The following is a 144,179-nucleotide window of genomic DNA, read 5'->3' as shown; positions in this document are numbered from 1 at the left end:
CTTCACCCTTGGTCGTCTCTTGCCATCTCCTCTGCCAAGTTTCTTTCAGGTGTTCCATGATTTTCTGTTTTTCCGTTCGGTGGTTGTTTGTAGGGTCCAGTGTAAAAGTGTCAAACGTGGTCGGTGTTCCCTTTGCCAGGTAGTACAGCAACCCACATCTCGCCACCTCCAGGTCCAGAGGGAGAGTTCCTGCCAGGACCTGCAGCGCACAGGTACTCACCGTGTTACACGCCCTGGTGATGGTGAGGAGTATTTTTCGCTGTATTGTATCGAGGATTCTTTTATTTACTGCAGTTCTTGCTTTGGCGTACCATATTTGATTGGATACTGTGATGTGGTCACAAAGGAATTGGATGCAAAAATTAATTGTAATATCATACACTTGGATCTTAGGAAGACTTTTGATACTGTCGCACATGGAAAACTGCTGTATATATTGCAGCAGTGTGGCATTAAGGACAAGTTGCTGTAATGGATAAAGGGATGGTTGAGAGGGAGACGACAGGGAGAGAGTAGTAATCAATGGAAACTGCTCTTCGTGGACTAATGTTATTAGCTGAGTCCCACAGGGTACAGTGTTGAGTCCATTGTTGTTTTCAGTTTTTATTAAATACTGTATATTGATTAAAGTATATCAGGCTTAATGTCTAAGTTTGCAGACGACACGAAGGTTCGCAGGGTTGTTAATGACAGTAATGGCAGTGTGCTACTCCAACAGGATCTTGAAAAGTTGAGCAGATGGGCTGAGAGGTGGCAACTGAAGTTTAACATTGACAAATGTAAAGTACTGCATAAGGGTAGCAGTAACCCTAGAGAAATGTACCAACTGTGTGGAACTACACTCAGGGAGGAGGAGAATAAAAAAGACCAGAGGGTAATTATGCAGTCAGATAGGAAGTTCCCTAAGCAGTGCAGATAGGCTGCCAGAGCAGGTCATGGAGTTTTGTCAATGATATATAGGAATTTTGCTAGCACAGACAAGGAGGTGATTATCCATTTGTATAAGGCAATGGTCGGGCCACACCTTAAGTACTGCGTACAGGTCTGGAGGCCTCGTTTTAGGAAGGATGTAGAGTTGCTAGAACGAGTACAAAGCACGGTAACAAAATTGGAGAGAGGAACAAAGGTGTGCTGTTACCAAGAAAGGCTTAAGTTCTGCAAGTTGCAGCATCTGGAGACTAGACACCTGCGAGGTGATCTGAGTGAGGTGTATAAGGCCTTGAATGGTTTGAGCATGCTCAATGCTGATGGGATACTTCCGCTTGCTCAGATTACGAAACTGAGGGGACATATATTCAAACTGAGGAAAGACAGTTGCAGAATAGATGTGAGGAAATTGCCCTTTAGCCAGCGGGTAGTTGATTGTTGGAACAGACTTTTATCTGTTGTTGTGGAAGTTGATAGCTGAAATAAATTTAAGGCTGAACTAGGCAAACATTTGGAGTGACTGGATGGGTGAAATGGGAAGAGGTTTTTTTTTTTTTTTTGGGTTGATGCTGTATAAGCTTTCTTTCTTGCATCGACGTAGCGGAGTGGTCAAGAGCGCGACTGCGGTAGCACGCGCTCTTTGAGTGAACCGGGGTTCGAGCCCGTGACTACTAAATACGATTAACAATTTGTATTGATTGATTTTTTGTAAACTCTACTGACCTGGTGGTCTTGCAGGAGTATAAACAAGAATATATGCCTGAACTAATGCTAATAACTGCTGTTTAACATACACTCACTTGGATGTTAAACTGCCTTAAATATTTTAAACTACCAATATTAAATATCTTAAACTACCAATCTAGAGGTGAAAAGACAAATGTCCCTTCAAATCTGGAGATTTATAGTATAAAACTAGAGGTTTACGGTAGAGTCGTACTCTAAAACTCCTTTCATCAATGTATCTCCTATTCACAAAAGCGGTTCAAAGGGTGAGGTGAGTAGCTACAGTATAGACTTGTAAATTTGACTTCTGTGTAAGGGAACATAGAGTCACCAGTTAAAAAAGTAATAGAAAATAAACGTCATAAGAGTGGGACTTTAAGGCAAACACAGAATGGGTTTGTTAATGGGCGATCATGTCTAACCAGTCGAGCTACTATTAGGTCATCACAAAGGAGTAGGATGCAAATAATCATTTTAAGATCATATACTAAGATCTTTGATACTGTACTATCTCGTATAATTGTAAAGACTTTGAGACTGTATAATTGTATAAAATAAAACAGTATAGCATTAGGGGAAAGTTACTGCTATGGATAAAGGGATGGTTAAGTAGATAAAGAGATGGTTAAGTAGATAAAGGGATTGTCAAGTAGATAAAGGGATTGTCAAGTAGATAAAGGGATGGTCAAGCAAACGACACATTTTTATGATCCATCTTGTGATGTCGCCTGGTAGGTAGAGCAAGACCACAGTATCAGGCCCGGTAGAGTACAACGATGGCCCTGTACCGACCCTTTTGATGTCCTGCAAAATATTTAAATGGGTTGGGGCCCAAGGTGAGGGTGTTATTCACCACCATGACAACCAATTTAGTTGCAAATTCTTTAAAATATTAATTCAAGGTGATATGTCAACTTCCACCTGAAATTACAACTTTAAAAGCTGTTGTCACCGTACCTTGGAGTTCAGTTGCGATCACTTTATGAATATCACTAACACATTCGCAACCCACACAGAAACGCTTATAGTTTCCGTGATAGTACAGTAGTTGTCACTTACAGTCATGCCATTGCAATTTTTACAAGCGAAGCATTAGTTGGTGTCACGCAGCGTTTTCTTTCTTATCCTTCTTCCGCAGACAACCCAACCTTAAAGCAAAGTTTATACGTACAGTACACCGAATTCTAGCCTGAACTGCCTTGATACTAACTGAAAACTAACTCGAATCCATGCTAGGAAATGCTTAAATTGCATGATCATGAATGTCATACCATGCGATATAGTCAAAATTTCAAATGGCATTCAATGGTGTTTTCTTAAATTCTCAAAAGTGTTCGAAAAATTTCATTTCTGCTTGGGTTTTCCATGCTTTCCTCCAGAACCCAAATCTTTAAAATATCTTAGTTAAAATCAAAAAGAGACAAATGCCTTTAAATAGGAAATGCGATATTTTATTATATAATTATATGCCAGAAGCATCTGGCGAAATAGAAAGAAAGATAATGAAGCCAGAGCTAATGAAGACTTTTCAAGTGGAAGAGTCTGAGGCAGAGGCATACGGTTTATTTTGGTTTCCCAGTCGCCTTCCACAGACAAACACTGCTAATCCGGACACTCCACCTTCTTCATTTTGCAATCCAAATATGGATATATATTCATATAGATAAAATAGAAGCGCCATCTTAAATTAAGATGGTGGCCACTCAAATTATAACTGGTGTTTACAGTCCGATAGATGCCAAAATTGACAGCACCTGAGGGCAGTTCAAAGGAAATAAAATTATAATGAAATCTACCCTCAACAAGAATAATTTTATTTCGATCCACCTGCTGTGAAAGAAGATTAAAATGAAGATTCTAATCCGTTTATGTCCAACGAATATGACGAGTGCCAAATTATTCACCTATTACAAAAACGCATATTTTTAGAAAATTAGCAATTTTTTTTTTTTTTTTAGCATACTCAAAAGATTTATCACTCGAAATGCCCTTGGAGTTAAAAACGGTATATTTGCAGCATCCCTAAAGAGTAATTGACCTTGATTTGAATGGAGTTTCACCTAATCCCGCGGCATCCCTTTAAGAAATATACTGCATCCTAAACTGTTGTGAAATTGCTATTGAATATCTGCTTTATTCTTTCTACACCAATTCTTCTCGAAATATCCTGAATTTAACGGATATACGATGTCATTTCCGTAGGGACAACTCACGTAGACTTTACAATGGCCAGCTGTAGTGATGGGGGTACCAGCAATGATTTGCTTATCTAGTTGTAAAGGCGGAAATGAATGTTGTTCTTGTTTGGGGATATTTTGGCGCATTAACTACCCGGTCATTTGGAGTAGATCACATACGCCAATTCTTATAAATAATAAATAAATTTCTGTTTATTCTCTGGGCGGCCACAAATAGAATCATAAGAATTCATATGAGAAACTACAAGAATGTTACCGAAGGTAGTATCACGTGTTTCTATACCTTCATCTGAAGTTTGTATTCATAGACCGGTTTTCATGTTGTATGGGAAGAAAAATCACTAAGAAAACTTGACCCCTCCGCTTGACATCGGCTGACCACAGCTCCGACTGAAGAAATCTTTAAGAATTTCTCCAGTCTCGAACCGGATTTGAACCCAAACTGCACTAAACAGAGGGAAAAATATTATGAAACCAGAAATTTATGCCTTTAAATTGAACAGAATAAAGTTCTTTATATCCAAATGTGTAATTTTGAAACAAATTTCATTTTAATTCTTCGTGAATTAATAAAAAAAAAAAAAAAATGACAAGTGAGAAAAATCGACATCTCAATTTTTATTAAATTTGTTTAATAAAAATTTTTTTCTATTCAATTTTATTAATTTTTATTCTAATAAACATAAAATCATGAGTAGGATTTTGTCGGTACAGTATATGACACATACACTGCTCTTCTAACTAGTTCGGTCCCTATAACTGTCCCTTTAATTAAGATGTCCAAAACGAACGCAGCATTTCGCTGCGTGTACTCAGTAAAGCTTTATTTGCACGGACTAAGATGAGAGTTCTGCAGCTGATAACTGAACGAATATTAAGTTGGCACCGCCGAAATATTGCGTAGATCTTGTGTTTGTACAGCAAAGAGATTTTAACCTCACATCGCTGAATTTTTCTTGTAACCCAGGCAACTGCGGTATTCCTTGTACTGACGTGTCGGGAACTCGATAGCAGAAATACGGACAGAAACAGCGGACGACCTTAATCCCCATTTCCCCTGTAGGTCATTCTGGGAGAAGGATGGGCCGAAAGGCAGCGGTATTCGGTGGCCTCATAAATAGCAGATTTCGCATGATTATCTCCCATGACAATTTCCTGGACTGAAACGGAAACTTGTCTGTCGGGAAGGTTTTTCTTCATATGCGGGCTTCATATTCTGGATTGCACACTATTAATTACGCATTCTTATCCATCGCCTTGTTTTCCTACGAACTTCTGGTCATTTCAATGGTTCCCAGAAACCATCGCATTCCAAATGAAGTCTCATTACCAAAATGGGCATTTATTACGTAACTTTTACCTTCTGGCATATTGCAGCAAGTTAGTAGGAACTCTGAGTCCCCTTCCCCACCCTCATGATCGAGTCGAATAAGACTACTTTATTATTATAATTATTATAAATAGCTCTGCTTCTAAGAGCCTGGGGTTACAAGACTATATGACTCCAAAAGGTTAGCTACAACGAGTTTTCAATACCTCGTGGTGGCCACTCGAAACAGCTGCCGAGTCGCTACCCCTCCCCCTTCTTCCCCAAAAAGTCTACGTTTTTGATCTATACATTCTCGACCTTCCCTTCGATGAAAAAGGAGTCTATCGCAAGCGTGATTTCGTCGTACATCGCCTGCCACTCGTTTGGAGATGTCCGCTTCGAATCCAGTCGATGACAGAGGAATTTCTAATCTCCTCTTCAGTCTAGGCTGTAGTAGCCGATCTCAAGCGGAGTAGGATTTTTAGTCAGCACATATACAAATTGGCTCGTGAATAATACACAATGACGTAATATGGTCTAAGTCTCTAATGTGCCTAAAACCCAACAACAGCAATGCAGGACAGGCCAACGTGCCTTACTGTTCAGCAGAAGGCATTAGTACCAGCTTTAAACTTCATCCATCGCAGCGCGTAATTTTAATTTAGATAATCGAAATCTTTTCATTTGACTCATCCTCGTATATTAGAGTGGTAGCGACAGCAGTCAATGAACCATTTGAAAAAGGAGAGCCCAGACCATGTAGCGATGTCAATGCCGACAATAAAAAGACACATTTTAATGGGATGATGAAAGAAAGATCTACTCAGAAAAGGATCAGAGTTACCACCTCGCCGGATTTAAGTGCCATACAGACGAGTTGACTTCATTAACAATCATTTTATATAAAATATATGTCAAATAATTCAAATTATTATTTTGACGACTCCAAGCCTAAATAATCCGGTTAGCAAGAAAGCCACTGCTTTCTTGCTAACCGGATTAAAGCAAGAACTAAACCGCCCTAAATACGTAAATTAAGAAATGACCTACATATAGACCTGGATATCCTGATTACAAAAATTCCGATGATGATGTACATCCAAAAAAAGAATAAACCTCTGAAAGGTTGCTAACCCCTGAAGGTTTATGATAAGGGATATATTTAAGGATGGGTTACTGCTGTGCTTTATGGAGAGGATGTCACAGAACACTAAGACAATCATTGAATCTGTGATAGTCATTGGCAGATGGCCAACAGTACCTGCAGCCAGCCAAGCTATATGCCTTTCCAGATAGCTCATATCTACTATTTCATCGCTGTATTTCTTCATTCAGTTCTTTAATGATTCCGCCAACTAGCTAAAGAACTAAAGGGAGTTTCCAATTAAAGGTGGCTAACAAGCAGAATGAGCCTTTCAGTAGCACCTTTTCATTAACTAAAAGTGAGTAATAACAGTAGTGGTAAAAGTTGGAACCAGTGCCAAAACAAAACGCATTTGTATACAAGATATTTGTAAATAAACATTTTGTTCTCAAACTGTCTTTGGAAAAGATATAGAAATTCTACTGCTGAACAACATGTCGTGAAATTGAAAATCCCAATTTCGGAAAAGCAAAAAGAAAATTTATTTGAAAACAACTGACCAAATGCTGGATTCTACGAATGAAAATATCCATCGCCAAACTATCAATAAAAAAAATTATCCTCTCCACCAAAGATGGATCCAACTTTCATATTTTGGGAAGGAAGGGAACAGTACGAAAAAGAAGGGAGATCCAATCTTCGGGGGCGGGGGCAGCCTATCCACATTATTTTGTGTACAGATGTCAACTTTACATTATCATCTAACGTCGATATGATTATATCAACTTTTAACCCTTTCTGGCGTCTTAACCACTCGGCCACCCTGGATATAACGCAGCGGTATAACATGAAAGAACATGCTTTTGGAATAATGGTACCTCAATAACCGCCCCGCTGGATCCGCCCTTGCTCGCCACTGTTTAAGTCGAACTAAAATATCTCTAGCAACATGTCACAAAGAACATAAAATACGACAGGATGATCATTTCAGACCCATGAAAATGTGAATCGCATCCAGTAAAAACGTATTTCACGTGCGTCTATGGCCCAATTATCTCTCTTGTTGTAGATCACATAATTTCGGAAGGAATATGGCCACCACATTCTTCAGATATATCACCATTAGACTCACCCTAAAAAACTTAAAAGCAACGTATACAACATCAATTCCAAAATCACTCCCAACATGCTTTGTCGTGCCCAGTTATGTTGCGATCGCGAGTGTGATCATTTGCAACATCTTTTGTGACAAATTAAGTAACGTCAGAGAACACAGAGTGTTACTTGGAAATTTCGTCTCTAGCACTCTTTTATTCGAGGTTATCCGCATTTTCAGAGGTTCTCATTTTAAATGATCGCTTTGTTTATGATAAGTTTTTTTTTTTTTCAATATGCGCATTAAAACAGTTCCCTCCTACCAGAAATAACTAAGACGTGAGATAAAATGTTACACATTCCGATCCCGTTTTCATAAAAGAAAGTTCAAATAATTTATTGATAATTAATCAGTTATGCAGTTCTCCCACATCAGTTTATGAAACAAGTGCTGAAAAGAAAACAGTTAGCCAGTAGTAAGCAAAACTTCAGTTAAACAAGTCGTTGAATGATGATCGAGTTTTCAATAACTGTGGTTTTAAAAGAACTACAGCATTTACAGTAATAATTTGGTGTGGTAAGAATTTTTGTGACAATAAATTTATTAATGAATTTTAATGGGAATATGGCAGAAAATTTTCGCAATAAAAACCGTATCCAGATGCGTATTCATCAGGTCACCTTTCCGCAGATGCTTCTAAATGCAAATATTTATTGGGTAAACAATAAAAGAACGGGGTGGCAATTGAGAAACAGCTTTAGAAAAATCAAAATAAAAATGGTCCAGACAAGACATTAAAAGCAGAACAAAGAGCAATGGAAATGAACGAACAATGGTTGCATTAGCGATAAGGTCAGTGATGGTTTATATACCGCGAGGTATCCGGCTTCAGGGTAAGGAACAAAAGACCTCAAGGGACTGCAAGAAAGCCCTTCAGTACTTTTAATGTCCGAAAGACCCTTTCTAGTCCACTAGTAGAACACAATGAATCCTTCCAACAATGGAAACCTCAGGAGGGCAGTTGGACACACCGGATGAGTGATGCTAAAAATATCCCATCTGCAGAACACCTGGTTGGGCAGTGAACACATGGTGAAACAGGCAGGGGGGGGGGATATTCCCTCAAGGTGGTTAGGTCTAGCAAATGTAAACAGCCGCCTGGCAAATAACAATCGCTGCTCATTGAAATGCCTGCATTTTGGAGATGGAATGCTTTTACAACACTTTTTTGTTTGTTTGTTTGTTTTATTTGAATTCTGATGGCAGATGACACATTATCCAAGCTTCTCAGTTTTCTCCATGTTGTTTTCTGAAAGTTCCCCCTAAGAAAGGAGTTCAATTTTAATTTAAAGTTGCGTTGTAAAAAAAAAGAAAAAAAAACACGAACTTCAGCGAAACTTTGGTGCGCTAACACGCAGGCGAGCTGCTCAGTGACCTTTCTGGTGTTGCTAAGGGTTCGCTTCCATGACGCTTATCTGACAAGTGAGAAAAAATAACTCGAATGCTCGAAACGGACTGATAAAGATAGATAGCTCGCGCGTCTGCCTTTTCCATCTTGGGCTTTTAAAGCACACCAACATTTGTCGCTACAGACCATACATGTGTGTGTGTGTGTGTGTGTGTGTTGTGCCTTTTGAAACTCACGTGCAATTTAAAGATACTCAGAGGTCGCTGTTTGCTCGCCTATTGTTCCCCAGATAACAGCAACCTGGAAACATGCGCCCAGTTGATTGACCAGTAGCAGAATAACTCATCGAAAGCCCGTTGTGAATGTTGAAAAATCGGTTTCTGGATGCAATATTTAATTTGGATTTCCCAAGGAAAAAGATGCAACACCTAGAGGTTATGCCTTTCAAAAGTTTTTGAGAAGCACAAAAAAAAAGAATGCCTGAAAATATATTTAGAATAGAGCTGTATTTCATGCCCTCCAATTGTACAAGAAATTCGTCATAAAACAAAAAGATGGACGAACTCTCAGAGATCTCCATCCTTTTCACCCCAACTTTCAACAGTAATCAGTAATGGAGCTAAATAAAAGGCCACTTCCTTTACCCTTTTATCTATTTCTTGTGCCCTTGCGATAGGGCACTGTGCATTTCTGCTCTCTGACATCATATTTTGAAAAGACGCTCGATTCCCGTAGCCGACGAAGTTGAAATCTATTTTTATACGGAAAGAATGGACTTTAATGTGGTTTTTTTTTTTTTTTGTTTTTTTTTTGTTTTTTTTCAGGCCCTGGCAGAGAATTGCAGTTTTCATTCTGGAAGCTCCAGTTTTTCATCCCGAAAATCAATCAAACTGATGCCAGAAAAATCGACATAGATTACAGAGCAATTTACAGACAATATACTGACGCCTGATGGCTTTAGTTGTTTCGGCGATAATTCTAAACCGGTGGTTGAGAAACAGTATTTCTCAAAATAAAAATAAAATGTTTCTCTCCTGTTCTGAATTATAAGAAGTCATCTTAACGCAATTAAAAAAGTTGAATGAAAAAAATCTTTTGCAACAAAAAACAGTCTTCGTAATAACAACGCAGTAAAATGAATTATGTAATTTTTTTATTTAAAAATAATTTAATAAACAAATTCGTCTGGTATTAATTTACTTTTCTGTTAGCTTCGAAAGGTGTGATTTAACGATATTATATTTTCCAGCTGTTCGTATACCGGGTGATTTTTTATTCATCATATTATTCTTTCTTTTCTTAGCAGTCATCGCAAGCCTCAAATTTTTCATACCAACATCATCACTCTGTACAGAAAGGTTTGGAGATTTGGTTAGTGACATTGAGTACAGAAGTGGGAATTTAATCGTTTTGCTCAAAGAAGACACTAACACTGGCATGCGCGATGGACAAAGAAACCAGCGTTGAGATTAGTGGATAAATTTGAGAGAACAGGTAGTGTTGTTTTAGACGAAAGGAAAGATCATGCCTGCCGACCGTCATGAAGAATGCCAGAGGGCTGATGAAGTTCGGGAAATTTATTGGGAATCTCAAAACAGATTGTGGGTAAACTTTCACAAGAGATGAGGATGTCTTACAGCACAGTAGGTTATGGAAGTGACTTGTTTGTAAATCCTTACAAAATTCATCTTTCCTAATAACTTACAAAAGTTATCTTTCCTGACGAAGAGCACTTTAATTTCGACGAGTATGTGAATAAGAAAATGCAAGATTTTGAGCTCTGGTGAATCCACTCGCTATTGTTGACAATTCATTGCATACAGAAAGAGTCACTGTGTGGTGATTCTCTACATTTGACATTTTTGGGCCAGTATTTCTCGATGAAAACTCATACACCGATGAGCCAAAACATTATGACCACCTACTTCATATGATGTTGGTCCTCCACGTGCAGCCAAAACAGCTCGTACCCGGCGAGGCATGGACGCTACAAGATTTCTAAATGTCTTGTGGTATTTGGTACCAACACATAACCAGCAGATCCTTTTACTCCTGTAAGGTCCGTGGTTCAGATGCCACAGATCGGAGTTGCTGTTCCAACACTAACCACAGATGATCGATAGGATTGATGTCTGGGGAATTTGGAGGCCAAGGCAATACCTGGAAGTCTTCCTCATGTTCCGCGAACCAGTCTCGAACAATCCGGGCGGTGTGGCATGGCGCATTATCCTGCTGAAAGACGGCACAGCCAGAGGAGAAGACCGTTGCCATGAAAGGGTATACCTGGTCAGCAATGATGTTTAGGTATTTTTTTTTTTATTTATTTACATAAATACAAAAATACATAAACATAAACACTGTCTATTTACAATAATTCGAAACTCCAATTTCGAATTATTGAATACCAATAATAAGAAACTCCAGCAGAAAATGGAGCTTCTCTTACAAAATTGTAAAATGCAACAAAACTCTCAAGACTCAAAAGTAAAAGAAATGCATGTATGCACACTCAATGACATTTATGTATGCGTGTATGTATGTGGCCTGTTTGTAGTGGCTCCAGGACCTGGGTCCATCTCCGCAAATTGTCTCTGTCTTGGCCTTGACTTCAGAATCTGTGTAAACAGGGCCTGAAATGCGAGCAGCCAACACCTGAGCAACTGCTGTCTGATGTTCGTCCCAAGGCACGTGGAGCCAGGCATAACTACTATCTGTGCCTCAGTAGTGTGCTAAAATCCCGCATCCACTGGAGGTAGTGCAATACCAGTGGATGCCAGCAATCCCATACCCAGGATGCCCAGTCCTGTAGATGGTAGATGTCAGAGTGCTCGACACATGGATGACTGGACCCAGGGTATCCTAGCAGAACATTGCCCAAAGCATGAACACTGCTGTCACCGGCTTGTTTTCGTCCCATGGTACATCCAGGCGCCATCACCTCCCCAGGTAAACGACGCACACGTACCTGGCCATCCACATGGTGCAACAGGAGACGTGATTCATTGGACCAGACGACCTTCTTCCAATCACTCAAGGTCCAGTTTCGATGCTCGCGTGCCCATTGTAGGCGTTGTCGCCGGTGAACTGTGGTTAGCGTGGGCGCTCGGAGTGGCCTGCAACTACGCAGCCCCATTTTCAGCAGGGTTCGATGTACTGTGTGTTGTGACACATTACTCCCGTCACCGGCATTCCAATTACCGGCGAGTTGCGCCACAGTCGCCCTGCTACAGTCTGCCACGTACCATCCGGGAGAGACTTCGCTCACCTCTAGCATCGATGAGCCGTGGTCGTCCAACACCTCGGTTCGCGGGCTTTCTCTCCTCGGACCACTTTCAGTAGGTGCTAACCACGACTGACCGTGAGCATCCCACCAGCCGTGCCGTTTCGGATATGCTCTAACCCAGTGGTCTGGCCATTACAATTTGGCCTTTGTCAAACTCGCTTAAGTCCGCTGCCTTTCCCATCTGAAGAACAAGAGTAACACTGATTAACGGAGCTCAGTATCAGATGTTTTTTATACGGTGTCCTGACCCGCGCACGCGTCGTAGTTCACCTGCAGTTGCTTCGATTTGCATAACGACTCGCTGGTCATAATGTTTTGGCTCATCAGTGTAAGTAACGTGTACCTCAGTGTCATTAGGGACAATTGTGTGCCTTTTTTTTTTTTTTTTTTTTTTGAAGCTATGGCATTTATTTGAGTGACAACTAGTTTCGACAGGACGGTGCAAGGTCCCATACTGCAGTTGTCCTACAGTTCCCGAATTAAATTTTTGACAATATCACAAATTTTTATCTCACGAGTTATCCCAAAGACAGAAGAATCTAAGAACCATTTTTGCGCTGAATAAAGTGATTGAAGACGAAAATTTTTCTGTATCGAAGAAAACGTTGGAGCACATTTCGACTGAGCAATATGGCCTTAGTTGCTAATGCTCCTAAAAACCAAATAACAAACAAACAAACATTTCGACTGTACCATACATTTAAAAAACGTGGAGAACACGTTGAACACGTTTCGGCATGAATTCCCTAACATTGCTAATATATTTGGTTTTAATTTCTGTTTCTAAACGATATTTTATGTTCTTCGGATGGATAAAACGATGAATAAAAAATCGCTTCGCATACTGCCGCTCTTTAGTAAATATCTAATTTAACAATAAATTACAGACTACTTCTTCTGTCTATAAGAACAGGAAAAGAAAACACGCGTGCCAATGAGAAAGGTAAAATGAAGCTTATTAATTGTAAAAGAGCAGTATTGTATACAGTTGCCAAGAGAGAATGTTTTGTGGATTTTCATTTATCCATTCAAACTTGATTACATTTTTATTACATTATTTTTTAAAACAGTTTCTGGCTATAATCTGTTCACGTGGTTTACCTCGATGTAGGGATGCACATCGATCAGACCTATCGACCCTGAAAAGTTTTGCCCAACGCATCCCCAATAGCTTAATCAGCCCTCTATTTCTGGCGCTGTTCCGAAAATCGACAATTTCATCCTACGCGTTGCCATGGTAACGCACAGTTCTACCGCCACTGCTGAGAACTGAAAACGATATAGAAAATTAATTTAAATTCCGAAACCGAAATTACGTTCACAATTCGCGCAAGAAGAAACCGGCCTCAAACGCCGCATTCACCCAACCCTTTCTACACCTCTCTCGAAATCACCTCCGACAAACCAGATCAATAAATGACAGCAGTCGGCTTCTCATCACACAAGCGAGGAAACCCTTTACAAAAATCGATCCCTCGCCCTACTGCGCGTGTGGTCACAAGGGTTGGGTTCCTTGCGACCCTTATGATCCCTGTCTATTATGAGGGATCGTATCGTTTAGTTCCAGATCTTTGCTTTAATTTCCCTTCATAATTTGATTTGCCATGTTTTTCCTTTGGTATTTACACAAATTCACCGACCTTCATAAAGATATGATTCCTCTTAACTTCATGAATTAAAGCGCTCTACCAAATGATAGTTCAAATTTTTGCCATTTCACATATTATTACGTCATCTTATAACAATGCTATTTCATATAGACGACCCGTGATTATAATCTATACACTACGTCTCCACATTTCAGTGGTATTTTGACATAAAGGGAAAAAAAAAAGATATTTCCATTCCAAGCGAAAAGCAGACACATCCCACTAGGCTAACACGTCCATAGTGTCTGATAGTGGTCACAAGCAGAGTACATTAAAGCCATGAAGCTTTGTGTACTCTGGTTATACAATACATCCAATTTACAGGACGTAGTACAGTAAAGCTATTATCCATTTTTCTGGATGAAAAACCTGACATTAGCAGAGGCATATCATGCAAGAAAACAAGCTTATACAGCATCAGCCAAAAAAAAAAAAAAAAAAAAAAATCTAATTTCACACATCCATTCGCTCTAAAAGTATGTCCACTTCTTACTTGAATTTATTTAGGCTATCAACCTCCACAACGGCAGATGGAAGTCTGTTCCAGCAATCAACGCCCATCTGGCTAAAGGCAAATCTCCGCACATCTATTCTTCAACCGTCCTTCCTCAATTTGAATTTATGTCCCCTCAGGTTCGTAATCTGAGCAAGAGGAAAAATCCCATCACCATTGAGCCTGCTCAATCCATGCAAGGCCTTATAAACCTCGATCAATCATCTCGCAGGTGCCTAGTTTCCAGACGCTGCAATTTGCAGAACTTACGCCTTTCTTGGTAAGAGGACCCCTTCGTTCCCCTCACCAATTTTGTTGCCTTTCTCTGTCGTCCCCAAGGGAGAAGGAATTTTAACGATGTACGTGCGACCTTACAATCACACAGTGGTTATATCACCTTCGTCTAACCCTTTGTAGAAAAGGCCTGAGTTCGAATTCAATGACGCTTGGAATTATTATTATTTTTGTTTTATTTTTTTTTCTCGTTTTTTTTTCCGCAACGTGGCTGAGTTAGTCTGTTTGAGGCGAAGATTGTGTGGTTTTATATCCTGAAAACTCAGATTTTTCGTCCAGTAAAGAGTGAACTGAAATTACAGGTACAATATAGTACATTGATACCTCCTAGCCTTAGTTGTATTGATGGTCAATACATGCATTACCTAAACTGTAATATACATTGCTATTTTTAGCAATTCTTGCAAAATTTATGTTTTACTTTAAAAGCACTCGAAATAAAAAATTAGATGACTATGGTTTTGAGACCTCGATAACGATTTTTTTTGATTTTGTAGTTGTTGGCGCATCGGCTTCTGTGGCCATATTGCACCTCCCCAGGTTTTTGCAGTACTTTGATCCAAGCCCGAGGCGGGAATCGAACCCGCGACCTTTGGGTTGCCGGGCAGGTACTTTACCCACTAGGCTAGCCCGGTCGGCTCCTTGATAACGACAAACTCTTAAAGAACCCCAGGGGGCTCACATCTGGTGAGTATGGGCTTCGCACATCCAGAGTTCTGAGCTGGATATTATCATTCTTCTCTTCCTTGATGATTCCCTTCTACTTCTACTTCTACTTCTCTCTCTCAGAGTAAGTTAGAATTTTTTTTTTTTTTTTGGCTGGTGCAGCAAAAGCCTCAGGCTTCCTTGCACCATATGGCTAATGATAATAATAAAAAAGAAGAAAAAAGAGGAACGGCAACTCACCAACGTAAAACAACACCAAAACACTTCAATTTTAAAAGTGTGCAATAATTCTCATAAAAACTATCACTTTCTGGCTAATTACATATTCGATTAAGATTAATTCAAGTTCAATTCGAATGGAATTGGATAATAACCAATTATTATTAATGACAATAACCAATTCTTTTTAAATTTGTCTACTGTGGTAGTTTTTACACTTCTTCACTACCCCACCACCCCCGCTAAAAAGAAAGGAATGAATCAGATCTCGCCCACTTGAGACCCATATCGATTAAAAACTGGAATTTCGTTCTTCCCTAACTTTCGAAAGCAGCCCACCATTTAAGTGCCTAAAGTTCCTCGATATCTTAAACGCAATAACCAGAAAACTTGAAAAGTTCTGAGTTTTGACCACTTCCAAGTAACAATCTACAGTACAGTTGCGATGGTTTCCTTGGACAGTAGGAAACTGTGGCATTTATGCTCAGAAGTAATGAAACTAATTTTATAATACGCACACCGACAATGGTATACACTGAAAGTACAGAATTCACGGGATACCTGGTTCCTGGGCACCCCTCTCGCGAGGCTGCCACCCCTCTCGCTAGTGGACGAACCAACCGCTCGGCAGGTATATGGGTACACTGCATCACTGCATTCACGTAGACGGTAATTCGATGTCAGTATGGATAAACGGTGTGAGTTAATCGACTTTGAAAGAGGGATGATAGTGGGTGCCAGGGTCACTCTACCGCGGAGTGGTACACAAATTGCACTATCCCCGTTCCACAGCATCAAGAGTGTATCGGGATTATGCCATTTCCGGAATAACATCTCATCGTAGACAGCGCTGTGGGCAGAGAAAGGTAGTGGATGAACGTGGACGTCGATGTCTATCTCGCATTGTTTCAGCCAACCGGAGAGAGCGACAGCGGCACAAGTCACCGCCGACTTCAACGAGGGAGGTACCAGATACCTCAACTGGGCGAAAGAAGATCGGCACTGGACCTTGGATGACTGGAGACAGGTCTTCTGGTCCAATGAGTCCCGTTTCTAGTTATTTCGAGCGGACGGAAGGGTGCATATCTGGAGGAAAACCGCACGAAGCTATGCACCCATCATGTCAACAGGAACTGTTCAGGCAGGTGGACGGTCGGTAATGGTCTGGGGCGTGTTCAACTGGCACACGTTGGGACCTCTGGTACGTCTAGACGCATCCCTGAACAGTCCAGGTTACATGTCCATCCTTGCAGACTATCTGCATCCCTTCATGGTCATCGTGCACCCACAGGGAAATGGACTCTTCCAACACAGAGCCATGGTGACTAGAACATGGTTCAAAGAGCATTCGCAGATTTTATCACCACAGAATGGCCTCCCCGTTCACCGGCCATGAACCCTGTGGAGCATCTTTGGGATGCTGGGGAAAAGTCCGTTCGAGCTTTGGATCCTCCACCCAGGAATGCGACGGAATCATGGACAGCGGTGCAGCAAGCACAAATGGAAATACCTGTGGACTGCTTTCGTGAACTAGTGGACTCAATGCCTTGCCGTGTGATTGCCGTTATCCGGGCGAAAGGTGAGCCTACCGGTTACGAGGTAGGTATTCCCATGATTTCTGTCCACTTGGTGTACATCAATGAACATTTCTTCCTCAAAGTAGTCCCGGTGTGCATTTTGAGCTCGCGCGTTGTTATGGCGAAAATTTCACCAGTTAACTAACGAACTTTCGTTTTATAAATTAATCTATTTCCTCGGCTAAATTTAGCTCTTCAGAAATTGAGCCCAAAGTTAACAGTCTCTATCTGAACGAACCAAAAATCTCACCCTTTTCATTGAGCAGCTTCATCAATAAATTATTGGAGGTTCACCTCGTGCATCATCATCATTAACCTTCTCTGCCTTATTTACACATTTTAAATCAATCAAAAACTCCTGCTCTCAGGACAGTGCAAAAGAAAAGCACTTTTGATGCGAACCATTCGGTCCCTTCATCTAAGGCCAGCTTGTTCGGACTGTTGGTCTCTGGCAGTTGAAACCTTTTTGGGGAGGGGATCTTTTTTTGTAATTCAGCTATCAATGTCTCCACGTTTTGAAGTTCAGTTATATTAACCATTTATATATTTCAGCCAATTCCGAAATACAATGACATTTTTTTAATGACATTATTTCTTTATAACCCCCCATCAAATGACTGCAATTAATTGATTTATAATATTCTTCTTAGCAGTTAAATTACTTTTAATTAGGTTTTTTTTTTTTAATGGAAGAAGTCTTTTAAAATTAATGACATATCATTTAAATGTATCTTTACGATATCAAATAACTATATTTTTCTTTTTTCCAAACAGTTTTTTAATTCCTCCAATTGCTCGCCTCCAGGCTTAGCAGAAAGCATTCAGTTTCGGTTTCTTTGACGAACAGTTTTTAATCATACTACGTGTCACGCCTTAATACTTCCAGCTGAGCCCTAGCGGCCATATGATGAAACAATATTGCCAGACGAGCAGCAATTTCTTCGATAAGACGCAGAGCCAAAGGGGGAGATAAATAACATCTCGTGTGACGTGATCAATGATTTCTGTGTAAAGAGCGAAAAAAATTACACGCCTTTTTCTTCTTAAAAAAAAAAAAAATCACTTTCTGCACACGTCTCGCAACTACTGAATGGAAAAGGAAGACAAATATTCACGAAATTGTGTATTTAGCACGAGGACTCAGCACCCAAAATGGGCTATTCCAACGCATGCGCACTTGGCCTAGATTTCCCACGTTTCCGCTTCAGATGTCGATATTTTATTTTTAGAAAAACAGAGGCAACTTCGAAATACACAAAAATATTGAAAATAATAAAAACGTGAAGGGTGAGCTGTTTTCTTATTTGGACGGATGTTGCATCTTTAAAATAGTAGGTTTAGAGTCACAGCTGTGAACATTTAATATCTCAAACGGAATAATTCGTGGTATAATTCACACTGCAAACAAAATAATGAAAATACTAAAATACAGTATCAAATTACAAGTTTGCATTAAAAACAGTAGTAAACATACCAGTTTATGCATTTCTTTTGTCAACGTTTCTCCAATATTCAACGTCCTTGGCTATTTATTTATAAATGCTAATCAGAGTATATAAGAATTTGTTACAAACCCGAACTTATTTCATTATACTGTTGGAACAGAAGACAAGAAGGAATGCCAGTTGCGCCACCTGCGCTTTTGTTCTACAATAAAGAATAATAATATTAAAATAAATAAATATTAATTAAAGTTATTTTGCAGTCGAGTAAAATAAATATTGACCCTGAGAAAGCAATACACCTCAACAGCGAACGCTAAATCTAAATTAAAATATCTTTAAATTTTTATATGCAAATATTTCAAGAATTGGCCAATCTTAAATAATGCACGAAAAAAAAAATAATAATTAACTGGCTTATTCAGCTGCACAGATTTTTATCTTTAAAGCATAAGGGATAAGTCCACACACACTTGTACACATTAAATATTATAACCTATATGAAGCCATTTTTATTTTTAGAATAAATCTATATTTGGCACGACTGTTCGGGTCCCTAGCCGATAACGCTACGAATATCTTGGGACTTTCACCGAACTATTCTATTCAAAGGGAGAAGGTAGCCAAAGATGATTTCATGTGGGAATGCCCGCATCTCGCGACCAACACGCAACGTATAAGGTTTGCACGACACCTCCACATTTAGGCCTTTCCTTTCTGGCGTAGGAAACTCTGCAAACGCATTACGACAGGCATAAAATTGTATTGTCAGACTCCGTTAATGACTGCTGCTGTTTTGTTATTCTGCATTCGTTAACTTTCATACATTCCCTCTCTTCCCAGAAATAAATGCTAATAGATTACTTTGCATGACCCAGACCACCGCAACCAGACGCGACAGAGCCAACATGAATGACGTGACTACATTTTAAGCTAGACACAAACAGGGGTGGTCTGGAGGCCGAACGAACTTATTAATACCCTACGCACATACACACACGCATACATATATACACACTTGAAAGTACAGTACATACAATAACAGATCGCTAGCCCCTAATGATGGCAACATGGCAATGTATACGTTGCACTAATCTTAAACGGACCGTTTAATATCATGCACAGTAAACTATACTACCAAAATGCTGTCATTTAAATACAGCCAGCAGTCTGGATATCCAAAGGTGGTTGACACGATATCTTGACTAAACACAAATTCTGTCGGTATCATTGTGTACCGCTTCACTAAATTCTAATTTTATTTGAAATATTATCTACTACCAGACGAAATCAAGATTTTCTTCTTTCTTAGTATGTCTAGATCACGACGAGACTAGAAGTTAATCCGAAACCCATTATACTACTCAAGTAATTACCATTCCTGGAAACAATTTATGAAGATGATTTTCCTTGAAGTTCGAGATAATCATTTTCTGGAGATCATTCAACTGGAGCATTCTGGAGGTTTCCAGCTGGAAAAGTTTCGTTCTCCTGTAACTGCCTAAATAAAATTATCGCTCTATATTTATGGTACAATTGAAACTGGAGTTCGACATGCTTAAAAGTCATATTCAATGACTCTGAAAAGTTTCAACTTGGAATGTTCAACTATTTTTAAAAAATTATTGAACTTTTCTAATTCTATCATCTGTTTATATAAAAGGTGTTTGGAGTTTGGAAAATTGGCAAGGGACGTACTCGTATACACAATGCACGGTGTAATTGCAAACAAAACAGGTTTATATATAACACAAATGAACAAATATTGTAAATTTTGTAACAACAAACAGTCGAATGCTTCGACTGTTTGTTGTTACAAAATTCGCATTCTGGTAGTTAAGTTGTTAAGATAAAGCTCATTGGCCACTTGTACAAAAATTAATATTATTTACTTGGAGGACATTTATAAATTTTTCTTGTTTAAAATCTCCTGGAACGTACAAATGCTTCACTCCTCTTTTAATATAAGGCCAAGTACCTTCTAAATGTCTAAGTAACTTTGTACAAATAAGTGTCCAGTGTTCTTTACCAAACTGGTGCGGTTTGATTTCTTCGACATAAGTGGTGATATAGGATCAGCTGTCCTCACACCATCACTAATTTTCTCTTTTTGGACTTTTCTGTGACAGTGATGTTCAATCTTTTACCTCACGTGCCACTTTTCTAATGCCTGAGAGCCAAAATGTACCAGCTGACTTCCAGCGTAGAAGGCGTATCCCTATAAATAAAAAAGTAATTTTTATTGATCTACATAGGAAAACAGTGCAGTAGAGCAATTTTCCATCTCACAACTTAAATGGCCAACGGACTTACAAAGAATGAAAATATAACATAAACTGACAACAAAAACCACATGACAATGAACATAAGATACAATGGCCGTTGGATCTTGGACCGTGTCTTTATTATTGACATTACATAAGTTTTCAGGACATTTAAAGAACACTTGGCCTTATATTAAAAGAGGAATGAAGCACTTTTAACCTACGCGTGAGATTTAAATACAGTATCTGTTCATTTCCAGTTTGAAATTATATGCTGATGGAAATCAGGCGTTTCGTTGTAACGTACTCAAGTCTTGGAAATGTATTGAGATTTTAAGTTGAAATAAACTAACTTTTATTGATTGATTATAACCCTTGATATTAAATATATTACATGCCATACATACACGTGTGGGGTTCATCAGATAAAATATATTCAGGGTTGCATGAATTTTTCTCAGCACAAAAGAGTCACACTATTGACTGGTTGGCACGAGTTCAGATGATATACTTTTTTGTCATGACCTACTCATTATTTCTTGCGTGATCGCAGGAATTTGCTGCATTATATGGCGTCTAAATTTTGTGTCAGGTGCATATTTATGTATATCTGTTCCATTCGCTTTCAGAAGTTCCATTGGTTGGAGGGGTCTGCACTGTGAAGAACCTGTCAGATTTTCAGCCTATGAAAATAAAACACCAATATTGGGGTTGTTCAAAGTTCGTAAGTGAGCGCATGGAGAGTGCAACAGAACCAGACATTTTGGGATGAAAATATTTCTATGAGTTTTCGGAGATTATAATTTTCAGTCATTTATAGGAGCAAGGATTCCAAGTGTATTTATCATAAATCGTTTGGATTGTTCAACTTTGTGGCGGATGTTTGTACATCACACATTACTGTAAACTCCTGTAAACCCCTGGCTTGTAGCCGTGAAGGGTATTGTGTACGGCATGTGCGTTCTGTATACAATAAAGAGTTCTTCTACATTCCAAAATTCGATGTTCTTCTGCATATTATTTTTCAGACGCGAAGACTGCGGTAGCCCATTTTTCTGATGTATACCGATTTGGCTTTGCATTAGCAACACCTGCTTGCGTACGAAAGTGCTGGTCTGTGACGCTGGTGAAGGCTCACAATCAGGAATGGCAGATATAAGACTGTAGGTCGCGCACGTGGCGATCACATTTTGAGTGCCTCTGAGAAAGAATGGGTCGGGTCGAGATCTTTCCGACTTCTAACTTGGAATCACGTTCGAAGTCGGAAAGACAACACAACCAGTCAAAGATCACACGTGGGAGAGCCACAGGTGACCTTTGGCTGTCCGAAGGTGAGGGTCTGCGCGGGTAGCACAGTGGTATCGACACTGTCCTTCCCACACCGGGTGGAAAAGGCCCGGGTTCGAATCTCGTCGATGACGCGAGGAACTTTTATGGGCTTTTTTCACTCCGTGGCTGAGTTAGTCGGTCTCAGGCGTAGATAGCAAGGTTCCCCCCCCAGAAACTGGGGTTTTCGTCCAGCAAAACAGGTAAGTCGACCAGAGAACACACGCAATTTACAGACATAATGCACATGCATATATGAAATAACTTTCCGAGTGACCCTAATATAGTAGTTTGTTTGTTTAGTTAACCACCCAGTACAACGTAGAAATAGCAAAACCGATATCCACACGAGTGCGTCAGCACCAACACTGGGCTACCAACATGTGGAAATCTGTCGCTTGATCCGATGAATCCCGTTTCCAACTCTATCATGCTGATGGGCGTATTCGCATCTGAGGAAAGCAAATAAGGCTATGGCAGCCGGATGCATGTTCAGAAGGCTGGAGTTGGTAATGTTATGGTTTGGGGACTGTTTTCATGGCATGCTCTGATCCATTAATCAACGGATCAATGAGAACGCCTACCTTTCTATTGCTGCCGATCAATTATACCCCTTCATGATGACATATATCCATATAACTCCAGTGTCTATCAAAAACTCTGTATACTCTGTTCACTTTGTACAAATTGTAAATCAGCCCTACCATGTAATATTGTTCTCACATCTGGGGCAGTGCCCCCAAAACCTCTCTCAGGCTTCTAGATTCCATTCAAAAGAGGGCAGTTAGATTAATTAATGGCTCATCTCTAACAGGGTCTATCCACGCTCTGTCTCATAGACGTTCTGTTTCTGCTTCATGCCTTTCCTATACATATTTCTATGGGCACTGTTCTTCTGAATTGCCTTCTATAATTCCCGCTGTCTCTTCCAGAGCAGTCCGAACACGTGCAACCAATCAACATCCTTTTACTGTCCAACTTCGAACTCACAGAACCAACTTTTCTTCTTCCTCATTTATTTATTCAACTTCCGTTTTATGGAACAACCTTTCTTCATACGTATTTTCTGAAAATTACAATCTAGAGAAATTCAAATCTAATATCAACAAGTATCTTCTCAACCTTCAACCCATACACGGTCCTAGCACAATAGGCCCTAATATCTTCGTGTTTGGGATTTTCATTAAAAAAAAAAAAGAACGTGTCATGCCACAAGACTTATCAGGTTGCTAACTGGTGTCAGATACATGACAATAAATTCTCCGTCCTCCCATGGCCTCCCAACTCAGCCAATCTTAAACGAATTGAGCATGTTTGGGCTAAGACCGTCCACTTGACAATGTATGGACATTACTGAACACATTGTGTAATGCATGAGGCACGACCACAGGACACCATGCAATATATTAGGTGTTTGAAGTCAATTTTTATGCATGGTTTCAACACCTATGAAGTCCATGCCATATTACGGGCAAAAGGTGGCCCCACGAGGTATTAGGTAGTTGTTGCTAATGAGATGCTAATGCAGTGTATACAGTACTGCTGAGTAGCTCACTGCCTAAATATATGAGAGTGAACCAAATGCCAGTGAGATCTGTATTTTTCTGAATTTAAATTAAGCATTGTCACAGGTGTAAATTTAGGGACTGGCACTAATGCTTCTACTGAACACTAGATCACGTTGACCCTCCTCTGTACGCTGACTGAAAAAATAATATGGCATAATGTCGGCTTCATACGGACGATGACGTGAAGGAAGTTGTCAAATAATGGTACAAACATCAATCAGAAGAATCTTTAAGCGTAGGTACAAAAAATCTAACGCACAGATGGAATAAGTGCCTAAACTGGTGGAAATTTTTTGAAAAAATAAGGTACCAATTATTGGTAAAAAATAATTCTCATTTGCATCTGACTTACCCTCGGGGGGTTTTCGTTAACATAGAGCAGATTTTGTTTAGCACAAATGACTTTCACCTGTCTGTAATTTATATCTTTGAATCAAAAATGACTCCCAGATCCCTATAGCTATAAGCCATAGGGATCGGGATACCTCTAAGTGACGGCTGAATGGGGATTTTGCAGTGAAAGCAATACCATTCACAGATTTGGTTGGGATTTACTTCCATACCGAAACAATAGTCTGCAAGTTGAGTGGTTTTATTACGAATAACGCTGGCCAACATGATTTTTACCTTCGTTAATATATCAGTTGTTTGCAATAATTTTTTTTTGCGTCGATTTCTAAAATAATTCTTAAAATTTGACAGTTTTTACTATACAGGTTTTTGAATTTACCTCTAATACGTTTATTTCATTATCAACGGATCAATGTCAAATATGACATTGATCATATTTGACATTGATCCGTTCACAATATTACATTAATACACCAACCGTTGAGTTAAAATAATTTAATACTGTATACAAACAATACAGAGGATACTGTAACATAATCTATTTACAATAACTGATTACGAATAAAGCCTAAAAACAAAATAAAATACAAATTTTAAAATACAATAAAATATATAAGATTAAAAGCGTTAAAACTATACAATTGTAGCTTTCGGGGGAGTCCGCCTCCTTTCTCAACAAGAAATAATACTTGCGCAGCACATCCTTAAGTATCAGGTTCACGGCACATGTGGTTGATCAGGCGCATGAACAAAAGTTCCTGCACGTGCCCCAGAACCGGAAGCAGCTCGGGAACGTGGTAAACAGAAACGCTCATCTTTTGAGAGGACTATAGCCTCAAAAAGGGGGTGAAGCCGCACACTCCTATCCCTATTCATAGTATCGTTGTCGGATGAGCAAATCCACAAGCTCTCGAGCCACTTGCGGTCCCAGAACCTATGCGCCCGATCAAGGATGACAACATTTTCTGGGGAGACCTGGTGCTGTCTTTCCCAGAAATGTTCAGCAACAGCAGACTTATCAAACTCTGCGGTCTGTATGGCACTCATGTGTTCCCCCAGACGATCCTTAAGCCGCCGCCCCGTTTCCCCCACATAACATTCCCCACAATCCGGGCATTTAATCTCATATATAACCCCACTACTGGAGTTCCTTGATATGGGGTCCTTAACTTGCAACACTACTGTGTGCAACCTCCGACCCGGAAGTTGCACACAGCGTGCTTGATGATCCCGAAATACCCTTGCAATGCGTTCTGAAAGGCCCGGAGAGTAGGGAATGTAAGTTGTGGTAACCGGAACAGTCAATTCTCTATGGGTAGACTCCACTCCTCTACTATATTTATCCATGATCCTCTGGGGGGGTAACCGCATTTCATGAGGTCTGCGGCAATTCGTGAAATTTCTTTCTCTTTCTCCTCAGAGGTACCACAGTGGGTTCCAATCCTATCAAATAGTACCTTTTCTTAAGCTGCCTAGTCTGCACCGACCTGTAGTGGGTATACTGGCTCCGGCACATTGGTTTCTTATAGATTGTGGTTTTAAGCCAGGAGCCATCTCTGTATACCACTACATCCAGGAATAGGAGGGTACCACCTGCTTCTGCCTCTGAGGTAAACTGTATAAACGGAGAAAAACTGTTGAGACGACTAAACACATCTTCCTCTCTCCCCTTTTGAACAATAGTGAACGTGTCATCCACATACCTTTTCCACTTACGCATAGGGAACTCCAATCCTTCAAAGATCCTGTTTTCTAATTCCTCCATGGCTAGGTTCGCCACAATAGCGCTAATAGGAGAACCCATAGCTGTGCCGTGAACCTGCTTGTACATCACCCTTTGAAATAACATAGTAGTACTCGAGAGACACGATTCTACACCACAACAAATATCTTCGATAATTCAATTATCATTAGAAACTTATTACCTTATTACGGAGACTAAACATTTAACAAATAAATAATTCACTTTTCAAACTTCCTTCAGAAAGAGAGAACATCCAACCTCGCAAATGGTGCATGCACTGAAGGTGAGTATCCCACTCTATAGGTATAAAAGAAGTTCGAATAGCATTTGTATTCTGACGTTCATCAAACTTTATTTTAAAAAGAAAATAAAAAGTAAATTTATTGTCATTCAGGAAAATTAAAACAAAAATATTATGTATTTCACGATTAGCGGTTCTTTGGGATCACGATTAAGAAGTAACTTAGTTATCAGCGCCCAATAATGTCCTTAAGAACTTGTATTAGTTTCATAGTTGCTTCTGATGGTCCTCTGTAGTTAGCCCGTGCTTCTTTTTCCATTCTTACTTTTAAATTTCAATCGCACGTTTGTGTGCCCCTGAGTCCAAAGATTTCAAACGGCGTTTTTATAATTTGAGTAAAAATATTTTTAAGTTTCACGTTAAAGCGCTGCAGAACTTTTATAGAGAGTTCAATATTTATACCAGTATAAGAAAGAGAGCGTTGCATTAACGGGAAAGGATAGGGGAGAAAGGGAACGAGGGAGTCTACTCCTAATGTTAGTCCTCCTTGGTAAATAAAGACGGCATCAATATGTCTGCCTCCCAAAGACGCTTCGCGTTTTCTCCCCGGCGTGTACGTTCAATGTATCCAAGAGTGCGCCTGCCACTGACAGGTATTGGCATTCTAGCTAAGCTGGCCATAGTGGATGCAGGGGATCGACGACTCCGATTGCACAGACCAAGGAACCGTACATCTAAAGCCGTCATACGCTGCCTGGTGCAGGCCGAAGATTGCACTCCGATCGAATCTCCTATCTGGGTCCAAGAGTATCGAGCGGATTTTCTTGCAGACCGCACTTTAGAGCCAATGGAGAGTGTCCTTGTACGATATGCAGCAGGCTTCACGTGGATTTACAGAAACCGTAAACAAGCAATATGCTAGGTGTCGCCCCAAGCTAGGTTTATCTTCTTTCGCTCTGCGAACACCCGTTTTCTAATGCCACTTTCTGCGCGCTTTCATCTTGCCAAAAATGTGGTTGTTTCGTTTTTGTGTTCTGTTGAAGTGATGCAGAACCAACCCCCCCCCCCACCCCGCACACACACACGAGCCCAAACACCCCAGTAGCTTCTTTAATATTTATTCGTCAAAAAAATATTTCACTCTTTTGGGCTGCGCATTTCATGCAAATGAAGTTTCAATTCAACTGAAATAAAAACTACTTTAACAAAGCACCAATGACGTCATATTCGTGGCGTCGCTTAATGGTTTCTTTTGAGAGCATGCGCAAAACAGAATAAATGTAGACGCATTCGGTCATACCACGTCTTTTTCACTCTGTATGAATCTCAAATCCGTGTTATTTAAAAATAAATAAATGTCACCTGAGTAATGTGAAGTGAGCAATTGGAAGGAACCCTTGAGATCATTGGTGAATGAAGGTCGTCGTATATTCATTGGAAAATATCTGACTCAACAGTGAAAGTTCGAAAAGGATACGTAAATGGAAAGTCCGTGAATAATTATTACATGATGACTTCATAACTCAAGAAAGATGTGAAAAGGAGGAGGAGGAGGAGAAAAATCTATTCAACAACTCCCCAATTCAAAGAGGGCGGGATAGAAGCCAAATGGATTAGTAATCCATCGCCTTAACCACTTGGCCATTTCGTCTGGTGAAATAGGTACTCGTGCAGGGGCGATCCCAGGATTTTCAAAAGAAGGAGCTAAAACAGTGTTCCGCGGAATCCTTAAGCTTTAATCATTATGCAGCAGTAATAAATATCCACATTATTTTGATCACGGAGAGGGGGGAATTTAGCCTGTTTAGCCCCTACATAGGACAATCCCTGCATTAAACACTGGCTAAAATTTAATTTCGTTTATTACTAATAGTAAGTATATTACTTTCTGCTTAGTGATATACAGAAAGAAAGAGATGAATTAGGTATTGTCGCAATCAGTCGTATCCGGGGGTGATTCTACCTGCCCTCGTGAATAGCACAGTTGGTACAATCGCCGTCCTCCCCACACCGGCTGGAACAGACCTGAGTTCAAGTTCCGTCGATGACTAGGAATTTTTAGGGGCATTTTTCACAATGAGGCTGAGTTAGTAGATCTCAAGCGAGGGTGGCGTGGTTTTTCCTCCCGGAACTCGGGTTTCTCGTCCAACGAACAGCAAATAAGCCAGTTTTCGAGTTCTGCTGGATTCTGTTTTTCTACGAGTAGAAATCTAGCTGCAGAAAACTTAATGTTTTATTTTTATTAATTAAAATAATAAAATAATGCCATCTGTTCAGAGTAACAACATCGAAAACGGCATCACTAATCCATGAAATTATGTTTATTTCTTTTTAGAAGCAGAATTTGAATTTGGGTCGTAGCATCCGTTACAGTTTGAAAAAAGAGAGATGTATATTTTGGTTTTGGCCTAGCGCCAAGATTCTTCACTACGGTTGCTAGTGGTGTCGTGTATGTACACGTCATATTTTATGTCACATGTACGTCATTCACGTCATCTGTGAGTGCAGTTACGTCTGCCTTCATCTATGACGAAAGGCACTTCGTCAGGTATTTGCAACGTTGTGTCCCAAACTGAGGAGATCTTTTTTGTCTTGTATCTACACCCAACCGACAAAACACAGAAGACATATGCAAATGAGGCCTTTCTTTTAATTTAAAGTACTACTCATTATCCGAAATACAGCAATCAAGTACTTTGGTAATTATAAAAAATTACAGAGTTACATCAAATAAGTATTGGAATCCATTAAGAAAGGATGAAATGTTGGTATTGTTAAAGCAGACTTCAAAAAAGCTCAAAAGTCTTTTCCAGAAATTAAAAAGAAATTTGGCACCTACCAGGTGCCGCGCCACCACCGTCAGTTTAAAAAATGAAAATTAAATAACTAATTTTCAACTTGTAACCAATTAATTATCAATTAAGTTGCCTAATAAATATATAAAAGTAATTGTTTTCACATTATTGTACATACCTCACAACATAATATTCACTCAATATTTTGTAATACTTTATAATTATATCCTGGATTTTTAATAAAAATCAGCACGAATCTGAAATGCAGCGCGGGTTTTCTGTGATTTAATACAATAAACAAATAGCTATACATAGCTCAGATCGTTCTATGCAGTCAACATTTTTGTAATATTCTTTACTAATGCAGTCCTAAATTTTAATAAAAATTAAAGGATAACAAGTATTTCACGTTTCTGCTATAATTAATATAATAAGGAAATACACTGCTCGACAAAATTAACAGAACACGTAGAAAACGTGGTGTAACTCGTGAATCTTGCTAGACAAAATTTGGTATGGTGGTGTACCATACAATAACGATGAAATCAGAAAAGCGAAAAAATCGGACAGGTATAATGGCCATTTATAGGGGTTATATAAGAATTACCAAGAAGGTCACATTTCAGAAGTCGATACAAGGTGCTCAAAAATATGACCACATGACATCAGCGTATGATCCACGGCTAAACAGGCCTGACAGCGATGAACCCTGCTCGATATAAGGGTGTCCATAAGATTCTGTGGCATCAAATCCCATTGTTCCACAGCGCTGACCTTAGCTCACCAAGTGACCAAGGAGTTGGCTGTCGGTGTGCAATGCGACTTCCAAGGTATCGCATTGCATAAACATATAATGTATCGTGATGGCCACGGCAGTCGTTGGAAATTTTCAGTTTCAAGATATTCCTCTACCCCTTGACCTCTATGTGCATTGGCGTTGTCGTGCATGAAAAGAAAATCTGGGAGTGGCACATGAGCAGTGAGCAGTTATGGTACCCAAAACGTGAAGAGGGTTGCGGCTGTTGATCTTCCCCACGCCAGAACACCGCCCCACTGTTAGTCCCTTTCTCTGATGTTGGAGGGATGGTACCGCAATCCTCGTTGTCTCCAGATGAAATTACATCTAGAAACTGTTTGCAGGCTAAAACGGACTCATCAGAGAATAGAATTGTACCCAATTTGTGCCGCTTCATCGCAGCAGCAAGAGCTACACCACGTTTTCTAAGTGTGTTCCGTTAATTTTGTTGAGCAGTATAGTTCTGTCCAATTTTGGTTCTTGTAACATGGCGCATCATCCTGTTGTAAGAACCCATTCGCATACTGGAACCACGAAGGATCTGGTCGGAAATAATTTTCAGATAACTTGTGGCATCGAAATGTTGCTCCGCTGGTAACAAAGGGCTCCACGTGTACCAAAATACTTTCCACGCCATTACACCGCCATTATCAGCCTGAATTCTTGATGCTTAGCAGGTTGGTGGACTCGTGCTGTTTTCGCCATATTCTGGTCCTCCCATCAACGTGAAACAGCATGAACAGGGATTCGTCAGACCACCCAACATTTTTCAAATCCTCTTCTGTCCAGTATTTGTGTTCCTGAACTCAGCATAACTTGTTTTTTTTTGCTCACAGGAGCGGTTACCACTGTTGTCTTGGGTCCTTATTTGGCTGATTTTAGCTCTTCTGTTACCTGGCATAGGTGTTTTCTGTATTATTTGGTTACCGTTATTTGATTATAATAATATCAAGAATCGGTCCAATAACCGAATATTATTTGCTTATTGGACCGATCTCAATACACCAGGGACACATCGATACTTGAAAACATCAGCAGTGTAAGAGATACTCGTACCAGCGCGTCTTGCGCTGAGTATTACATCACGTTCAAAGTCACTTAAATCTGTCTTCTTGGCCATTCTTGAACCGAACTGCGGGACGACCACACTGTCACCGTATTTAGCAGTCATGGGCTTGAACTCTGGTCACTCAAAACACGTGTACCTATGCACCCTCGCGCTGGACCACTGTGCTACAGTCTGCCCACCTTCTTTATATCGCACGGTACTAATACAGGACGCTGTTATCATCGAAGGGTGTCCCATTTCGTGAAAAGGCGCACTAATAAAGTGGCTCCTTAGTGTATACGTAACGCATTTGAATTTCCTGCAGTAACTCAAAGGCGATAGCAATAGTCCAAAGCAAAGTCAATTAATCTATTTTTATGATAGCTTATTATATCTACACGATGTCATATCAACGACGTTACAATTTACACACTGGTGCCTCGGTGCCTTAGTTGCCTCGATGCTTAATTAAGCAACACCCAACCCAACGATTTTCTTTTCCACGAATTAGCAATATCGTACTGCAGGCATAGCGAGAATGGCAAGTAATAATGTCTTTTTTTTTTATTTAACGGATGGTCCTATCAACTTGACGTATGACATGTATGCCTTTCCGGCGTTCTGAACTCCTACTGTTCACGTCACGTGCGTCAGACATTCCCTGTCACCACCGCAGCTATTCTCCTGGGGAGGTCGGCACATCCCAGTAAAGACCATACATTATCCGACCCTTTCTCTTTCTTTTTTTCCTGTGTTTGAGCGACCTCAGTATAACTAAAGTGGCAGGTTAAAGGAACTAAAGGGCCTCACGTGCACTATCGCTGCTCCTCGCTCACCTTAATCTATTTTATAATACGCAATAACTATTTCCAACCCCCTGTTCCTTCCTTCGAAAATAATCTTTGCTCATCTCGTTTTTCTTGTAAACAGCAGGTTTTTGTAGCGGTTGTTATGGAGGATCAGAAAACTTAATTCATCCGCTTAGCAACCATATAATTAGGAATTAGCCTGCCTACCAGACTACGGTAAAAAAATATTTGTTTAAAAACCCCTTAAGGAGGAGGTAATGAACCATTGGCTAAGATTTAAATCGGCTGACACAGGCCGGTTTAAATTAATCTATACGAAGTAAACAACGTATCGTGGAACAATCCCCACAGCTACTGGAAACAAGAAAAACACGTAACAAAAAATTATTTTTATATTTAAATGTTTTTTTTTTTTGTGTATTTTGTGTGCAAAATCCAACTGCATGAGCGTTAGGAGCGTTCGTATATATATTTGCATCTGCGCTCCATTGACTTCACCATGTCCGTCCGTCCGTCTGCATGCAATAGAGAAACTCCGAATAAAAGAATTTTCAGGAAATTTTATATTTTGGCCCTTTAAAAATATTTGTCAAACAATTCCAAATTTTATTAGAATAGACAAAGAGAATCTTGCAATTATTATAGCAACCACACAAAGTTTGGTTTCGATCTGACAATTCTTTTTTCTTTATTTTTTTAAGGCGCTGAATGAAGTGAAGTGCCGCAACGGATAAAGTGGAATCCAGATCAGTGATTGGGTTCCTCTTTCTGCAAGGGAAAATCCAAAACAATCCACGAAGAATTTGTCGCTGTTTATGGAAAAGACTGCACAAGTTGCAGTGTGTTGCAAGTTGATATAAACAATTCGAACGTGGAAGAACCTCAGTGCATGATTAAGAAATCCCAGGACGCCCAACAACTGCTATAACTGAAGAGTGTTGCAAAAATTGAGGCATTAATCCTGGAAGATCGCTGTATTAGCGTCGAAGAACTAGCTGCAGAGCTTCAAACTACTATAGGGTATGTGGAGACCATCATCCATCAACAGTTGTATATGAGTAAAGTGTCTGCTGGATACGTTCCCAGACTTCTGGCGCCTTACCAGAAGAATGCGCACAGAATTGCTGTCAATGTGTCAGGAAAAGCAAGGGGATTTTGTTTTCACGGCTTGTCACCATGGAAGAAACATGGATCCATCACTATGATCCCGAAACTAAACAAATGTCAAAACAATGGAAGCATGCAGAATCACCCCCCGCCCCCAAAAAAAGGCAAAGGTGCAACCAAGTGCTGGCAAGGTGATGCTGTCAGCTCTTCGGATGAGCATGGTGTAATTCTAACAGATTGCTTTCAAAAAGGGCTGTACTGTGATGGCGAAATATTATTCCAGCCTCCTCATAAAGCGATAAAAGAAAAAAGACGGGGAAAGCTGTTGAAAGGTGTGCGCTTGCTCCAAGATAATGCTCCTGCGCATCCTCGCATGCTGCAGTGAGGTGTGCCCACGAATGTGGGTTTGAAATATTGTCGCATACTGCTTGTTTCTCCAACCTCGCACCCTCGTATTTCTTCCTCCATCTGTCGTTGTGAAAGTTGATAGCCTAAATAAATTCAAGGAAGAAGTGGACAAACGTTTGGAGCGAATGAATGGGTGAAATGGGAAGGGTTTTTCATCCAGCAAACAAGATCGACCTCAGAACACACGCAATTTAGAGACAGTATACAAGAAGCAATATGGCCTTAGTCACTGATGCTCCTAAAACTCTACTAATGCTACTGCCTCTATGGTGGTACAGTGGATACGTTACCTCTATGGTCACGGGTTCAGTTCCGTCTCAAGCCTAAAGAGTTGTTTTTTCATTTATTATTTCTCCCCAAACAAAGCGATGCATGTCCAGATACAAGGATGAATGTAGATATATGTGGACAGTCTTCTTTGAATTAATCTTAGGGAATAATTGTCCAATTATCGTCCTCTGCGGTTCGCCCTTATTTTACCTAAGGGGTAGAGAGACGCCATAAGTTACCCCTTCTGACCTAAAGAATATTTTTATAAGAACCTTTCAGCTTTCTTCGATGACAAAAGATGGCGCCACTTGAAAACTCTCCCGAAGAATAATTTTCGAAATTTTTTAGCTGTTGATCCTAGATAAGGTTACTTTGCTGTTATAAAACAACATTATAAGTTTTTTAATATATCTAACTGTATTAAAATTAAATTAATTACAAGGGAAGTGAAATGATTATTACAACGAGCTGAAGAGTCACAAGTGAGCTTGGTAGAATAGACGCCTAAAGAGGACTGTGAACCAAGTGTCCATCAGCAACTGGAAGCGACAGTGATGACTTTGTAGGCTGGACTTTTCAGACATTAATGGACTATCCTTGATCAAATGATTGACCTAAAGAATGGAAAGAAGTTTCTTATTAATAATTTGAAATTAAAGAAACATGTTCGTATTTATTGATTTCTGAAAATCAACAAATAATATTGAATATAAATCTAACAGCTGATACATTTTTTAATGAACATTACTGGATGCAATATATTCGTAAACATGAAATTAAGCTCACGTTTAAGTTGATGTAAGTGCAGGGGTCCAAATGGAAAATTTTCCATTTCTATTTTGAGGACCCGGAAGGGCCTCATAATATTCCCCCTGATATTTTCGCAAGCTTCCATATTACAGATTTTAATGGTAATGTGCGACATCAAAATTATTTTTAAAAATCCGTTTGAGTTGTTTTAAATTTTGTTTTGAGGTCGAGTTCCCCCACGGTCACACGCTCCCCTGAATAATTCTCGTACGCATCGTCTCCATATTCACAATGTGTAACAGCTGCATTAAAGAATGTCACTCGCCACAAAATAAAAAACATATTTAGGTGTTCAACAGAATCCCGATCTCAACCCCTTCAACTAGATGAAAACTTACAAACATTCCTCCTTACTATAATCAGCCAACATGGTCTTTAACGTGAATTAAGAGATAAACTTAATTCATTCCGGAAAAAAATTCAGGATGCCCTTGAGCAGATAGAATAGTGCGATTTGATTTCCAGCAAGTCCAATCATCTTTTGATTCACCAAACATAATCGCTAAGAAATTTCGTAAAATCGATGCAGTAATATTAAATTTCTCGTTTAATTCAATTTCGCTGCGCAACATTTTAACAACGAATAGAAATCTAAGACAATGCAGTCAATTCCTTTCTCTCTTTCTTAGACTAAATCTTGATTTCGGTTTAACTGGAAAACATATTTTACGTATCCAATAAAAAAGCGATCCTTCCAGCTTTAACCCACAAATTGGCAGACCTCCAGCCCATTATCTCGAAGTGTACCATCTTTGAAAGATTCCAGTGTGTCCCATTTCAAAAATAAATAAATACGATTGGCTCATAAAACTTTTCGCCAATTTGATACGCTGGAGATGAGAGAGCCGCGAATCCACAGGATGGGACTCTGATTTGATGCAAATCTCCACAAATTGTCAAGAGCAAAATTAAAATTCTCAGTAAGACATTATTCTCAGTATTACAGCAGGGCAGTTTGTAAATAAATTTCGGATTAATATGAAGGGATCCAACGCCCTGGAAGTTTTACCAAACACGAACACAACTGAAAAATTAATAATATTTTATGCTGAATTATAACACCATTTAGGAGCTAACTGAATTGAGCATTGGACAAAATGCTTTCTTCAGTGGCCTCGAGGCTCAGGATACCTCTCGGGTGTTCTGTCCATATCGCCGGCCCTGATTATGAGAAGACCAAATGCATAGGCCTATACGGCGCATTTTTGTTGCAGACCTGACATCCAGAAAATCGATTGAGGGACAGGGGGTTTATACTTCAACACTTTCACCTGTAGAATTTAATTAAATTTAAAGAATAAATCTCTATCACAGTCAGCTGAGATCACCCAGAGTCGTAGGCAATACTTTAGTCCACCACTTAACATAATGGTTTCAAGTGGTGGCCTACACTAGCACTCAAAAGTAAGGGGCAAATACATAAACTGAAACAAATTAAAGAACCAGATTTGTTCGTTTTCCTTGCTGGAAGTGTAATCGATGTCTTTGTGTTTGTGTTCAACGTGGAATCAATAAATTACATTATGTTAATACAACTTTACAGTGTTTATAATGCTCGGTATTTTTCGTTTAATTTTAAATAATGGTATCGGAAACATATCATTTTTAATATTTATATACATAATAAGCAAAAATATGCGCATGCGCATGTTTGAAATTTCGCGCACACTTTTAAATCAGAAAATGGAAAACACTAAGAGAAGGATGCCTCTATTTTATATCAAAAACATTTTTTATGTAATTTTTGGTAAAATTAATAAGTACAGTATATATTGAAAATAAAATGTGTGAAACACAATGGAGGTTTTATACATATTAATATATTTTAATTTTATTATTTTTGTACGTATAATAGATATTGAAATCCATTAAGCAAAGATTACAAATATTACTATTGTCTGTGCACATTCAAAAAAATAATAATAAAATAAATAAATAAATAAATAAAAAGAAAATGGGAACCTGTAAGGTGTGCCACCACCATCATTGCTACAAATGGGACCACCACTACTGAATACTAATTACTGCGCAGCCTTTTAATTTATATTTTGTTCGCTAGATGGCGTATAAACCCATTTATTTTTTGTATATACACTGTACTGCCACTTTATTAGATACACCTACCTAGTAGCGTGTTGAGACTCCTTTAGCCTTCAAAGCAGCCTGAATTCGTCTAGGCATGGATTGAACACGATGTTGAAAATGTTGTGCAGGAATGGAGTACCATGCAGACACGAGTGTGTCACGCAGTTCCTTGAGATTCGACGGAGGTGTAGGCCTGCAGCGAACAGCCCTTTCCAGTTCATCCCAAAGATGTTCAATAGGATTGAGATCCAGGGACTGAGCGGACCACTGCAGCAAAGAAAAGTCATTGTTATGTTCCTGGAACCATTCCATAGTGATTCGGACTTTGTGCACCGGCGCATTATCCTGCTGGAAGTTACCATATGACTGAGAATAAACTGTCAACACGAAGGGATGCACTTGGTTAGCAACGAGGTTTAGGTACGATGTGGCATTCAGACATGAATCTATAGGTATCAATGGACCCAATGGTTGCCAAGAAAAGCCCATTCGCGACAAAGTGCGATATTTTGTTCTGCGCACCAAGGTTGTATTGTAACGTGATGTGCGACATTGTGGCCAGTCTGTTTGCTTGCACAATTCTAGCCATCCTCCTCTGACCTCTCTCATCAACAGGAACATCCACAGGGGGTCCCCCAGGGTTCCGTGCTCGGTCCACTGCTGTGGAATATAGTATTTGATGATTTTCTGAACACCGGCCTTGGGGAGGTGGTAACCCAAGCATTTGCGGATGATTTAATTCTCACTGTGACGGCAGATAATAGTGCACAACTTGAGACTCGAGCAAATCAAGCTCTGTATACTCTACAGCGGTGGGCTACGGAGAACTTTCTACAGATCCCGCCTGCCAAAACGACTTCCATCTTGCTTAAGGGAACATTGGACATAAGGAGGCCACCGCAAATTAAAATAAATCGCGCTACAATCAAATTCGCCCAACAAATGAAATACCTCGGGATTATTTTTGACAGCAAGCTCACATTCAAACCGCATCTCAGGCAACTCAGGACGAAGATTAGGAACTACCTCATTTCAAGAAGGATGTAGAGCTGCTGGAACGAGTACAGAGAAGGGCAACAAGATTAGTGAATGGAACAAAGGGGTGCTCTTACGAAGAACGGCTTAAGTTTTGCAAATTACAGTGTCTGGAGACTAGGCACCAGCGAGGTGATCTGATAGAGGTGTATAAAGCCTTGAATGGTTTAAGCATGCTCAATGCTGATGGGATTCTTCCTCTAGCTCAGAATAATCACCTGAGAGGGCATAAATTCAAATTGAGGAAAGACAGATGTAGGATAGACGTGCGGAAATTTGCCTTTAGCCAGCGGGTGGTTGGTTGGTGGAACAGACTTCCATCCCTTGTGGTGGAGGTTGATAGCCTAAATAAGTTTAAGGCTCAGCTGGACAGGTATTTTGAACGAACAGAGGGGTGAAGTGGAAGTGTTTTTTTTTTTTTTTTTTTTTTTTGGCTGATGCTGCATAAGCTTGCTTTCTTGCATCAAATGCCTCTACTAATGCTAATGCTACTCAGGCCTGATTGCGCGAGTCTCACGCAAGGACTGGGTACTGAGTAAACAAACCATGTTGCTATACTACAAGACTACTTTTCTCCCAGCGATCACATACGGTGCACCAATATGGTACCACAGAACCAGACTGACCACCAACAAAAGAATACTGGACTCAACACAACGAACAATATTGCTCAAAACAACCCGAGCCTGCAATACTGTGAGCACGGAGGCGCTCCAGGTTCTTACTGGATCTCGAAGTGATCAGATGCGGACTAGCATACTACATATCACAAGGAATCTCTGTGACCTACTCGGGCTTTACGATTGAACCCACACACAATATAAAAATGGAAAAGGCTCGGCTCTTGGCACACTTAAAACAGGAATGGCAAAGCAGGTGGACAGACTCAACCAAAGGAGAGGTGACACGACGCTTCATACTTGATGTAGACAGGTTTTTCCCAAAACTATCTGTGTGGTTCCACCCAGGCCTATATGCCACCTACTTATTGACGGGTCACGGCCCCTTCAACGAGAAACTAACATCTCTGGGCCTCCTCCAAGACCCCAACTGTTCATGTGGCGAACCGGAAAGCTGGACCCACCTCATGCACGAATGTACAAACTACGAGGACTTACGTGGAAATCTAATAACAAGATTGACCTACGTGCCGCGAGGCCAGGAGCATCATCTCTTGGACACAAGCGAAGAAAATAAAATAAGAACCTCACCAGATTTGCACAGGAACTCTTTGCCAGAAGAAGAACCTGTTCTGCGATCAGGAACTAAGGGCACAGTATGCCTTGTAGCAGACATTAAACTTCCACAACACCGGACTATAAGCAGCACTAGACCACCCTTCCTGAGATGGAAACAGGATCAACGGACCAGACCCATCCGGGATGCAAAAGAGACACTCCACGAGACTACCCTGGTCGTGTATATAACCCATAAATGTGACTGACATCAACCTACCTGGATGGACACATAGCCAATGAATGACATCAGGGAACTGGTTCCGACTGCTTCGTTGGACCCGTATCTTTTTCTCCACCTTGAACAGTAGATTTGCTGCCAGTGCGCCAATTGGCGACCGAGCTGGGCACTCTTTCCTGGCTTCCTTTCCACTCCACTTCCCTGGCAGGGGGGGGAAGGTGCTTGTCCTCTTGTCTCCTCCCTTCCTCGCCACCCCCATTTTTCATTCTGGTGGGGAATGGGCATGCCCCATCGACACCTATTGGGGTCGCCTTCCCTATTGACTCCATATTTTTGTCTCTCCCCCCCTGTCTCCAGTCTCCCTCCCCTACTCTATCTGTACACAAGCGATTGCCCTACACGTTCAAATTTAATCATGTCCAAATTTAATCATGTCCAAATTACTGTTTGCCAATAGTTTCGGCCTTTCAAATCCTAGCACTCTTACTCCCCCCCCCCCACGCGAAAGATCAAATTTTTTTTTTTTTTTTTTTTTTAGGTCCTAGCCACTGAAATCTCAGGAAATTATGTGGCAGGACCTGCCAGAGTAATTAATTATAATGCTGATATACCTGGCCTGCCTCCACGGGGCTGAGTGTGGACAACGTTGGGCCTCAGCAGGGTTCCAGCGGCTAAATGGCCAGAAGAACAACGGTACATAGCACTATACATATACAATATCCACACACTTTTAAATCTCTGGCCTTTCCAGCGAACTGGCACACCTACAATGAAAGCAACGCGGAGATGGGGGAAATCCCTGGTGCCGCTTGACACTAAATACACTCTACACTCTCATCAACAAGCGATTTTATTCCATTGAGAGGATGTTTTCTGTTCGTTGCACCATTCTCGATACACCCTTGAAACTGTGGTGCGTGAAAGGTTCAGGAGAACTGCCGTTTCAGAGATGCTTTGTCCAGCGCGTCTTGCATCTACTACCATGCCACGTTTGAAGTCCGTTAGACCACTCCTTTTCCCCATTCTTGCTACGGTTTGTACGCTTAACAGATACCAGAAAGGTTGTTCTGCTGCACTTATATGCACAACTGTGGTTACGTGACTTGCAACATTGTGGGACAAACCATTTGTGTGCCCAGCAGGGGTGTACCTAATAAAGTGGCAGCACAGTGTATATTTTTTAACATTAAATTAATGATACAGAGAAGAGAATTTTGATTTATGGATGCCATTACCAATAACGAAACCAACTAGACGGATGTTATCGGGTATTTCTGTATGTACGTATATTATACTTGGCATCACGTGCGCGGTGATCACGTGCAGAACGTTCCCCTTATTGGAAGAGGGGGATTAGAAAGAAAGAAATGTGCACACGCGCGCGCACACACATATGCATTACATGGGAGAATGCTGAAAATATGATATGATCGTCCTTCTGTGGAGTTTGTGCATCCTAGATAATCTCTGAAATTAAGAAAAAAAGTACAAATGGTACAAAATACCGTATTTTTATCGCATAAAATGTTTTCTATAATTAGCTACGATCTTTTTTTTTTTTTAACTAATTACATAAACTGCATAATTACAGTTGAGCATTGGGGTTAAAATCGAGCGTTCATATTCAAAAAAATACAGTAGATTCCTTCTGGAGGCTACAGGAGGAATCTGCCAAATTGAGAGTTTGACTCCTTGAGTGATTTCAAGCAGAAAAGTTCATACCAACATTGGTCCAGTTCTGAGCTGTCGGAGAATCAACGACTAAGGCCATATTGCTCTGTGCATTTTCGTCCAGCGAAAATATACAGAGCAATAAGGAAACTCGGTATTTTCGCTGGACGAAAATACGAGTTTCCAGAAGAAAAACCACGCTACCCTCGCCTGAGACCAACGAACTCAACCACATTGTGAAAGAGGTCCATTAAAATTCCTCGCGTCATCGATGGGAATCGAACTCATGTCTTTTCCAGCCAGTGTGGGGAGGACGGCGATTCTAGCAATTGTGCTCCCCACGAGGGCGGCATATCATCTAAAATACTTACTAATACCATTGTAATTGCTTAATGTGGGACATATCATTCCAAGAATTACTTTTCCTCCCAGTAACTGAAATTTATAAATAAGAAATTCTATTTTCTGTTGCTCCTCCCTGCTGTTCAATTTTAAATTCATCCTGTGTCATACTATAGCGGTAGTACTTGAAGATTTACAGTATTTAAATCCAAGAGAATATTGTAATGAATCCTTGTGCAATGAGTTTAAAATTATGCAAAAGGGTGACACGAGTAATTACAGATCTGTTAGTTTAACTTCTGTTCTGGGGAAAATAACTGAGTCACTGAGTAAAGAAGCTGGATAAAGGTGGTAGAAAATGGTAAAGATGCATTGCAGGATCATCTAGACAAGACTACAGCAATAATTCAGACACAGCATGGGTTCGTTAAGGGGAAGTCTTGTCTGACAAATTTGATTAGTTATTATGATGTGGTTACAAAGGAACTGGATGCAAAAAATAATTTTGATATCATATACTTGGATTTCAGGAAAGCTTTTGACACTGTTGTGCATGGAAGACTATTGTACAAATTGGAGCAGAATGGTATTAAGGGTAAGTTGCTACAATGGATAAAAGGATGGTTGAGTGGGAGAAGACAGAGGGGGGTAACAATGGGGTCTGCTCTTCGTGGACTAATGTTATTAGTGGAGTCCCACAGGGTTCGGTGTTGGGTCCACTGTTGTTTTGTGTATTTATCAATGATATCGATGAAGGTATATCAGGCTTAGTGTCGAAGTTTGCAGATGATACAAAGGTTGGCAGGGTTGTTAATTACAGTAATGGTAGTGTGTTACTGCAACAGGATCTAGATAATTTGGGCAGATGGGCTGAGAAGTGGCAACTGGAGTTTAACATTGACAAATGCAAAGTATTGCATATGGGTAGAAGTAACCGCAGAGAAACGTACCAACTGTGTGGTACTGCACTTAAGGAGGTAGAAAATGAAAAAGACCTGGGAGTAATTGTGCAGTCAGATATGAAGTTTTCTGAGCAATACAGACAGGCTGCCAGAGACAGGCTGTGATGGGGTATTGTCAATGATATACATGAATTTTTCTAGTAGGGAAAAGGAGGTGATTGTCCATCTGTATAAGGCAATGGTCAGGCCACGTCTTGAGTATTGCGTACAGGTCTGGAGGCCTCATTTTAGGAAGGATGTAGATTTGCTTGAACGTGCACAGAGAAGGGCAACAAGATTGGTGAGTTGAACAAAGGGTTGCTATTACCAAGAAAGGCTTAAGTTCTTCAAATTGCAGCGTCTGGAAACTAGGCATCTGCGAGATGATTGAGGTGTATAAGGCCTTGAATGGGTGGAGCAGGCTGAATTCTGGTGGGATTCTTCCTCTTGCTGAGATTATGAACCGGAGGAGAAATGAATTCAAATTGAGGAAAGATAGTTGTAGAACATTTGTGCGGAAATTTGCCTTTAGCCAGCGGGTGGTTAATTGCTTTAACAACCTTCCATCTGTCATTGTGGAAGTTGTTAGCTTAAATAAATTCAAGGAGGAAGTGGACAAACTCTTAGAGGGAATGAATGTGTGAAATGTTTATTTATTTATTATTATTATTATTATTATTTTGTAGCTGATGCTACATAAGCTTGCTTTCTAGCATCACATGCCTCTACTACGACTACTAACTTAAGTTCTTAGTATTAGAAATATTATTAGTATTGCCAAAATAATGCAAGAAAGCTAAGGAAGCTTATATCCAATGTAAGCCTAAGTCCATTTATTTACACAAAATAAATAGTAACCTGTGCATATGTGTGTGTGTGTGTGTGTGTGTGGTTCGTTTAATCCAACAAAATATGTATATTTGTGTCACAGAGAAATATTACATTATAAGTGATTCATCCCATCAACCAGCCCGCATTCATTATGTATTTTATCTGCCATTAGAAAGTAATGAAATTTCGTACTGTACTTTACCGATAAAAGATGGCGCCACGTACCAGATAAATATTTTGTGTTAGCACAGTGTGATGGTAAAAATATTTCTGATTATGTTTATAATCAAACTTTCAGCTTGACACAACTTTAAGATTATTTTTAAAATGAACTTCGTTATTATTATCGTTAATTATAGAATTCAACTTTCGGCACTGATCTTATGATTCAGTGCTACGAACATTTGAGGGACAAGTTGGGTGGGGTTATTTCACGGTTAACCGCTATTCGAAGTATCAAAGGTCATGAAATATTAGTCCAGTGTATCGAAATAATCTTGAACTGTAAACTGCAGAGTTGGGTCGTGTTATGAAATTTGTATCAAAACCGTTTGTTGTTACTTAGAGAAGTTTTGACGCAATTACATTGTTTGTTTATTATTTATTTGGGTGCAACCAAGGTGTGGTATCGAATGAGTAAGTCTTGGTACCGCCTAACTTGAGGCCTGTATTTTTCTTTAATTCCAATCAAAACAATACATCAAATAATTTGGGATCACAAAGTACAGGGTTGTTAAAATTAAAGTATCCCTATGTAGAGGGCTCTGGAACGAGTTCTAAAGCTCGTGCTGAAGAGAAATTTGGACAACAGGTACAATGAAGAATGCGCTCGCCATTTATTGGGAAAAAAAATTAGTTACAAAATTTGTCACTGTATGGCGCGTAACTCTCTTACTTACGAAATGCAAATAACTTACGTTACTTGCATAATCGTAAGTTATTGCCACAGCGCCACTACTCAGCTCTACTGTACTGTATAAAAGCAGTCTCTTCAAAATCATACAGTAGATGTTTGCCTGCACTACAGCAGCAATGTCAACAACATTGCAGGAAAAAGCACTATTAGTGAAGCTGTACTATCAGAGAATTCCGGCGTCAGAAGGCTCACGTGAACCTATGACTGTTTGTGCTGTCCGCAAAATGATTGCGAAATTTGAAGCGACAGGACATCTTGGTGTTCAACCAGGTAGAAGTCGAAAACGAGTGGAATCCTCTCGCGTTGAAGATGTGGCTATGGCTGTTGTGGATTTATCGAGTCAATCTCCATGTAGTAGCGCAAGTGTGCCAGCTGTTTCTCGTGAAGTGGGCAGGCCGTATTCCACTGTAAGGCTAGTAATGCGTCAGGTGTTGCGGTACTATCCTTACAAGATGCACATGCTACAGCAGCTAAGCATGGTGATGCAGATATTCGTTTCACATACGCACTTCAGTTTCTGACGCGAATGACAGTGGATATCACTTGGCCATGGAACATCCTTTGGAGTGATGAAGCCCACTTCTGTTTAAATGGACAAGTGAATACGCACAACTGTCGCATTTGGGCAACAGAAAACGCTCGAGTAATCCGAGAGGTCCCGTTGCATTCTCCAAAAGTGACAGTGTGGTGTGGATTTACGGCCACATTCACGATTGGCCCATATTTTTTTGAACAGGTAACACCGACTGGACCCCGCGCCTGTTCTGTCACTGGACAGCGATATTATAAAATGTTGGAAAATTTCGCAATACCAGAGCTGCAACAACGTGGGTGCCTTCAGGATACAACTATTCATGCAAGATGGTGCGCCACCCCACATTCGCCGTTGTGTCCAAAGATTACCAAGGCAACACTTTACAGACGAACGGGTCATCAGCCGTTGTTTCCAGACATCTTGGCCACCCCGATCACCGGACCTCACCCCCATGCGATTTCTGGTTGTGGGGTTTTTTGAAGAACCAGGTGTATCGGGAAGGATGTCAAACTCTGGCAGATCTGAAGGACAGCATTAGACGTCATGTGCTGGCTATTCCAGTTGACATGTATGTTCTGCTGTAGAAAATGCTGTTCTTCGAATGGAAACTGTCGTTGATCAAAATGGAGGACACAATGAACAACTGTAGCGCTGTTGAAGTGATTTTTATTGCCACAGCGCCATATAGTGACACATTTTGTAACTAATTTTTTTTTTTTTTTTTTTTCAAATAAATGGCGAGCGCATTCTTTATTGTACCTGTTGTCCAAATTTCTCTTCAGTACGAGCCTTAGAACTCGCTCCAGAGCCCTCTACATAGGGATACAATGTACTTTAATTTTAACAACCCTGTAGATGTTAGAAATATAGCTGTATTAGCCAATGTGGTGTTCATGTAGCTAGAATTCCAAATACATATGCCCTGGCCAAAACTTTAGAAAGCTTTAGCAATATGCGTCAACAGATAACTAAACGGGGGGGGGGAGGTTCTTAGTCAATCTGGTCATGGAAGAGACAGGTAATATTTCCAATTTTAAGAAAGGTCTTAATGTTGGAGCACGTTTAGCAGAAGCCACACTTGAGAAAACAAAGGAAATCACTGGTGTGTAGAAAGTGTCTGAAAAGTTTTGTAACTACATTAAAAAAATCGAAATCTCAAGGAAAAAATTTATTACCATTAAATCTTCAAAGTATATCCCTCGTATCTCGATACACCTCTTTGCACAGTCGTACAGCTTCTGTATGACCACTCTGTGGAACTAATCTTGTGGAACCTTGTTTAACTCCCTTGTCATTGGAAGGGAAGTTCAGGGCGACAGTTCAAATGTTTCAGAAAGAAAGGGGTGGATGATAGAAGACTATTCACCTAGAAATTAGAAATTAAAGGGATAGAAGGATATCCCTCTGGAGGATTTACTTCGTTTTTTTTTTTTTTTTTTTTTGCTGGTTTCCAGGTTTGGGCAACCTGGGGACGGGATTGCTGGCACCCACCGGTATTGCACTATCTCCGGTGGGTGTGGGATTTGTGCCCATGGCACTAAAGGTAATAGTAGACCCAGGCTTGGCTGCTTGTGCCTGGGGGCAGGCAGCGGCTGCCTGGGTGTTGGCTGCTCCCTGGTGGCAAGATGGACATACACAAGCGATAAAAAGCTTGCTGAGTTTCTGCACCACCACAGACGTGCAAGGTGGAGATGGGCTAAGGCCTAGGAGCCACCCTTGATACAGGTAAAACACACACACACACACACACACACACACACACGTGTTCATATATAATATAGTATATATATATAGGTATAATGAGAATGATAATGCTAATGTATATAAAATTGTATATATATATTCTCTGTAAGTTCTTGTATATAAAATGTAAAGAATTGTGTGTACAAATAAATGGAAAAAAAAATGGAAAATCCCTCTGGAGGGAGCCCATCCTCAACGGTGGACTGTCAAGAGCAGTAAAAGGTTTGTGGTGGTAGGATCCACCAAGCAAAGAGGTTGGGATGGGAGGTGGAGAGGGAAAGCAGGGATCATAGGGGAGAAAAGTCATAGGGCCAGAGCACCCTATGTGGGGAAGCACGCACTATGGAAGGTGCTTCTCTATTTTGTGATCCCACACTGACCAGACTAGCTGCGGCCAGTGTCAACAACTTATTTCACGTCGTGCCACATGCGGACATGACGTCACAGGCCAGGAGAAGAGGATCCCTACTGGCTTTCCTCCATTGCTGTCAAAATCGGGGGAGGACTTGCCAGGACATCACACACACACACACACACACACACTGAATGGACTCAACCCAACTGCACATCTGTCATGCTTAGACTTACACAATGGACACTTTTTTTTTTTTTTTTTAGGTATTTGGGGCAGACTGGAAAAACACGAAGCACAGCTTTCACTCACAGATTCGCCATCTTACGTTCGTCATCATTCAGAGACAGGACGCAGGTGCTACCTAAATATACCTAAATATTCAAAATGTTGAATCCTGGATAAGACCCAGTTGATATAACTTTGCATTCAGGGAGACATGTCCTGTCAGCAAATATGTGGTATACAGACCTGGGGCAAACTAGGGAGACTGGGGGGATAGACATGAATTGCCTGTTGTAGGAACCTCCTAATGACTTCCCGTCTTCCCCTTTGCTTGATTCTTCCCATCTGGTCTGCCATTGGTGATAGAGTAAGGAATGTATCCTTTTCCTCTTTTATTTCATATCGGCTTAAATATCCAGTTCAATCCCTGTGATGGTGGTTGGGAATTTCCTCTTTAATCTGTAATTTAGACCTCTTCTGATAACTACAAGATCTAGTGACAATGTATCAGCCAGAACCTGCAATGCAAGTGTGCTGACCGTGTCAATAGAATAGTATGTTGGATGGATCCTAGTTTTTGCTAGACCAGCTCTAGGGAACCAAATGTCAGCACTGCAAGTAATGACTGGTAGGAAGATTACCTTATAAATAAGGGTCTTCCTTTTTAGACCACAGTCTGCTCGGCTGATCCTAGAAATCAAGCTGGAGTTGCTCCTGACTTTTTTTACCAACATAAGTGAGATGGGACAAAATGTAAGTTTGGAATCAAAAATAACTCTTAGATACTTTAGTTCGATTGTTCGTTTTAGCAGATATTTTTATCTGCGGCAGCTTCTGATGTCCAGTTTTCCTTTAAGTAATATTGATTTTGTCTTGGTGCTAGATATTTTCAGCTTGTGAGTTTTAGCCCAGTCCTGCAGGATTTGCCTGAATTTCCAATTGAGTTTTGGTATTTACTTTGTAGAGAAGGACAAGGTCGTCTGAAAAAGCGACCTTGTAAACGTCACCAATGTCCATTCCTAGAAATTCGTTCAGGTTCCAAAAACAGGGGTGCAACACTGAACCCTGGGGACAACCACGGAAAACACTACGTGTGAGTCGCTAGTATCTGGTTGTAACTGTGATGTTCCTGTTTTTAAGACAGTCTTTGATGCTGTTGTATAAATTCTGAGGTATTTCAACCTGCCGTATTCTCCTGAACACGCTGGGCCACCAAACAGTATCGAAGGCTCCAACAAAGTCAATGGAGATGGCCAGAAGGTAGGTTCCCTGGGTATTCTGTTAGCTATGATAATTTCGTTCATTGCATCCTCGGTCGAACAACCGGATTTGAAGCCAAACTGCTTGTCCGATGGAAGGTTAGCATTCTGATAGTAAGTTTCCAGGCGTAAGAGAATCAATCTTTCCAGTACCATGCCCACAACTGGAAACAAGGTTATTGGCATGTAGGATTTGAGATCATTAGGTGATCTCAATTTTTTAGGATTAACCTGAGGTCTGCCATTTTCCAAGTTGTAAGGAATATTCCTTTTTCTAAACATATGCTGTACAGCTGGGGAAGGCGGGGGGATATTTCTTCATTAACTCTTTTATCATGTTAAAGGGAGTTCATTATTTGAATTCAAATATCTATCATTTCGGTACATATGTTGGCTTGCTCCTAAGCAAGAGGTTGGTCTAAGTTGTTATTGTTCCTTCCAGGTGTACGTTGGTTGTTCCATATGGATATCTGTGGTATTAACCACATCCCCTTTTAGCAGCTTGTTGGTAACAATGCGGTAAGCAACACTCCAAGGGTCTGCATTACCTACCTGATATACTAACAAGTGATTGCTACGATTATTTTTTCTTTTGTCTTATTAATTTGGTGTAATTGTTCCTCAGGGAGAGATAGATCCGAGCATTTACCTCAGCCGACGGCTAGCCAGTTCTGAATCTTTGAAAATATTTTCTTGCTTGGTTTACACTTCCTTGGAAGTCTTCTAGCTCAAGGCACGGCAAATGTTGTACCCTGGGCAAATGTTGGCAGTTGGCAAATGTTGGACAAATGTTGTACCCTGGGCTAGAGCCCAGGGTACAACATTTGTCCGAAGTTTTTCTTTCTAGTTGGGCATTTATGGCTTTTCTAATGGCATCTGTTAATTTTGCAACCTGAGTTCAGGATGTAGATGGTCATTAGGGGTTCTTGAGGTTCTTACCAAAAAAATGGAATTTATAACTTCATATTTTTTCCAGTTTGCTTTCTTAAGATTGTATATCATAGACTGGAGGGGGAGGGATTTGATCCAGCTGGTGCACCAGCTGAAATATGATTGCATGGTGGTCGGACGTAGTCCAAGCCTCCTGCACTTTCCAATTTACAAATTTGTGGCCTATGAGTCAGACTCTATGGCATTAGTGGCCATGTTATATGAATAACACTCTCATGCAACGTACTACTGTAGGTTTCAAGATTGTGTGTAGCTGGTTTAGGACACTGAATGATGTAGTAGCTATGAACTCCTCCAAGTCCTGCCCGTTATAATGCATGCTGTATCAGATCTATCCTGTATGACTATGCCAAAGAAGGGATCTACAATTGGCATTCATGGACAGCAGAATTCAGTAGCATTTGGGTATAGGGAAATGTTCCCTGTAGACGTGGTTGCCTCATCCAATGTATATTCCACAACTGTTTCAGTTGCCCTTTTTTTCCAGCTCTGAAGTGATATTTTATTGCCATTCTTTGTTCAGTCCTTGAATTCATGGTGACGTGATTTTAAGGGCTCCAACTTAAATACGACTTTTCAATAGAACGCCTTTGTGCCCACTGATGAAACTTGGCACAGAGCAGTTCAGAATTGAGAGTAAATAGTTTCAACAGTGGCCAATGTATAGATACAAAACGCCATTGTATCTATGCTTTAAAAAATCGGAAGATTCGATTGTAGTGTTGTTACCAACACCAAGACTGGACTGTGAAAGAGTAAAAAGATCATGTGGTGTGAGGAGTCTCGATTTACAATTTTTTGCACCAATGGTAGGGTGAAAGTGTGCCGTGAACCTCTTAACGCCATGCATCCAGACTATCTCCTGTCCACCACCTCAAGAGTCTGCAGATGGTATGATGGTATATGGTATTTTCTGTTGGTACGAACTGGGTTCGCTCATACCATTAAATTTTTTTACCTTCACTGAATATCTTTCTGTTGTAACGGAGCAACTTCGTTCTGCAATGTTTAATTTTTACAAGGATTTCGATGGATCGTTTCAAGGCAACAACGCAACCATCTACCGTGAAAAAATTGTTTCTGAATAGTTCGGGGTATCTTTCCAAGAGTTCCAACATCTACCTGGTCCCCCTAATTCTTCAGATATGAATCCAGTTGAGAATGTCTGGGATGTGTTGGAAAGGGCAGTTCGGCTTTGCAGTCCCTACTGACCACAATATAGCAGCTGACAAATATCCTGATGGAAGAATGGTCAAAACACACAACAGTGCAATCCATGCCACGACGTGCACGGGCTTCAATTCGGGCAATAGATCGCCCTACTAGATACTGAATAAAGGTTTCTCATTTTTTGACTAGTCAGTGTTCTTATATAAGAAGTGTCTCCGCCTGTATCAACAAAAGCGTACAAATCGAACATGAGGGATCATGATACAATTTGTATAAGGGGGTGCCATCTTTTAATGTAGCCATTCGCCTCTGGTTTTTTCGCAACGCAATATCATAGGCCACCATTGTGTTGAAACTGAATTAAGGTTTGTATGTTTGCTACTTCCAACACCTCTTTAACTCTTTATTCCAAGAGGGCAGTGCTCGGCCTCTTGCAGTTAACGTTGTCAGGCAGTTTCTTTGCAATGTCGACACGCTTCCCTGGCCTGCTAGGTCCCTTGGCCCCTTATTAACAGCATTAAAGGATCACGTAACCCGGACATGCAGGGATATTTCTCATCGGATACCTTTCTGAATCAATGCGAGGACGCGTATCGGCTTATATCGTTGTCTGGGGGAGCGAAAATCATACTTTTTATCGATGTGTGCCGGTTTACCGTATTAAATAAAGAACTTTTGTTCTGATCATACGAGAGTAACTCAAAGATTGAAGGCAATTTACTTTTTATTGAATCAAGAAGAGCAAAATGTAAATATGTTAATGTAACTTTTCCACGTAGTCCAATTTCTTCTCCAAACACTTCTCACATCGGTCCATAACCTTCTGTCTAAGAAAAACGCTTTCGATTGCTTGTGAAGCCAATTATGCACCGCTTTGGTTGACTTCGTCATTATTTTAAAATCGGCGTCCACGGAATGCTTTTTTCAGAGGGTGAAAACGGTGACAATCTTAAAGGGCAAGGTTTGGACTGTATAGTTCCGTTTCTCTACTGCACTGATGGTGCAGTAGGGAAATGGAACCGACGTAATGCCTCCTCGACTGTATAAAATAAATTAAGTGCACGCAACTGGCAACACGTGTGGACTTATCTAACGACATAGTAGGCATGGTTACCTTAGGAGTAGGTTCTAACATGTTGGCTTTACTCAATTTGCCTTTCCTTTTTCATTTAACTTCGTAATTAAGATGGTATTATCTTAATTACGAGATGGTATTAAGATGGTATTAAGAGTGTTGAAAATCTTTTTAAATTTTTCAACACTCGTGTCTTCTGCGCCTATTGCGTGAGGTCAACCCTGACCGCCCACCATTTTCAAAGGAAAAGAAACGAAAGATTTATATACAAATATTTTTTTCGTAATTAATAATGTAATAAATTAAATAAAAATATTTTTGGAATTTTTCCTTGTATAACTGACATTTTTATATCATTATATATTATAATCATATCATTAATTTCATAAAAAAAGATCCAAAGTACTATTATTTTGATTAATATTAACTTCTGCCGAATTTAAATTAAAATATAGATTGAGTAAAGATTCTATAAATTCTATAAATGAATCATTTATTTTTTTATTATTATTAGCTATATGGTGCAAGGACGCCTAGGGCTTTTGCTGCACCAGCAAAAATAAAAATTCCTGAGTTACCCAGAGAGAGAGAGAGAGAGAGTCAGAAATAGAAGGGAATCGCCAAGAAAGAGGGAAATGATGATATCCAGCTCAGGACCCTGGGTGTGCCAAGCCCATATCACCAGATATGAGCCCCTCAGGTTTAATTAATTTAAATAATATTTATAAAATAAGGTTATTCTGCATTATATTATAATATCGACCGTCTGGGGGCGTTGTTGTCCGTCTACTGACAGTGGCAGTTTGCCTTTGGCTGTGAATTTTCAAATTATATAAAATATTTTTATTATCATAATAAAAAATACTGATAAAAAATAAATAATTTATAAAAATTTTGCTGAAATAATTCATTTCCCTGATTTAAACTTTTAACTCGAAAAATTCGAGCGAAAAATAATTCTGGTCACAGAATTATTTTAAACAGGACTGATCCAGACTTTACACTCCCTACTAGTATTAATGCCTGTTAGAAACTTTTTTTCTCATTTTTTTCCCTTACTGAACATTTAAAACTGATAGAAAGATAACGTAATAAAAACACTATCAGAAATAAAAATGAAGATAAGATAAAGCCACGCGCTTTTATTATCTCTAAAAAATACAGTGTATTTAATTTTATTTCCGTATCGTACGTGCTCTTTGCCCGAAGCGTGAAATAACAGGGAAAACAAAACCATTTTCTCACCTGGCTAACGACTTATTTTTCTTTAAAAAAAAAAGTATTACCATTCAATAAATAACAAAATAAAATATGTAGAAATTACGTAAGCTGCTAACCTTGCGGGGACTACTTTTTCCTGTGACGCGTTGATACACGACTTTCTATTTAAAGCTGCTCAGGTGCAGTTCGACCTGCCAAAAGATCTACTTTAGAACTGTAAAATAGTTGGAGGATAGGCGCCAAAAACGAGTTGGGAAAGGTCACCAAATAACCCCTGCAACTTCAACCGTTTTCGAGGGCACCATTCACCACCAGTAAGTGGAAAAGTAGCAAAATTATTTCCTTTTCTAAAAGAGAAACCAAATCGAGCGTACTCTTTACTTCTCTAAGCCTAACGAGCTAATCTAGTTTGTTTTTTACGCGAGCACGCGCTGTGATTCTCAGTGCGTAAAAGAGACAACAAACGCGCACGTGGAGTGCTGTTTGGAGCAGTCTAGGTTACCATGAACACTGTACGTGCGCATGCGCACACGTCATTAAAGAAAAAAAAAAAAAAAAGAAACATGACGGGTTGCCGTTAGCAGAATGTGTCTTAATAACTGGCGGTGCCTGTGGCCGCCAATAGATCACGTCTCAGGGTGGCGTTTGGACATCTGCCAAGCTGGGGACTTGTGTGAGTATTCCTTTCCGATCTCAGGCAGTCGCACCGATGTCTTCCGAATGGGGATATGGAGAGAACAACGGTAAGACCCCTTTTTTTTCTTTCCTTCTTCTAAAACTGTTTGTTTTACTAAGCCTAACAGGTGGACTGTTTGTCTCTTGTGTGTCTTTCTTTCAAGAGGAAAATTAATTTTCTTGTGGGTGTTGTGAGCAGGGCCGGTTTTAAACTTGTTGAGGCCCTAAGCTGTATTAGGCCCTTCTCTCTTACTGTTCACCTGTGACAACATTAAAAAAGGATTTTTTTAAGATGGAGGAGGCCCCTTGTAATGTGAGGCCCTAAGATGTAGCTTGTTTAGCTTATATGTAAATCCGGCCCTGGTTTGAGGACTCTGCAAGAAGGATGTACGCCTACCAAAAGATCGTGACGAATACGTGGAAATAATGCAACAGATATTTCATTTCATATATTAAAAGAATTGTGTTCAAATCCCCCCAAAAAATATTTTATTTTTTATAATTTATTTTAATATAATTTAGACGTTATAAACTATAACTAATTTTATATAATTTATATTGTATTTTAACACTAAATTTTAAAATAGTTAATCTTTAAAATTTAATATTTTAGTAAAAATATAAATATAAGCTATTAAAATGGGAATAGATATATATATTAATATTTAATATAAAATAATATTTTTAACAATAATTCCAAAATAAAATGCTTATATATAATAATAATATCTAATATAAAATTAATATTTAATAAAATATGAGACATTATTTTTAATATATTAATAGAAAGTTTTGGAAATAGTGTAATGCAGTGGTGCAAGGATATACATGGATCGATGGGGGAGGAGAGTTATAATATAAATTCTTCCCTTAAATTTGGAAGAAATGTATATATATTTACTGAGACCCTAAACCAGAGCATATTAAAAGGCTCCCAAATACGTAATTATACATTTTTAACTTCTCAGAAGGAAACAGAGAAAGGGGCCCGTCGAATAGCGAGGCTTAAATCCAGCTCTGAAAGCAAGTCCAGTAACCATCACATTATATGTTGCCTGTCATTAGGTCTGCCTAATAAAAAAGCAAGTACAGTATGTACCAAAATAAAGTAGCCAAAAATGAATAAGTTTATTGGCACTCATTGAAATAACATGAAACAGGAAGAAATCGTCCTAATAATGATTTATATACTCCATATCAGTGGGGGATCAAATTCAAAAGATTCAAATTCAAAGTGTCGAATTACCGAAGAAATATACTAAATATTAAAAGTTAAAAAAAAAGTTTAAAAAATATATTAAAAAAGTTAAAAAAAACAGATCGCATGACAAACATTTGAGGTCTCAAGTGACCCACGCCAATGATGACAACAACGTTCGTTAAGTCGGTGCCCCCCAAAACTCAATAGGCTGAGATGTTTTGGCGTCCATGAAACTGCCTACTTGACCTATATGGAAGAGCCGCCTCTGCATGATGGATACGGAAATTTTCTAGAAAAATCACGCGAACTTCTAAATGATTTCTTAACCACCACATCGGCGTTTGATCGATGTGGGCAATGGTACATTTCCAAGGACGAGAGCACCCAAGACCTCAATCAAATGGCCTATTCCTTGAGAACAACCACACCTGTTTACAAAGAAGAGGTCGCGTTTCAATAATGTTTGGTGGTCCAAACCCAAAGAATCTTGTCTGTTATTTATTGATGAATCCAACAGCACAGCAAACCAGATGATGAATAGTAATGACTAATATATCGACTTGAATTCTCTCATTGCTTGGACTTTCTTGGTTTGTCTGTTTTTTTTTGTCTGTTTTACTTTTTTTTGCTATCCTCGCTTCAAACTGACTAACTAAACCACGTTGTGCAAAAAGGTAAAGATCGTCCAGTCGAGACGGGATTCGAACCCAAATCTCTTACAGGTGGTGTGAAATTACGGTGATCGTAACTGTTACCCTAATTTGCCAAGATCATCTGATGGCAACCATGACACTTCCGTTTATTTTGTCCGCTGACCCCCATATTAGCATTCCTTTCTCCGATTGCGGAAACTTCAGAACTTGGCCCTTCACGTCTAATGGGCTGATAACTGGAGATGCTTTCGACCGAGTTAATTTTTGAATTCACTGCGAGCCACGTGCATCTGTCAAGGAAACGAAGCGTCCGCTTTTGTCGTGAACGATACACGAAACACTCGCATAAGTAATTACAGAGTTATGTTCGTTCGATTTTTCATCTCCAAAGGGACCTCAACGAAGAAATACTTCGGGCTGTTTATTGTTAAAAGTTGAAGAAGGTACCATAGAAAGACTCCAAAATAGACGTTAGACCTAAAGGTCAACTTAAGCCTGTTGCCATCAAATATTCGTTTCTTGTAGGCGTACGAAATAGTTTACCTTATTTCGGGAAACAAAATTGTAAATACTCAAGGAAGTTTGGTATATTTTTAACCGATAGCATGGAAGCATTTTGTGTCTTAGGAACAGAATCAATCCTTGAGGGGCAAGGCGGCGGACCCCGGACTGAAAAGAGCCAACAAAGGAGGCTTCCCTCAATCCAAGGAGAACTCCTCCTTGCTGCCATTTTTCTCAACATTAATTCTCGCATTCGGGCACCCTGAATGCTAGTATCGGTCCTGATTTCAAACCACACAGTTCTGATCGTAATTTTGGAAACTAAGGTCCGATATGCCTCACGGACATTCCTACCTCATCACATAACACAAAAATTTACAAATTGCGTAGAATTTCTTTTGAATAAGCAGTATCACCAATGTTTTCTTTCTGCTGATTTTTATTAAAAACAGTAGAGTTTTACAATGAAATTTTGGTTTGTTTGCAAAAGATGTTTTCCTCTTTGTTTATGCATTGAATTGTTTGTTTATTCTCAAACAGAGCAACTTATGATCTTTTTCTTCAAGTTAGCGTCAGTTCGATAAATAAATACTGTACATATTTTCAGATTAAAAGCCACCGGGAAAAAACTTACGAGTACCTCTGTGCTATTTGGAGTTTATGTTTTATGCTTTTGGACTTTGTAGTGAAAGATGGGGGCACTTATCTGTGACTTTAGGGGTGGCTCAGTACACACTGGTACTCGTGTTACATTTTCGAATCCTTACGCTGTTTGTGACTCCCTACGTCCAATGCACCGTTCACAAAATTTGAACTTCTCAATGCAATATGAGCGCTATTGTATTGGCTACCATAACAGTGAGATTAAACCCCTCCTCTGTGGTGGATGTTCTGGAGTTTTAAAAATAAGCTTACTGAAGTTGGTTCTGAATAACAAAAATTTTTAAAAAAAAAATGAAATAATAAATAATAATACAATTTATAATTATATTATCGATTACTAATGACTAATAAATAAGGATTTCTAGTTGAATATAACTCACAATGTAAGGGAAGTAGCAAGTTTTAACCTTATCATAATGTTCAAAGCTCAAACTTCAGTGACCTGGTTATAGTACAAATATTTATTTAAAATCTCTTAGAAAATCATGGCCGTTTTACGTCTTAGGGAATGCCTATGCGTCTCAGCTCAGTTACATCAGCTGAATTCAAACTATAAGTAGGATTTTCTCAGAACGTTAGTTCTGAGAAAATAGGAGGAAATGATGGGGGAGGTCAGTGAAAAGAGAGTGAAGACATCAGGGATGCGTTTAAGTGCTGAAAATTGAGGACAGTTCTCAAATTACAGGATCGTTGCGTTGTTTCAACGTACAATTTTTAATATCCTGGTGAAAACAAATTATATTCTGTTGAACATTAACCCCTCCTCCTTTTCTACAGTATATTCTTTATAATTCTCAGATATGCAATATATATATATTTTTTTTTTTTCATTTACACTATCTATATATTAAAATCCGTCAGTGTCTAGCCATACATCCATTGGAGTTGTAACTTTACCCTAAACAATTTCAAGTTCGACAGAGAGACTCACTGCAGGTAGGCTTGCATTATTAGTTGTTGTTGGGTTTTTTTGCGCAACAGCTACTTTGGCCATATTGCTCCACATTATTAGTAATCTAAAAAAAATAACAATAAGGAATCCATATTTATGACGTATTCATGTCCCCCCCTCTCCCCCGACGTTTTCGTCGTATTACTGACTGAATCGCAGCGATTTTGTTTGTATCGTATACTCGTCACAACAGATTGCCAAAGATTTATACTGTAAAAAAAAAAAAAAAAAAAAAAAGAATTCGACATTGGACATCTGCTATTGTCATGACAATGCTTTTGAAAACTTTAAACACAATTACCATATATAGATTATTTTTATTTATAGCACATCCTCGTTATTAAATGTGTGTACGTACTGGCGTAAATCTTCTCTTTGCTTGGATGCTGCCTGTTTACAAACATCTATTTCAGTTTTATTAATTTTGGGGATTGGTCTTTGAATCACTTTTTTGTGGGCAATAAGGTCACGATACAAATCCAACACAGACCGGAGTTCCTTGTATTATTGGTTTGGAGTTATTTTCGAGCTGGTACACGCACTCCACCTGTGAATCAAAGATTAGTTGTGACTGAAATGAAGCCTACAGACAAACGTGCGCACGCACACGCCCAAAGACACGCAAAATACATACACACACACACACTTGGGTACGTAAAACAAAAGGTGGAAAAAAATTCAGACAGCGCAAGAAAAGTTGATTATCCTACCTCTGTGCTTGTACCACTGTTTTATTTAGCCTGTGTGGCAAAGAAAAGAAAGCGCAGAAAATACACGATCTTTCCGTTATCCCCATTGCGGACTGTATTTTCTCCAATTTGTTTTCTCAGCTTTCTCTTGACAACAGGTTATAAACATTAATTACTAAAGAGAATTGAGTATTGACTATCCGAAACTAGCATGGTAGCCATGGCAACGCTTTCTACAACTTCGTCAAATTAACATATTAAGAGGAAATTCATTTTTGCCACTAGAGGGCTTATTTAAATTAATTATCATATAATAATTCTAGATTTTTCTTTGTAATCGAATAAAACGTCTCATTTTGGAATATGGAGTTAGAAATATTTTTTGGAGTTCGGTATACTTATTAGCATTAGCATTAGCAAATGATGCAAAAAAGCAAGCTTATACAGCATCAGCTAAAAAAAAATATGGAAATTTGTTCCAATAATCAACCACCTGCTGGCTAAAGGAAACTATTAGGACATGTGTTCTGTGGGCGATTTTCTGTTTGCTGGACGAAAAACCCGAGTTTTCGGGAGAAAAAACCAGGCTACCTTCGACTGAGATCGACTAACCCAGCCACGTTTGTGAAAAAGGCCTATAAAGATTTATTACGTCATCGACGGGACAGGTTATGTTAAACAAATATATCAGACCAAAGAAAACGTTGGCTGATGGACAAGAACTAGAAGTGGAAGGGCATGTTTACTTTGCACAAGAAATTTAACAGATGTAAACATCATGATGAAAATTGAACAGCGCATAAAATTGGGATGGCAAACATTTGGATAGCTTAATATAGTTTTCAAGATAAACTTGCCACTCTGTCTCAAACAAAAATTTTTTTGCCAGTGTATCCTCCATGTCCTAATATTTGGTTGTTAAACATGGACACTAAATGGTAAAGCTATACAAAAACCGAGGGTCACGCAGGGAAGTATGGAGCACCGAATTTTGAAAATAACTAAAAGAGACGGAAAAATATGTTCATGGATTCTCTAAAAAACCAAGGTCTGTGACTTTTTTGAAAGAACAAATCGCTTAAATTGGAAATGGGCACATCCATCTATCGTCAGTTCTATCAAGAACTGACGATAGATGGACCAAACGAATGTTGGAATGGATACCGCTTCAGTAAACGACCAAGAAAAAGACCAAAGATGAAGTGGATCGATGAAGGGCAACAAAAAGCACAAGGCTGCAGTTTCCGGAAACGTGTCGAGGAAGCCTTCATCCTGCATTGAATCGACAATGGCTAAAGGCGACGCCAATGATGATGGTACACGCATTTCGTGTTTTTTAATAAATTTTAGTCTCTGAATTTATGTTGATTATGTCATAAGTATGTTTTATATCATTCGCTGCGTTCCAGTGTAATCAGGCCATTCTGCATCCAGTTCTCTCATTCCCGAACTGGCGTCACGAAACTTTAATATCATTAAAAAAAATAAAAACTACGCCGTCTTCAGGACCCACTGTAGAATTTATGACATGCAACTGGCCTCATTTAGTTACCAATATATTCCAAGCCCCACCAATTTATCAAAAAAGTATTGATCGCAGAGATTTCATTTAATTTTTGTGGGGTGAAGTGAGATGTTAATTAACCGCTTCCTATCTCGCTATCTTCATCAATCCCAACTAAACGAACTCATGTCCAACATCAAAAGAGAGTAGACCACTTTGGTGACGTTTAACTGTTTGAAGTTTACGACAGTGGTGCGTTCGCATTTCTCGGATAATCCAAAGTTAGATAAACTTCTCGTTCAAATAGCATTTAAGATAAAAATTGATTTTTACATTTTAGTGTGTACAAAGAACCTTTGAGGTGTAAACACAAAGCGAAAGCGTCGCTGTCACTGTGCGCTAAGCGACTGCAACAAGTTCTGGTCCCCTAGCAACAGGTGTTGCTGGGGAAACGGAACGTCGAGTATGGATTAGCTCGCTTAAAAAGCTGACTTAATGACACCACGCATTCTCCTACTGATTTTTTTTTTTTTTTTTAACAGGACTCCTATGGTACAAGATCTCAGTCAAAGATACACAACGATATGTGTGTCTTCGACTGACATCTTCGTGTACCACTCTTTGTAACCTTCTCTCTTTTTTGACCTTTATTTAACATTCAAGTAACTGTCGAGTGTTTTAGCATTAGTTAAATCGTTAAACCACTGCAATATTATGCACATGCATCGACTCTGCTTTTATTATCCCATTAACACATTATTTTCTGTTCTTGGTGGTCTTAGTATTATCATAATTACCCATTCAGTTCCGAGCCATGTTCTTAATCCTTTCCTCCACATACCGATCGAACCAACAATAATCCTCGACTGTCTTCAACTATACCGTGTAAATTATACCAAGACCTCATAAATACCCTTTGTGGATTTCTGCTGGAGAGGGACTCTCCGTTGTCAGAAACTGTACAACGTTACCGATTGCGCACCCGTCACTGTGACCGCCATATTTCCTCTTCTGTTGTGCATCTTACCCGGCATATACAGGACAACAGTGTGCCCTGTTATTCTGTAGAAAGGTCAATACCAACCGTAAAATTTACACTCATGGTGACGTGTAATTTAAATTTAAAACATCAAAGTTCGTTTTGTTTTTATTTGACACACCCTCTAATAAATATACCTGCTGATTTCTCGATTAAATAATACAGTTTTCTATTAGAGACTTGAGGTCTCCCTACAGTGTTAACAACACCCAGCCCTCGAGATAGCACAGCTGATAGAATCGCCGTCCTCCCTACACCGGGTGAAAAAGACCCGAGTTCAAATCTCGTCAGTGACGCGAAGAATTTTTATGGATCTTTTTCACGTGCTGAGTTAGTCGGGCTCAATCGAGGGAGCATGGTTTTTTCCTCCTGGAGACGCGTGAAAAAAAAACCATGCAAATCGAAGAAACAAACAGCAAATCAGGTTAAATATTTTTATCATCTGGATGTATCAGACCAGTGCTCTACACCATCCTTTCTCAAACTGTGGTCCACGTATCCTTGGGAGTTTTTAGAGATACTGTAAGGGTCCGTGAATAATATCAAACAATTCTTATAAATATTTAAAAATTGAATGAATAGAAACAGTTTTACTGAACTTTGGGGTCAGCGGAGAATTTTTCAAGTTGAAAGGGGGCCCTCATCTCAGTATAATTTGAGAACCGCTTCTCTACACCCAGAAAGCTAATCGTGGAAACTGGTGCCTTTATCCGTGAGGAACGTTGCAGTCCCAGAAAAGGCCCATTAAAATTCCTCCCGCCATTTTCAACCCTTTATGGTGAGGAAGGTAAAAAATAAAATGAATGGGGAGGTGACATTCTCACTGGTTGGTGATAGTGTATGTTTGTTAAGAACTTGAATTCTGAACTTATCTTGATAACTGTTCAGTGGAATGCAATCCGAATCCTTGGAATACCGTATCTGAGTAACAAGCAAGGAGTGTTCAACAGAACTGGACGATCAGTGGCTGCTTATGAAAAGAAATGCAATTATGTTTGTTGGTGGATAGTTAACGAAAGTGGATGCCAAGATGGAATAATCAACTTGATCATCCGAGAAGCATATTCGTATAAAGCTGATAACATTAAAAATTTCAATATAATTATATTACTGTTGGCCAGAACAAAGGGCCGTTCTCGAATTCAAGGAGCCAAGGTGTTTGTAGATATCCGGCATAGCTCTAGCAGATATAAAATGCTAGTACAGCGGAAGCAAATATATTTGCCCCTGTAATTTCTGGTCGCCAATAGCTGCTGGGCGTCTGACATTTTCCAGTCCCGCATCACTGCAGACAACATAACTTACACCCTCAGAGTTGTAATCAACTGGATTGGACAATTTTTAATGATCCAGTAGATATAAATCGTTACTCGTTTATAAGATGCGGCTAAAAAAGTAAAGAGAAATATTTTTAAAATCATTTATTATTTTAAATACGCCAATTTCAATGTCCCATTCAAAGTACTCTCCAGCCACGCCCATGCACACTTTCGGGAAGGCGCCTCCGTAGCCAGGTGGGCAGGAGCAGCAGTGCGTAGCACACGCTTCTTGATTAGACCGGGGTTCGAGCCCGTCACCACCAAATACGGAGGATGGGGAAAGGTCAGGAATGACCACCGCATATTCACGGAGCAATATGGCCTTAGTTGCTAATGCTCCTAAAAACCAAATAACAACAACAACAACAACTTTCGGGAACAGAAAATAGTCGCACGGCGCCAGATCTGATGAATAAGGGGGCGGGTGCACCATTGTTGTGGTCTTGTTTTTCGTTAAAACTCTCTGCGACAGAGACATGACACGGCGCATTGTCAAGATGAAAAACCAAATGTTAAAATTGTTCTTACTGCTTCTTTGTCAATGTGCAACTGTGCTGCGCGATTAGTCTATGTCATCCTATGTCATCTCGAATTTTATCAACATTCTTATCGGTCATTGAAGTTGGACATCTTTCCCAAAGTGGACAACATCTCCAAAGTTTCGGCACCATTTTTACAGAGTTTCACTAAAAATTCAATAACAATTCTTTGCTCTAAAGCACGATATGAATGTTGTTGACATGCGCAGTAGTAATGCACTGGTAATCAACGATTCTCGTTTCATTTTAGCCTCACCTTGCATCAAACTCTCGGGCTGTTACGAGATTCACAAATGTTAAAAGCGCTCATTAAATTGTTCACGGCGGTACCATCACATTCTGAACTATGCGAATAACTTTGATTTACTACTTTCTGTGATTAATTTAAAGCCATATTTTGTGGCTGATGTCAGTTTATTTTGACTTTTATTTCGTGTCATTTTTAATTCAGAATCCACCTCTACAGGATCCGTTGTACTGTGACATTTCCAGTAGATCCCTCTCATTAACCAATCAATATGGGATCGATTTTCTAAGTGAGGTACGGTGCTTCGAAACGAAATTTAAAAAGTCTCGTACTTTTTAGCAGATAACGAAATATTCATTTTATTATTTTGTAAGCAGAGCATCTCTGAACATACCTATCGCTGTTTGGATTGAAAAACGTTATACATTATTTTCAAAGTATACTCACTGGCCAAAAAATTAAAAACCTTTATTGAGTATCTAGAGAGACTGGTTGTTGGTTGGTTGGCTTGGTTGTAGGTTTTTAGGCGCATCGGCAACTTAGGCCATATTACACAATACTGTATATAATATATCTGTTCTGTGGTCGAGTTGCTATTTGTTGGAAGAAAAAAACCCGAGTTTCCATGAGAAAAACCATGCCACCCTCGCCTGACACCGACTAACTCAGCCATATTGTGAAAACGACCCATAAAAATCCAACTTTGCTGTCCACGAGGGCTCTAATAGGAGACTGCAACTGTGCAGTCTCCTTCTTGGAACCTACTTTCTGTCGCATTTCTTCCTTTTAGAAACAGATTCTCCTTTTGTCTTCACTCATTGTATACGTTTGAGATTACTTTTGCTACTCCAGTAACGTGCTTTATTTTCTCAAATTTGGCTGCTGCTGCTGCTAAACGCGCTCCAACAATAACGCCTTTCTTGAAACGTAACGATTACCTGTCTTCCCCAAGACTGGATCGGCTAAGAAGCTCAGGAAAGCTTACTGTATTTTATGTAATACTACCAAGAAACTTGTGATCATACCAACTATATTTGCATACGGAATATTTAACTATCTGTTAATGCCACTTGCAAAAGTTTTCTAAATTTGGCCAGTGAGTGTAAATCTTTCTACTTTTTATCGGATTGAAAACATTTGAATTATGGAGTTCAGTTCAGTTCAGAAAATCAAAAAAGATGAATACTTTCGGGATAAAGTCTTTTCTATGCATCGCGGTCTTTCAGTTGGACACAACTCAGCCTTGAAATATTGCCGTACTGTTCAGTTCTAACAGTTTTAAGGACAAAACAGACTACGATAAAAATTGCCCTGGTGGGTAGCACAGTTGATAGAATCGTTGTCCTCTTTACGTCTGGCTGGAAAAGACCCGCGTTCGAGTCCCGTTAATGACACGATAAATTTTTATGGACCTTTTTCACAACGTGGCTGAGTTAGTCGGTCTCAGGCGAGGGTGGAATGGTCTTTTATTCCGGAAACTCAGGTTTTTCGTCCAGCAAACAGAAAATCGACCTCAGACACACGCAATTTACGGACAGTACACAAGAAGCAGTTGGTTGGCCTCAGTTGGCACTTCGTGGGTAGCAGTTCGTAGGATCATCGTCCTCCCCACACCGGGTGGAAAAGACCTAAGTTCGAATCCCGTCGATGATGGGAGGAAATTTTCTGGGTCTTTTCCACAACGTGGCTGAGCTGGTCGGTCTCAGGCGAGGGTAGCATAGTTTTTTCTTCCGGAAACTCGGGTTTTTCGTCCAGAAAACAGAAAATCGACCTCAGAATACAAGCAAATTTACAGAAAATTTACACGGAGCAACATGGCCTTAGTTGCCGATGCACTGAATTATGACCACCTACCTAATACTTCGTAGGTCCTCCTTTTGCCCTCAGTACAGCAGCTATCCGACGTGGCTTTGATTCAACAAGATGTCGGAAGCGTTCGGGAGGTATGGCTAACCAAGCTGTGTGTAATGCGGTCAGCAATGCAGGTATGAAGGTGATTGGTGTATCCAGACGCCTGATATGCCTTTCCATAGTGTCCCACAAGTGCTCTATGGGATTGATATCGGAGGAGTTCGGAGGCTAATCGATATGCTGGAAGTCAGAACTGTGTCCTCAAACCATTCCTGCCCAACAAGTGCCCGATGGCACTGCGCATTGTCATCTTGAAAGACACCATCGCCATTCGAGAAAAAGTGCAACATAGCAGAATGTACACAGTCAACAAGCATTTTACGACAGCGAAGACCACTGATACGTTGTTCCACATGCACCAGGGGTCCAAGTTCCTGCCAGTGAAACATGCCCCACACCATACAACCGCCTCCTCCGGTCTGCACTTTTGATACCATGCATGATGGATCAAGAGCCTCACGTTGTTGATGCTAAATCCGTCCACGACCATCCACGGTGTGGAGTAAATAACGTGACTCATCCGACCAGCACACCTTCTTCCAGTCTTCTAACGTCCAACTTGCATGCTCTTTGCACCAGGCGAGTCTTTTGCACCAATGAACCATGGTTAGGAGAGGATGCCGTAGGGGTCGTCTGCTGATATAGCCCATACGTGCGAGCGACGCATGGTCATGCCAGATATTGTTCCGGGTTGGCTCATGTTGTATTGTGTAGTCAACTCTTCAACAGTGCTGCGCCTGTTGAAGCCGAACACCCCACCAGTTCATCCGTTTGGGACATCGAGGCATCAGTTCGTCGAGCACCCACAATCTGTCCTTTATCAAAGTCCGATAAATCCTTCCTTTTACCCACCACGCTCGCAATTTTACTACCTACTGAACCACTGACACCTTATCTGTGCTACGTAGGTCGACTAACTGCGTACTCTCCTACCTCACGTGGTCAACGGGTCGCATTCCGTTTTCATACGGGTGATCATAATTCAGTGATCACTCAGAGTAAGTTTGTTATTGTTTTATTGCGAGTAAAGGATGGTTAAAATACAGTTCTAACCACGGGAAGGTTAGAATCGTACTCCTAGGCAATTTACATTTTTTGTGTACATTTTTAGCAATTTCATCATGTTAGACTACATTATTAATAATGTAGTGTAACATGAATTTTCTTGTGTTTTTGTTTGCCTAACGATTTGTTTCGCTCAGCTGGTTTGTGACAAAGTTAAGATTTTAATGTTAAGCTTTGTGGTTGTCTGCTTCCTGCAAGTCTTTGAATAATGTGTCATTCGTTCCAATGACTTGTAATGGGTCTTACAGAAATTAGTAGAAATTTCTCATAATTTCTGGTAGAAAATGGTGATGTTGAAGAACAGGGCCGACTTAGCCTTTCCCCATGTTTCATTCCACGAGTTTCATCACAAAGATATCCGGTTAAGTGAAGATCGGTGCCCTGTGCTGGCCAATGTTCCGATATCATTTTTACAAAAAACGCGTCACAATAGTTATTCCTTCACAAGAATTGCTACGGTAAAAGGTATAAGGACTGCTTCTTAAAATTTCCACAATGTAGGGCACACACAATCGCTCTTAACATTATGTGTTTCTGTAAGGGGCGATGCCTAGAACCTCAGTTCAACACCGCCACCTATCTCTGTTAAGAACAGCACTACTGCAAACCGGCCAGATATGTGATTACTGTGAGTTTATGTATGTTGTGTTGTTCTGTCCACTTGGCTACCCAGAAGCATCAGTCACCTGGAGTGATGATTCTGGATACTCGGCCACACTACGGGAATATGGGCCAGATCCAGTAAATGTGTTTCATATCACTCTCTTCGTCCACAGGAGGCAGTGCTAAACTAGTGGATAAAGTAAATCTTTGGGGGCCTACTCCAGAGGGAAAGAGAGAGACCGAGGCCATATTGCTCCGTGTTTAATTGTCCCTGTACCGGGCTGTAAATTGCGTGTGTCCTGAGGTCGATTTTGTGTTTGCTGGAGAAAAAACCATGCTACCCTCGCCTGTGACCGACTAACTCAGCCACGTTGGTGAAAAGGCCCATAAAAAATTCCTCGTGTCATCGATGGGACTCGAACTTAGGTCTTTTCTAGCCGGTGTGTGGAGGACAGCCATCTTACCAACTGTGCTACCCATGAGGGATTAATTGCTTTGCTTTTCTTCGTAATCCGCTTTAACAAATTTTTTCCGTTCAACCCATTAGTCTTTATCAAGTTCTTCCGTCTCTCGAGGATATTTGCAACTGCATTGGAACGAAAGAAGTTAAATATCGCATTCGATTAAATTTGGACACGCTGCATTCTTCTTTCTTTCTTTTATGCAATGGGAGTTAGTCGGAATTTTGCGAGGTTATCTCTTCTGTTGCCTTGGTAACGCGATAAAGAAGAGCGTTCTAATTAACTCGCGTCGAATTTTATGCGTGCGGAGGAAAGATAGAATATAAAGTCGTTACAAAATGCGCTATCTGCTCGCGGTAAACCAAACATTGAAATCGCCATGACGTAAATGAAAGTTTACTTTAATACCAAAGCGTTTTATAAAACATATAAATAGGCAGGTGAGCGAATCCAATTCCTATTTCGTCTCCTTAATAAATTCACGAGAGGGCCGTGGAGAAGTCCACTGCTTCTTCCAATAGTTTTGGAGAGGCTGATGATAACTCATTGTGGTAATAAATCGCGCAACCCCTCGCGAGAGATGATTATGGCGAATAGATGGTGGCCCTAATAGGATCTTTAAATTTCTCCAAAAGCATCCAACACATTTTCAATCAGATTCACGCCAGCGAATCTTTTTGGTCATCCAATCTGATGAATATTTTAAAGAATTCTTCAACCTGATGAAACGGATTACCCTCCGTTAAAATAAATTTAAGTCCGATGGCCTTTCCAGAAATGCCCTCACGGGTAGTCTAATGGATAGCGTCGCTGCTCTCTTGCACCATGTATATTGCTTATATATTTCTTTTTAATCTCGAACCTCCGATTTTTCATCCACCAAAACATTCAAACTAATTACAAAAGAAAAACAACGGACATTTTTAAATTACGGGTTACCAAAGCGTTACTTATAAACACACGTGTATCATGTTCTGTTTGCTTTCAGTTGCCCGAAACCTCCAGAACAAAGATACCTGACTATTTCACTTTTACAACTCGCTCTTAAAACTGGATAGTAATCATTCTGGAACGTTTTAACTCCTGGCCGACTCTCGAGATCCTTGTCCAGTTGGTGTTACCATCACTTTGGAAAGAGCAGTGGATCAAATTTCGTGTAAAAATTTACTCAAAATGTAAATTGCGTGTGTTCTGTGGTCGATTTTGTTTTTGCTGGCGAAAACCCCGAATTTACGGGAGAAAAAACCATTCTACCCTCGCCTGAGACTGACTAACTTAGCCACTTTGCGAAAAAGGCCCATATCAATTCCTCACGTCATCGACGGGACTGGAACTCGGATCTTTTTCACCCGGTGTGTGGAGGACGACGATTCTAAAAACTGTGCTACCCACGAGGGCACCATTCATCAGGGAGAGGAGACAGAGACTCTATAGCAACTATTTCAGTTCGATCCCCAACTGCTGAGATAAAATTAGCCTTCTTGACATAGCTGTTTTATACAATAAATATAAAAATGAAAATTTACTTAATATCGTATAAATATCGTTATAGTTTAATATTCTTTTCTTAAGATTCTTTTTGTCTACAGTGCCAACTCGTGACATTTATAAGCTAAACTTCTCCAATCAAAAAAAGGTGGCTCAAAAGGGAAGACAGGTAACTACAAATCATAAGGTTTAACTATTCCCAGAGATACCTAGTCTCCTGGAGACTAGGCACCTGTGGGATAACTTGTTCAAGCACGCTCTTAGAGCAGGAGTGTCGAAATACTCTCCCTCCAAGGCGCATTCATTACTGTAAATGACACACCGAATGAATCCTTCGTTTTCTTTTCTCATGAAAAGAAAAAGAGGATGCTTATACAGAAAGATTGATAACAAACCTGTGACATGGTCCTGAGAAGGACCATGTCACAGGTTTAATAATTGAACTAATAATTGATCTGCCACTTTTCTTCGTTTGACTCAAGCAGCATCAGCAGCACGTGGCAACAAAGATTGTGTCACTATCCGGTGGGAAGATTTTTACTACAGCGTGTCCTGAATTTGCGTCGCATTTGGAACACGGAATCCTGCGATGGTAATGCGCAGCCGCTGCTATCTGAAATGATGCAAGGAATTTCCACCAACTCGCCACGTTTGATTTACATTTTTAGGGAGCAATGGACTGTTTCTGCCCGGGAGAGATCTCCGCTTTGATTTTCACTATTGCAGTTCTGTCAAGTGCTAGACGGTACAAGTGAGACATCGGGCAGTACAATTGAAGCGTTTCGATTGGTACATACACACGAAACTAATTGTTTTCTTCACCGCTGGTTGATCTGTTGTTGTCGGGTTTAGACGCATCACTTTGGCCATATTCAGGAAATTGTGGCAAGAGATCGTCGTTTAACCCTCAGAATAATGGCTGATGAATTGCGTGTAAATAAGGACGCGATTCGTCATATTCTGCATGAAGATTTAGGGAAAGGAAAGTCTGTTCAAAATTTGTGCCGCATATCCTCCCAGATGAGCAGAAGCCACGAAGAGTGTCACTATGCGAGGACTTTAATAATTCAGACTTGTCAAGGCAATCCTAATTTCCTCAACTGTATTGTCACTGCAGATGAGCGTTGGGTGTTTCATTATGACCCAGAGGCCAAGCGTCAGAGCGTGCAGCGGAATTAAAAAACCATCACCAAGGCCCAAAAAGTTTCGTTTACAGAGGTCCAGGATAAAAGACGATGCTCATCGTGTTTTTCGACAAACAGGCTGTGATTCTCGAGGAATTTGTACCTGAAGGGGATAGAGTCAATGTTACGTTCTACGCACAGGTGCTTCAAAGACAATTGAAGCTCATTTCCGGGTGAGGCTGCAATTTTGAGAGAAAGGCAGCTGGTTCTTGTTGCACAACAATGTCTCCTCCTATTCCGCACTTTTCGTGAAGACATTTATGACGAAACATGGCACTGTACACATCAACCACGCACCCTACTCTCCTGATCTAGAACCTAACCAAACAAAAAAAAAAAAAAACAAAAAAAAACGAACTATTATATTAGGCCACCCGAATATTTAAATTCATATGCCGTGCTGTGTGTCTTATGTCTGTCAATTGCGTGTGTTCTCTCGTCGATTTGCCTGTTTTGCTGGACGGAAAAATCCCAGTTTCGGGGGACGATGCTATCTACGCCCTGAGACCGACTAACTCAGCCACTAGTAAAAAAAGTCCATTAAAGTTTATCGCGTCATCGAACCCGTGCCTTATCCACGCGGTGAAGGGGGACGTTTACGATACCACTGTGCTACTGCGCAGGCTCACGATGTAGAACCAGCGGACTTCTTCCTTTTTCCCAAGGTGAAAATGTCCTCAAATGAAAGATTTCAAGATAATGAGGACATAAAGACAAACGTAACTGCCGAACCTAACGTCATATCACTGGACGCCTTCACTGACTCTTTTCAGAAACTTTTACAACTGTGTAATAAGTACAATCAATCAGGTGGTGAATACTTTGAATAAAAATAAAACCATTTTCGAGCTTCTTTCCGTTTGTGTTCTTTTTATTGTCCAAAAACTTTATTGTCACACCTCGTATAATATGTCTGTAAATTGCGAGTGTGTTTCTGTTTTGCTTTACGTAAAACACGAGTTTCTGGGATAAAAAAAAAATCACGCTGTCCTCGCCTGAGACTGACTAACTCAGCCACCTTGTGAAAAGTCCAATAATAATTCCTTTCGTCATTAACGGGATTCCAACCTAGGTCTTTTCTGCCCGGTGAGCGAAGAATGATGATTATGCCAACTGTGCTCACTTCACTGCACGTACCTCCCAACGTAATAGGCACTCCACGTTTTGTAGCAATTTATAATCAACAGTGCGTGACGTGCAACACGTATTTCAGGCGTTTTTATTTAATACATTAAAAACTGTAGTGTACCAGTCGTAATATAATAAGAAAATAGTAATAATACATGATTTATGTATTTAGTAAACTGATAATAATAATATAAACGAAAGCAACGACTTTTATTCGCAAACAGGGAAGACTTTTTTTCTGCCTATCCGCCCTGTTGCCCATTCAGTCCTCCAATCAGCGCACAAACAAACATAATACACAGTGCTTCACTTACAGTATACAATATATGGATAGCCTATGTGATATGTATGGAAAAAAAAAAAAATAATAATTGCCGAATTTGACAATAATTGCCAGGGGCAGAATGCAGGGTTAAAAGAATGAAAAAATTCATTCTCCGTTACATCTATCCTTGCAGCACGTGCATGACATTTCTGCAACTTGATTCGCTTAGCGATTCTTCAGGGTTCTGGCAAGAACTTTATCATATTTCCTTCTGCCTGGAGAACGTTGCTATGGTTACTGAAGCTCTATGAAATCGGCTTTTCTTTAGGCACGTGTCTATATCAGTGTATGTGCGTAGCCGCATCCCTTGTCCCTCGTAGTGTGGAAACGAGGCTAAGGATAAGGAAAGATTCCGAGGGGTAGAGTCACTTCCCCGATCAGCGTTCTTTGCTGCGGCATTCGCTCTTATTCCTTGTAGACTGCTAGAATGCTATACAGAAGTTACGTTTTAATCACGTTATTTTAATTATTTATTTTTTAAACGCAATTGCATAAATGATTACATTTGATATCCAAATACCATTTTTAAGATTTGAACATGCAAATCAGAGAGAGAGAGAGATAAAAGTAGAAGGAAGTTACCAAGAAAGAGAAAAATGATATCCAGCTCAGGACCCTGGGTGTGCCAAGCCCATACTCACCAGATGTGAGCCTCTGGAGGTATTAGGTGAGATATCTTTACAGATTTGTCAAGACTGAACCTTGAAACTGAATCTTAACGTATTCTTGTCTGGAGAGAACGTGTAACATGCTCCAATTTCTCTAGACCGCTATTGTTGTGTGGGTCTAATTGTAAGGAGGCATCGTGATAAACGGTCGCAATGATCTCCATGCCTTTAAGGAAAGTACTGTACTTTGGCTGCTCAAAGATATAGGGTCAATAAATTAGCCACTCAGTGGTGCATGTTATAATTATAATCATTATACAGGACTCATCATTGATATTGGCCCCCACCCTAAAAGGAGTGCATGTTTTGCGCTCAAAATAAGTGTAGGGGCAGATATCACACAGCTTGTGTCATTTACCTACCAGAATACCAGACAATCCTCACCACATACCCAACATCCTTGAACTCTTTCTCACTAACAACCTTTCAAAGTACATGGTCAATGTTACCATATCCTTTAGGCACTTCACCTCGCAACTTGGTGATGGTCTCTTCCTCAATGGAGCCTCTCTCTCTCTCTCTCTCGGATGGCTATTCTCAGTCGCGTGTTGTTTGGCATTACAAGAAACGAAATGGAATGATCTTTATTTCTGTTTCTCTTTTCTTTGGTTGCGCTACTGTTTTAAATCTTCCAGTCTCAATGTTTGCTCAGATCGTGCGGCGAAATTATTCTTGTAGGAATGAAATCCATTATCCTCCGTTCTACCCCAAAATCTCGTCCTTTACCTAAACTTTGGTTTTCTGATAATTGTGCAAAGGTAGTCCTCGCGGATACCACAGTGATTGTAATCACCATCCTTTCATAGTGGCTGGAAAACGCTCAGTTCGATCCTCAATGACGTGAGGAACTTTTATGGGCTTTTTTTCACTCCGTGGCTGAGTTAGTTATTTGTCCCGGGCGAGGACAAGCAAGGCGATTTTTCTTTGAAAACTCGAGTTTTTCGTCCAGCAAAATAGGCACACCGACCAAAGAACGCACACAATTTATGGACATCATACACACGGATACGTTCTCGAACAACCCTAATATGATAGTTAAAAAAAAAATGTGCTAAGGCTGTTGAAGATAGAATATAGCATATCGCAATGGGGTTGTATCCAAAAGGTTCATTTTCTGCTTATACGAAAGCTCTCAACTACTGTAAAGCAGTTATTAATCAGTCCAAACTAGATTTTGAAAACTAGGAGTAGAAAACTTGCTTCTTGTCCAAGCGGTAGTCGAGCATTCTGGTCTCTTGCCAGAACTATTGGCGCCTCCTTTTGCCCACCTATACTCCCACTTCTGTTAAACGTGCTTCTCTTACCTCATCACCCTAAGATAAAGCCAAATGATTGGCATCCAACATTTTCTTCTTAGTCTTGTATTGACAACTTTGGTATACCACCTCCTACCATTCCTACGTAGCACACTCCATTAAATGCCTCCCTCTCCCGTTAAAAGGATGTCAGAAGATTTTTGAACAATCTTGATGCCGAAAGCTCCAAGTCCTGATGATGTTTTTCCACGTATTCTCAAAACCTGCGCTCCTGAACTTACCTTTGTTCTGTGTCGCCCTTTACACCTTATTTCACTGATGATTTTCCTTCTTCTTGAAAATTTGCTCATATTCAGCCAGTTCCTAAAAAGGGTGATAAATCCTTCCCATCCAATTATCGCTCTAATACACTTACCTCTACTCTTGTTCTGAGTAATGGAGAAATCCATCAATAGCGAACTCTTAAGCTATCAGGGAACCTATGTAATCAATGATCGCTGAAATGGATTCCGTCAGTGTGGATATAATGTCTTATCTTGCTCATCTTTGGACAAATTCGCTGGAAAAGGTTTAGCTAAACTTCAGCAGTTAAAAATGACATTTTTAATGCTTTTTTCCTCGTGATTGATATCAAGATCTTAAAAAGTTCCCATCTTATCGATTGCCGATTGTTTTTGTTTTGTTTTTTTTTTAATTTGCATCAAGTTGTGCAAATCGAAGGATAAAGTAGCAGTTATGGGACGTAGTAAAGATATCACGGAGTTTCAAAAGGGCATAATTGTGAGCTCGTGCGTCGGTTGCTTCCATGTCAGAAACAGCACATCTTGTCCGTTGCTCACAGTCCAGAGTCGCTAAGGTTTAAAAGAGCGGGGATCGAACGAGTTAAATCCACATCTCACCGACAGAACTGTAAAGGATTACGCAAGGTGGATGTTTGTGGTGAACGAAAGATGCAGCATGTTGTACGGGCTGAACGGCCGGTCACTGTGCGACAGTTGACATCGAAATACGATATGGGAAATGAAAGAACAGTACCCCAAATGCCGATGCATCCGACACTCAGACGTATGGGGTTCTACAGCAGACGACCCAAGAGACCCTCTCTTCACCGCTGATCACCGTCGAAGGCGAATGTTCTGGTGTCAACAACACGATGGTTAGGCACTGGAGGACTGGAAAGAGTGTGCTGGTCGGATAAGTCCAAATACCTAGTGCAACACGCTGACTAGTTCAGGCCAATCTCTCATTCTTCCAGCGTCTTGAAGCTCATGGAGAAGACATTGCTCTCCACCATCACCAATCAAATCATGCCTCACAAACCCCCACAGATTCACTATGGCATTCCAGGTAGATCCACAGTCACCAATTTAACATCGATAACCAACACCATTCTCAGTGCACTAGAAGCTAAAGCAGAGCTTTCTGTCACCTACATCGACCTGGAAGCTGCTTTCGACTCCATCAGTATCCCCTCACTTGTTCACCTCCTAGAAAACTACTTCTACATAAAAGGTGACATGTTGTGGTTTATCACAGCCCTGCTCTCTGACAGAACCATTCTTTTTAAAGCGGATCAACACACAATCTGGAGAAAGGTCACTGCAGGAGTTCCCCAAGGCGGAGTTCTCTCCGGAGCATTATTCACCGCAGTTATTCTTCCGTTTGTGCAACAGAGAGAAGACATACTTGCTATGCCGATGATATTAAGATATATACTCAGATTAACCCCGGCGAACATCTCTCAAACATCAATAAAAAGATCTGTGAAAAATTACATAACTTAGTATCCTATCTCCATCAATTTGGCCTCCTCATTAACCCTGCCAAATCAGCACAAATTGTCTTTTCTCTGAAGCGCCAACCCACTGAAATCCAAGCCTCTCTAGACGGCATTCCCTTCCCAGTGGTCAAGATGCATACAGACTTGGGAGTTGTCTTCGACTATAAACTGAGCTTCAATCCCCACATTGACAAGCTCACAGCAAAATTCTGTCAAATGCGCTGGATCACAAAACAACAACTGCTCCACGTTAGGGATCTGGATGTGACTCGTCGGTACGTATACACCTCAGTATACTCCGTCGTACTGTATGCCTCGGAAATTTGGGGGTCCGCGGCCCCTACCAACATCAAGCGCGTGTACTCCGCCGAATACTGGCTCCTTCGTTGGATCACGCAAAAACATCGTCGTCCACCCCAGCAAAGGACAACTGCGATGGCGACGTCACTTCACTTTGCCCGCCTTCCAGATCTTGTATTTGAAAAACGCCTTGTTCTCACTGTCAAGATGACAACCGGAATCGTCTCGGAGCCAAGCATCTGGGAACTGTGTGGTTGGAGGATCCCTCTACCCGGACTGAGATCAGTTCCCACGCTCACAGCTCACTATAACAGACTATCGCTCAGTGACCGCTTTCTCCCCAAAGAGATGCTCCCCACAATCGTTTCAATTGACGGCGACCTCTGTAGGTTTGTGAAGGATCGGAGGTACCGAAGACAGATCCTTAAGAGCCTGACCTTGGCCAGGCAAAGTGCACATTGATAAGGGCAGCATAATATTAATGCCCAATATATTGTAAATAATGTTGAAAGCACGATGTCTTTAAGAATGTGTTGTAAATAAAGTCAACAATATCTTTATGAATATAAATAACATAATTTAAATATGAATATCTTTATTATTTCATTGTAAATACTGTCAAAAGTATATATGCTGTAAATAATCTGACACTGATTCCATTTTATTGTTGGCTCTGGGGGATGAGCCCGAACTTCGATGTGGGCCCCGGTCCCCCAAGGCTATTGTCCACCAACCAATGTAAAACCCCTGGCATTGCTGCTGTGAAGGGTCTATTGTATATACCATGTTTGTATACAATAAAGATTATATATATATATATAGACTATTGATGGATTTCTCCATTACTCAGAAGACCATTTCTGGAGCCACCCGAGTTAAACTGACTCGGGGTGGCTCCATAAATCTTACTAATATAGCCAAATATAAAATTTTGTAAAAATCCATACAATAGGAGTAGAGTTGATATATGCGGATGGACATGGTGAAAACAATGGGCGCTTGACGCGTATTGCTAAACGCTCCTGAAAGAAAAAAAAAATCTGTCACATACAAGGATTTACTGAGCCACACCGTATCAGATCCATGAATCCGTCGCGCATGATGTCCACTGTCCAGGCAGGTGGCGGTGGTTGCTTAATATGGGCATGTTTTGCTGGCAAGAACTAGGACCCCGTGGTGGGTGTGGATCAACGTTCCACTGGTGAGGCCTACCGTTTCTGTTCTACAGTTATTAATGTAGGTGGTGAATTGTACACCTTTGATAACTTACATGGCCAGTCAAATATTGATGTTACGCTGGCCTCTTATAGGCTATCACAGAGATTGTGCCATTGGAAAGTTATTTCTGAATATACTACAAGTGATCATAGATCAATAGAGTTTAAGTTGAAATTAGATTATGATAAGAGTGATGAGTTTAGTTATAAGTCATTAATTGGAATAAATTTTTAATTCTCTTAATATTCTCAGGACTTTAGAAGTAGCAATGCATTGAGTGCAGAGGAGTATGCATTTTACATTCAAAATATACTGTTAAGAGCATCGAGTTATTCTACTAGGAAGAGAAGAGAGATTCGTAAGGTTGTGTCCTGGTGGAATGAGGATTTAACACGATTGAGAACAGAAATGTTTCACACAAGGAGACAATTTCAGAGATATAGGTCTTGGGGTGGTAGAATCTGTGTATTTTAAGGAGGTTTAGAGGAATAAAAGGAGGCAATACCAGAAAGCCATTATTGAAAGTAAATTAGATTCTTGGAAGAACTTGGTCCAGGAGGTTGGAAATACTGACCCCTGGGGACTCGTATATAAATTAGTGACTAACAAATTTCAATTCAGTTCTTTGATGTCCACGGTGAAAGAGGGAGAATGTGAAACGAAGGATCGGTTGTCTACTGTTCAGCTAATATCTGACCATCTTTTTCCTGAGGATATTCAGGCGGAAGACAATAAAAAAGCAGGCATAAATAAGGTATTTGGAAGTAATTATAAAGGTCCTGCAGATCATTTGATATTTACTGAGCCAGATTTGAAACAGATTTGTCAGCATATCAACGTCTACAAAACACCTGGTTTGGAATTAATAGAGAATAATGTTATTACTGTATTAAATTTCTAGATGTTTACCCACATTTATTGTTAAGTGTCTTTAATAAATGTTATATTGCTGGTGTTTTTCCAGCATTTTGGAAGGTTGCCTTTGTGAAATTGTTATCAAAGCCGGGCAAAGAGGCTGCTGACCGTAGGAGTTATAGGCCAATTTTCTTATTGTGTAATATTGCAAAAATTTATGAAAGATTATTATTACGCAGGTTGACTGATTGGTTATTTCAAAAAGGAGTTCAGCTGAAATTTCAGTATGGTTTTAAAAAAGAGTGTTCAGCTGAGGATGTTATAAAGAATTTAGTAGGTTATGTTAATCAGTCATCTAGCAAGTGTGTTCTAGTGCTATACATCGATTTCGAGGGCGCCTTCGATAGTGCATGCGAGCATACTCTGTTCCTTAAGACAGATAGAATGCCCAGATCTTTTGTATAGAGCCGTGGCCAGTTATCTCACTGGTAGAAAAATAGCAATCAGGTCTCAGCATATGGTTTTTTCTAAACTCGTTAGTCGTGGGTGTACCCAGGGCCCTGTCCTGGGTCTCATGTTCTGGAACTTGTGCTGAATTTATGGTTGCAGAAGACAATTATTAATTGTCATAGAATTGCATATGCTGATGATCTGGTGGTCTGTGTACCTGGTAGGTCCAAGCGAGAATTAGAAGAGACTGCTTCGCAGGTCATGAACAGTTTATTTGGATGGTCTGAAGAGCATAAACTTAAGATTTCAAATAAGAAAACAGTCATGATGTTGGTTAAAGGCAAACTAGATATTGAAAGACCTCCTTTAGTAAAACTGGATGGTAAACTTATCCCTATGGTTACTTGTACTAAGCATTTGGGTTTAGTTATTGATAATCGGTTGACTTTTATGTCGCACTTGCAATATTTAAGCGAAAAGATTAAAAAAATTTTCCTCTGCCATTGTTCGAATTGCAAGAATTGATTGGGGTTTAAGAAAGAGGGCTTTGGTACTTTATTACAAGATTGTCTTTCTACCCATAGTGGTATATGACGCTAATGTTTGGTACACAAAAATCTTGAATGTAAAATTCAAACAGAAACTTTTGTCCATACAGAGACAAATGATACTTTCATTATTTAGGTTTTGTAGAACAGTGTCCACTAATGCGATCCAAGTTCTGTCGGGTTTCCAGCCTCTTGATTTGTATGTGGCTTATAGAGCCTTTTGTTTTTATTTAAGGAAGGGTATTTCTTTAGATTTATGGGATTAAAAAGTGATGTTATTATTTGAACGTATCAATTGAACATGGTAAGGCTAAACGTATGAATCAGTTGATGGAAATCTGGCAGAGAAGATGGGAAGTAAGTGATACAGGAGTGGTTACCAGGCTCTTTATACCGAGGATATCGTTTGTCTTGGATAAAAAAGATTAATATATGGTTTTATCCAGAGATGAAAACTTCTTATTTTTTAACTGGCCATGGTTCCTTTAATTTAAAATTATGTTATTTTGGGTTAGCGGCAGATCCAAACTGCCTCTGTTCGTGTGAAGAGTCTTGGTCCCATGTATTATACGACTGTTTAATTTATGAACAATATAGGATGCAACTGGTAAATCGTGAATTGTGTTTGGACAATGGGCACCTCTACCTTCAAAGCAGAGAAAAATTTAATACCTTGCAGGAATTTGCAAAGTCTATCATGTCTGCTTAGTAAGTAATCTTACTATACTTTTTTTTTTTAGCTGGTACTCGGATCGAGGTTCTTTTTTGTAATTACAGTATTATTATTTCTCCCTGATTGAGGGTCCCACCTCGTGACGGGTATTGCTACCAAGTACACAGGGTGGTTGTTGTTATGTCTGGTGTTACTGTTGGTCGAGGAACTCTGACTATTCTACAGGTGTTCAGGATTGCGACTTTCTGGAGTTCCTTGTATGTGGTCGCTGGGAGACCTATTGCTGTTAGGCTGTTATGTAGGGTCTTTGACACCATACCTGTGGTTGACACGATGATCGGGATGGTCGTTACTTGTTGCATATGCCACATCTCTTTGATCTCCTGTCTTAGGTTCGTGTACATCCTGATTTATTCCCCATGTGTTTTCTGCAGGTTGCCAGTGTTGGGTACCGCTATGTCAATCAGATAGGTAGTCTTTTCCTTCTTGTCCACAAGGGTTATGTCCGGTCTGTTGTGCGGGATTGTCGTTTCCGTTATTATGGCGCTGTCGCAGCTTGTGGGTTGGGGTCTCTCGTACTGCCTGGGGTTCGTACTTGTAGTACGGTACACTTTCACTTATTGTTATTATTATTATTATTTTTTTTTTATTATTATTATATTTTATTTATTTATTTTTTGCTGGCTTCCAGGTTGGGCCACCTGGGAGCGGGAAGGCTGGCACCCACCAGGCTTGCACTTCTTCTGTTAGGTGCGGTATAGCGTGCTAGTCACACAGACAAAATAGTAGATTCGGGCCCGGCTCCTCGTCACAGGGTCAGGTACCAGAGAGCATTTGCCCATGTGGTGACTGCTCTCTGGTGGCGAAGAGGCCTGAATAACAATAACAACACATCAGGTGGAGATAGGGGCGGAAGCCCAGGGGCCACCAGCGACATGAATATACATATACATACCGTTTCTGTCCGGGAAAAATGCCATGTTGCATTTTTTTCCCGGACAGAAACGGGATCTTCCAAGGCGATAATGTGCCATGTCATCGGGCCGATGAATCCAGTGAAGATATCACCCATCTTGATTGTTCTCCAAATTCTCTTGACGTCAGTCCAATTGAACACCTGTGGGATGTTTTGGAGTGAGGAAGTGAGGCGTATGGACATGCAACCGTCACTTAGTTAGCACTGTGGAAAACCCTTTAAGACAGCATGGTAGCAGATCCCTACGAACGTTTTCACACATCTAGTTCAGTGAACACCTAGGCGAATAGCAGCTGTTATCCACGCGAACGGTGGCCCAACACCGTATTAGATACATGGTCACAATTCAGTGATCACTGAGAGTTGGTTCTAATACCTTTCGTTTGGGGAATTTTATAAATAAAAAAATGGGAAAAAAAAGAATCTCGTAACAGTAGAGATGACTATTAGGGATGAAAAATTCCAACGAACGTACTGATTCAGTAAACTTACCGTTAGTTGTTTCGTAATCTGCTCGGAAATAAATAAAAACGGACACTGAGAACTGAATAAAAGGCGGAGATACATTTGACATGCGGGGTGGGAGGGACAGAAGAAAAAGAAAAAAGCCCGTAGTTTATCCTTCACCGAGATAAACACCGCATATCTACTTTTAACGAAACCTCGGAGAACAGTATATTCCATAGATGCAAGTGGGTCGTGCTTGCGCAAATATTCTGATAAAGGAATAATACTTGCATTTACCTGTCTGTTTGGACCGTTGCCTAGATACGAACGGTGTGCACGAAACTCACCTTTCCGTGTTTATACCCTCTGGCGTCACGAAAAATTGCTTACTGGAGGTCAATGCATAATGGCCGAGGCACGATAAAACTAACCCAGTTGTCACATATGAATGGCTACTATTATGCCATTTCGGATCCGGAACTACTTCCCAGGCTCGGAACATTTTGATGCTGCTTATTTAGACAAAAACAAGTTGGTTGATCTACACAACTGTGTTACATTTCAGGCGCGTAAGCAAATAGTAATAATTCGTTGTTTATGACAAAAAAAAAAAAAAAGGGCAAAGAAACGACTTATGCGCTAACCGAATACATTTCCTTTCTGCGCATGCGCCACATTGCCCATTCATTCATCCAGTCAGCTCGTGGCAACTAACGTAATATCCAGTGCTTCAGCATATACGGTATATGGATACCATATGAAAAAAATAAATAATTGCCAGATTTTATTGGTCCAATAATGAAATTTAGGAAAGTTCGACAAATTGTTGTAAAAGCTCCAAATATAAATTTTCTTGAAAATTATCGACTGAAAGTCGAGTACAAACGGACAAAGAAATAAAAAATAATTGCCTGATTTCTATTTGTTCAATTTCAGTTAAGTTCGGGATGGCTCCAGAAATCTTTCTGATATAAAATTTTATGAAAATCCATATAATAGGAGTAGAGTTGTTTCATGCAGGCGGACGGACATAGAGAAAACAATAGGCGCACGTATTGCTAAACGCTCCTGAAAAAAAAAAAAAAAAATCCATCACATACAAGGATTTACTGAGCCAAACCGTATAAGATCCATAATTCTAGGCAAAAGTGCTTTTACGTATATTCCGTAGTATAAGTCGACTGTGATGTTTTTGACTTGAAAATTGGTGCTTAATCTCTGTGATCACCCCATCCGTAATTGTGACCACCCCATCCGTAATGAACTATGCTCGCATTATAAAAAGCCGAACAGCTTGGTACGCTAGAGCAGTGGTAATTTGCATCTGGCCGTGCAAATGAAAGTGATAAAGTAGCAGTTATGAGACGTTGTAAAGATATCACAGAGTTTCAAAAGGGCATGATTGTAGGAGCTCGTGCGTCGGGTGCTTCCATATCGGAAACCGCAAGTCTTGTCGGTTGCTTTCGGCCACTGTGGTTAAGGTGTACAAAGAATGGTGTCAAACCACTTCCGCTGCAGAACTAAAGGATTACGCTAGGTGGATGTTCGTAGTGAGCGAAGGGCAGCACGTTGTACGGGCTGAATCCCTGTGCGACAGTTTACATCGCAATACAGTATGGGGAATGCAAGAATAATATCCCAAATGATGATGCGCTACTCACTCAGACGTAGAATTCCGCAGCAGTTACCCAAGAGACACCCTCTCCTCACCGCTGATCATTATCAATGGCGAATGCTGGGGTGTCGATAACACGCTGGTTAACCATTGGAGGATTGCAAATGAGTGTGCCGGTCAGACGAGTCCAAATGCCTAGGGCAACACGCCGATGGACACCTTCCTGTGTGGCGCATGCAACACGAGTTCATGCACCCATCGTGTATGGTGCCCACTGTCCAGATAGGTGGTTGCTTAATATGGGATATGTTTTGCTGGCAAGAACTAGGGTACCATGTGCATATGGACCAACGTTTCCCTGCTGAGATCTATTAGCACCCTACCATGTTGCATTTTTTCCTGGACAGCAACGGGATCTTCCAAGAGGATAATGCACTGTCTCATCGGACCCATATTGTGCACAAGCGGTTCGAGGAACACAGAGAAGATATCGCCCATCTATAAATTTGCCTGACCTCAATCCACCTGAATTGAAATGGGAAGTGAGTGGTGTGGACACACAACCGTAATTTATTCCCACATTGTGGGAAAGCCTTGCAGACAGCATGGCTGCAGATCATTACAGACATCTGGCATTCACTTCACTAGATATCTTCAGACATCTAGTGATTGATATTGATATTTATTAGTTAAAGCGGTCCCAGCGGTCTCAGACATCTAGTGAAGTGAATGCCTAAACCAGGGGTCGGCAACCTTTTTGAGTGAAGAGCCATTTTCGATCTAATTAAAAAAGAGAGAGAATCCGAAGAGCCGCACTTCAGCTCAAGCAGGGGGGAGGGGCAGTTTTTTAAGAAATGGAATAGAGTGCGAAGGTGTTTTATTAAAAAAAATATATTTTTTTGAAATATTATTTATTAATAATATTTCTAATTAATGTGACTTTTGCTGCTGAACTTTTTTTGAGCGAGTCTCTCAGCATCAGGAAAGTATGTCATAATTTTCAACTTTAAACATGCTGAGAGACTCGCATTGTTCAGACGGTTTCTTGATTTATTTTTAATATAGTTCATGTTCGAAAATATTTGCCCGCAGAAATACGTCGAACCAAAAACTGAGAGAAGTCCAAACGCAAATAGTTTCAAATTTATATACGTGTCCGGTAAGCTACACCACGCACCGAACACAATTTGGTCTTGCTTTTTCAACTTATCTATCGGCATCCATTTATGTAGAATTGCAATGGCAGCCTTTTGCCTCTCCAAATGCTCAATTTCAGTTTTAAGGCATTTTAGTCTTGCACTCCACATATCCTTGATTTTTAAGTCCTCTAACTCCATTTCAAACTTTGCTTCATGTGGGCTAAAAGTTCAAGAGCCGCAGGTTGCCGACCCCTGGCTTAAACTAATAGCGACTCTTATCCATGCAAATGGTGGCACAACATCGTATTAGATAACTGGTCATAATTCAGTGATCTCCTAGTGTATATCATCAAATTGAATTTATCAAAAAGAGCGTAAATAACGGAATCATCAAATAATTTATTATTTTCAAGAAATTTTATATTTGTCTCTCTCTGGAAAGATTTTTGTTCAGTAGAAGCTCTGGATATTCGCTGATTGGAGGAATGAATGGGCAATACAGAGGATGCGAAGAAAAGAAAAATTCTCGATTTAAAATTTTCACAACTGATTTTCCGAGTCGTTTATATTCTGTTCCAAGATTGGGGTGCTGACAAGGAATGACACGCATTTTACCATTACTCGACAATAACGTCCTGCCCCTGTAATCTTATTAACTCCTAACATGTCGCGCGTGAATGATTTGTTTTCTGCACTCACCCAAACAATTCCTTTTAATTTTAAATGTTCTACTTCTGTTAATGTTGAATGAATGCCTTTTTTACAGAGCGTGTCAAACCTGACGTCATGCCAAGAACGGTCCATTTACTTTTGTTTACATGAGGCAGTAAACGCAATATGTAATTATTAATTCTTCATATCAGTCTGAACTTCGCGATTTTCTTTCCCCAAATCTAGACTGCCCCCAATCCAATTTCTGTCGGGAATTTCAGAAATCGTTTATCATGACCTCAGTCGCTGATGCTCCTAAAACCCAATAACAACAACAAATTGTTTATTTACCTACTGAAACAGCAAACAATTTTAACCACTCGATCACTCTGAATCTTTTTCCCCACCAGTAGTCCAACAGCGCCATCTATATACATTAAAATGTACATAGATATCGATGTATTTGTAAGCCCCGTGTCATTTGAGGGTTTTTTTTTAACGCCGTGCCAGAGTAAGTTTTAGTGACTATTATATGATTTTACTCTCGGAAATCTGGTATTTCATCCAGCAAAACAGACAAACGAACATGGAATGAACACGTAGTTTACGAAAAAAATCTAACGCTTGTGGCCTTCATTTCCTCAACACAAATTCAAAGCATTTCAATCATAATCAATAGTAGTTGCAACATTAATTTTAATACATCTAAATTCGATTTTGAACGATCCCAGAGTACATCATATTTCTCTAGTGAAATGGCAGTTCCATTGCTCAAACCGCTGACTACAATTTCTGTCCAAACTTTGGTCTTTAATTTTGCGTCTGCGCATGTCTATTGCAACTTTTAAAAGCTGATCTTTTGTCATCTATTTCTTCAACTCCTGCATTGACGCTATTGGCAAATGTACTGTTCCTAAAAACACGTGGACAAACAAAATTAAATTGATCATGGGAAATTATATGAACAGCAGAATCTCCAGTTCGCGAACATCTCGAGAACTTAATCCCTACTAATGGCGAGGTCCTGTAGAAATGAGACCGGAAATGGTACCTGTTGTCGGAATCAATTCGTTGATGCAACAGTACAATGGAGAATTTTGAATGAAGGTTTTGGAGGAATGGAAGAATGAAGGTTTTTAACAATCCAGTAGAACAGTAGTAGCCAAAGAGGTACTTCAAGACGTACACCTCGTCGTACGTTGCCACTGATGAAGCATTGCAGAACCGAACCGGGTTCCACCCCTGTCAGTAAAGATCAAGATGATAAGGTTATAGTCGGTTCAGGAACACAAACATTGAACATTAGTTGATTCTAAAACGTTCCTGGTCAAATGAATCACACGGTTCCTGCTGTTTCATGGTGATGGCAGGACCAGAATATAGCGAAAATAGAATGAGTCCAGGGAGCCATCCTGCCACGGTCAACAATGCTGACAGTGTAATTCTGTAGAAAGTGTTTTCGTGATGCACATTGGGGCTTGATTCCAGTGGAGCAGCTGACCACAGTTTACCTGGAAATTCTTTATGACCAAAAGCATCCCTTCGTGGCTTCAGCGTATCCATCTGTGAACGGGTTCTTCCCTCAGGATAATGCGCATGTTACAAGGCCAGAATTGTACGAATTCATTCTCATGGTTTCAGAAACATGAGAGTGAATTCAGCTTACTTTGGTAGCTTCCCCAGTCTGGAGATCTCAGTCCAGTTGAGCACCCATGATATGAGGCAGAACAAGCTCTTCGGAGTAATGTGTAAAGTGTGTTTAGGGTCAAACGGCACCAGAGGTTTCCCCCATCTCCGCGTAGTTTACATTGTGGTGTGATACAGTTCACTGTAAAGGCCAGAGATTTAAAAGTATATGGATCTTGAGGTGTGTGATGTCGTGTACCGTTGTTCTTCTGGCCATTTAGCCGCCAGACTCCTGCTGAGGCCCGACGCCGCCCACACTTCGCCCCGTGGAGGCAGACCAGGTACCCAGTAGTTGTAGTTTACTCTGGCAGGCTCCGACACCCAGCCCCCCGAGACCTCAGCGGCTAGGACCTAAAAAAAAAAAAGTTTGCGTGGATTGATCGCTAGATTGAAAGACCGAAATGTTAGCGAACTTAATTTGGAACTATTAAATTTTGACCTGTGGGGTATACGCTGGCGAGCAGATAGAGAGGGAGAGGAGACTGAAGATTGGGGGGAGAAAGACAGAAGAAATGGGGTCAATAGAGAAGACGACCCCATTAAAAGTCAGCCATAAAAGCCTATTATGGCTGGCATATGCAGAAAGCTCTGCGGTCTCATTGGGCTGGTTGGAATTCAGCTGAGTGGAAAGTCATTCGTGAGGCTGTGACCCGTCCGGAGGAGGTCCATATCTGGTGTGCACTTTCATGGGTCAGGTCCGGTTCGTGTGATCTTCTTATCATGGGTTTATTTTTATTATTATTATTTTTTATTTATTTATTTTTTTATTTTTTTGCTGTCATAGGATTCATTTCATGGTTGTTGCTGTTGCGGTGGTGGATGTGGGAGAGTCCACCTTCTTGTGAAGAGGTCTTGCGCATATTGAGTGAAGGCACTATAGGTATCCTTTTCAGTTAGTATCAGATATTCCTGGTCTCGTAGCATTATTTGGGTGGTGGTTATAAATCGGCAGCGGAGATCCTCGTACAGTGGGCAGTCGTACATCAAGTGCCCCCAAGTCTTGCGTAGACCGCAGTGGCATAGGGGGGGGGGTGTCACTCAATCCGAATCCATACGCGAGGAACTTTAATGGGCTTTTTTCACTCCGTAGCTGAGTTAGTTGGTCTCAGGCGTAGATAGCAAGGTTTTTCTCCCCAGTAACTGGGGTTTTTTCGTTCAGCAAAACAGGCAAATCAGCCACAGAACATACGCAATTTACAGACACAAAATACGGGTTAATGTATTTAATTACGGGTAACCCTAAAATAATAATAATAATAATAATCCGAATCCATGGAGTTTTCCTCTTATGGCACCATGGCCGGTCAACAGGTAGGTTGCGAGAAGTCCAAGAGAAAGCCAAGGTGGTCCACCAGAAAGCCAACTGGTGTACCCAAGCTAAGTTTGGGTACACCAGTTGGATATCAGGAATAAATTTTTTAGTGATTTCACCTTTGGTTGATGTCTGCCAGCGGCTCTTCGGAGTAGAGCCGCAACAATCCAATCTGCAACAAATGTGGAAAAAATTGACCAACGTAGACCAGCATCTCTCTGCTACGCTTTTGCTATCTCGCTGAATCTATGCCACGACGAATTCGGGCTATTTTGAGGACTGAAGTGGGACTTACTCAGTATAACATATATAATATATAAATTTGAGGAATACGTTTTAAACGTTTTGGATGTAAACCAAGTTTCAAATTTGCGCTTCTAATTGCCTGTTTATTATTAGAAATGTGACTCTCCACCCCCTAAGTTTCCCTTTACTTATTTGGAAACTTAGGCTGTAGCTGAATTGAGACATTCAATTTTCTTATTAAAAGAAAATTTTGATGAAAATGCCATCTAGAAAAAAGAAATGGTATTAAAATATTAGAGTCAATTTTCTGAAAATCCTAACTCAGTATCATCAACTTTTTAAATGGACTAACTCCGTTTATAGATTTTCAATTAATTATACGTGGCCTCTTTTCTTCGACTTTCGTCGACTACGATACCTTTTCGCATACACGGACTACGTAACCTTCGCGCTGTCATCATCTTGTGAAGGTTTTTAAATCACATCTTTTCCTTAAGGAAATTCTCCGTGAAATATCCTTCAGTCAAGGTCGTAGTTGGACTAATTATGGTAAAAGGGAGGGGAACACGTCAAAAAATCTCCATGGAAATACAAACAAAAGCTCTAATGAATGCTGTGATGGTCGATGCAGTTGAAAATAAAAAATACAGTAAAATCCACGAAATTTTCCTTATAACGGAAAGGTTTTAATAATCACATCTTTTCCTTACATAAAGTTCTTTATGGATATAGCTTCGTGAAGGTTCTTATTACACTGAAAGGACAGAATTCATGCGATACCTAGTTCTTGGCCAACCGTGACACTGTCCCCTTCTCGCTAGTGGACGAACTCACCGCTTGGCAAGTATATAGGTACACTACGTTCACATAAACGGTAATTTGATGTCAGTATGGATAAACGTCGTGAGTTAATCGACTTTGAAAGAAGGATGATAATGGGTGCCCAGGTCAATCTATCGCGGAGGTGGTACAGAAATTGCGTTATAACCCTTCCACAGTATTAAGAGTGTATCGGGAAAACGCCATTTCCGGAATAACATCTCATCGTGGACAGCGCTGTGGGTGGAGAAAGGTGGTGGATGAACGTGGCCGTCTGTCTCGCATTGTTTCAGCAACTGGAGAGCGACAGTGGCACAAATCATTGCCGACCGACTTCAACGAGGGAGGTGCCAGAAACGTCTCCACCAAGACCATCAGGCGATCATTAGTCGCAATAGGTTATGGGAGCCGCTGACCTAGCAGAGTCCCATTGCTAACACCACGACACAGGACTCGACACCTTAGCTGGGCGAAAGAACGTCGGCACTGGACCTTGGATGATTGGAGACGAGTCTGCTGGTCCGATGAGTCCCATTTCCAGTTATTTCGAGCGGACGGGAGGGTGCGTATCTGGCAGAAACCGCACGAAGCTAATCATCATGTCAACAAGGCACTGTTCAGGCAGTTGAACGGTCGGTAATGGTCTAGGGCGTGTTCAACTGGCACATGTTGAGACCTCTGGTACGTGTAGACCCATCGTTGAACGGTTCGAGTTACGTGTCCATCCCCGCAGATCATCTGCATCCCTTCATGGTCATCATGTACCCACAGGACAATGCGCCTCCCCACAGGGTCGTGGCGACAAGAACATAGTTTTAAGAGCATTCCGCAGATTTTACTACCATGGAATGGCTTCTCCGTTCACCAACATGAACCCTGTGGAGCATCATTGGGATGCTATGGAAAGGTCCGTTCGAGCTTTGGACCCTCCACCCAGGAATGCGACGGAATTATAAACAGCGGTGCAGCAAGCGTGGATGGAAATGCCTCTGGAACGCTTTCGTGAACTAGTGGACTCAATACGTCGCCGTGTGACTGCCCTTATCCGGGCGAAACATGGGTATACCGGTTACTAGGTAGGTGTCCCATGATTTCTGTCCACTCGATGTACTACTTTAATAATAACGTAGCCACCATACTCATTTTATTAGCATCACTTGTTCGTGATGCTAATAAAATGAGTATCATTGAAGGGATTCGAACTCAGGATGTGGGGAGGACATCGATTCTACCAACTGTGCTACCCACGAGGGCAGAACGAGAGGGGAGAGAAGTATAGATGACTATTGTTAAAAACACGCAGCTATATAACATTCTCGGTGGCCTGCACCTAAAGCTGCATTCAATCCTAGTTAACGTTCTAATCTTAGAAAGCAGTTTCTTCTCTTTCCAGTATTTGGCATTCTCCAGGAAACTCAAGTTTCTCATCTATAATTATCTGCAAATACTTGATAATTTCTTTCGTGATGTATTTAACGGTCATCCAAATTATCCCGCACCCTCTTGTAACTTCTTTAGAGTTCCAGCATATCGCGTGCCATAACTGAACCAAATTGCTGCCTTTCCCCGTTGGACGTATTGTCGGATATAGATTACTGATCCCATAATTCATCCGATAATTGTTATTCAATGGAGTGGATGGCACGCTGTCTTCTGAGCTTCTTGTGAAACCAGACATCTCGTGTCGCCAGTTTCCACGTCTTAGCCATTTAGTGACCCCCTCCCACTCCTTCTAACGTCCGGACTTCGAAGAACTTTAACATCAGTGGGTGGGCTTGCATCAACGAAGGTCGGAGCGGACAGCTCGATTTTCACACAGCGAGCAATCTTTATTCCCTCCAGTAGCGACTATTGAATTTTATATCGTGCGATACGTATCGGAAACGCCCATCCACATCGGGGTTTTGCGTAAAATAGCACGCAGGTGGTAGACGAGGGTCGTTTCATTGGGTGATAGATTACAGTGGCACGGGTTATAAAAGACGATATTAATTCAGCTGCTCTGACTGAATGAGTGGACTGGTGAGAGGATATTGACAAAAGCGAATGATATAGGATGCCACCTGAGCATACTTTAGGGGGAGAACAAAAAGAAAACGTTCATATCTATTGAGTAACGAGGGTCACAAAAAATTTCAGGTGTCCAAGAAACGATTGTCAATGGATTTAAAACTTCTCCGAAAAGGCATGAAAGTTTTTTTGTGTAGCAACCTTAAAAAAAAACTACTCCAGTTGCGTAGTCTGGTCTGACAATATTGAGATAGCGCTGGTTAGAATAGATTCAGTTTTTGTGGATGGCTGTGTTTCGTTTCATATTAAAAAAAATGGCAATAAATGGTTAAAAGAAAGAATCAATATTAATTGATTCATTATAAAAAAAAAAACAGAAAAAGACCACGAATATTTACATACCACAAATTGCCCTCGCAAGTAACAGTGGATAATCACCGTCCTCCGCACGCCACTTATAAAATGCCTCGCTTCGAATCCCCTCAAGAACGCGAGGAATTTTTATGGGATTTTCACAACGTGGCGAAGTTAGCAATGTCAGGAGCAGATTGTGTGTGTGTGTGTGTGTTTTCCTCCTGGAAACTCCAGTTTTTCATGCAGCAAACAGGCAAATCGACCACAGAATAGACACAATTGACAGACAATATACAGACGCCACATGGCCTTAGTTGCTTTGGCGATTAACACACACATACAGCCTACAAATTCATGGAAGTTGAAAATTGTGTTCCAGAGTAGTTTTCGTTAGGATTAAGAGCTTTCAAAAAAAGTGATGGATGATCCAACTTGTCTGGCATCTTTCAGGACTGATTTAGATGTATAAAAGTGGCTTTAAATGGTGAGTTGTTTGTTGTTGTTGGGTTTTAGGAGAATCAACGACTACGGCCATATTGCTCTCCGGGTATATTGTCTCTAAGTTAGTTGGTCTCGTATGAGACCAACTAACTCAACCACATTGCGAAAATGGCCTATATAAATTCCTCCCGTCCTCAACGGGACTCGAACTCAGGTTTTTTCCACTCGGTGTGAGGAGGACAGCGGACCTCCTACCAACTGTGCTACCCACAAGGGCTAAATGGTGAGAGTTAATCACTTATTCAGATTGAAACTTAGCAAAAGAGCTGATTACGAACAGAGACCGTTAAAGAAATTTAGGGAACCCATTCAGGAAGAAATTTTGAAAGAACTTGACCTTTTGGTAACTGGGAAGAGACTTGGGTTTCCAGTATGACCAGGATGCAAAATCTAATGTCTACAATGAAAAAACACAGGGTCTCTCTGACCGAAAGAAGTGCGCATGTCAAAATATAAGACTAAAACGCTTATCTCCTTTTTCGATATCAGACCAATTGCCCATTAATATTAGTAGTGGCAAATGATGCAAGATTTATTCAGGCTATCCACTTCCACTGCATCAGACGGAAGTTTGTTCCAGCAGTCAGCTAACGGGTGCTTGCAGAATAGACGTGCGGAAACCATCCTTCCTCAATTTGAATTTATGTCCCCTTTCACCTGCGTAGTCTGAGCGCGAGGAAGAATCCTATCAGCATTGATCTTGCTCAATCCATTCAAAGCCTTAACTCAATCCCAGGGAACTAAAAGATTTTGTAACAACTGAGAGGAAAATGAAAGATAAATTGCTAAAGTTAAATGCAAGAAAGGCGCACCTGTGGTGGATGGGATCTATCCAGTTATATTAGAGGCAGAAAAGAGGGCTAGATCCATAGCCATATTATGAGAACATCCTTGGATTCAGGAGAAGTCCCCGTGGACCGGAGATATATCTCCAATTCACAAAGGGGGGGGGGGTCAAAGAGTGACATGCGTAAATACAGTTAGCTTGACTTTTGTCTAGATTAAATAATGGACTCACTGGTTAAAGTATATTAGCATACACTTCTTTAAGAATTATATACTCTATACAAGATTATACCTATAAACTCTACAAGATTATACCTATAAACTCTACAAGATTATACCTATAAACTCTACAAGATTATACATATAAACACACGCCACCACAAGTTCTGTAGTGGTCATAGATTCATTTAATCTATGAATTTGTTTGGTTTTTTTTCGTTTGTCCGATATTAATGAAATTTGTAATGGCTGGACAAATATTTTTAAAAGGACCAAATATAAAATTTCCTGAAAATCCATCCATCGGGAATCTTTTTGTTACATGCGGATGGACTGGCGGACAGACTGATGGAAATGTTGAGAAAAATAGACATATCCATATGTACACTCACGAGCCAAAACATTACGACCACTTACCTAATAACGTGTTCAGCCACTTTTCGGCGTAATAACTGCTTGTATCTGGCCCGAAATCGACTCCTTGAGACCACAGAAGGTGTCCTCAGGTATCCTGGTCCGGCTGGAAAGAAGGGCTTCCCGGAGTTCGGTAAAGAAGCGTGGCACTGGCGTGTGCTGGCGAATGCTGCATTCCACCACTTCCCAAAAATATTCAATGGATTGATTTCGGGGGAATTTGGCGGCCAGGGGAGTACAAGAAAGGCTTGAACATGATCCTTGAATCATTCTGCACAATGCGGCCTTGTGACAAGGGGCGTGTCTTATTGAAAGAATGCAGTGCCATCTGAATACGTGGTTACCATGTAGAGCAAAACCTGGTGTGAAACAATGCTGAGGTTGGATCTGGCGGTGAGGGTGTTCCATGGGGATGAATATTGAGTAATATCCATGAAATCATACCTCATTGGTATGATTTCATGGATTTTACTACTGCCGCGGCCAATTTTCGCCCAATTCTGCAGTCTGTTTACTGCTGTTCATCTGCTCGCTGTGGAATACGCACCTGTCCATCGGCACGATGGAGGTGAAATCTTGATTCATCAGACCTGGTCACTCTTTTTCAGTAGTTCATTGTCTAGGAATAGTGCTCCCTTCACCACTGCAGGCGGAGGTGTCGATGGCGGTCGGTTACATGGGCACGTGAACAGATCGCCTACTCCGTAGGCCTATACGCAAGAGCATCCGTTGGATAGTGTGCTCGGAAACATTTCTCTATGCACCCTGGTTGTAGTCTGCTATTAGTTGAGGGACTGTGAGCTGTCTGGTTCCCGGACAGCACGTCCCAACCGCATTCACCTCGACTGTCAACCAGTGGTGATCTCCTCCTCCGGCACGTTGCGTGGGTGTATGTCCCCCTTCGGACCATTCGTGCCATACCTTCTCTATGGCGGCCCTTGAACAGCCGACAATGCCTGCGGTTGCTGAGGTGTAGAGTGTTTAGTGTCAAACGGCACCAGGAGTTTTCCCAATCTCCGTTGGTTGCTGAGGTTCTAGTTCCGCCTTCCTAGCGCCGCAAATCATTCCCTAGTCAAACTCCATCAGGTCTTTTCCCTTTTCCCATTGCATGGGCTTCGCCACTGAAATCCTCGGAAAATAGGTGGCGGGGCCTGCCAGGGTACTTAAATAATCTACTGGGTGCCTGACCTGCCTCCTCGTGGCAAATTGTGAGCAAAGGTGGGTTCCAATAGGGACCCAACGGCTAAATGGTCAGAGAAAAAACAACATAACACAACACAACAAACCACCCCCCACACACTTTTTAAATCTCTGGCCTCCACAGAGTTCTGTATCACAAATAATACAATGCGGAGATGGGGGGAACCCCCGGTGTCGTCAGAGAACTAACACACTTTGCACTTTGCATGGGCTTCGCATTGTCGAACTGACAGACACTACCATGTCATCACTATATATGCCACGCAGGTAGGTGACGTCACTCCTAGGTGTTGTGGGATGCGTCCATCTACTCGTGGAGACAGGGGTCGTTGTAATGTTTTGGCTCATGAGTAGTTAAAAAAAAGCAAAAAAACAAAAACTTTTATGTAGAAACCAAGAAAATTTCGTTTCTGCGCATCCGCAGAATGAACAAAATCCCGTTCATTCCTCTAACCAGCACTCGGAAACGAACATAATATCCATAATATATCCGTATCCACATCAGGCTATCCATATACAGTATGTACTGCACATTGCAGCTTCAGCTACAACAATTTACGGTGTACGCATGGGGTCAATGCTGATGGAATTCTTCTTCGTGCTCAGACCCCACGATCAGGGAGCATAAATTGAAACTGAGGAAAGATGTGTTTGCCTTCTGCCAGTGGGTTGGAACAAACTAGGGTCTCTTATTGTGGAAGTGGGTAGGTTGAATAAATTCAAGGAAGAACTAGACAAATTATTGGAAGCGATGGATGAGTGATGTGGGAAATTTTTTTTTTTTTTTTTTGCTGTTGCTTTATAATCTCGATTTCCTGCATCGTTTACCAATACTAATATAAGAAAGCCGCCGTAGCCTAGTGGTCAGGCGCGCGGGTGCATAACTACACTACACATCCCTTGAGTGATCGGGATTCAAACCCGTGACTGCTGAATACGGTGCTGTTTCTTGTATTCTGTGTATCTTGTAAACTCCTCTGACCGTTTGGTCGTCTCGGAGTATAAACAGAAAATTTATTTATTTATTAATACTAAATCTTTCCAAAAGGCCGAAATATCAAATTTCACTGGTAGTTGAGTTATTACATGTGGACCAAAGAAATAATAAATGCCGGATTTCTATCGGTCCGATTTCAAATGAATTTAGAATGTCCCGACAAATCTTTTTAAACGGTCCAATATAAAATTTCATGAAAGTTCGTCTACTGAGAGTCGAGTTGTTCCATGCGGATGGACGGACGGATCTGGTGAAAACAACGGACGTATTATGCATATATATGCCAGTGAACCTAATTTGTGAAATGATATCACATTTCCGTTTACTGTGTCACATAACGTCCAAAAAGCTCGCCTTTGGGATGTATCAAAAATTCATGACAAACTGTCAAAAGTGAAAATCTCATGAAAGGGTTTTTTAGGAGCATCGCAACTAGGGCCATGTTGCTCCATGTATGGTCCTTGAGGTTGTCACAGACATTCTCTCAGATATGCCAGACAAGCTGTACTTGCTACCTGGGAGTTTAAAACGCTGATGGAACTGATATTCGGGTGACATTCAAGTCAAGTGGACCCAATTTCGGCGAAGTCCGGCCGGTCTGTGACAGCCAAATCCTCTGCTTCCACCTTCACGATGGTGGGACTGTTAGTAATCATGGGTATAACCCCCATGCACAAGCACACTGTGGGTGACCACGCAGGTATGAACCAACGTAAGCAGGGGTAGAGGTGTGGCACCCACACCACATGGAGCCGACCGGGCTAGCCGAGTGGGTAAAGTACCTGCCCGGCAACCCAAAGGTCGCGGGTTCGATTCCCGCTTCGGGCTTGGATCAAAGTACTGCAAAAACCTTGGGAGGTGCAATATGGCCACAGAAGCCGATGCGCCAAAAACTACCAAATCAAAAAAAAAAAAAAAAAAAAAACACCACATGGAGGAATGCCGCCGCTCTGTGTTACCAGGCAATACTATGTGGTAGGTGACTCGTCAACCGGTGCAATACCACCACTTTGCTTATTGGACGTTTGACGTTGTGTGAACCCATGTTTAGTCTCCAGAACTAAGTTTAGGTCAACCCTTCCCCATCTCTTCCATCATGCAGTATGACGGATGAATTTTGAGATTATGATGAACGTCAAGGCTAGATCCGATCTTCCTGACATTTCGAGGGTACAGCTCTAAAATGGTGTTCGCAGGACAGCCGCTAGTTAGTACACCGGACCGAACTTATTGGTAACTCTCTAGGAGGCTTCCGGATCAGCTAGTGTATAATCTTGCTACCTCTACTCTGCCAAATAGTGACTGGAGCGAGTCCGAGTAGTGTGTATGCGGGGGGGGGAGCATTGTCGAGGCCACGTTATATCAAGAATCTGAGTATATTCTTACCATGTGTACGCCATATCGAAAAATTTCATTACTTCATACAGCATGTCCCACCCACTTTTTCTTACCATTGAATACACCATGAATTGTCAAACTAATAGAGCAAGCTTATCTGCGAAAAGATCTAAACCTCCCAAGCACTTCCTAATTCATTTCACAAATATACGTGGTCTCAATTCTAATCTCAACGACGTCCATTTCCACTTGCAGTCTGCCAAACCTCATGTACTTTTTCTCACAGAATCTCAGTTATCGGTTGATTCAACTACTGCTCATCTCAGATGCCCAAATTATTCGCTATGTGATTTCTTTCGCCTCAAAGGTGGTACTTGCGCATATGTCCGTTCCTATATTCCCAGTCAGAGACTTGGTAATTTGGAATCTCTTCTTTTCGGTCTTCTCTGGCTAAATCTCTCTTCCTCATTGTGTCAAATTCATCTGTTGTCTCTACCGTTCTCCCAACTCCACTAATCACTTGGAGCTCTTTGACTTCCTCTCTTTGCAACTTGACTTTCTCCAGTCCAACTTTCCTAACAGTGAGGTAATTTTCCTTGGTGATTTTAATGTTCACAACACCAGCTGGCTTCCGTTTTCTAGTCACACCGACCCAGCAGGTCGAGATGCTGAGGCTTTTGCAATTACTAATGACCTAGCACAGATTGTTCATTTTCCTACAAGAATACCGGACAATCCTAATCATACAGCCAACACGCTTGATCTTTTTCTCACAAACAACCCTTCTAAGTACACGGTCGAAATGAGTGGTACTTTAGGCATCTCAGATCACAACTTGGTGATTGTCTTTTCTTCAATGGAGCCTTTATCTCATGGCTGTTCCCAACCTCGTATTGTTTGGCATTACAAGAATGCAAAATGGAATGACCCGCGAGATTTCTTTTCCTTGGTCGGATTACTGTTTCAAAACTTCTGAGTCAACGTTTGCTGAGATCTTGTCAGTGAAATTATTCTTGTAGGAATGAAATCCTTTATTACACACTGCACTTTAAAATCTCGTCCTTTATATAAACCTTGGTTTTCCAATAAATATGCTAAGGCTGTTCAAGAGAAGAACGTTGCATATCGTAATTGTCTTATTTCCAATTCTTCAGTTTCATTTTCTGCCTACACCAAAGCTCGCAACAATTGTAAAGCAGTTATTAATCAGGGGATATTCATGTGTTGTTGTGGCGGACCCCAGGGTTTCCCCCATTAGCCGCTATTACTCCTTGTGTTGAGGCTCACGCCAAGACCGGCCATTTGTATGTAGTGTGTTGGGTGTGTAAATGTTATGATGTGTTCTGTTGTTATGAAGTCGGCCGGTATACCTGACTCTTAGCAAGTGGGAAGCAGCAACTCCTGGTCAAAGCACCCCCCCCCATCCCCACCACGTGGAGGCGGCCGGGATCTACTACCTTCATGCTAGTCTTTACCGTTATTAATCAGTCCAAACTAGGTTTTGGACAAGTTAAGACTAGAAAACTTGCTTCTTGCCCTAATAGCAGCTGAACATTCTGGTCCCTTGCCAACGCCCTTGGCCGCAATGTTTGCCCATCTCTGCTCCCACCTCTGTCCAAACCAGATGGTTCTGTTGTCACTTCAGCCAAGGATAAAGCTTACCAGCTAGCATCCCATTTTTCTTCCAATTCATGTATTAATGATTTTGGTAAAACACCTCCCACCATTCCCAACACGCTCCATTCAATGCCTCCTGTGGTCTTTCGTCAAAAGAATGTCAGAAGGATTTTGACGAACCTTGATGCTAAAAAAGCACCAGGTCCCGATGGTATTTCTCCACTTGTTCTCAAAACCTGTGCTCCTGAACTTACTCCTATTCTTTGCCGCCTTTTTTCACTTTCTTATTCCAATGGTGTTTTTTCCTTCTGCTTGGAAATTTGCTCATATTCAGTCAGTTCCTAAAAAGGGTGACAAATCCCTCCCATCCAATTATCGTCCCATTGCAATTACCTCTACTCTTTCTAAAGTAATGGAGAAATCAATTAACCGCCAACTCTTAAACTACCTAGAAACCTTCCGTCTGATTCACGATCGCCAGTGTGGATTCCATCAATGTCGATCCACTTGTGATATTCTCGTTTATGTTACCCATTTATGGACAAATTCAAAGGAAAATTTCTGTGAAACACAGACAGTTGCTCTTGACCTCTCAATGGCTTTCGATCGTGTTTGGCATAAAGGTCTTCTAAACTAGCTTCCATTTCATGGTTTCCCAACTGTTTTTTTTTTGTAATTGGTTATCCAGTTTTCTCTGTGATCTCTCACTGAGGGTGATGGTAGATGGCTCTGTCTTCTAACTTCTCCACTAATGCTGGTGTCCCGCAAGGTTCAGTTCTTTCCCCCTCTCTTTACCTGTTGTATATTAATGACCTTCTTCCATTGACTGGAAATCCTATCCATAGTTTTGCCGATTATAGCACATTGCATTCCATTTTCCATTTTGAGAAACCTTGCCCTGTTCAATCAGCTTCAACTTGAATATCCACTAACAATTCCTTAAATGCCGATCTCCAGGTAATTCTCCAATGGGGAAAAGACAACTTACTTGATTTCAATCCTTCTAAAACTCATTGTTGTCTTATATCTAGCAAAAAAGATTCTTCTGCTCCTGTGCTTATCTTCGGTGACACTCCGATTTCTAGGCATGGTGATCTATCTCTTTTGGGGATTACCCTGACTTGTAATATCTTTTGGCTCAAGCACATTACAAATATTGCTTCTTCTGCATCTAAAAAACTTGGTTTTCTCTTTTTCCCTGGGCATTACTTTTCTTCCAAACAGCTTCTCATTCTGTATAAATCCCAAATCCGCCCTACCATGGAATATTTTCCCCACAACTGGGGCAGTTCCCCCAAAACCTCTCTTAGGCTTCTTGATTCCATTCAGAAGAGGGCAGTTAGGTTAATTAATGACTCATCTCTAACAGAGTCTCTCCACTCGCTGTCTCATAGACATACTGTTTCTGCTGCATGCCTTTTCTACAGATACTTCCATGGGCACTGTTCTTCTGAATTGGCTTCTATAATTCCCGCTCTCTCTTTCAAAACAGTCCGAACACGTGCCGCCACCAGCCAACGTCCATTTACTGTCCAACTTCAAACCCACAGAACCAACTTTTCATCATCCTCGTTTATTCATTCAACTGCCGTTTTTTGGAACAACCTTGCTTCATACGTATTTCCTGAAAATTACAGTCAACAGAAGTTCAAGTCTAATGTCAACAAATAACTGTTTTCGTCTTCTCAACCTCCAACCCATGCACAGTACTAAGTACTATAGATTCTAATACCTCTCGTGTATGGGGTGTCATAAAAAAAATGCTTACTGTATGTAAATTGGGTTCCTGTTTTCGATTTTCTGTTTGCTGGATGAAAAACCCGGCAAACAGAAAATAGATACTACCAAGTTTACAGGAGAAAAAACCATGCTGCTGTCGCCTGAGGCCGACTAACTCAACCACCTTGTGAAAAAGCCCATAGAAATTCCTCACGTCATCGACGAAACTGGAACTTGGGTCTTTTCTACCCGGTGTGGGGAATATGTCGGTTCTACGAACTGTGCTATCCACGAGGGCGAACACGTCGAGCATAACGATATAAACTTTGCTGAAATCAGTTGTAAGTTGTGTTAGAACTGTCCTCACGACACCATTATTTTCAAAATTCTTCCCCGTGTTAAAACTACAAAATAAAACTACTTTAAATTGGTAAGTATTAAAAGAGAAATAAATTCTGCATATACAACAATAACAAAAGTCCAAAGAAACAGGATATTTGAAGTGATACAGTTGACCCTGACGCCCCTACTTAGAAAATGACCACACCCAATAAGATTAGTGACGAGATTTTATTTACAGAATTGTCTGGTTACTTTACTTGACTTTCAGATCTCGTATGTCTCTACGATAAAGCTGAAAATTTCCCCATTTTACTAGTTTTCTCCCAAGGCCTGCTCGCTGTCCTGCACTCAAGAAAGAAAACGGTTGAATTCCAGGTCCCCAATTACAAGAGAAAACTAGGTTAAACACGCTGTTCACCGCCTTGTGTTTGTACGCAATATGAATCCAGTAAACACACCTTGGTTATTGGCAAATAAATCAGCAGTAATGTGAAACTTGTATGCGGTAATCGTACAACTTAGTTATTTACTATCGTATATCCGGCCTATGTCTTTTGAAGGTCCAAAAATTGTCTAAAACCATGGTCATATGCCATGTATAAAACTTAGAATTTAAATTCATATACACCCCTTCCTAAAAGTTTGAGATTGTGTTTCAGTTTTCTTAATTTTCAAAGTTTGTATTAAAATAGAACCAACTTGTTTACCAATTTTTATTAAAATATTTCTGTTATTTATAAAAATGAAAAAAAACGTAAATAAATTCAAGAAATTTCTAGAATATTCGATAATATTCCAGAAAGGGTAGAGTACTCCTGATTGTGATAGATGATTATTATATGATTATTATTATGAACATTATAGATGATTCTATAAAGTGGGAGTATTGTTTCGATATTGTAGAAGATTTTATGTGATTCTGGACTCTAGAATGTTTTGCAATTATATGAATTGAGGATTGAGAGCAATAATTTATAAAACCGAACACCCGTCACTCAGAAAGAGTGTTTTGTGATAAACATGACAAGAAATAAGTAACTGAGTGTGGAAAAAAGAAGTTATTATAACTCTGTATAAAGAAAGTTATTCCATGAGAAGTATTGCCAAAATATTGGGTGTTTTATATAACAGAGGACAAACCACGATCGAGACCACCGCGTGTGAAAACGGAAACACAAGATAAGACCATAACACTGTTTCTAAACGCAATCGATTTACTGCACCTGAAATCCGAACTGAGTTCAATCGGAACAGAGAAACTCCCGTGTCTTCATCAACTGTAAAACTTCGTCTTAAACAAGCAGGCTTCAATGGTCGTGTAGCGGTCAGAAAATCCTTATTAATTAAAACCGGAAACTTGGGCTAAGAGCCATCGACATTGGAAAATTGACAAAAAAGACATTGAGTTTCTCTAAAGTGTCCGAAGACATGTCTGGAGATCGGACAAAAGGACTCCCATATGAGGAAATATCTCAAATATGTGGCTACAGAGCTTGGAAACCAGGAACCTCAGATGGAACCTGATTGAGGCATATAAGTCTAAGGCGCATTTAGGGCTAGAGCCTCAAGCTGCGAACAAATTTAGACTATGTATATAAAGTGCTTAGCATCATAATACACAGCCATTTCTGAATAAACAGAAAATTTTTAAGGTGGCATCGTTTTAGGTTATATCTCATATTGTGAATGCCTTCACAACGAGTTGCCATGATATTGCACTACTTCGAATAAGTAACGCTTCACCTAAGGAGAAGACTAGTGTTACTTATTCTCAGATAGGTACCACCACCCAGACAGCACTGTTTCAGGGCTATTTGGCCCTTCGTCAGTGAGTGGGTAGGTACCCAAGTGATGCAATAATGGCAAAAACAGTCTAAATACATCATACACCATCAGGCATCTCTCATATTGTGGAGTTATACTTCATAACTGTTTTTGCCATCATTGCATCACTTGGGTACCTACCCACTCACTGACGAAGGGCCAAATAGCCCTGAAACAGTGCTGTCTGGGTGGTGGTACCTATCTGAGAATAAGTAACACTAGTCTTCTCCTTAGGTGAAGCGTTACTTATTCGAAGTAGTGCAATATCATGGCAACTCGTTGTGAAGGCATTCACAATATGAGATATAACCTAAAACGATGCCACCTTAAAAATTTTCTGTTTATTCAGAAATGGCTGTGTATTATGATGCTAAGCACTTTATATACATAGGCATATAAGTCTGTAAGGGGAGAAAGTAAAATGAAGGAGGGTGAAATTTTTACTGCTATAAATTATTCCAAAACTAGGGGCCATAAATTCAAATTACGGGGAACAAGTTTAAGACTGGATTCCAGGGAAGTTTTCTTTTAGCCAGCGAGTTGTTGATTATTAGAATAAGTTGCCTCCATGCGTGGTTGACAGTTTGGAGAATTCGAAGATCAGCTAATGCTAATACTATATCATTTTATATTTTTATTTTATTTTGTAGAATATTTTATGTTATTTTTTCAACAATTAGTTTCTTTTTGCAATTTTTTTTATATTATGCCAGGTAGGATAGTGGCTAACAGTTACTTAGAAACCGCTCGGTCTGTTGGTTATAGAAACCAAACGCCATTCATTTATTCATGCGACGAATGGCTGTGGGAAATGCAAGATTACCTCCGTACATAATCACCCGTTGAAGAGAATATTCTGTGCACGCAACGTTCTGCCAATCATGTGTCCAATGGGCTGTGCGTAGAGCAAAGGGTTCTTCAAACAGAATTTTCTTTTTACTTGTCAGTGATGAAACATTGCGATAAAAATTTCCACCAGGGGCCATCCTAGCTGCGAATGTTTTATGAATGCAAAGTTTTTATTATTATTATTATTAGCCATATGGTGCAAGGAAGCCTGAGGCTTATGCTGCACCAGCCACAAAAAAAAAAAAAAAAAATTAGTTACCCCGAGAGAGAAAACAAGAGTCAAATGTAGAAGTGAAACCTTACTTGGTTCCAGCCTTGGAACGAAGTAAGGTTTCAGAATCGTACAAAGATCACAAAAATAGGAAATTACCTTTTGATGTGAAAACATCTTTGGCCACACCTACTACATTTTTCGGATTGAAGTAAAACCGAGTGGTAACGAAAACGCGAAACGGAAATGATGCGAATGATATCGCTTCCTAAATTGCGCTAACTCAGTCACTAACGTTGATTCGGAAGTAAGTAGCGGGCGTGAGCATAAAATGGTAAATCATTCATAACTTCGGTTTTAGCTGTTCGATTTTAAAATTTAAACGGTTTTGATTTTCGTCGAAGATGTTTTCACATAAAATAAAATATATTTCGTTCGTACAATGTACACTCGGGTTTTTTTTATTTATTATTTTTTTTTACATTCTTTACTGGCCATTAAAGGATGTAAAAGAAGGTAGTAAATGATGTACTGTACATCCTTTACTACCTTCGCAGACTTCTCCTTATCTCCATTAAGCAATCTTACACTTTCTATCAAAGCAAAAATTCCCTCATTTAGCCCCTTAAAGAATAAAAAGAAAAGATGTCAGCAGTTAATGGCGCAATTAGACTTTGACTATTGGTTTGTCATTTTTGCCCTTTTTATATTTTGTTTAGATTTTAAGGAGTTGTTTAAACGTCGTATGAGGATAACCTAAAGTTAGGCGTTATAAACTTCTTGAGCGTTTCGTTACTATGACAACAGCCTAACAAGATGCCATAAAAGGCAGTGTTTTTGAATCAGTGTGAAGCATAAATCCTTGTCAAATCGCTATTTTTGCAAAAAAAAAAAAAAAATAAATAAAATAAATTGTCATCGAGAACTGTCAGCATTGACGAAGATCAAGATTAAGCGCTCTCCGACAAAGTGCAATCGTCGAAATTCGTACCCAACGTTAGAATATTCCGCAGTACGTTTGAAGATTTAATTTACGACCACTTTCTTTGAAGACTCCCTGTCAGTTGTTTTAATGTGGAGCAGGTGGCACGTTCCACTTAATATATCGGTCAAGTACATTCTATTGTCACGGTTCAACCACTCGGACAATGGAAGTTGGTAAAAATTGAAACATTGCAACTGAGGCCAATTAATGCCGATGTGGAACAGTTGTGTCGATTCAAAATCTAGCTTAACGTTTTTTCATTCCGTCTATTTGTAATAAATAATTATCGGCACTCATTCATATATAATGGTACCCACTAGCGTACCTACCCTTTTTCGGGTCTGGAGGCAAAGAACATGTTCGGGCCCCTACTTAATTAATAAAAATTGCAAAAACAGGAGACAACCAAAGACGCCGGGCCCCTAAAGAGTACGGGCCCGGAGGCAATTGCCTTGCCTGCCAACATGGCAGCTGATGGTACCGGATAAAGGAACCACTAGGTGACAGTGATCACAGTGTACTGATGTGGGATTTATTTAAAGATGTAACTACCATCAAGGGTAAAAGGAAGGGTTTGTGTTTTCGTAAAAGTGATTACAGTGGTCTCAGACAGTTTTTAAATTCTATTCAGTGGGATCAACTGATGATGTTACCAACGGTGAATTCTAAATGGGAAGCCTTCAGAGACTTAATTTTGGAGGCTACTAGGCTTTTTTGTTCCAACTAAGAAATGCTGTTCAAGGTTCAGGCCTAAATGGATGTCGGATGAATTAATGAGGCTTGTGGCAGAAAAAAAATATGCATAGGATGCATATAAATTAGCAGGTGACACAGAAGCCTACGTCAAGCCACAAAGGAGGATAGGCAGGCGAAGGCAGATTACGAGAAATCTTTGGTAAAGGACGCAAAGAAAAACAGAAAAGAGTTCTTTACTTATGTAAATTCTAGAAGGAAGAGGATGAATTAGATTGGCCCACTTAACATAGATGGTTCGACTATTGATGATCCTGCTCAAGTAGCTGATAAACTGAATGAGTATTTTGCATCTATATTCACACATGAGAAGTTACTCAAGGAGGGGAATGCCAGAAGTTTTTCAAACTCTAACAGGGAGATAAGTGATTTTGTAATAACAATGAAGCAAAGTGAAGGAGAAAATGTTGAAGTTAAACATAAAAAAGGCACCTGGGGCAGATGGAATCTGTCCAATTATAATGGAAGAGGCAGCAAGGGAAGTAAGCAAACCCTTAGCCATAATTATGAGAGCATCCTTAAAGTCAGGGGAGGTCCCCAAGAACTGGGGATGTGTAAATGTATCCCCAGTTCACAAAGGGGGTTCAATGGGTGACACAAATAATTATAGACCTGTTAGTTTAACTTCTGTTCCGGGGAAAATAATGAAATCACTGATTAAAGAGGTGATAAAGACTCACCTAGACAAGACAGCAGTAATAGTTCAGACATAGCATGGATTTGTAAAGAGAAAGTCTTGTCTGACTAATTTGATTGGATACTACGATGTGGTCACAAAGGAACTGAATGCAAAAATTATTTTGTTATCATATACTTGGATTTCACGAAAGCTTTTGATACCGTTGCACATGGAAAACTGCTATACAAATTGGAGCGGTATGTCATCAAGGGCAAATTACGGCAATGGAAAAAGGGATGGTTGAATAGGAGATGGCAGAGAGTGGTAATAAATGGACACTGCTCTACGTGGACTAATGTTATTAGCGGAGTTCCCCAGGATTCGGTGCTGGGCCCATTGTTGTTTTGTGTATTTCTAAATGATATCAATGAAGGTATATCAGGCGTAATGTCCAAGTTTGAAGATCATACAAAGGTTCGCAGGGTTGTTAATGACAGTAAAGACAATATGCTACTGCAAAAGGATCCAGAAAAGCTAGACAATGGGCTGAGAAGTGGCAGCTGAAGTTTAACGTTGACAAATGCAAAGTACTCCGTATCGTTAGCAGTAACCCTAGATAAATGCCAACTGTGTGGTACTACACTCAAGGAGGAGGAGAATAAAAAAGACCTGGGGGTAATTATGCAGTCAGATATGAAGTTCCCTAAACAGTGTAGACAGGCTGCCAGAGCAGGTCATGGAGTTTTGTCAATGATATATAGGAATTTTGCTAGCAGAGACAAGGAGGTGATTGATTATCCATTTGTATAAGATAATGGTCAGGCCACACCTTAAGTACTGCTTACAGGTCTGGAGGCCTCATTTTAGGAAGGATGTAGAGTTGCTAAAACGAGTACAGAGAAGGGCAACAAGATTGGTGGGAGGAACAAAGGGGTGCGCTTGCGAAGAAAGGCTTCAGTTCTGAAAGTTGCAGCATCTGGAAACTAGGTGATCTGATCGAGGTGTATAAGGCCTTGAATGGTTTGAGCAGGCTCAATGCTGACGGGATACTTCTGCTTGCTCAGATTAAGAACCTGAGGGGGCATAGATTCAAATTGAGGAAAGACAGTTGTAGAACAGATGTGTAGAAGTTTGCCTTTAGCCAGCGGGTAGTTGATTGCTGGAACAGACTTCCATCTGTTGTTGTTGTTGTAGAAGTTGATAGCTTAAATAAATTGAAGACTGAACTAGACAAACATTTGGAGTGACTGGATGGGTGAAATGGGAAGGTTTTTTTTTTTTTTTTTTGGCTGATGCTGTATAAGCTTGCTTTCTTGCATCATATGCCTCAACTAATGCTAATGCTATAAATAAATTTCTTTTAATGCTACTAGATGGCGCCACCATCAAGACCCACCCACCCTACAGACAAAATACATTTAATAATTTAAGTTGAATAAATTCACCTGAAGCACAAAAAAAGAATCAGAAACATGAATAATTTTTAAATTAATTGTTATTTTACTAGAATTTATTATTGATTTCACTAGAAATATCGATTATCCGAATGACGATCCGCACATGCGATTGGCGTATATCAATTAAAGTTATTTTAACAAAAAAACAAATGGAGGTCTAGATTCAATTCTCGTAGACGAATTTCTAATGGCGAAATAGCCGATCTCAAGTAGAAGGAGTCGGGATTTTTTACCTGTTAATTATTTCTGGATTTTCATCCCACACAACATGCAAATTGGTGATTACTGATATAATATATATATAGGTTTTAATAATGTCCACAATCTCACCTTCGGCTTTCAATTTAAATTGACTAATTCGAAAGGGCTCGACGAGAAATTTAGTCTATAATATTTAACAGAACTAAATAAAACTTTTAATTATGAAACTACACAATTGAGACATATGATTACTTATGGCCACTCTACGAGAGTTTCTCAAAGTCGGTTCCTCGCGGATTATGGAATGGAAATAAGGCTTATCCTTGGGGTGCAGCAGTTGCAACGAAACAATCCGGTACCCGTACTAAAAAGGACCTGAAATCCTAAGGGGTCCAAACTAAATTCAGGTAAGGCGAACTACTTTCTTTCCTTTCCACAATCCTGCACCCTGGCCTGTGAACTCTTGAACTGATCCTCCATGGAAGTAGACTCAATGAGCCCTTGAATCTAATTTAGAAATATCATGAGTGGAATTGAGCATTTTGTTGCTAAATGAGTTCATTGGTTATAGGTAAACCATTTATTCATAAATGATCAAATCTAACTGAAAATATCAGTTGGGGGATTATTTTTTCAAACTAACTTTCCGCAAAAAATATGAAGAGTTATCCAGTGAAGATATGATATGAATGGGTGCGGTGACCTGGATCGTAATGTCAAATGAGAACTTTATTGCCGCACAATTGAACTTACGATACTAGTAACAATCTTCTCAACCAAGAATAAAAATATTTCGAAATATTAACAGGTATTAATATAAATGACGTGCAGGTGGGCGTAAACATTCTGTGCATTGAATTCTGTTTTATTGCACGGATGTGATGAATGAAGCAGATTTAAATCTGCAGATCTAGTTAGTAGTAGTAATGGAGGCATGTAGCTTATGTAGCATCAGCCAAAAAAAATTCACACATCTATTACCTCTAAAGGTTTGTCCGGCTCCTCCTTGAATTTATATAAGTTATCACCTTCCACAACGACAGATGGAAGTTAGTTCCAGTAATTAACCGCCATGTTCTCCAACTGCTGCAATTTGCAGAACTTAAGCCTTTCTTGGTAAGAGTACCCCTTCGTTCCCCTCATCAATCTTGGTGCCTTTCTCTGCACGCTCAAGAAACTCGACGACCTTGCTAAAATGAGACCTCCAGACCTGTACGCAGTGCTCAAGGCCTGACCAGACCATTACCTTATACAAAGGGATAATCACCTCCTTTTATTATTTTATTATTATTATTAATAGCCATATGATGCAAGGAAGCCTGAGGCTTATGCTGCACCAGAGAAAAAAAGTTCCCGAGTTACCCTGAGAGAGAGAGAGAGTCAAAAGTAGAAGGGAATCACCAAGAAAGAGAAGAATGATGATATCCAGCTCAGGACCCTGGGTGTGCCAAACCCATACTCACCAGATGTGAGCCCCCGGGGTCCCTACTATCAAAATGTGAGAAGTAAATCATGCGACTTTTACTATTTTTATCAAGTACATATGGTGGATATAGAAGTTGTTGAGGCTTTGATGCAAGAAAGCAAGCTTATGTAGCATGAACCAAAAAAAAAAAAAAAAAGGAAAGAAAAGAAAAAGTTTTTACATATCCATTCATTCCCTCTAAACGTTTCTCCAGTTCTTCCTTGAATTTATTTAAGCTATCAACTTCCACAAAGACAGATGGAAGTTTGGTCCAGCAATCAACTACCCGCTGGCTAAAAGCAAATTTCAGCACATCTATTCTACGACTGTCTTTCCTCAATTTGAATTTATGTCCCATGAGGTTCATAATCTGAGCCAGAGGAAGAATCCCATCAGACTTGAGCCTGCTGAACCCATTCAAGTCCTTATACACTTCAATCAGATCACCTCTCAATTGCCTAGTCTCAAGACCTACAATTTGCAGAATTTAAGCCTTTCTTGATAAGAGGACCCCCGTCGTTCCCCTTACCAATCTTGTTGCCCTTCTCTGTACTGGCTCATGCAATTCATATCCTTCTTAAAATGAGGCCTCCAGACCGTTACGCAATACTCGGGATGTGGCGTGGCCTGACCATTGCCATATACAAAGGGATAACACCTTTTCCCTACTAGCAAAATTTCTGTATATCATTGACAACACTCCATGACTGCTTTGCTCAGAAAACTTCATATCTGACTGCACAATTACTTCCAGGTCTTTTTCATTTTCTACCACCCTAACTGCAGTACTACACAGTTGGTAGGTTACTCCAATTCACAAAGGGGGATCGAAGGGTGACACGAGTAACTACAGACCAGTTAGTTTAACTTCTGTTCCGGGTAAAATAATGGAGTCGCTGGTTAAGGATGCATTGCAGGATCATCTAGACAAGACTGCAGCAATAATTCAGACACAACATGGGTTTGTTAAGGGAAAGTCTTGTCTGACAAATTTGATAGGATATTATGATGTAGTTACAAAGGAACTGGATGCGAAAAATAATTTTGATATCATATATTTGGATTTCAGGAAAGCTTTTGACACTGTTGCACATGGAAGACTATTGTACAAATTGGAGCAGAATGGTATTAAGGGTAAGTTGCTACAATGGATAAAAGGATGGTTAAGTGCTAGAAGACAGAGGGTGGTAATCAATGGGTGCTGCTCTTCTTGGACTAATGTTATTAGTGGAGTCCCACAGGGTTCGGTGTTAGGTCCACTGTTGTTTTGTATATTTATCAATGATATTGATGAAGGTATATCAGGCTTAATGTCGAAGTTTGCAGATGATACAAAGGTTGGCAGGGTTGTTAATGACAGTAATGGCAGTGTGCTACTGCAACAGGATCTAGATAATTTGGGCAGATGGGCTAAGAAGTGGCAACTGAAGTTTAACCTTGACAAATGCAAAGTACTACATATGGGTAGAAGTAACCCCAGAGAAACGTACCAACTGTGTGGTACTACACTTAAGGTGGTAGAAAATGAAAAAGACCTGGGAGTAATTATGCAGGCAGATATGAAGTTTTCTGAGCAATGCAGACAGGCTGCCAGGGCAGGTCATGGGGTTTTGTCAATGATATATAGGAATTTTGCTAGCAGGGAAAAGGAGGTGATTATCCCTCTGTATAAGGCAATGGTCAGGCCACGCCTTGAGTACTGCGTACAGGTCTGGAGGCCTCATTTTAGGAAGGATGTAGATTTACTTGAGCGTGTACAGAGAAGGGCAACAAGATTGGTGAGGGGAATGAAGGGATCCTCTTACCAAGAGAGGCTTAAGTTCTGCAAATTGCAGTGGCTGGAGACTAGGCACCTGCGCGGTGATCTGATTGAGGTATATAAGGCCTTGAATGGGTTGAGCACGCTGAATTCTGATGGGATCCTTCCACTTGTTCAGATTACGAAACTAAGGGGGCATAAATTCAAATTAAGAAAAGACAGATGTAGAATAGATGTGCGGAAATTTTCCTTTAGCCAGCGGGTGGTTAATTGCTGGAACAAACTTCCATCTGTCGTTGTGGAAGTTGATAGGTTGAATAAATTTAAGGAGGAACTGGACAGGCATTTGGAGGGAATGGTGTGATTTTTTTTTTTTTTTTTTGGCTGATGCTGCATAAGCTCATACATTTGCTTTCTTGCATCACATGCCACTACTACTACTACTACTACTACTACTACTCTGGGGTTACTTCTACCCATGTTCAGTACTTTGAATTTGTCAATGTTAAACTTCATTTGCCCCTTCTCAACCCATCTGACCAACTTTTCTGGGTCCTGTTGCAGTAGCACAATGCCATTGCTGTCATTAACAACCCTGCCAACCCTAATATCATCTGCAAACTTGGATATTAAGCCTGATATGCCTTCATCAATATCATTGATAAATATTCAAACCAACAGTGGGCCCAACACCGAAACCTGGGGGACTCCAGGTTTCGGTGTTGTTAATATTAACGTTAGTCCATGAAGAGCAGCGTCCATTGATTGCCACTGTCTGTCTTCTCCCACTCAACCACCCTTTTAGCCATTGTAGCAACTTGCCCTTAATACCCTACTGCTCTGGATCGTACAGTATTCCATGTGCAACAGTATCGAAAGCTTTCCTGAAATCCAAGTATATGATATCAAAATTATTTTTTGCAGCCAGTTTCTTTTTAACCACATCATAGTATCCAAACACATTTGTCAGACAAGACTTTCCTTTAACAAACCATGATTGTCTGAATTATTACTGCAATCTTGTCGAGAGGATCCTGCAATGCTTCTTTAATCAATGACTATTAATATACCCGGAACAGAAGTTAAACTGACAGGTCTGTAATTACTCGTGTCACCCTTTGATCCCACTTTGTGAATTGAGGATACATTTGTACATCTCCAGTCCGTGGGAACTTCCCCTGAGTTCATGGGTGCTCTCATAATTATGGCTAAGGATTTGTTTACTTCATTTGCGGCCTCCTTTAATATAACTGGATAGATCCCAGGTGCCTTTCTTATTTTTAACTTTAACAATTTCTCCTCCACTTTTCTCTCAGTTATTACAGAAGCATTATGCTCCCTGTTAGAGTTCAATAAGCTTCTGTTCTCAAATTCCCTACAGAATTCCTCATATGTGAATGTAGATGCAAAATACACATTCAGTTTGTCAGCTATCTGAGCAGGATCAATAATAGTCGAACCATCGATATCAATTGGACCAATCTGATTCACCTCCTTCCTTCTAGTCTATATAAGTAAAGAAGCCCTTGCTGTTTTTCTTAGCATCCTTTGCCAAGTATTTCTCGTAATCTGCCTTCGTTTGCCTAATTTCCTTTGCGACTTGATTACGGACTTCTTTGTCACCTGACTAAAACCAAGAATAAAAGCTACCTCTGATACAAATTAATAATTATTACTTTTTTATAATTTTTTTTTGTCGTCGGTTGAGGCCACCGTCAATAGTATTAAAAAAGTAACTGTTTAGGCTGAGGTTATGTTTGAATTATTGATTTCATGCTGGCAGTCTAATAAACAACTTCTCAAGCATTTCTGGTGTACACTACTTATCTACTTATAAAATACAATTATTAATAACTAATTTTTGGCGTTATTGATAAAACTCCAAAGAGTTCTGGATTTTTCTCTTTAGTTTGTTTTAATTTGGATTATTAATGCATTAAACTTGATTACAGGTCCAGCCGAATGGGGAAAGATGTATCCCCAGGCAATTGGTAAGCAACAGTCTCCCATAGATATCATAACAGCTGAAGCTCGTCAAGATCCTCATTTGACACAACGACCTCTGTCTTGGAATTACGTGCCAAAGAACTGCAAAGCAATAATAAACACAGGTCATGGATGGAAAGTGGACGTTGAATGTCAAGGATCTTGTAAGTTCGACAGTTAATAAATTATGTATTAAGTTATTTTTCCTGCTAAGATAATGAATATAACGTAAATAATAAGGCATCACATCTCAACTTTATTTGCTGTAAACTTATCTTGCATTAAAAAAAACACAAAATAGTTCTGTAGCTGTCATTAAACTTAGAACAGTATGAAAAACAATATCCTCTCAAAAGTATTCACTAATCATAATTCTTCGAGAAACTTGATACCTTTTTTTGGCTACCTGGCCTTAATTAACTTAAATTGTTTGAAATTATTAATTTTAACTAATTAACAATACACATAAGTGATGTTAGAAGCAGGTGATATTTTTCTTCTATTAGCTTTGTACTGAAATGGGAAATTCTGAATAGAAGATAGATGATCAATAGAACCAAATTTATTAGTTTAAACCTTGGTGATGGCGAAAAAAAATGTGAAAATTTCCATTTTCTTTCTATTTTCTTCTATCCCTGTATCTGGTGGTGATGTGTTCTCTTTCGGCTACTTCCATTTTCTATTATTAGGTTGCCGTAGTATTTTCCCTTTTATTTTTTGATTACATCAGATTTTGTTTGGTCTCTGTGGTTTGATTTTATTTTGAATTACTTAGGAACTTTCTTTGACTGGTCATAATCCCAGGTCAGATATAATAGATGTAGCGTATCTCTCAAGTTTATCTAAAATAAGTGGTACTTCTAAATAACAGATTTTAAAAGAAAGTCCTAGCTCACATAGAATCCATTTCCTTTCAAATGTTATAATGGCCGTGGCAGAATAGTACAGAATTGTCAAAAATTTATCTGTAGAACTTTGTAAACACTATGAAAGTGGCCTCTGTCCGAACTAAAAGGAAGGGTCGTTCCACCAATCTGCTTATGATTTCATTGTTGGGAGGATACAACCTTGTAAGTAGGCAAATTTGCCTCTTATCACTGGAGAGATCTGAGTTCAAATATCGCCGCAGTGACTAAGGCAATAGAATTTCACCTGTTATTCTGCGTTTTTCAAGCTGTGCAACGGCAAATTGGCTGTGAAGACGTACTGCAATACAGCACCACATGATAATATGTTAAAAAAGAAAAAAGCCAATAAAAGTTACTCGTGTGCAGATGAGATTCAAACCTCTGTTTTTTTCCACACGGCATGGAAGGACGGTAATCATGCATCTCACGAACTTCCATGGAGGTACTAACGGTGTATGTTTAGCAAGTATTATAGCAGAAAGGATGACTGCTCTTCATCAGTACTTAGAAGGTGTGCAACCACTTCAATACTCAAAGAATGACGGTATATTACCTCGCCGGTAGCACACCGTCTTTCCTCTCTACACCAGATGGAAAAGTTCTGAGTTCAAAACCCATCAGTGATGCAAAAAATTTCATGAACTTTTTTTCTTTTTTTTTTTTTACAACGTGTCTAAATTATTCGTCTCAGGTGAGGCTACGTGAGCCACCGCAACTCTGGTTTTTCATCCCGAAAACTTACGGAAGAAAACATACAATTACAAGCACAATATACTGACACCGCATAGCCTTAGTTGCTTTGGCGCTTAACACCTACTCATTTTACTCTTGAACGAACGGAGAAACTCCCGAAAATCGTTATCCCTGAACAGACTCAACTGCGACCGAAAATGCATGATGGATGAGCGAGGTGCTCAACGTCTCCAGATTATCAAGTGTACTTGTCGCCAAACGATGGAATAGTTAACCACTGTATTTAGTGTGTAAATATCACAAGTTGTAGAACCTGTACCACGCGAAGAACTCTACGAAGGATGCACTACAGGCAGGGCCGAATTTAAACATGTGGCCCTAAACTATAACGTGTATGAGGCCCTTCTCTCTTACAGTTCACCTGTGAAAATATTAAAAAAGGATTTTTTAAGATGGAGCGAGACCCTAGTTTGTTTAGCTTATATGTAAATCCGGCCCTGACTACAAGAGTTTCTGCTATGCGTGTTCTGTAATCATAGTCGTTAACTACACCACTAGTCGCTAGGGCGAATTTAACATTTAGTTTTATATTGATTCTAGGTGTTATTTAGTTTAACACTTCATTTGAGCTTATCAACCAGCGTCTCATTCTATTTGTTCTAATTTTCTTAAGCAATCACCCCCCCCCTGGGTTCTTCACTAGTTTTTCTCATGGTAAATAGCGATGTCACCTTTTTTTTTTAAAATTACCACACGTCTTCGAACAAACGCCGATTTTCACCAGCAGGTGGCAGCATTGTTGTACAGTAAACGTTAAGTTGCGTCGTCTTGTATGCCATCATTATCGAGCGCAGTTGCTTCTGCAGGTTGCTTTATTATTTTTGCATTAAGCGAATATTTGTGCGTGTTTTATGTTATTTAAACTTTTCTGAGCCGCGTATTATATGAGTGAATGGAAAAATGAGGGGAAGTGCAATCAGGCAGTCGAACTTTCGTGAAATCTTTTCGTGTTCCGTGAGGGATATCACTAGATGGTTTCCCGGACACATGAATAAAGGAATGAAGCAGATGCAGCAAAAATTAAGACAAGTTGATTGCATCATTGAAGTTCACGATGCAAGGATTCCTTTCAGTGGTAGAAACCCGTTTTTTTATAACAACTTAACGGCCATAAAGCCTCACATTTTAGCTCTTAATAAAATGGACCTGGCCGATATGTCTTACCAGTCCGTTATTGAGAAATGCTTGAAAAACGACGGAATACAAAATGTTATGTTTATGAATTGCAAGGATTCTTCTAATATTGGTGTCAATAATATTGTATCGACCGTTCAAGAACTAATAAAGAATTCCGATCGATATCATAGAAGTGAAACAGACGATTTCTGCATTATGATAATTGGAATTCCAAATGTTGGTAAATCTTCGTTGATTAATATTTTAAGAAACATACACTTGAAGAAGAGAAAAGCCACAAAAGTTGGAGCCGTTGCAGGAGTAACTAGAAGTGTCTTAGAAAGGATAAAAATATCCGAAAAACCGCCCATTTACCTATTGGATACCCCTGGAGTTCTCTCTCCCGTTGTTAAAAGTGCAAATGTAGCACTTCGTTTAGCACTATGTTCCACATTGCAAGATCATCTAATTGGGGAATCTCTCATTGCAGATTACCTTCTTTTCTGGCTAAACAAACATCGGAATTTCAAATATGTTGATTTTTTGCGATTGACAGAGCCAAATGATGATATCAGAGTAGTATTGCTGAAAACTGCTGTGCAACTAAACAAGACTGTGCGCATTAAATCACCTGAAGGCTACATGAAGGATGTACCTGACTTGTTGGCTGCAGCTAATCATTTCATTAGAGGCTTTCGGGAAGGTGCATTTGGACAAATTCTGTTAGATACCGATTATATTGAAAAATTTCTAAAATAGAAAGTTGTGAAAAAAGACTTGTGTATGTTCATAAGAAGCAGTGCTTTGAAGTTGGTTAAATACAGCCCAGTAGAAACAACAGCTTTAAAAATGCATGAAATTTGAGTTGTAAATATAATGTATATTTGTTTTAAATTCAATGCACTGTTTGAAAAAATAAAGTTGTTTCCTACTAGAAGTTTTGTGTTTGGAACATAGAAAAAGAAAGCAGTCAGATTGTTCGGTACTGAATATATAAACATTTGGGAGCCAGTTTTGTATCATCAGTAAATTTTCATGTTCTTTTAGATGAATTTAAAGTGTCATTTGTTATTATTATTTTTTTAAAGTTTTTATTATTAAGCTTATTCTTCCAAGTTGCATTACAGTTCAGTAACTATGAAAGATACATTATAGCCACAGAAGCTGACAATGCTTAAATTTCTGCCAGTTATTGGAAAAGATTAGATGTGATATAAAGTTGTATTTACTAAGTGTAATCGGTAAAAATGACAAAAGAATGATCTACTTTCAGGTATAGTGTGAAACCAATAACTTATTTAATAACATTTTAGTTTCAGCAGCTGGATTTTTATTTTATTTTTTATTTTTTTTGATGTGATTCTTGATAATAGTAACAGGATAACAGTTTGATGTATAATTAGGTCTTCAAGGAGGACCTTTGCAACATGCCTACCAACTATTGCAGTTCCATTGTCACTGGGGTAAAACAAACAGTTCAGGGTCAGAGCATGCTGTGGATGGCATAAAGTATCCAGCAGAAGTAAGATTAATTTCTACAGTCAATTCACAAGTTATTTTGAAATGATTGTCTCCTAAAGAATTTTGCATGATTTTTTATTTTATTTGGCACTTAATAATAATAGTGATGATGGATATATTATCTTGCTATATATTAAATCTAAGAGGCAGAGCCAGCATCGGGCATCTGCAACCAGTGCAGCAGCTCTGGCATTTGCACTTTCTTGGGGCATTTGCTAGGCTGAATTTACTGAGGCATCATGGTGCAATTGCCTTTTGAACCTAAAGTTGTAGTGGGAAGACAGCAGTAATACTGTTCAACAAAAAGCTCTCTCCACAACATCATAATGCCTCAAAATATGTGCAACAGGGCCCCATACAATCTAAATCTGATATTGGGAATTTCCATAATGAAAATTTATATTCCGTATGAATTTATTTTTACTAAAATAAAACCTTTGTAATTCAAGTAACTTGAATATTTTAGAGTTAACTTTAGTAACTCAAGTGTTAGTTACTAAAACTTGATAGGTAAGAAAAGCTGCATTGGATCTTTGTTAACTGTGAGTAAGATTCAGCTATCACACTTTACCCGCTTCTTTGTAAGTCGGTAAAGGGTATACTGAAGTGCAACAGCTCTTTGCCCTTGCTGACCTGCCTCCTTGTGCTCTTAAAATTTGGAGGTATTCATTCCCCATTTGAAGTGTAATGGTAATATTACTTCTCTTGGTAATAAGAAAATATTCTAATAAGAAGTGAATAAATTATTTGCACATGCTGGTAGTCAAGCAGAATGTCTGATTGTGTTATTTATTTTTAAATTTACTTTTGTACCTAATATGCATTCTTCATCAGGAAAAGAGGCCCCAGAAAATGGCAATCTGCATAATTGATTATTTCGATTTTAGCAAATCATTTGATTATTTCAGTTATACTCATTTGATTATGAAAATAATATATCATTCAATCATTTCATTTGATTACATCATTCAAATGATTAGTAGTTAGTAACTATTAATCAATCGATTATTTCTATTATTGAAATCTCTGTTACTAATCATTTGATTATGCCGATTATTTGTTCTTAACCGCCCCTCAGTGCAGTGAAACCTTCATGTTTCTGTATGAATTCCACCCATCTGTACGTAAGGTAGTACAAATTGTGGTTAGTCATTGCTATGAACTTCTACCTTTATTTGTCCTTATAATGTTGATCACTGTCTACCTATGTTCAATTAAAATTTTGCCATTTGAAATAGAATATAATTGAATGCTGCTTGTATTTATTTAAATTTAGAAATCGTGTTATGAATAATTGCCAACATTCATAATTCTAAATAAATGTCAACATGCCGAATTGTATCAGGTTTTGCTGCTTCTACCAGGCAGTTTATCTGCTACGCTTCAGTACCTAGGTGCACCCATGAGGGAGGACTAATATGAATAATTCTCATATGAAGCCTTATATCATAAAGCTTCATATAAGACATGGAGACCATGATTTAGGTGAAAGTTCATTACTTTCTTGAACAATACAGTTTCTCAAGAACTGTGTGTGAAATCGGTATATTCATTGCATGAAACAATTAAATACAACAGACCATTGTTTTATGCATCAAAGAATTTTACCTGTATCCTGTAAACATTTGATATAGTGCAGCAGCAAAACTGCAAATTCTATGCCCATCCCACAAAATTTGTGAAGGAGCCCCAATGCTCACTAGCAATCATGTAAATCCAACCATATTGGCCCTTATCGCGGGATTTTAAGCAATGATTTGAACAGCAGTTGTTTTGTTCGGCATATGATGCCTCACATATTTACCAGCAATTAAAAGAAAATAGTTATTCCTATATTCCCTTTCTGTAGATGCACTAACAAAGCATTTTCACTGACTTGGAATTGCTTCATTTGCAACGATCAAAAAAAAATGTAGGCTATACAGGTCAAAAGGGAAAATGATATTAGAATAGTTTTTTTTTTTTTTTTTTTTTTTTCTGGCATTCTAAATTCAAATCCATCAGAAGGCACTGGTGAATTTTATATATCAATCAGTTTTTTTTAAGGCATAAAAAATAACTAGTTTAAAATAGAAAACTTTAAAATTTTATTTTTAATATTAACAGTATATTTTATGAAATCAGAAAATATCATTAAACAAGTTAGTTAATGTATACAGTACATTTCAGGGACATTTTTAATTTTTTTCTAAATTAACTGAATTTTTGTCCTTTTTTTTGTAATTAGCATTAGTAAAGGCACACAATGCAAGAAAGCAAGCTTATATAGCATCGACAAAAAAAAAAAAAAAATTAATTTCACTCATCCACTCACTCCAAATGGTTGTCTAGTTCTTCCTTGAATCTATTTAAGCTATCAGCTTCTACAATGACAGATGGAAGTTTGTTCCAGCAATCAACCACATGCTGGCTAAAGGCAAACTTCCACACATGTCCTACAACTGTCTTTCCTCAATTTGAATTTATGCTCTCTCAGGTGATTATTCTGTGCAAGAGGAAGAATCCAATCAGCATTAAGCATGCTCAAATCATTCAAGGCTTTATACACCTCAATCAGATCACCTCACAGGTGCCTAGTCTCCAGACACTGTAATTTGCAAAACTTAAGCTTTCTTTGTAAGAGCAACCCTTCATTCCATTCACTAATCGTGTTGCCCTTCTCTGCACTTGCTCTGACTTGGATTTGACGCACTATAGCCTTAGTTGCTTCTTTTTTTTTTTTTTCCTTTGGTAGTTATTGGCGCATCGGCTTCTGTGGCCATAATGCACCTCCCAAGGTTTTTGCAGTACTTTGATCCAAGCCCGAGGAGGGATTCGAACCCATGACCTTTGGGTTGCCAGGCAGGCGCTTTACCCACCCGGCTAGCCCGGTCAGCTGCCTTAGTTGCTAATGCGGCAATAAAACCCAAATCAAATCAAATCTGCACTTGCTCCAGCAGCTCTACATCCTTCCTAAAATGAGGCCTTCAGACCAGTATACAGTGCTGAAGGTGTGGCCTAACCATTGCCTTATACAAGGGGATAATCGCCCCTCAAAAAATTCCTGTATATCATTGACAAGACACCATGAGCTACTCTTCCAGACCATCTGCACTGCTCAGAAAACTTCATATCTGACTGCACAATTACAATTACAGGTCCTTTTCATTCTCTACCACTGTCAGTGTAGTACCACACAGTTGATACGTTACTCTGGGGTTACTGCTTCCCATATGCAGTACTTTACATTTGTCAATGTTAGACTTCAGTTACCTCTCAGCCCATTTGCTCAACTTTTCTAAATCCTGTTGCAGCAGCGTACTGTCATTAACAGCCCTGCCAACCTTCATATCATCTGCAGACTTGGACATTATGCTTGGTATACCATCATCAATATCATTAATAAATACAGAAAACAACAATGGACCCAACACTGAACCCTGAGGGACTCTACTAATAACATTAGTCCACAAAGAGCAGTGTCCATTGATTACCACTCTGTCTTCTCCCACTCAACCATCCCTTTATCCCTAGCAGCAATTTGCCTCTAATGCCACACTGCTCCAATTCGTGCAACAGTATCAAAAGCCTTTCTAAGATCCAAATATATGATATCAAAGTTATTCCCTGCATCCAGTTCCTTTTTGACCACATCATTGTATCCAATCAAATTGGTCAGATAAGGCTTCCCCTTAACAAAACCATGCTGTGTCCGAGCTATAACTGTACTACAGTCCTGTCTAGATGATCCTGCAGTGCTTCTTTAACCAGTGCCTCCATTAATTTTCCTGGAATTAATAGGAGTGAAAAGTAAATACAGATATCAATTAATGACTAAGATATAACTTTATAGAACACTTAATAAAATTATAACTTTACATTCTCTAAATTTAGCTGTCCAATTTAATTACAGCTGTATAATGTTTATTACTCTTCTCCTATATACTTAAATTTAAGCCTTTTTTTTTTTTTTTTTTCTCTCTCTCTATATATATATATATATATATATGTGTGTGTTCACAAGTGACACCATGTTCATGAGGCTTACATTAAAATACAAGCAAAACATGCATGGACTATCTGAAGCTAACGGTACTACATTAAAACTACATTTAATCTTGAAATATATTTTTTCCATACAAATTATATGAAAAAAGAAATAATTGCCAGTTCTTTGTCTGATTTTAATGAAATTAGGAATGGCAACATATATTTTATTTTTTGCCAAAAGGCCCAAATATAAAATTTCATGAAATTTTCAGTTACATGAAGACAATAGGGGTGTGTGTGTGTGTGTACACTCCTAAAAATGAAAATAAGAAAAACTCGATGTTAAATTTCTGTAAAAAACTGTTTTTGTTTTGTTTTTTTTTTGTACATGGTGCTATAAAGAACTTCTTTATAGATAAACTTTTCCAATTAAAAAATAATTAATGCTGGAGATCAAAAGTGAATATCATACCAAAGGAATATTAAAATTCAAATGACGTAATTCTAATAATTTAAATGTTTTTCTGTTTTGTTGTCCAGTCATCAAGCATGCTGGCTCTATGCTTGTTCATACTATCTCGCAATGCCAAAACTTCTCCTGCATCAGATGTCACTTACATTTATTACCATTATCCAACCACTCAAGTATGTGCATTTTTCGATTCTTGTTTAATTCAAGTTTTGCTGGCCAACAGTGAAGACAACACCTACATCTGGATATAAATAAACAAATTATAAAAACATGTCTAAAGTACATCATATGGGACTTTATTTTAAAAAATGTATTCAAAATATACATTTTCAATATAAAGTTTGCCACAAAAAGGAATAATTTTGAATTATTTTATGCCTTTATTACAAGCATAGTAATTATGGTAAAAATCCACCAACATGCCTGCTAATGTTATATTTTGATTCTGCCTAGTACACTGGTGTGCAAAACTTAAGGACCAACACTATTTCTAAAGGTTACAACCACAAAATCAAACGAAACAGCCTGTGGCAATTTGCATAACTGTGGCTGTTCAGTAGAAAGCTGGTGCACATGCAAAAATTTGAATCGTGATGAGAGGGCTCACATAAACAGATAAAAGCAGCAGTTATGTTCAAATTACCGAATGGTGAGCACGATGGCTTTGCTTGGATAGGCAAAGCCATTGTGCTCACCATTAGATGGCTTTGCCCGGAGTTGAATAGCTGGGAAGGTCGAAGTGCAAGGAGTGTGGCTGCAGAGTTCGGTATTGCCCATAGCATCATCAGCCTTCAGAACGACAGGTACAGCTGTTCAAAGGACCAGTGGTGGTTGTCCACGAAAAACAATGCCAAATGATGACCACTATATACTCCTACAGGTCAAGAGGGACTAACACCAGACAGCAGGATCCATTGCAAACCAGCTGCACAGGAAGCAGGATATCGCGGTTTACTGTGGCCAGGTGACTCCACAAAGGTGGACTGTTTGCCCGAATGCCAGTACGCTGTGTCCCTTTAACACCTGCCATCGGAGACACCGTTTACAGTGGTGCATCAAACACAAGGACTGGACAGCAGTGCAATGGGATAAGGTACTCTTTACTGATAAGAGTAGATTAGTCTCAGCAGCGATTCTGGATATCAGCTAATCTGGTGAGAGGTTGGCACACAGTATCACCCTGCAAACATCACTGAAAGAGATCAATATGGCGGTCGAGGTGTTCTCGTCTGGGGAGGCGTTATCTTGGATGGACGTACACAACTCCAGATACTGGAAGGCGGTACTGTAACTGGTGCACGCTACTGTACTGAGGTAATCCTTCCCCGTGTGCATCTGTTCCAAGGTGCCATTGGCCGAGTTCATGTTTATGGATGATAATGCCACACCTCATCGCACTGCAGCTGTTTATATGTTTTTGGAAACTGAGGACATTGTTCGTATGGATTGGCCTGCCGATTCCACCTATCTAAATTCCATCGAACACATATGGGACACTCCGGGGAGACGCCTAGTGGCACATCCACACCCACCAGAAAATGTTCACCAGCTGAATATGGCGCTGACAGAGGAATGGACGATGTTACCGCAAGAATTTATCAACAACATTGTTCTAAGTATGAACAGGTGGTGCAAAGCCTGCATCAACATTAGGGATAGCCATATCTCCTACTGAGGACCACCTCTTCTCTTTGTTCCATCTTTGGCAGTGATGCATCTGTACCATGGTAGCCAGTGCTATGTTGCCATTTTTGAATAAAGTCCCTCTGTACCGTTTTGTTTCCGTTGTGTCGATGTTGTTTCCTTCATTATTTCTGTACCTCACAAGGTTCCTTTGGTATGCTTTTCTCATATCCAAGCCACTCCTATGCTACAGGTGAAAACCTGACTGGTCCTTAAGTTTTTCACACCAGTGTAGAAGGATAATGCCAGCTACAACCATTCTTGTGTAAAATTCACATACAAGATATGACATCTCAGTACTTTTTTTAAAAACCAGTTTGACTATAATGATCTCCCTCTCATTATAAAAGACTTATTGTATGTTATGTTTCTGCACTTCTCAGTGGTTACTGAAGTGAATGATGCATCAAAAGGGTGGTTTTAAGAATTAGGTTTCATTAATTCTTAGTATTACTCATAGAACATTAGGAATGTAATTTATTACTAATTATACAGTTCAAAACAATTGTTATTACTATTAAGATCTAGAAAACATATCTTAAAGCTTAAAAAGGCTTCTGCTTTAATGCAAAGCATAATTGACAATATTAATTCCTTATGCAACCTCCAGTAATAATTAGTTGGGGAAAAATAAAAGATTTTGTGTTTTTCAGCTTCATTTTGTCCACTGGAATGTAGATCTGTACAACAGTATTGAAGAAGCTATGTCTTCCAAGCAGGGTTTGGCTGTCCTAGGAGTGTTTTTACAGGTAAATTAATAATCAGTTTTAATCAGCATTGCTCGAGTACTGCTTAATGTGTATTTGCTTCATAGAGAAGAAAATGTGTTAAACAATTATAAAGCTTATAAATAAATGAACACATTCTATATGAATACATTATGATGTACATTTGAAGGTTGCTTCAGACAATGCATCTATTAACGTATGACTTGTCTTAATTTTTTTATTATATGCTGCTGTCTCTTAGTTCTGTTTCCAACTAATTATAGACAGTTTATAATAGATGGCAGTGTGAAAATATCTCTGAAAATCAGAGGAGGAGATTGCATCTTGATCTCAATTGTCTGATTTGGGCTTTCAAAAGTTGCTATTTAAAGAATTGATAAAAACAAATCAAGCAATACAGTGCATAAACACATCATGGAAGATATTGCACCAAAAAAGTAACAGTGGGGTTTTTTTTTGTTTTTTTTAAATTCTGATTTGATTTTTGATAATTTTACTGTAAAAATAAGAACAAATTATTTTAAATGCACTCATGTATGAAGTTTTCACTTTTACAAAATTTCAAAAAATTCTGTGAAAAAACTCACTCTGCAGAGCCTGCCACTATCAAAAACTTTCTCCAGAAAAATGTATGTTGAACATTCTGCAAGTTCAGATTAATTTGCAATCAAGGTATGCAGAGAGTAAGAAATGCAAAAAGACTGGCAAAGAGGGGGGAAATGTAGGGGATAATTCTGATACAGCATAAGTAAACTTTGTTAAGGTGTTTGATACCATCATCTTTTCTATAAATTGAAACAATGTACTATTGGTGGGTAAGCCCTATGATGAATAAAAGTTTGGTTAAATGATAGGAGACAAATGGAGTTAAGTAGCTATTGCTCTCATTGGACCAGGGGCTCAAGTAGAGTTTTGCAGGATTTAATGCTTGTTGCTTCTGATATTTGTTAATGACTTTGAAGGCATGTGTATATATAATGGGTTTGATCCAAAGTTTGCCAATGATACAAAGCTTAGTTACTTTGTAAATGAGTAGCTAAGGTATGCTGCTTCAGCAAAATTTGGATAAAAGTATTCATTTGATCTCAGATATGGCAGTTAAAGAGCACAATATTGGAAATTAATTGAGAAGCAACAAAATTCAGGAAATTGATAATGTATAACCGGCGGAATTACTTAACAAGTACAGGTCACTGATGAAAAAAAGCCATGAATTAGGGTTGAATTTGAAAGTGTCTGCAATTCTTCCCAGACACGATAGGAGGGAGTATATGATGAGAGCCCTGTCGATCAATTCGGCCCTGGAAAGATTGTGCAAGGCTCAAGGGGTAGAATTTTTTTTCAGCCTGGTCTGTATTTGTTAACAGGAGAGACTGCTTCTACAGGGATGGGATACACTTAAATAGAAAGGGTGCAAGAATGTTTGCTGATGCTATCGAGGCAGTGTTAGGAGGGTCGGAAAACTGCTTGATTGGGGGGATACAAGGACTAATAGATTAACAGGTGCCACTGGCAGAGGAGAAAGTGATTCTTGCACTGCTTCTATTGGAATGAGCAGCAGCTTGGAAAATAAGATGCAGGATATTTCAGGGACTGCTGGGAATCATTGGGGTACAAGTAAACACATGGGTTGTGTTAGGGTGGCTAAGAGGAAGAGCAGGTGCATGTATACTTGCGTGTACACCAATGCTAGGAGTCTAGTAAATAAATTTGATGAATTTTAGGTATTGCTCAAAACATCAAAGGCAGATATTGTTGGGATTTCAGAGACGTGTCACACAGATATAAGGAATGCAGAACTGGAATTTGGGGAGTACAATGTCTACAGAAAGGATAGGAAGGGAGGAGGGGTTATGCTATTAGTTAAGAAACACATAAAATCCAAGGAAGTGAAGCCAGTCGACATCGCTGGACAGTGCAGTGTCAAGTCAGTTTGGTGTGACATAAGCATTGGGAGATCAAAATTGAGAGTAGGAGTGTGCTATAGGCCTAATGACTCTGATGAGTATAATAAGAAACTGTACAGAGAAATAGAGTGGGCCAGTAAATCAGAGAGTCTTATTATGGGGGATTTTAATTTCCCAGATATTGACTGGAATTTGGGGGCTGGTCACTCACACACTAGCAAGGCTTTTGTGGATTTATTGGATGATTGTTTTCTACATCAGCATGTTCGGGAGGCAACTAGAGGGAGTAATACTCTTGATTTGATTATCAGTAGTGATTCTTCATGCATTAAGAATCTGCAGATAAATGAACCACTAGGTGGCAGTGATCACAGTGTTCTGAAGTGGAATTTACTCAAAGACGTAACTACCATTAGGGGTAAAGGGAAGGGGTATTGCTTTCGTAAAGGTGACTACGATGGACTGAGACAGTATTTAAATTCTATACAGTGGGATCAACTGATGATATTACCAACAGCAAATTCAAAATGGGAAGCATTCAAAGAACTTATCTTGGAAGCTACTAGGCTTTACATACCAACTAAGAAATATTGTTCAAGGTTTAGGCCTAAATGGATGTCAGATGAACTAATGAGGCATATGGCAGAGAAGAAAAATGCATGGGATACATACAAATTAACACATGACACAGAAGCCTATGATAGATACAAGTTAATCTGTAACCAAGTTACAAAGGAGGTTAGGCAGGCAAAGGCAGATTACGAGAAATCCTTGGCAAAGGATGTGAAGAAAAACAGCAAAGAGTTCTTTACTTATGTAAACTCTAGAAGGAAGGGGATGAATCAGATTAGTCCACTTGATATCGATGGGTCAACTGTTGATGATCCTGCTCAGGTAGCTAACAAACTAAATGAATATTTTGCATCGACATTCACACATGAGGAGTTATTCAGCGAGGGGAATGCCAGAGGTGTATTCAACTCTGGCAGTAAGCTAGAGAATCTTGTAATAACTGAGAGTAAAGTGGAGGAGAAATTGTTGAAGATAAACACAAGAAAGGCACCTGGGGTGGATGGAATCTATCCAGTTATATTAAAGGAGGCAGCAATGGAAGTAAGCAAACCCTAAGCCATAATTATGAGAGCTTCCTTGGACTCAGGGGAGGTACCCACGGACTGGAGATGTGCAAATATGACCCCAATTCACAAAGGAGGATCAAAGGCTGACACAAGTAATTATAGACCTGTGGGTTTAACTTCTGTTCCCGGAAAATTAATGGAGGCACTGGTTAAAGAAGCACTGCAGGATCATCTAGACAAGACTTCAGTTATAGCTCAGACACAGCATGGTTTTGTTAAGGGGAAGTCTTGCCTGACCAATTTGATTGGATACTATGATGCAGTCACAAAAGAACTGGATGCAGGGAATAACTTTGATATTATATACTTGGATCTTAGAAAGGCTTTTGATACTGTTGCACATGGAAGACTGCTGCACAAGTTGGAGCAGTGTGGCATTGGAGGCAAATTGCTGCTATGGATAAAGGGGTGGTTGAGGGGAGAAGACAGACAGTGGTAATCAATGGACACTGCTCATCGTGGACTAATGTTATTAGTGGAGTCCCTCAGGGTTCAGTATTGGGTCCTTTATTGTTTTCTGTATTTATAAATGATATTGATGATGGTATATCAAGCTTAATGTCCAAGTTTGCAGACGATACGAAGGTTGGCAGGGTTGTCAAGGACACTACTGACACTATGCTGCTGCTGCAACAGGATCTGGAAAGGTTGAGCAGATGGGCTGAGAGGTGGCAAATGAAGTTTAACATTGACAAATGTAAAGTACTACACATGGGAAACAGCAACCCCAGAGCAACGTATCAACTCTGGTACTACACTGACAGTGGTAGAGAATGAAAGGGACCTGGGGGTGGTTGTGCAGGCAGATATGAAGTTCTCTGAGCAGTGCAGACGGGCTGCAAGAGTAGCTCATGGTGTATTGTCAATGTTATATAGGAATTTTTCTAGCAGGGATAAAGAGGTGATTATTCCCTTGTATAAGGCAATGGTCAGGCCACACCTAGAGTACTGTATACAGGCCTGGAGACCTCATTTCAAGAAGGATGTAGAGCTGCTGGAACGAGTACAGAGAAGGGCAACAAGATTAGTGAATGGAACAAAGGGGTACTCTTACGAAGAAAGGCTTAAGTTTTGTGAATTACAGTGTCTGGAGACTAGACACCAGCGAGGTGATCTGATAGAGGTGTACAAAGCCTTGAATGGTTTGAGCATGCTCAATGCTGATGGGATTCTTCCTCTTGCTCAGAATAATCACCTGAGAGGGCATAAATTCAAATTGAGGAAAGACAGATGTAGGATAGATGTGCGGAAATTTGCCTTTAGCCAGCGGGTGGTTGGTAGGTGGAACAGACTTCCATCCCTTGTCGTGGAAGTTGATAGCCTAAATAAGTTTAAGGCTCGGCTGGACAGGTATTTCGAACGAACAGAGGGGTGAAGTGGAAGTGGTTATTTTTTATTTATTTATTTTACTTTAATTTTTTTGGCTGATGCTGCATAAGCTTGCTTTCTTGCATCAAATGCCTCTACTAATGCTAATAAGACTTGTGAGTAACTGTATAGTCTGAAAGTTCTCTTAACAGTGCAAATGCTCTGTTAGGGCATAATGTGAAACTTTATCTATGATGTGCAGGAAGTTTGCTGGTAGGGACAGATATAATTATTCCTTTATATAAAACCTTCATTAGGTCACTTGCATATTGCATGTAGGTTTGGAACTGATGTTTTATAAAGGATGAATATCTACCTGAAAAGGTGCAACAGTTATAAAAAGCATTCTTATAGTGACTTTGTTTTTGTGGGTTGCAAAGTTTCAAGAGCAGACATCTATAAGGGGATTTGACCAAGATATTTAAGCCTTTAAAAGGCTTGAGTAAAGTAAACTTGAATAATGAGGGTTATCTTTTTGTTTTCACAGATGACACAAACCAGAGGACAAGCACTTAAATTAAGGAAGAATAGTTGTACACTGGATATAAGAAAATTCTCTTTAGCAAAATCTTAATTCTGTTGAAATAAATTACTACTTTATCTTATAGAAGTAGAGTTTTTATATAAATTGAAAGTGGGCTTAGACAGAAACAAGGTGACTGAAGGCTGATGCTTAATACAAATACTATACCTATCTAGAATAATCGTAATATATAATACATAAAATATTACTGAATTTTATATATTTGAATATATGTATTATTATTATTATTTTTTATTTATTTATTGTATCTTTTTTTCTTCTAACATATAGACAGGAAAAGAAAATCCAGAATTGATGAAACTCACTACTGCAATGGATGGAATTTGTTATAAAGGAAAGCAATGTGTCCTAGTGGAAGAAATTGATCCCTCTCTTTTGCTTCCAGGTAATAGACATAAATTATTATTTGTAGTTAATCTGAAATTATCCTGTCTTTCAGAACATATATTTCCATTAATTAAGTTCACCTTTCTGTTATTTTGCTGTCTATAAATTGGAATAATTGTCAGGATTTATTATTTGGCTATCATTTAAAAAGAAAAAGTTTATGAAACTGAGCACTGTCAGGATATAAAACGTGCAGAAGCTATTAACATATATATTTATGACATTATTGATGCTTATGGTGAAACAATGATATTTCATTGTCCTGCTCAAGTCAGTATGCAGCTCTACAAATTTTGAAATATAGTTAAAAATCATCTATTAAAAATAAGCCTGTTTTATTGTGGTTGTTTTGACCTAAACTAATGTTTTCATTTAACAGATCCAAATACATGTGGTTATTATTATTTTTATTTTATTTTTTATTATTATTATTATTTTTTAGAATAAATTTTTTGATCTTACTTTAATTCTCATGCTGTCACTGGATGAAAGTACATTCTTGGGCTATGTGTAACACATTGCAGGTTTGCTATAAAAAAGACAGGATAGGTAGTTGGAGCTTTTGTTCAAGTTACCAGTAATCAAATCTGTTACTAAACTTATGGAATTGTGAATTACTACAGAAAAAAAAAAATTCGTTATGGTTGCAGTATTGTCTTTTATGTTGTTTGTCAAAAGAACACTCCATGCAGAAAAAATTCCAGATCAATCGATGTAAAAAAACATCACCAAAAGTAAGAAAAAATTGCCAGGATAAGTTGCTTTTAATCAAGCTATGTGTACCTAAAGAAAAGAGAAAAGTGATTTTTCAGAGGAATATGTCTTGCCTTGGTAACAGCAATATTCCTTTCAATAATAAGTTAAGAAGCCTGATTTTCAAACAAATTTGGAAATATATTGTAAAAATTAAAATATTCTAGGCATATCTGCCTTGAGAAAGAATTATCTTTATGATAATGTTCTTCACGAAATTCATCAAGATATTGGAGAAAAGTTCATCTGGATGTCCACCAATGAAACAGTAAACGTTAGTGGCAGTTACATTGTACCTTTGGTATATGGGAAAGACAGAGAACCTTCTCATCCACATTTGCTTGCTTATAAGGTTCTCAAAAATGTGAATTGCTCCACAATTGCAAAATTTGTGAGTGGTGATTCTTTGCGGTTATGGCCAGACCAAGAATCAAACTGTGGTGAAAAAAAGTCTGCATTATAGGTTTTCTATCCACATTACTTGCTTAGTCCATAGTTTGCAGAAACAATTCAGGAGAATTGTTTCTGCAAACTATGGTTTGCAGAAACAATGTCTTCGTAAAAGCCACCACATACATAACTATTTACAGAGACATGCGACATTGCCCTCTTCAGCCACCAGAGCATATTTTGACAAGGTGAGAAACATGGTTATATACAAAGGTTTGTTTTATCCCAAAAAACTGATTTTATACAAAAAAAGAGTTGTTGGTACTTTGGATACTATGGGTGCTGCAATTATTGGCACTAAAAGACAGTCAATTAATTAGACATACTGCTGAGATAATTCTTTCTGATTCTTTGCTTAGAAAAAATTTGCAGTTCGTCGAGACTCATTTTGTTTAGTTACCTAATTCTATAACTGAACTTGAAAACGTGGTCTTTCTTTGAGTAGTTGCACTTGAGGTAGAGAAAGTTCAATTAGATATTTCAACCATTCCTAGAGACATTAGGAGAGAAAATAAGAAACAAATTTGGTACTATTTTAAAACAGATCTCTAGATTTAATATTTTAAGGGAAATAGACGACATTGTTAAAAGTAATAATCAGGGGTTTCCATTTTAAATAAAAGTTTTGAAAGCTTAATTTTTTAATTAACCAAGTCACTTCCATCGATGTAGAATGATTACTCTATGCTTTTAAAATGATTTTGGACAATAAGCACCATAGTATTTAGAATGGACCACATTGAAAAATATATTCCTTTTAATGTAGTAGAGTTTATTCCATGCATGAGTTGCAAAATAATCCTTATTCTAAAAATTTTATCTGGTATTTGTTACTTTGAAAATACTGAATATAAAGAAATTGTAATTTTTTTGCATGTGGTAACATTTTGCTGCATATTTTGCCTGTTTTTTAATGCATATTATCTGATGTCTGATTATAACTATGAATAATCATATTTTTATAAATCACTGATTAAATTATGAACTTCTATTGAATTGAACGAATGGAGTAAAGCTGTATGAGTGAATAAGTGGGTGGCAAATATTATTTAATATTTATTTAGACCACATCCTTGTGTGGTCAGCTATACAGCATTTAACTGAGAATTTGAGAATAAATATCAGCTTAATTTATAAGTAAAAAGAAATAAAAATAAAACTTTCCAACTTCAGCAGCTGCCATTATCTTGTCCTGAAGTGCCACTTAGTGAGGATATCAGAATACAAATTCATAGAAAATATATAGGGTAATTCAGAATTATGTTTAAACCTTTGTAGTTGCTATTGTGTGATGTATATCTTAAGTGACATGATTAATTTGTATAAAATTTTTGCATTTTATAGTTAAGAACTGTACTTAGCATTTCCATGTCTTAAGTAAATCATTGACTGATCAACACAGTGAATAAATAACTGACATTTAAGCAAAGAAGAAAGTGTCTGAAAATCAACTTTATTTTGTGTATTTTGTCACTTTTAGCTAATTGTGTTATCATTTAACTAGTTTTTAGCTTGTGTTTTATTACTTACCTTAGTGATGGGCATAATTGATTATATGTAAATTAATCAATTATGAAATCTGCAACAACAATATACAGTAATCAATTATAATCAGATTAGTTGATTACAGAATGGACAACAATAGTGACCGAATGGAACTCAATATCCACTTATCATGCATGTGTGTGGTCTGGACAGAGTGGAACTATTGGCTGAGTGGTAACCACTATCTTTAGTATTGATAACTTCAGATTAAATCCATCCACCATCTTTTTTTCCCCTTTTCAATTTCATAATCACCTAATTTGCATATAATTATTTTGATTATGATTCTTGATTATGCCAATCACTACTTTCCATTCTTCATTTTGTGTAGTTTATTAAATATTTTTAATATTTGCATTTAACTCACTGGCACAAAAATATTTTACCGATATGATTCCCAAAACACAAGGCGCTTTTCTCTAATAAAGTGAATATTCCCTTAGGTATTTAATAAACCTTCAGTTATTTATTTTTTAACATATTAAAATTTATTACGCTCAAATGAAAAATATATAAGCACCTGCATAATATCTGATTGATGCCAATTAAACAGTTATTCTCTCATAACCAATAGTAAATCAAAGTGAAAACAGAAAAAACTGCATCATTGTTTAGAATTAAAGATATGGTTCCACCACCAGATTCAGGAGTTGAAAGGTTTCTCAGACACCGTGCAAGTGATATTATTAATAATTTAATAAAGGAAAGAATGCCATTAATTTGTTAATTTTTATTGTCTTATCAAATTGAGTTGGCAGATTTTCCTTAACTTTAAATTCTACTTTATAAGTGATGTTTGTTTCAATGGCTGCTGCAGTTTTTCATGAAATAAACTGAATACACATAGAAGACCACCTGCCAATATATTCTTAATCATTAATGCTATACAAGTTGTGCAGGTGTCAACACTGTATTATACACAATCATTAGTTGCTTCATTTATTAATTTTTCTTAATAATACCATTTAGTATTTTTCTAGATTTATTTAGACTCCATTGTTAGTAGCCATAATTAATGGATTCGATCTATGTGGAAGTGTGAAATGATATGTGCATGCCATCATTATTTTCATCTTTTATCTCACATTTTTTCATATCTAGATGACCATGCCTATTGGACATATGAAGGATCTCTAACCACACCCCCATGTTATGAAAGTGTAACATGGATTGTCTTCAAAAAAGCCATAGAAGTCTCCCAAGAACAAGTAAGGATTGTTAATATAACCTATTAAGTAATCAGTAGCTGTTTTACATACACTTGTAAAATTTTTAATGTCACAGTTATTGATTAGATTAGTTAAGTGTTAACCTTGCTAGTATGAACATTACGTTATTGTTTTAGGAGGGCAAAATACAGAGGTGTCCCATAAGTCTGGAATCATACAAAAAATAAAAAGGATGCAGTGAATGCTGCTTTTATGCAAAAGTATAAAAAGTCTGCTAAGAGACTTTTTATACTTTTGCATAAATGAGTGAGGATGGCAGTGGCTGTGTCATCATTGGTTACCTTTCTCAAACGGCCACTGTGTGGTTTATCCTCTGAATCCTTTTTTCCCAGGCTTTGCAATTTGCTAACACAGCTCTGTGTTGTTGGCTCAAGATCTGGATTTAGTCTGTTAAATCCTGCACCGATCTCTCTCTCCTCTGACTTTCTACAAGGATCAACTATTGCTCTTTCTTACTCAAAGATGTCTTGGGATTGCAAAGATGATATATGAATTAGTTATTTTTCTCTATGATTCCAGACTTATGGGACACCCTGTAAAGTTTTTTTTTTTTTTTTCCATTACAAAATACAGTTTGACAACTGCTTTTGTCAAGCTGCATCTCTGTAAATTTCTTTTATAATACAGGCAACCCCCCGTATAACATGGTACTTCTACAACATGGTTTCGCTCTAACACAACTGATAAATTACGGCAATCCTCGCACAACATGGTACTTATATAGCACGGTTAGAGAATTTTGGTAAACCTCGCATAACACTGTATTTTTGAGCTTTTGTGCAGGGAAAACCTTGCTATTATGTTCGATGTAATATTTCAATATTTCCACTCTTTTTAAATCCCCACTATTGACTCTAGTCAAAAAAAAAAATTATTGAAAAATCCCTGTATTTTAATTTGTTGGAAAATTCCCTTGTTATGTTTTGTGATATTGAACTTGTGGAAAAATCTAGATTTCAAAATTTTATTACTATTGGATAGCACACCAGGCCATCCAAAATATTTAAGTCATCCAAACATTGAAGTTATGTTCCTACCGCCACAGTTGTACTGGGTTCATACAACTTCTTTCATTCAGCCGTTAGATAAATGCATTATATATGCCTTTAAAACTCATTACATCAGAAAATCGTTACAATGGATTTTGCAAAAAATTTGATTCCAAATCTATTGAAGTAATGGAGGCATGGAAACATTTCTCAATTGTGGACTGTATCAGAATCATAGCTTTATCGCTGAAAGAATTAAACCTGTCAACGTTAAATGCGTGTGGAAAAATGTATGGCCAGAGTCAGTTCATTCAGGAAATATGATTGAACCGGCAGAAAATGGAATCGGTGCGATAGTAGAACTTGCTACATCGGTAGGAGAGGAAGGTTTTGATGATATGACTACTGAAGCCCTCATGGGTAGCACAGTTGATGGAATCACCCTCCTCCCCACACCAGGTGGAAAAGACCTGAGTTCAAATCCCGTCAATGGAGGGAGGAATTTTTATGGGTCTTTTTCACAACGTGGCTGAGTTGCTCGGGCGAGGGTAGCATGGTTTTTTTCTCCTGGAAACTCGGGCTTTTTGTCCAGCAAAACAGAAAATCAACCTCGGGGCACACACAATTTATAGACAATGTACACAAAGTAACATGGCCTTAGTTGCCTATGCTCCTTAAAAAAATAAAAAAAAAGATATGATTACTGAAGATGTTCAAGAATTGCTGGTAGAAAAAGAGGCCAGCATAGTGGATTTGGTGCAGATGAAAATTCTAAACTTGCAAATTTTACACTAAAAAGCATAGAGGAAGGCATAAGTTAGCCAGGCAATTAGTCTTATTTTTTGAATGCAGATTCTTGAATGAAAGGAGCCCAAAGTTCAAAAGGGAGCTTCAAAAATACTTAGTTCCATACGATGAAATTCACAAAGATTTATCAAGCAAAAGCAAATAAATCCAGATTACTGATTTTTTTAAAGAGAGCAGAAGATACGTGAAATCTAGAATGATGTATTTTTGTTAGCTTTTGGAACGTAACCCCCCCCCTTTGTACTTTATCTTGGTTCCGTATAACACAGTTTTGCACAACATAACATTTTATAGGAACCTAATAACCGTGTTATACGAGGATTACCTCTAATAAAATTCTTTATTCACAAAATTTTACAAGGATACTATTCCTGTTACAGGCATCCAAAGGAATCTAACAATCTAATTGGAGACAGATATATTTACTTACATACAAACTGCTAAAACATAAAAAAACTGCATAGAATTCAAAGAACATCCATAGAATACACATACAACATCCATAGAATACACGTACAACATTTATATAATACATATCACAGCAAATATATTGCTTTCTCCAGCATAAGTTTAACCTAAAATAGCTTTGAGTTATCAATAATTGCATTTGAACTGGATCATCTGAGATACTGATGATATAGGGTCGTACCATAGAGTACAATCCTGGTGTAACCTGATAGACCGATTGAGCCAAGCTGGACATCTTTCACTTGGAGTCAGTTTTAGTTTTAATGACAGTTACAAAAATGGTGACAGCATGTGAATATGGATTGATATATTTTTTTTTTTATTATTTTTTTTTCCACTGTTGGCTGAATTACTGGACCACAATGTCGGCAGACCTCAGTGTTGCCGACATTGATTTTGATGCTGTTGGGAAAGTGCCGCTTGAAAGTTGAGAGCTGCTGCCGATTTGAGCAGAGCACTGGAGGGTTTTTGAGAGCTCTACCCAGGATTTTCCAGCCCACGAGTTCTCAGATGTTGATGAAGTAGTGAACTGCGGAGTACTGATTGAGTGCCATTGTGAGCTTCCGTGCATATGCCTAGTGCTATTATAGATTAACCTAAAATAGCTTTGAGTTATCAATAATTGCATAATTATAATTACTTATAATTACTGATTGTTTATGAAATTAAATGCACAATAATTAAAAAAAGCAATTAAAGTAGTAATTAAAGCCCAAATAATCAGACAAAATGCTAATAAATACCTTTTTTTTTTTTTTTTTTTCATATTTTAGTTTAAAAAATTCCTTTTTCTACATTAGTTTTCCCTCCTGTATTGGAATGCAAAATTTTAAATTAAACTTTGAAAGAAAAATAGAAATTTTATCATACGTTGAATAAATGTACATGTTGCCACATATTTGCTCTAATATCTTTTTCTTGATTGATAAATTGATATAGCATACTCTGTAGTTCCTTTTGAGTTTTGGAAAACAAAATTTTTAATACTGTAAATATTAATATGAGAAATAGAAAAGTGGTCTTTATAATTCTCCATGTTTACTATCTGCAGCATTTGAAAAGCATGAGCAATACCAAATAAACTTTATTTCCACAGTTTTGTTTTTATTTACCAGTATTTCATACGCATGAAATGAACTGAAGTAACCACTTATTATTTTAGTCCAATATCTTTAACTTCTGCAGTTATTTATTGTTTGTTTTCATAGCAAATGACAATGTCAAAAGTGAGCTCTTTTTTTAAACCATAGACTGAATAAGTTACAGTTAGTACAGTAGTTTTCAACTGTCGTGCCGCAACAACATTCCGGTGTGCCACGTAATTTTGGTTTAAGTTACTTAAACTTATTTTTTTAAAAATATATATGTTTATTTCATTATAAAAAGGTGTACAGTATCTTTAATTTTGTGGTGATCTATAATTGATATTTACTTAGTATCTCTATATAAAGAATAAAATTATTATATACTGTATATATGTAATTTTTATAATTATATGATTGTAATAACTATTATATAACGTATATATTTTTTAATATTATATATATACAGCTGTTTGTTGTTTGTTATTAGGAGCATTAGCAACTAAGGCCATATTGCTCCGGGATATGCGGTGGTCATTCCCTGACCTTTCCGCATTCGGTGGTGACGGGCTCGAACCCCGGTCTAATCAAGAAGCGTGTGCTATGCACTGCTGCTCTTTCCCACCTGGCTACGGAGGCGCCATATATATATATATATATATATATATATATATATATATATATACAGAGAGAGAATCAGATCTAACAGGAAGAAAATTGAGTAGGGGTGTCGTTATTAAAAAAAAAAAAAGGTTGAAAACCACTGAGTTAGTATTAGCTATATGGCCACAGACTTTTGCTGCACCAGCCAAATAAAAAAATTAACAGCTGTAACTTGGAAGACTAGCAATAAGCACATCTTCTTGCCATTCATTCTACTGCTTCCAAGAAATTTCACTTTTCATTTAATTTATGCCAAGCGTTTACTGTTGCAGCATTCCTCTTTGAAGGGTATTTTGGTAAAATACAAAAATGAACCATTCACATGACTTGTTTTGCATATACTCCACGGAATTGCAGGCGGTGCATAAAGGGGTACTATTATAAGGGTACAGATGGTTGAACTTTTTTTTTTTTTTGATGCTATATAAGCTTGCTTGAAGGGCAACTAGCTAAATCGTTGTGCCCAACTTTTTACAAATGCTGTGTTTATGATTTTTATGGCTTTGTCCAGATGGAATTAAGCATGAAAGCATCCTGCTGTTCCTAGCCAACACAGCTTCTCTATGAAGAAATCTTCAACAGCTCATAAAATTCTTTTCCCTTTATCACTTCACATGACTTGTTTTGCATATACTCCACAGAATTGCAGAGGGAGCATAAAGAGATACTCTTATGAAGACTTGTTCTGTAAATCGCAACATCTGGAAACTAGGCAGTACCCTCAAAGAGACATGATTGAAGTGCTTAACTTTAAATGGGTTGAGTAACTAAGTACTGATGGCATCCTTGCTCTTTCTCAGGTGACACATGCACGTGAGGACATAAAATTAAATTAGAAAAGGATGGTTGCAGGATTGTACAGAAATTTGCTTTGAGCCAGAGTGTAATTGATTGTTGAAATAAACTGGACAACTATCGATTGCACATATCTGCAACCTCTGGCTTCATTTATCTGCAACTTTTGGTTTTTGCACATTCACATCAATTACTTTAATATGGATAGACTTGTTGGTTTTCATAAAAACACCCATAAGAAAAGTTTGCTGGAGGGAGGGACCTTCTCGTTGGAAGGGAAAAGAATTTCTAATCTAAAATATACTGGAACTAAATTAAAACTGTTCAAAATAATAATTTACTTACAACTTAATTTAAATTTGGTTGCACAACTTTTATCAATTTAAAAAAAAAAAAAAATGATAAGAGTTAGAAAAGGAAAAATCTTTCACATCCAAACACATGAGAAGTGCTCATTATTTGCTCAATTTGTTTATCAGACAGTAAGCTCAAATGTTGGACCTGTCTGGGTAATAACTGGACACCAGGCAACACTAGTTGCAGAAGTAGTTGGTAATTTAAATAAATTTAATCAAACAATGAATAAATTTGAACAAATTATTAAAAGGGATGATGGGTAAATGAAATGAGCTTTGTTTTTTTAATGGCTGATGCTTTTAAAACTGACTTCCTCGCATCATTTTGCTAATATTAGCATGTGGTGATAGTGAAATTATAGTAGTCTTATAATACCGTGACAAAACTGACTAAAAAAATTGAATGGCAAATGCTAAAAAACGGTACTCACCTTGTATAAATCTGCAATAAATTTATTGGTAAATGGTGGCTGAATTTAGTTTGGAAGAAGCATTAAAAAGAACTAAGGCAGAGAATGGGGTAAAAATATTTTTAAACAAATTTTAAAATGAGCTCAAGGAAGTAGAAGTGCAGATCTCCAATCCTTGGTTGTCATCAAAAGGTTGAAGGACGCGAATGAAAGAATGAAATAAAAGAGAAGACCGGTGGTGCCAATAGTCGTTGCGAGAGACTTTCGTTAAATGAACCATCATCAGTTGGCAAATGGAAGAGAAGTGAGTGCGTGTTGTACAGTAATACCCCGAAGTTACGCGATAGGTGGGTCCGACGAAAATCGCGTAAGTCGAATTCGCGTAAGTCGGGGTACAACTTTGCATATAAATACGTATAAATTTTGCTTAATTGGGACCAAGGATTAACAAAAACACTAGTTTAGAAGAAAAATATTAATAAAATTGCAGTTCTTTATACATATTAATACAAAATATGTATTAAAAAAACAAATGACTTACGTAAAAAAGTTATTTCGATGTCGATGGCTTCATAAAATCTAACAAATTCGTCTGACGACTTTTCACGCAGAATTTCTTCGTAGCAAGCTAATAATTTTTTTATTCCTTGCTTTGTAGCTATAACGCGTTCTTCGTTGGAGTCTGTTTTCTAAAATTTTTAAGCCCTTTACAATTGAGCCCTTTTCAATTTTCAACCTGTCAAGTTTGCAATTGTCATGTGCTTTTCGCCGTTGCTTCATTTAGGCCTGTAGCACGTGCAATATCACATGGTCTTTCATTTCGCTCAAAGCGTTTCACAATTTCATATTTTTTTCTCTATCGACAGAGGCGGACTGGCCATAAGCCTTACCGGGGAAACCCCGGTGGGCCAGTGTGATTTTGGCCATAAACCATAGTATGAGGCCACTATAAATTTTCCCGGGTAAGAATTTTTGACCCAGTCCGCCTCTGTTTATCGATAATTGCTTTTCTTTTTCTCTCTGAATCTGCAGTGTCTTCACCAGGACGCTTCCTTTTCACACCTTTTAATTAAGTATTTTACTCATTTTTAGGGAATAAAGCACAATTACAAAACGAGGAGGCACGCTTGATAGGCATAAACAAAGCTGCGCGCATGTAGCAACTGAATAAACAACACCATAAAGGCAGAGATACACTATTAACACCTCACATTTCTAGGGGTTACTACCATAAAACAATAAAAATCCAGTTGCGTTTCTGCTAGTGAAATCTGTTATAAACTGGTAGTAAACTCGATCTAATTGCATTTGCGATTATACCGATAGCTGGAATTGTGTTGGTTTTTACGTTATTATGGTGAAATGTGTTTCCCCTTCACTGATATAAAAAACATAAAAGCAGCAAAGTTGAATTTTGTTCATCTTTCGCTCTCATTCTCCGCCGTCGCACCGTATATCGATAACATATGAAAAACGACCTTGAAGATAGTGGGCGGCAGCGTTGCCAAACGAAAAAATCAAGAACCGCGTAACTCCGAGTTCGCGTAAGTCGGGGTAGCGTAAGTCGGGGTATTACTGTATTTAAAGTTGGTCTATACTCTCGTGATGCTCTTTTTGACACGTGGGAACTTTAGCTGCGAGAGGTTCCAAGCCGGTGAGAGGTTGAAGGGAAGTTTTGCGTTAATAATATTGATTTTTATTAGCATGTGGTTATTTCTTGTCTGCCCAGTGGCAAGGTTTTGTGAAAACTCCATTACATCTTTAACTGCTGGAGAAGTTTCACCTGGATTTGTATTCCCCCCCCCAAGACAAGGATATCAGTTACACTTTACTATTCAAAACAATTTGACAAGGTGAAAGGCACTGTCAACAGTTTGGTTGAAGAGAATATACCTATAGTCCACATCATTAAACAGCTGCTGCTGAGAAAGTCAATCTGCAATAATCTTTCATTCATTGTCTATCACCTTTCATACATCTTAGATCATTGATAAATCTGATGTCTTTGCAAGTAGTTATTGATGTTATGATTGAAATTAGCTGTGCCCAAAGTAATAAGGGTTGTGCTGTATGAAAAATATATGATAGTGTTTTCTTCTAATGAAGATATAGAGAAATAATGTTGCCAAGGTTACCAAAAAACATTCTGTTGAAATTGATGTGAATTCCAGAAATGTAACATGTTTCAAGCATACTCTAGTACCTGGAATATGTTTAAAACATGAAGTAAGAAAAAAAATAAATAAATAAAAATTCTCTCTCTTGTGAAACTTATTTTTTCAATAAAGCTTCAGTTTTGAAAATTTGAAGAAATTTCTTACTATTGCATGGAACACGTGATAACAATTGCTTTTGTTAATTGAGAATCTATAATAGTAGTATTTTTACATATAATGATATTTTCATATATTAACAATTAGCTTAAAATAAAGTCATAAATGCTATAGCCCCCACGAACCTATCCCTCTACCATTGAGAAGCTAAATAGCTTCAAAACAGCAATGTCTGTGTACTGGTACACATCCAAGAATAAGCAACAATAGACTTCTCTAATGGAAAAGTGTTACTTATTTGAAGTGTAAGAGATAGGCAGCTCATTGTGAAGTATTTCACAATATGAGACTTATAATAATGCCTTACTAGCTATTTACATAAATTCTAGCTATGTACTGTTAATATAATTGCACAATTTGTTGTCATAGTCTAAATAAGTTTTAATGATTTACTGAGTATTGGCAACAAGATGATTATTTGATGCCTTAATATTTCTTTATTATTTCAGTTGGACAAGTTTAAAAAACTTTACTTCTGTGCTGAAGGAGAAAATAATCACTTAGGTGAACATGAAAGTCTTCTTGTTGAAAATTACCGTCCACCGCAGCCTCTTTATGGACGTGTCGTGTGTGAAGCCCCTTACTAATTGTGTTAATTATATAGAAAGATAGAAACAATATATATATTTTTGACTTCTTATTCGTGAATATTTTATATAAGTGTGTGTGTGTGTGTGTGTGTGTGTGTGTGTGTGTGTGTGTGTGTGTGTGTGTGTGTAGAGAGAGAGAGAGAACTTAAGAAAAAATTATTTTTATTTTTTGTAATTGGTTTTTCTTATATCATTAAGTTTGAGTTAATTTGAATTAATCTACGTGCTTTTAAAATTAAGGGACACTAGTATACTAATCATGTGCCGAAAACTTGAAGAAACAGGGAAGTTCAAAATTTATTCAATTTTTAAATTAATGGCAGTGATATGAATATTTTAGTATCAATATTTGTAAGTCATCTCTGTACAATATGCCTATTCAATATTTGCAGTTTAGTCATTTGCAAGTAGTTTTTCTGCAAGCCTATGTTACATTTCCAGCATATATAAGTACTTGTCTCTGTATAGTTATACGGCCAGAGGTGTAGATGAAACCCTGTTCCAACTGATGCATCAGGATCTCATTGCAACATTAAAGTCATGTTACACCCACTGCATGCTTGCAAGAATTCTCCACCAGATGGGGAGCAAATCCTGTATGTTAGAAGTTGCTGTTAAAAGTAAAACATTGTTAACACTATAACAGATATAAAGGAATCTCTAAGTGAAATAAAACTATCTGCTTGGGAGGCATGTTGGAAGATTTTTGTGGTGAAAAGCCTGAAAGTCATCTACCTTGGATAGAAGAAGAGGAACAGAAGATTGAATTTGGCACATGATATAGGAGGAGTGGGTTCACTGATCTCAAAAAGTAGAAAAGAAAAAAGGTGATATAATTCATAAACCTCAGTTGTTGCTTAAAGCACTGGCAGAGATTTTGGACATGTTTAATGCTCTGGATGACAAGACATTTGAAGGGGATCCTTTGATGTTTAATTTTTAAAAGAGGATTGGAAGCTTTTACAGTCCCCTTACAAGGAGACTTATAGGGATTTGCAGTGAAAGTCAAAACAAATATCCATACATAGTTTTTTTTTAAGAACATTAAAGATGCTGCATCTCTAATCCATTTACCTGTATCATAGCACCCTCGTCATCTTTTTCAATATCATAATCGTGGTGAATTGATTTTTTTTTCTCGTTTATTCTTCATATAAAACATTCATAGTATTTATATTTATTTTTGTTATAATAAATATGGTTATTGCAATATGTTTAATTTTTGTTGATCATGAATTTTGTCGTGATTTCTGTAAGAAACTTAAACCTCCTTTTTTCCATAAGGCTTTGGTTTTAATATTCATGGTTTTGATATTTTCAGCAGTTTCCCGGGACCCCCCCCCATGAACATCAAGGGTTTACTGTATTCTGTTAGACCTTAGTGAACTGTTTGACTGATTATTGAACATTAAGCTTTAGTAATGAAACTCATACAATATGCTTTGAATAAACATCACAGATAAAACAGTTTTACTGCATTCTTTCATCTGAATGTTCTAAGTGCAGCCCATGGATCCTAATTTTTTGCTGAAAATTAGTTCATTTTGTTTTGCTATTCCATTTGTAGGCAAATTAAACCAATTTTTTTTTTTTTTTTCCCCTCTCCATAATAGTTTGTTAGTTTTTTGTTACTTTTAATACTCCGTATAAATGAAACAAATGAATTCTTTGCATTATCAACACAAAAAAAGGTCTGTCTCCTTGTAAGGAATGCTGTTTGTTTACATTTTTTGGCTAATTGAAACAATAAATCCCTGCAGTTACTTCAAAGTCCCAACAGGTTTAACGGGAACTGAATAGTTAAATTATTTCAGTTGTCTTTTTAAAATTCTAATTACTGATTTCAGCAGCACTTTTTCAGTTTGAGTGGTAACATTGTTAGTTATTTTTTGCCACTGGATTCAAAATCAGCTGTGAACATTCATTTTTTATTATTTTTTATTTTAATATCATAAAAGATATTTATAACTGAAAGAAAACTTCCTAAAAGCCAGTCTAAACTGGTTCCTGCATAATTTGGATTTATGGTCCCTTAGTTCTGGAATCCTTTATAACAAAAATTTTGCCTTCATTCATTTCACTTTCCCCTCTCAGAGCCTTATTGGCCTCAATCAGGTTCCCTCTAAGTTGCCTGGTTGCCCAGCTCTGTAGCCCACATTACTGAAGTCTTTTCTCATACATCATACAGTCACCCTTTTGCAGATCTCATGTTGGTTGCCCATACTTGTACATAACATTCCAAGTGCAATCTATAATTACCTTAGAATGGGAATTACCTTAGAATTTTTATCATCAAAAATAGGACATCATGGGCTTTCTTGGCTGCTTTTTAGCCAAAACTTATAATAACAGGAAGAGCTTGAATTCTAGTTCAGTTAATAAAGATGCCTTTAGGGGGTTGCTTGAATAGAATTGATATTGCCCAAGGGTCCCTGTAATCTCAAAAAATTTGATTGGGATTATGTTTAAGGAAGGTTGAAATTCTGTGTGAAGTTTTCTTTTTAATTTGGACCATAACTGCTTTTAAAAATATGAATTTGATTCTTGTCAATTTGTATGCCTTTGTAACAGTTTGTTTTCAGTTGAGTTAAGAATTGTGCATCATGCCCTACAAAGACTTCATTACAACAAACTTTTCAACTAATGACTTGTGCCTGCATCCTTGCCTTACATCAGCGGTTCCCAACATTTTTTGACTCGCAAACCCCTTTCAACATAATATTTTTAATGTGAATCACTAAGCCTATATTCTCTGAAATCATATAATATTTCTGAATTTTTATTATAAAATATTTCCAGTACTACCTTTTTATAAGCGACATTGCATAATAATAAAAATTATTAAGTATTATTTATACTTTGTAAAGCTTTGTATACTTTGTTCGAAATCTAGCCAAACTAGATTTCGAACAGGCTAAGAGTAGAAAACTTGCTTTTAATCCAACTGGTAGCTGAGCATTCTGGTCTCTTGCCAAGGCTATTGGCTGCAAATTTTGCCCATCTCTGTTCCCACCTCTGACAAAACCAGATGGTTCTGTTGCCACATCAGCCAAAAATAAAGCTGACCTGCTAGCATCCTATTTTTCTTCCAACTCATGTATTGATGATCTTGGTAAATCACCTCAAACCATTCCCAGCACACTCCTTTCAATGGCTCCTGTTGGCTTCTGTCAAAAGGATGTCAGAAGGATTTTGATGAATCTGATGCTAAGAAAACTCCAGGTCCTGATGGTATTTCTCCACTTGTTCTCTAAACCTGCGCTCCTGAGCTTACTCCTGTTTTGTGTAGTCTTTTCACTTTCTTATTCCAAAGGTATTTTTTATTCTGCTTGGAAATTTGCTCATATCCAGCCAGTTTCTAAAAAGGGGTGACAAATCCCTTCCATCCAATTATCATCCCATTGCAATTACTTTTACTCTTTCCAAAGTAATGGAGAAATCAATTAACCGCTAACTCTTAAAACTATCTGAAAATCTTTATCTGATCAACAGTCGCCAGTATGGATTCCATCAGTGTCGATCCACTGGTGATATTCTGGCTTATGTTACCCATTTATGGACTAATTCATTGGAAAAGTTTGAAACTCAAGCCATTTCTCTTGACATTTCAAAGGCTTTTGGTCATGTTTGGCATAAAGGTCTTCTAAATAAGCTTCCATCCTATGATTTGCCAGCTGTTCTTTGTAACGGGGTATCCAGTTTTCTCTCTAGCCGCTCACTGCAGGTGATGGTAGACGGCTCTGTCTTCTAACTTGTCCACTAATGCTGGTGTTCCCCAAGGTTCAGTTCTTTCTCCCACTCTTATATTAATGACCACCTTCCAGTTTGAGAAACCTTGCCCTGCTCAAACAGCTTCAACTTCTCTAATATCCACTGCCAAATCCTTAAATGCTGATCTCCAAATAATTCTCCAGTGGGGCAAAGATAACTTAATTTCTTCTAAAACTCAATCCTGTCTTATATCTCGCAAAAAGGATTCTTCTGCTTCTATGCTTATCTTCGATGATGCTCCGACTTCTAGATAAGATCTTGGGAATTTACCCTGACTTCTAATCTCTCTTGGCATAAAGCACGTTACAAATATTGCTTCCTCTGCATCTAATAAACTGGGTTTTCTCTTTTGCTCCCGGCATTACTTTTCTTCCAAACAGTCGACTCTGTAGAAATCACAAATCTGACCTACCATGGAATATTGTTCCCACATTTGGGACGGGCTCCCAAAACCTCTCTCAGGCTTCTAGATTCCATTCAAAAGAGGGCAGTTAGGCTAATTGATGTCTCATCTCTAACAGAGTCTCTCCACTCTCTGTCTCATAGACTTTCTGTTGCATGCCTTTTCTGTAGATACTTGCATGTCACTGTTCTTCTGAATTGGCTTCTGTAATTCCTGCTGCCCTCTCTTTCAAAGCAGTCCGAACACGTGCCACAACCAGTCAACATCATTTTGCTGTCCAAGTTTAAACTCACAGAAAACAACTTTTCTTCTTCCTCACTTATTCATTCAACTTCTGTTTTCTGGAATCACCTTCATTCATATGTATTCCTGAAAATTACAATCTACAGATGTTCCAATTTAATGTCAAGTATTTTCCTTCAACTTTTCAACCCATTCACGATACTAAGTACTGTATGTTCTAAAAAAAAAAGTACTTATGCATAACAATGTTCCTTGAAAATGAAAAAAAAAATAGTATGGAAAACATATTTATTTAACATGATATACTGTAAGATAGTACAATAATTATAAGGAATTATGGGAGATGTGGTTTTTTTTCTTTGACAATTTTTACTTTTTATTTAATTTAATTTTTTTTTACTTTTTTGTTTATTATTAGTTATTTTGTAGTTTACAATAATATACCTATGTAAATCTAAGCAGATGCTATTACAGAATTTTTATTGAGAACCACTGGTTGGGAACCGCTGCCTTACACTAAAAGACTTATAGAGATGCAATTATAGCATGATTTGCATTATCTTATTTTAACTTGCATATTTATTTTTTTACAGAAAGTAAATCACTGCATATATTTAATTAAAAAAAATGCCACATTTCAGAAATAAGAATTAGTGGGACTTATCTGTGATTAGTTATTGTAGAAAAGTTGCCCAGTGAATTATTCCTGTTTCTTCTATTTATGTATTA

General features: G+C 39.0%; 2 protein-coding genes across 2 annotated transcripts; both read left to right on the top strand.

Moving 5' to 3' along the window:
- Nucleotides 1–52,312: 52,312 nt before the first annotated feature.
- On the top strand, nt 52,313–139,115 carry LOC150078721 (carbonic anhydrase 13-like). Its single transcript, XM_090382296.1, has 7 exons — nt 52,313–52,419; nt 110,035–110,232; nt 114,249–114,367; nt 121,144–121,239; nt 126,447–126,561; nt 130,413–130,519; nt 138,893–139,115. Exons 1-7 carry the CDS (start codon nt 52,386–52,388, stop codon nt 139,028–139,030), a joined length of 807 nt encoding a protein of 268 aa, XP_090238422.1. The 5' UTR covers nt 52,313–52,385; the 3' UTR covers nt 139,031–139,115.
- On the top strand, nt 112,542–113,648 carry LOC150078722 (mitochondrial GTPase 1). Its single transcript, XM_090382295.1, has one exon. The coding sequence runs from the start codon at nt 112,630–112,632 to the stop codon at nt 113,602–113,604; it is 975 nt and encodes a 324-aa protein (XP_090238421.1). The 5' UTR covers nt 112,542–112,629; the 3' UTR covers nt 113,605–113,648.
- Nucleotides 139,116–144,179: the final 5,064 nt, after the last annotated feature.

This window comes from Mastigoproctus giganteus, chromosome 10 (genome assembly GCF_048544385.1).
Source record: "Mastigoproctus giganteus isolate SK-2022 chromosome 10, ASM4854438v1, whole genome shotgun sequence".
Lineage (NCBI taxonomy): Eukaryota > Metazoa > Arthropoda > Arachnida > Uropygi > Thelyphonidae > Mastigoproctus > Mastigoproctus giganteus.
Note: the sequence above shows the minus strand (reverse complement) of the source record. Positions and strands in the feature narration are given on the sequence as shown.

What these genes read in the sequence shown, in the direction of transcription:
- LOC150078721 (XM_090382296.1), top strand. Translation starts at nt 52,386, where the DNA reads ATGTCTTCCGAATGGGGATATGGAGAGAACAACG. An exon ending in GGGATATGGAGAGAACAACG is followed by an intron (nt 52,420 to 110,034) that starts GTAAGACCCCTT and finishes ACTTGATTACAG; the next exon opens with GTCCAGCCGAATGGGGAAAG. An exon ending in GCATAAAGTATCCAGCAGAA is followed by an intron (nt 114,368 to 121,143) that starts GTAAGATTAATT and finishes TGTGTTTTTCAG; the next exon opens with CTTCATTTTGTCCACTGGAA.
- LOC150078722 (XM_090382295.1), top strand. Translation starts at nt 112,630, where the DNA reads ATGAGGGGAAGTGCAATCAGGCAGTCGAACTTTCGTGAAATCTTTTCG.